At 37.4% G+C, this 111,435-nt stretch overlaps 11 protein-coding genes, 1 long non-coding RNA gene and 3 pseudogenes across 20 annotated transcripts; 5 read left to right on the forward strand and 10 right to left on the reverse strand.

The window, feature by feature from the left end:
• Positions 1-12,402: 12,402 nt before the first annotated feature.
• On the reverse strand, positions 12,403-14,479 carry LOC121796972 (protein FAR1-RELATED SEQUENCE 5-like). Its single transcript, XM_042195724.1, has 3 exons — positions 14,407-14,479; positions 13,121-13,445; positions 12,403-12,991 (listed from the first exon to the last, which is right to left on the reverse strand). Exons 1-3 carry the CDS (start codon positions 14,477-14,479, stop codon positions 12,403-12,405), a joined length of 987 nt encoding a protein of 328 aa, XP_042051658.1.
• A 3,428-nt stretch (positions 14,480-17,907) lies between these two features.
• On the reverse strand, positions 17,908-19,746 carry LOC121795946. The gene is made up of 4 exons (XR_006049662.1): positions 19,728-19,746; positions 19,402-19,435; positions 19,118-19,222; positions 17,908-18,901 (listed from the first exon to the last, which is right to left on the reverse strand). It is a non-coding gene; the product is annotated as an uncharacterized LOC121795946 (long non-coding RNA).
• A 5,992-nt stretch (positions 19,747-25,738) lies between these two features.
• On the reverse strand, positions 25,739-28,046 carry LOC121796973 (peroxidase 3-like). Its single transcript, XM_042195725.1, has 4 exons — positions 27,834-28,046; positions 27,568-27,759; positions 27,333-27,498; positions 25,739-26,142 (listed from the first exon to the last, which is right to left on the reverse strand). The coding sequence occupies exons 1-4, from the start codon at positions 28,044-28,046 to the stop codon at positions 25,739-25,741; spliced, it is 975 nt and encodes a 324-aa protein (XP_042051659.1).
• A 3,908-nt stretch (positions 28,047-31,954) lies between these two features.
• On the forward strand, positions 31,955-35,744 carry LOC121795917. 4 transcript variants are annotated; one of them, XR_006049655.1, is made up of 9 exons: positions 31,955-32,196; positions 32,982-33,314; positions 33,550-33,670; positions 33,762-34,056; positions 34,172-34,244; positions 34,501-34,591; positions 34,679-34,758; positions 35,051-35,206; positions 35,299-35,440. XR_006049655.1 is itself a non-coding variant. In XM_042194587.1 (8 exons), the coding sequence occupies exons 1-8, from the start codon at positions 32,110-32,112 to the stop codon at positions 35,144-35,146; spliced, it is 1,176 nt and encodes a 391-aa protein (XP_042050521.1). In that variant the 5' UTR covers positions 31,955-32,109; the 3' UTR covers positions 35,147-35,291. The 4 variants fall into 4 exon arrangements, 2 of the variants coding, with proteins under 2 accessions (XP_042050521.1, XP_042050520.1); XR_006049656.1 differs by having other exon boundaries at positions 35,051-35,201; positions 35,299-35,431; XM_042194587.1 differs by lacking the exon at positions 35,299-35,440 and having other exon boundaries at positions 35,051-35,291.
• A 135-nt stretch (positions 35,745-35,879) lies between these two features.
• Positions 35,880-37,805, reverse strand: LOC121796974 (annotated as a pseudogene).
• A 1,399-nt stretch (positions 37,806-39,204) lies between these two features.
• Positions 39,205-42,064, reverse strand: LOC121795937 (superoxide dismutase [Cu-Zn]-like). Of its 2 annotated transcripts, none has more exons than XM_042194617.1 (8): positions 41,930-42,064; positions 41,160-41,254; positions 40,974-41,075; positions 40,763-40,858; positions 40,409-40,440; positions 40,245-40,320; positions 39,763-39,816; positions 39,205-39,428 (listed from the first exon to the last, which is right to left on the reverse strand). In XM_042194617.1, the coding sequence occupies exons 2-8, from the start codon at positions 41,233-41,235 to the stop codon at positions 39,406-39,408; spliced, it is 459 nt and encodes a 152-aa protein (XP_042050551.1). In that variant the 5' UTR covers positions 41,236-41,254; positions 41,930-42,064; the 3' UTR covers positions 39,205-39,405. The 2 variants fall into 2 exon arrangements, with proteins under 2 accessions (XP_042050551.1, XP_042050552.1); XM_042194618.1 differs by having other exon boundaries at positions 41,890-42,020.
• A 13,362-nt stretch (positions 42,065-55,426) lies between these two features.
• Positions 55,427-57,713, reverse strand: LOC121795938 (acyl carrier protein 1, chloroplastic-like). The gene is made up of 4 exons (XM_042194619.1): positions 57,483-57,713; positions 56,688-56,780; positions 56,451-56,573; positions 55,427-55,819 (listed from the first exon to the last, which is right to left on the reverse strand). The coding sequence occupies exons 1-4, from the start codon at positions 57,546-57,548 to the stop codon at positions 55,697-55,699; spliced, it is 405 nt and encodes a 134-aa protein (XP_042050553.1). The 5' UTR covers positions 57,549-57,713; the 3' UTR covers positions 55,427-55,696.
• A 4,431-nt stretch (positions 57,714-62,144) lies between these two features.
• LOC121795922 lies at positions 62,145-69,051 on the forward strand. 4 transcript variants are annotated; one of them, XM_042194593.1, is made up of 13 exons: positions 62,146-62,279; positions 62,442-62,510; positions 63,656-63,768; positions 64,423-64,509; positions 64,716-64,762; positions 65,488-65,545; positions 65,790-65,903; positions 65,991-66,110; positions 66,546-66,654; positions 67,130-67,200; positions 67,579-67,784; positions 67,982-68,165; positions 68,758-69,051. In XM_042194593.1, the coding sequence occupies exons 3-13, from the start codon at positions 63,714-63,716 to the stop codon at positions 68,808-68,810; spliced, it is 1,104 nt and encodes a 367-aa protein (XP_042050527.1). In that variant the 5' UTR covers positions 62,146-62,279; positions 62,442-62,510; positions 63,656-63,713; the 3' UTR covers positions 68,811-69,051. The 4 variants fall into 4 exon arrangements, with proteins under 4 accessions (XP_042050529.1, XP_042050527.1, XP_042050526.1 ...); XM_042194592.1 differs by having other exon boundaries at positions 62,147-62,510; XM_042194594.1 differs by lacking the exons at positions 62,146-62,279; positions 62,442-62,510 and adding an exon at positions 64,588-64,598 and having other exon boundaries at positions 63,736-63,768.
• A 3,969-nt stretch (positions 69,052-73,020) lies between these two features.
• Positions 73,021-75,877, forward strand: LOC121795919 (tubby-like F-box protein 3). Of its 2 annotated transcripts, none has more exons than XM_042194588.1 (5): positions 73,021-73,560; positions 74,399-74,486; positions 74,639-74,768; positions 74,847-75,026; positions 75,272-75,877. In XM_042194588.1, the coding sequence occupies exons 1-5, from the start codon at positions 73,264-73,266 to the stop codon at positions 75,741-75,743; spliced, it is 1,167 nt and encodes a 388-aa protein (XP_042050522.1). In that variant the 5' UTR covers positions 73,021-73,263; the 3' UTR covers positions 75,744-75,877. The 2 variants fall into 2 exon arrangements, with proteins under 2 accessions (XP_042050522.1, XP_042050523.1); XM_042194589.1 differs by lacking the exon at positions 73,021-73,560 and adding an exon at positions 73,892-74,208.
• A 399-nt stretch (positions 75,878-76,276) lies between these two features.
• Positions 76,277-78,789, reverse strand: LOC121795913 (inactive beta-amylase 9-like). The gene is made up of 3 exons (XM_042194582.1): positions 78,294-78,789; positions 77,430-77,912; positions 76,277-77,336 (listed from the first exon to the last, which is right to left on the reverse strand). Exons 1-3 carry the CDS (start codon positions 78,552-78,554, stop codon positions 76,461-76,463), a joined length of 1,620 nt encoding a protein of 539 aa, XP_042050516.1. The 5' UTR covers positions 78,555-78,789; the 3' UTR covers positions 76,277-76,460.
• Positions 78,790-80,935: 2,146 nt separating this feature from the next.
• LOC121795909 (probable serine/threonine-protein kinase At1g54610) lies at positions 80,936-84,634 on the reverse strand. Its single transcript, XM_042194579.1, has 7 exons — positions 83,707-84,634; positions 83,324-83,608; positions 82,914-83,231; positions 82,353-82,580; positions 82,104-82,204; positions 81,797-81,914; positions 80,936-81,534 (listed from the first exon to the last, which is right to left on the reverse strand). The coding sequence occupies exons 1-7, from the start codon at positions 84,094-84,096 to the stop codon at positions 81,259-81,261; spliced, it is 1,716 nt and encodes a 571-aa protein (XP_042050513.1). The 5' UTR covers positions 84,097-84,634; the 3' UTR covers positions 80,936-81,258.
• A 4,571-nt stretch (positions 84,635-89,205) lies between these two features.
• On the forward strand, positions 89,206-92,986 carry LOC121795911 (probable serine/threonine-protein kinase At1g54610). Its single transcript, XM_042194580.1, has 7 exons — positions 89,206-89,987; positions 90,089-90,373; positions 90,454-90,771; positions 90,871-91,098; positions 91,358-91,458; positions 91,594-91,711; positions 92,384-92,986. The coding sequence occupies exons 1-7, from the start codon at positions 89,610-89,612 to the stop codon at positions 92,651-92,653; spliced, it is 1,698 nt and encodes a 565-aa protein (XP_042050514.1). The 5' UTR covers positions 89,206-89,609; the 3' UTR covers positions 92,654-92,986.
• Positions 92,987-93,740: 754 nt separating this feature from the next.
• On the reverse strand, positions 93,741-94,885 carry LOC121795925 (annotated as a pseudogene).
• Positions 94,886-97,848: 2,963 nt separating this feature from the next.
• LOC121795920 lies at positions 97,849-99,288 on the forward strand (annotated as a pseudogene).
• Positions 99,289-99,397: 109 nt separating this feature from the next.
• Positions 99,398-101,463, reverse strand: LOC121795934 (CASP-like protein 1). Its single transcript, XM_042194614.1, has 3 exons — positions 101,166-101,463; positions 99,937-100,063; positions 99,398-99,832 (listed from the first exon to the last, which is right to left on the reverse strand). Exons 1-3 carry the CDS (start codon positions 101,402-101,404, stop codon positions 99,593-99,595), a joined length of 606 nt encoding a protein of 201 aa, XP_042050548.1. The 5' UTR covers positions 101,405-101,463; the 3' UTR covers positions 99,398-99,592.
• Positions 101,464-111,435: the final 9,972 nt, after the last annotated feature.

Below are 111,435 nucleotides of genomic sequence, written 5' to 3' on the forward strand. Positions count from 1 at the left end.
TACTGATTACACAGCGATTAAGTATCTGATTGCCAAGAAGGAGTCCAAACCCCGTTTGATCCGATGGGTCCTCTTGTTACAAGAATTTGATTGGGCGGTGGAAGATAAGAGAGGAGTCGAGAATAAGGTGGCGGACCATTTGAGTAGAATAGTGCAAGATGGAAATAGCGAAGAGGTGCACAACAAGTTTCCAGAGGAGCATTTATGCGAGGTAATTTTTGAGGTCAGAAAGATTGACTGGAAAGGAGTGATGAAGCTTACTGGCCAGTATGATACAAGAAAAGGAAAGGAGAAGGTAGGGCAAGAACCATGGTATGCAGACTTAGCCAACTACCTGGTGACTGGAGAACTTCCAGAAATGCCGAGTATTACTAAGGCCCAAAGAATGAAGATCAAGAGTTAGGCAAAATACTACTTTTGGGACGACCCCTATCTGTGGAGAGTGGGGTCCGATCAAGTGATAAGAAGGTGCGTTCCTGACTGGGAGCAAAGAGACGTTTTGATCCATTGCCACTCGTTAGCATGTGGAGGGCATTTCGGATCCAAGAAGACGGCAAGGAAGATTTTGGATAGCGGCTTCTATTGGCCAACCCTCAACAAGGATGCGTACGAGTTCTGCAGAAGTTGTGAGCGCTGTCAACTGACCGGTGGGATATCTGCGAAAGACGAGATGCCCCAGGTTCCGGTAATTGTATGTGAATTGTTCGTCATTTGGGGAATGGACTTCATGGGTCCGTTTCCTTCATCCTATGGCAATTTGTATATCTTAGTCGCGGTGGATTACGTCTCCAAATGGATAGAAGCCAAGGCCACGAGCACTTGTGAAGCAAAGGAGGTGGCCAAGTTCTTAAAGAGTCATATCTTCAGTCGGTTCGGAGTTCCGAGGGCGATCATATCTGATCAAGGTACACACTTCTATAATCGCACGATTGAGGCCTTAATGAAAAAATACGGTGTGCACCACAGACTTTCGAGTCCCTACCATACGCAAGCTAACGGTCAGGCGGAGATTTCTAACCGCGAGATCAAGAAGATTCTGGAGAATACTGTAAATCCTTCTAGGAAGGATTGGAGTGTGAGGTTAGAAGATGCTCTCTGGGCATACCGAACAGCCTACAAGACCCCATAGGGATGTCCCCGTATCGGATCGTTTTTGGGAAGATGTGCCATTTACTGGTTGGAATTGAACACCGGGTATACTGGGCAGTACAGGAAGTGAATATGGATGCTACAGCCTGTGAAGAGGAAAGGAAGCTGCAGCTGCAGGAGCTTGAGGAACTTAGATTGGAGTCGTTCGATTCCGCCATGTGGTACAAGGAGCGAACTAAATTGTGGCATGATAGAAATCTGAGAACCAAGGAGCTCTATGTAGGCCAGAAAGTACTACTCTTCCAGTCAAGGTTGAAGCTCATGCCTGGGAAACTCAAATCGAAATGGACAAGGCCTTATGTCATCAACTCACTCCTCTCCAATGGAGCAGTAGAAATTTCAGGGAGTTTTCCTAACTCTGAACCTTTTATTGTGAATGGGCATAGGCTCAAGGTATTTAGAGACAACAGTGATGTGGCTGTAGTAGATGAAATTCCATTACAACCACGTACCTTGGCCACATACTGACCAGTAGGATAGGAATTTAGAATTCCACTGGGCCAATTCTTTTGAAAGTCTACACTTACTGGCCAAGTAGAATTCTAAATTGCCTAGGAAAAGATGTAAATATTGTGAATATGTGGTAGTTAATTGATTTAAACCTTTGCATGTTAATGTTTAGAAAACCCAAAAATATTTTCGGGCCTTAATTATTATTTTGAAGTATGCATTGACCACTAGATTGCTTATTTGGTGCTATTTCAATTTTTATTTAAGTGTCCATTTGAATTATTTTCCTTATTAGGCAAGTATAGGGGGAACTATGGAGAGGACGAAAATTTGAATTAAGGTTTGTGCAGCTTTTGCAGGGTGGTAGCGGCTGGAAGAGGCGCGTGAGCAGAGAGAGGAGACACGCCAGCCAATCAGGAGCTGGCATTCTCAACCGTCTCTCCTTTGAAACGACGCGACCGGATACCTCCCATAGCCGTTACAACTACCCACAACTGCTCTCTCTCTCCCTCATTTAACCATACCGTCTTCACCCTTCTCCTTCACAAACCCTCATTTTCACTTTCACTTTTAAAAAATTTTCTTCCATCTCGCCCAGAAATTAAACTCCAAAACTCCACAAACACCAACCCCCACATTATACCCGGAATCTCATAGATCTAAGACATGGGAAAGAAATCACGTGCAACAAAAATCAAACCCACTTCAACCCGCAGGGAAGAACGGCCACCGAGCCCACAACCACCGCCGCGGAAAAAACGGCCACCGAGCCCACAACCACAACCGCAAACTTCAGAGCCGACTCCTCAAGCGCCAACAATGGTCTCCTTAGAAGCAATGGCGGCGTTTCTTCTACAGCAGGACCCTAATAGGGATTGGTCGGCGGCGCTGGCCGGTTTTGGTCAAATCGGGAGACAAGAGAGAGTAATCGGAGAAAACGCTGACGGCGGAAGTCGTTCCCCGAAAGGTGGCAATGGAGGAGATAGATCTGAACGAATCAGCCAAGAAGCAAGGCCTAATGACCGATGAGGAATTTCAGGCTATTTTAGATGATGTCAATCGGATGGGAGATGACACTGCCGTGGTGGCTGAGGGACTAGACCTCGCATCACGAGAAGTAGGAGAGAGTGAAGAAGCCGAAGAAGAAAACCGCTCGGAAAACCAAGCTAGGGAAGAAGAGATTATGCCGGAATCACCCCAGCCAGAAGCAGAGAGGGGTGATACATCTATTGAAGCACAGGAAACGAAAGCAAAAGAAACAGAAGCAAGACCAGAAGTACCCAACCCAGTGGCACCTCCGGTGACAAAACCTAAGGCCATCAAGAGAAAGTTGGTGTTGAAGGGCGAACCTAAGGCTAGACACCGCAAAGGGTATCTCAACGATGCTTAGGGAAGTGGGCAGCTAGTAAGGTGAAGCCGAACACAGAGGCAGATCCCGTGGAGATCTTGAGTGAAGAAGAGAGGACCACTCCCACAAAACCTGGGGAGGAGTCTTTACCTGTTACTAACCTAGAGGATACTACAATGGAAACCGAAGCGGTCTCTCCAGCACTGAGTGGCCAAGGTGAAGAGGCTGACTGGATGGCTGAGGGTCTGGACCTCGCATCCAGGTCAGTAGGCCACAAGGAGACCAGTCCTACCACCCAGGATCCACTTTCGACACAAGCTGAGAAGGAACCCGAAGAAGAGAAAGACAATGATGACGGAGAGGAAGTTAGATACCGTGAAGAGAGAAAACGAAAGGGGAAGACCCCTATGAAGAAGAAGCCCAGCAACAAGAAGCCACGTACAGTGAACACTGGCATAGTCATTACTGAGTCAGTTCAGCGAGTCCAGGAACACCGGAGGGAGCAAAGTGATAGCGAATACGCGGCCAGCGAGGAATCAGCCTCCGACAGCGATATCTCTTTGGAGGATGAGGAGTACGCCGAACAACAGCTTCTGGATGATCATCGGGAGTTAGTCCACCCACCGGTAGAGAGACTGAGGTACCAGCGCTGGACAGTGGACCTTACTGATGATCTGGTGGAGGAGATGAAGCTTTTCGACTCGAAGGAGCTACAGAAAGTTTTCGATAGCAAGGATGAAGGGAGTAAGCAGGTGAAGAGCGTAAAGGTACTTCATATTCCTTCTTTAGATGAGTTGGGTGCCCGCGAGCAGTTTCTCTCTTATTTGCACGCGTTAGGTTTTGAGTGGTTGTTGGAGAATGGGGATCTGAGTGTCACGGTTAGATTAGCGAAGGAGTTTTTCACGACCTTTAGGTTTAAGGTCACCACTGATCTAGATGAGGAATGTATCAGTTTTAGGTTGTTTGGCGGAGAGATACGGATGAGCTTGATTGAGTGGACCGTGCGTCTGGGAATGTGCAGTTTAAAAGAGGCCATAGGGCCTCAGTGGAGAAGTAGGGAGCGGGGAATTCCCCGCAAACATGTGGAATTTGAGCCCCAGGAAGCCTGGGAAGAACTTACTTACCCTGATGCAGGGCAATTCCAGTCCACTATTTCCCGCTCCGTTCATTTCAACAACCCAATCCTACGCCTAGTCCAGCTTTACCTGGATTTCAATTTGTTGGGGCAATCGAACTCCGCTGTTAGGACATCGATGACGGAGTTATATCTTCTCCGGTGCGCCAAGCATGGAAGGAAGCTGCATCTGGGTTTTTGGACCGCCTACCAATGCCATCTAATTGCCACCCACCCAGCGAGGAACCTCACTCTCTGCCATATCTTGGGAGTGTTCGTCAGAAACAACATCATCATCACGGAGGCCGAAGACTTATCCGACCAGATCATGGTGGATCCTCCTGGTCTTTTTGATACACCTTTGTTCGTCCGAACGAACAACGTTTACATGAGGCATGGCGTACCACATTTCTACGCAATGGGAGAAGAAGCTATACCGACTGGGAGATCTGCAGCACATCCGGGAACACAAGATTAGGAGCAGAAACATGAAAGGCTAGAGAAGGCTGTGGACGAGATAGCGGAGGAAAACAGACAGATGAGATCAGAAATGACACGGTTAGCATCAGTAATGGAAGGGATCCTGAAGGAGTCTGCAGGACAGACGAGGCTGAGTCAGAAGCAAGAGGCTTTGGAGACGATTGTTACCAGGCTATGAGAGGAAAACCACCGGATGATAGCAGAAATGACCAGGATAACGTCCGTGATAGACGAGATACTGATGATGTTAGCACAAGGAAGACAAGAGGAAGATGTTGGATCGAGTGGCCATGGAGGCCGAACTAATGAACCACGAGTATCAGAGGAGGTATTAACCGAGACGAAAGAAGCAGAGCAGAAACAAGAGGCGGAACAAGAGGAAGGAGATGCTGAAGAGTCGGCAGAATCTGGGAACAAGCAATCCGAGAATGAGGAGGAACAACCGGAAGAACCACCTGCACCACAACCTGCCCCGCGAAGGAGCAGGAGGAACAAGTGACCACCACCCCACCTGACCAGTTAGTTTTCTTTTTATTTTCAGTTTTTAGTTTTTCGTACTTTAATTGTTTTTATAGGTAGAATAATTTGTGTTTGTGCGCAAACCCCATTTCTAACACTTAGCCTATTTAATAGTCTAAGCGTGAGAAGTAAAGGGTTTGTCTCTTTGGCGCATGTTTTCTGTGTTTACTTGTTTATTGTTTTTCGTAAGCATGTTGACTCACACTTAGCCCTTTGCATGGCCTAAGTGTGAGGAGTTTTGTATATATGTGTGTTTTGTTTGTTGGTTTCTGTTTAGGTTTTCAAACTCTCCCACTTAGCCTATTCCATAGTCTAAGTGTGAGAAGTTTTAGTTTTAATATGTTGTTTTTGTCTGTTTGTCTGTGTCCACCATACTGGCCATTACCTTTTCCACTTCACAGCCTAATCTGAGGGCAGACACTTGTGACGTGGGAGGGGGGACGCAATGACCAGTATGATGAATATGTATATGTGTGGTCTGTGTTTGTGCTTGTGTTAGTGTCCTGTTAGGTATAGTTTTTTTTTTATTTTGTGTGTTGATTGGGCTTAAAACTCAACTGTCTTGAGCTGACGGTGAGGGGAATTGAGGGAAATAAGACATGCTGGAAAACAGAAACCACCCCCCTTAGTACCTCCTAGCCAGGATAGATGATGTGAGTACGAGAGAAAAGCCCATACTTAGAGCCAAACACGAAAGCCCTCTTCAAATGTGAGTTATAAGCTTAAGTGGAACCACTTTCCACATGTTTAGAAAAGAAAAGAGTGGCTACCACAAATTGCCTAGGGTGAAGTGACCACGGGTAGCAACACTGAAGGCAGTAGGAAACCTCCCCTAAAATAAAAAATAAAAAAAAATCCCACCTTTAAAACCCTTCTCTCCCAACCATATATGCCCCCCATATACACCCTAGCCACTGGAACTGTGTGCGCAAGGCATGAGACGAATGGAGCTTACTGGCCAGAAAGGTGTACAAGAAGGCAGAGACCAGCTGGGCAAGAAAGTTTGGAAGAAAATCGACCAGGGAGTCATCCCAGGCCCAAAAAGAAGGTATAAGGGTGGCGAAGCCACAGGGGAAAAAGAAAAAAAAAGAAAAAAAAGAGAAGAAGAAAGAATATGAAGAAAATGGTCAGAAAAAAACTCGGCCACAAAAAATGAAGAAGGTATAAGGGTGGCGAAGCCACAAGAAGCCACTGACCAGTTGGAGACCCCAGCCAGAAGCACCAGCTAAGAAAAGCAACTAACCAGAAGCCCGAGTGCACACAGTTCTCCCACTTCAATAAAAGTAGAAGTTTTGAACCTTAGAGCCTTAGGAACATCCACCCAAGACATTACAAACCAATAGTCCCATTACAAGCCTTTAAGCCCTTCAGTAGCTGCACATGAGATCTAAGTCCGAAGCAATTGTGGTTGAGCATATTGAGAGAATGCAGTCCTAACATTCCTGGTAAGGTATGAGTGACTGAGTGAACCTAGTGTTTGGCCGAGAGTTTGGGCGATCTTGACAAACGGATATACTGACTGGGAAGAAAAGGGGGGCGGCAGAAGTTCAAGGCTGTCTAAAGCCGGATTGCACCTGATCCCGAGGGGAGGGATGGTTGAAAATATAGCCCAATCTTTGTGTTTTAGTCTTTTTTGTGTTTGTTTGTGTGTTTTTCGTTTCTGTGTTGTCTATGTGTTTTTCTTTGCGTCGTAGTATAGAGTCCAGTTAGGTAGAGTCGGTCAGGGGAGTAACCAGGCTAGAATTCGACTTACTTATTTTTTTCGTTCTTCAAGCTTGAGGACAAGCATGAGGTAAGTGTGAGCAGTTTGATAAGTCGTATTCTAGGCCTCGGTTACTGGTCAGTATGATGTGCACAATTGATTATATTCGCAAAACAGTTGCTCAAAGCGTGCAGGTTGAGTGTTCTAGTCAGTAGGGAAGCTTTGGAATAATTCAGGTGAAAAGGGCGTCAGGACGATTACGTACTGACCAGTATACATGCAAAAATGGCTCGAGATGGAGAAGAATAATAGCTGGGACTGATCAACCACAATTAAGGGCAAAGAAGTCATCTCACCACAAGGTTTTACCCTAAAAATCAAGGGCAAGCCTCCCTATAAAAGGAAGCTACTTGGAGAGAGAATGATGATCAATTAGTTAGTTAACTCCTATGCTTAGTTAGTACTCTCTCTTCGGTAGATCACTCCTTCAGCATTATCTTTCGTGTTTCTCATTCCTCGCCACTGCCATGGTCACTTGAAGGTCGTCAAGAAGTTCCCGGAGTTCCAGACGTTCTCATCCAGTCAGCAAGATCGTAGTTAGAAGTTCCATCGCCCGGCGTGGCAAAACACTTTTATTTCGCTTTCGTAGTTAAATTGCTTGATTTTCCTTACGCTGGATCTTTGTTTGCTTTTGAATTTCACTGCCTAGAAGTACTTTTTTTGAAGATCCGAACATGTTTATGCTGTGAAGTTGTTTTCTGTTCAGTTTACTTCGCCGATCTCCTTTATTTCTGCCTAGTTAGCTTAGATCTAGAGTTTCTGGTCGTTTTGAGTATCGAATCGTGTGTTTCCAGTTCGTAGTTTATTTCTTCGAGTTAGCATAATCTGTTTACTTTTATTTCATAGAGGTTTGTTTCATGCAAGGTGCAGTTATGTGTTTCCAGTTTTCTTCCATGTTGATCAGTAGGTGGAATTTCAGTTTCGATGTTTGATTTTCGATTTGGAATCTTTGATTGTAGATCTGTGTTCATGAGTTATTAATCTGTGTTTTAATGGTGCTGAATCTGGTTTGTTTTCTGATTTTAGTTTGTGTTTGTTGAAGAAGATGATGTCCATATCCAATGTTGGGGACCACTTTGCTTTTTAGATGCTTTTTGCTTTTTGTCCTTCACTTTTAGTTATACCCTGCAGACCTGTCAGCCTAGTCACCACAACTACCACTACCTTCTGATATTCTATTTAGCCCAAAATAGAAACCCAGTACCTTTCGAATATTTTCTGTTTCACCATGTCCACGTACACAGCTGCACATCATAATCCTCTCACACCTCCTAGCCAGTAGGATACCACCTTCAATTTCTTGCCTAGGTAGAGACTCAACCCAAGCGTGGTAGCTAACCAGACCTTTCCAGAATATCACCACAATTCCAAAAACGCATTCATCTCTGTGGGATTCGACCCCTACCTTCACTATACTACCCAGTAGAAGAGGGTTGAGGATTTATTGATACCAGGTTTAGGCGTAGCAGGGGATTGTTTCATCCTGATCAGTAGGATACATCCTTGCTTGAACGACACCTACGCAAACCTGCTCTTTCAAATGGCGCCGTTGGCGGGGATGAATGGCGTTATTTATTGTTATTGTGTGTGATACTTTGGCGTATATATTGTGGATAATTTTTCTCTTTCTTTTTATTTCAGTTTATGAGAAGCAGTTCGGCTCCTGACCAGTGGAGGCCGAAGATACTTCAGCGAGGATCTATACTCGTAACCACTCGATCCGGCTTGTCGACGGCTTTGTCTGACTTAGGTTCGAGTAGTGACGAGGAGCAATACACCATAGAAGGACCAATACCGGAAGAGATACCAAGGATAGAGGGAAACCCGAGAAGGATGGCCGCTCAAAGAGAAGAAGATACTGAGATCGGGACGCTGAACGCACATACCGAGGGAGAACCACCTCAAGCCATAGTTGTGACCCCAGGGCAAACTGCCTGTGATGTGAAGCCTCATGTGATCGAAATTCTGCCTACATACTGCGGGAAGAGTTACGAAGGGCCTTACGAGTTCCTTCATGAGTTTTGTAAGATTTGTAGGACGCAGAGGAGGCCAGCAGGGGCGACCGAGGATGATTACAGATTGAAGGCTTTGCCGTTCGTTTTGAAAGGGGAGGCAAACACCTGGTTCATGCGCCTGCCCTCCGACTCCATTGAGAGTTGGGCCGATTTCAAGTCAGTATTCCTAGGCGAGTTTTTCCTGTCATCCAAGACGAGCGCGCTGAAGAGGAAAATAACTAGTGTGAAGCAAGGGTACGATGAACCCTTGAAAAGGGGAGGCAAACACCTGGTTCATGCTTGTAAAGATGGAGAAGACCGTGACTTGCGATTCACCTACGGCTGTATTCCAGAGGCATTGGTATGAATGACACATTAGCACTCACAGTACTACTAGATAGTTGTTGATACTAACACTTTGCATGTTTTACAGAGGACGTTCTTCTGTAAGTATCTAGCCAGGATTGGTTGTCACAATCAATGCAGATCAGTGATAAACGTACCTATTCAGAAGTTGAAGATGAGTTGGAGAACAACAGACAATGTAGACGACAGCGGCGTTTATTTGCTTAGACACCTTGAAGTCTACATGGGTGAAAGGGGGGGACAATGGAATTGTGGACTATCGACAAAAAACAAAGGTGTGCTACAGTATTTAAGAGCTAAATACAACCGTGTGTTGATGTTGGCAGGAAATAATCACAGCGCGTTACTGAATAAAGAGGCGGCTTATAAACATTATGCAAAGGAGAACAAGAAAAAAAGATCAACGTAGAAAACATGATAGCAAACTATGGATCTCTCCAAATGTTTATTGCGTAGCTTAAATTAGTGGATCATTTTGTTCGTTTCTTTAGGGATAGTGTGACCCTTGATTTTTAATTCCGTTATACTCGGCTAGTGGATGGCAAACAAAACTATATACTGTTTCATCTACAAGTTGAGAAAAAATTTCATTGCAATGACCTTTGAGTGCCTCCCTATTTTGTCTGTTGAACGATAAATGATGCTATTAACATTACTCCATACACTGGGTCATAATACATTGCGTATGTGAGTCATATAATTGTTAGTTTACTCAGTGTCAAAATATACAACAATAGAAAGCATTACCTAAAACTACTGAATAACAGAAGGCCACATACAGGAAGAATATAAATGTTTACATGAAACAAACCGATTATAAGTACGTTTGAAGAATATTTTTGGAGTCTGGTAACAAATTCAAAAAACAAAACCGCATTTCTGCTCATATTTTTACCACAGTAATAACGCTTGTACAATCCAAGCATGCAAAAAAATTTACTTAAAACTATAAGTATGCCTTTGGGTCATACTAACCAATGATATGCGCCAAAAAATAATATTGGTCCATAGGGTCATAATAATATTAAATTAGAGTCATGACATAAAAATATTATTTTATGTTCCAAAATATTAATCTAGTCTGTTGTGTCATACTAGATGAATATATAGGTCATGAACATTTAATAGTAACCTTAGTCATAATAATCCAAAATTTCAGTCATGACATAAAACTATTGACAAATAAAAAGCCTCAAACATTGATGAATGACTTCAGTAATTTCAAAATACTTAACATTGCAATATAAGAGGTCTCTAGATAGGAATTAAACGAACATTACTTACAAAAACTAAAAAACTTGCATCAAACATCAGAATTTCTTGAGGACCTCATCTTTTCTTTCTCCTTGAATTTGTCGCAATTCCTTGAATTGTGGTGACCCCACTCCTGACATTTCTTGCATTGACGCATAGGCTTGCTCTTAAGCTTCAAAGCCTTCTCCACTCTTGAAGGGAGTCTACTACCACATCCGTTCGTGCAAAAAATAAGTTGAGAAAAAATTTCATCTATGTACTCTTCAAACAAAACTATATACTGTTTCATCTATAAGTTGAGAAAAAATTTCACTGCAATGACCTTTGAGTGCGTCCCTATTTTGTTTGAAGGGATACTCTTCAAACAAAACTATATACTGTTTCATCTATAAGTTGAGAAAAAATTTCATTGCAGTGACCTTTGAGTGCGTCCCTATTTTGTCTGTTGGACGATAACTGGTGCTATTAACATTACTCCATACACTGGGTCATAATAAATTGCGTATGTGAGTCATATAATTGTTAGTTTACTCAGTGTCAAAATATACAGCAATAGAAAGCATTAGCTAAAACAACTGAAAAACAGAAGGCCACATACAGAAGAATATAAATGTTTACATGAAACAAACTAATTAGAAGTACGTTTGAAGAATATTTTTGGAGTCTGGTAACAAATTCAAAAAACAAAATCGTGTTTCAGCTCATATTTTAACCACATTAATAACGCTTGTACAATCCAAGTATGCAAAAAAAATTACTTAAAACTATAGGTATGCCTTTGGGTCATACTAACCAATGTTATGCGTCATAAAATAATATGGGTCCATAGGGTCATAATAATATTAAATTAGAGTCATGACATAAAAATATTATTTTATGTTCCAAAATATTAATCTAGTTTGTTGTGTCATACTAAATGAATATATAGGTCATGAACATTTAATAGTAACCTCATAATTATCCAAAATTTTAGTCATGACATAAAAATATTGACAAACAGAAAGCCTCAAACATTGATGAATGACTTCAGTAATTTCGAAATACTTAACATTGCAATATAAGAGGTCTCCAGAAAGGAATTAAACGAACATTACTTACAAAAACTAAAAAACTTGCATCAAACATCAGAATTTCTTGAGGACCTCATCTTTTCTTTCTCCTTGAATTTGTCGCAATTCCTTGAATTGTGGTGACCCCACTCCTGACATTTCTTGCATTGACGCATAGGCCTGCTCTTAAGCTTCAAAGCCTTCTCCACTCTTGAAGGGAGTCTACTACCATATCCCTTCATGCTGACGACTTCAGGTGGTTGTACATCTACTTTCTGGGGTGCCTCAGCCCCATAAAATTCCTCCATTATTTTCTTCTTCTAGGCTGTAGACGTTACAACCCCGTCGGCATAAATCTGCCATCTGGCTTCACGAACTATAGATGTTAGCTCATGAATTTGATCAATATCAACAGACACAGCCTGGTAAAGACCCAACATCTTTCCCAACAAAATTGCTTGGGCCTTCTTCTTCTCATCAACATAAACATGCCGGCCTACATCTGGGTTTTGTACGGCATGAACAGCCTTAAGCGGAGGAGATTTCAACCATCTACCTCCAATCAGATACTCAGGAATCAATCACAACTTTTTGTTTTTCAACACATGGAAGATGTGGCAGCATACAAGACCAGTCCTAGAAAACATCTTACAACCACATAGACCGACAGAATCCTCCACAGAGAATGTGACAGTCCATGTGTTTGAAAGATGATCTAAAACCTTGTAAACCTCTGGACTTGAATCATTAGATATTGATACCAGACTACAGTGGTTATAAGCCTCAAGAATCTGTTCTTGAATTTCCTTGAATGCACCATCAGTGAATATTGTGGAGGCATGCTTCTCAATAGACCATTCTGTTTTCATCTTTGCAGTGGTATTATAATCCATATAGTCCAGCTTTGCGGAGTAGTTTCATTGGGCATCAACCGCACTATTGAAATTCATTAAAAAAACAACAAGGTTAGCCCTGGACTGAGTATACCTCTTAAAAAAACTATTCTGCGATTCCGAAACAGATGTCGTCTTTATCAAAGAACTATTAGGGAAGTCCCTAAAGTAAGCAGGAACCCAATAGTTTCTTGATTCGAACATAGAAACGAACCATTCAGCGCCATCAAGTTCATATGTCTCCATCACATTCTTCCACTTGTTTTCAAACTCAGTGGGTCCAATCAACTCAGACCAAACGCATGAATTCAAATCCTTTTTAAAATCATGATTACCCAGAAATGACTTAGGCACATTTTCAGCTACTTTTGCCATGATGTGCCACATACGCCATCTGTGACGTGTATTCACAAGAACTTTTTCAACGGCTACTTTCATGCCCAAGTCATGATCAGTAATTATCAACTTGGGATGTATGCCCATGCACTTCACAAACTGCTTAAACAACCAACAGAAAGAATCCGCGCTCTCACTACAAAGCAAACCAGCTCCAAAGGACACTGCGCGCCCATGGTTGTCCTTACCAGTGAACGGAGCGAAAATCATTAAGTACCTTCAAAGAAACATAAAATAGTATTACAACATTTACACGTGAATAATGATATAACAACTAATATGTCAAAATAAACTCAAATCGTAGCACAACAGATAAATGCATCAATTTTAAGAGACCAACATTTACCTATTAGTTGAGTACGTAGTATCAAATGAAACGATGTCACCAAATTGCAAGTAATTCATCTTAGCAACAGGATCACACCAGAATAAATGCATCAGACGACTTCGGGAATCAACTTCATACTCGTACGTGAAGGCATCACAATTTTCCTTCTTCTTCTTCAACTCATCTATTATCATTTGGGCGTCATATCCTTCAGCGTATCTTCTGATGTCCCGTGTGTAGTTACGGATGTCCAACACAGTACACCCAACAGACTCATAACCGCCCATCAATTCAGTCAACAGCTTGAAAGTGAGAGATGGCCCAATATTAGCACCAGCACAATCTGAAATAAATTTTTAGTGAACTGGTTCAAGTTGACAATTTAATCTCATGAACTTCTGGTGTTGTACCTCAACCATGGGGTGGTTGTGTTCTTCATTGAAATGTTTAATTACATAACCACGGTCGGAATCGAATTTGAATGCAACTCAAGCATTACATCCACATTTTTTTGATTTACGTCGTCGTTTGGGTTGTTGATTGTTAAATTTCTGCTCTCCCTCTCTGTTACACACCATGTTTTCCATATGGTGAAATCATCAACCTTCTTTGAACCGTTCTTCCTTGTATCAAATCCAACAAGTCTACCATAATTCTCATAAAATTCAATTGCGTTGTCCAATGTGGGGAAGCTACGACCAACAAAAGGTTTATGCTCTATAGGGCATTCTAGTATAATTAAATCTGTAAAAATTCATAATCAGAAAAACACGAAATAAAAACAATTAATAACAAACAAGCAACCATATACTGAGTGTATAATGATAATGGGTCATAATAGGCTTATATCGTGGCATACATCTAATACAATTATCATATATGAAAATGTGTCATACTATACTCAAATCAAAGCATATTGGGAAAAACAGAAGAATAATATATTTGAGAAAAGCCACACAAACGAAGACGACAACATAAACATATCAAAAAATATGAATAAAAAATATGACCATAACCTGTATTCCCAAAAACGTCACCGGAATATGATTGATAATAGCAAAAAAATACCATATACTGGGTGTAGGATGATAATAATTCATAATAGGCTTACATAGTGGCATACAACTAACAAAATTATCATATATGAAAATGTGTCATTTTATACACAAACAGAAGCATAGCGGACAAAACGCTCAAATAATATATTTGCAAAGATACACGCAAACGACGACGGGGAAATAAACAGATTTAAAATGTGAATCGGAGCATAGCAAACAAATGAAAATAAAAACAATGACCATAACCTGTATTCCCAATAACGTCATCGGAGTATGATTGATTAGCTACATGCGAAGTAGGAAGAGTTTCGGATTCCATTTTTAAAGTTTGGAAACTGCAAACTATGATTAAATATAATCGAAAATTGAAAAGATTAAACTGCAACGCAAATGGAGTTGTGATCTTCAAAAGATGATGATATATATTTGACACGTGAAAATAATAATCTGTAAGAATTAGACTGCAAATCTGGGGTAACAATGGCTACAAAAGATGAATCACGAAGAAGATGCAGTTGATAAAGTTAAAACCACAATTGACGCGTATGCTTTGATAGAGATAAATTAAATTGCTAGATTATAGGAGATCAATTAACCAACAACAAATAGATAATTACTTAATTAACCTTTCCGTATTTTAAATAATTCAAATAATAATAAAAATCGAATTAAATAAATCGTAAGATCTTATTAAATCAAGATGATCTCAGACAATCCAATGGCTGAAAAACGGCCTGCATTTCTTTGTTTAAGGCCATACTTGTTTTGATCAAAAGCAAGTAATAATATATGTATATAGTTATTTGTACATGTATGTACGTGGAATGCTATACATATATATATATTAAAGGTGCGTGTATTAAACATTGGAATTGTGAGGCAGTTATAGTTAGTTTCTTATTAAACTAATTCACTATGCCCAACCGACATATCCATCAGTGAAAAATCGGTTGAAATGCATTTAACCCAATGTTTTAAAAATCGGACCGGCAAGCGAACCGGTCTTGTACTAGTATATTATAGAAAACATTTATTTATTTAGTAGTAAATAATAAAATTTAATTAAATGTTTTATCAATAAATATTATAGTATTATACATTTAATAGTATTATTATAGAAAACAAGTCTTGTACTAGTATATTATAGAAAACTAGTATTAAACTCTATGTATAATTATAAACTCCTATATTGTAAAATATTAGTGATTGTAAAAGTATAATTAAAATATAAGAAATATATTATAATTAACAATTTCTTAAAAGAATATAAAATAAAATGAATTATTAATTTTGGTGGAAAAAGAATTTCAGATTTAATGTATAGGGATAATTAATGTTCATAATATTTCAAAATGACCATGTGGTAGAGTGGTAAAGGAGTAGGTATTTAGAGATGAGGTCATGTGTTCAAGTCCAAGCAATAACAAATCTTAAAAAAATATTTTGAAAAAGTGATAAACCGATTTCCGGTTCACGGTCGGACCGGCCGGTTCCACCGATTTGCGGTGATTCAATGTGCTAGTTATTTTTAGGGGTGAACCGGACCGGACTGTCTGCCGATTCGCGGTTGGACTAGTCGAACCGGCTGGCCCGGTCCGGTTTTTAAAACACTGAATTTAAACGCATGAAGGTAGTACACTGATTCAAGTCCAGGCAACAACAAATCTTAAAAATATTTTGAAAAAGTAAAAAACCGGTTTCCGGTTCACGGTCGGACCGGTCGGACCGGCCAGTTCCACCGGTTCGCGGCGATTCAATGTGCTAGTGGTTTTTAGGGGTGAACCGGACCGGACTGCCTGCCGATTCGCGGTTGAACCGGTCGAACCGGCCGGTCCGATCCGGTTCTTAAAACACTGATTTAACCGCATGATGGTCGTACATGCAAATAGACGCAATTCCTTGCGAAAGGGTGTTTAATACCTATATATATGTGTGCCTCCATGAAGGATATATAAGAAAAAGCCGTACATATATTACATATTCGGCAATGTATAAAATATATACTTTAAGGCTTTTCGGTATATATGGTGATGTATACACATTAAAGTAAGTTTAGATTCTTTATCTTTTAAAAGAATCATTATAGGTTTGAGGTTAAAGAGAGAATAACATCAATTGGAGGATCCAGTCGAAAAGAGGATAAACATCAAAAGGTGGATTCAACCTCTACATCAAAATTGAAGAAAGCATGGATAGAGGTTGGTGGTTTCATCTCCAATATATAGTATAAATATAGTGGTTGAATTAATTCAAATCTAGAATTAGATTTCATTATCGAAATCATTAAAGTACGTAGATATGACTTACAAAAGTTATTGGGTGTTGAAAACCAAGGTCTCGTCTCGCTGAGACGATTATTGTCTAATTTCATTTCCAACTTTTATTCACTTATTCAAACTTTCCTTTATTCAATAAAAATTGATGCGGTGAATATGGTCGAAAAACGTTCATCCATATTATGCTTGGATGGCACGCTCCTACGTGTCAAATTGGGATACTCATATGCTATAACTATTAACGAGGGTTGTAGAAACATACTGCATCAATTATTCAAATGCATCTACAACATCGTCGATTGTTTTAATAAGTACAAAGATTGATTCCAATAATGCAATAGGATCATACAGCTTTCATTATAAATTAGTATAAGCTAGAAAATTTGATAAGGGCCACTAACCTTTAGTAAAGTAAAAGAAAATCAAACACTAATACTCTATTCCTAAGGCAAAACAAAGCTTCCTCTATACTCAAGAATCTCGAGCTTATCCCTCCTCCTCATCTCGAAATATTCCTCATATTTTCCTTCATAATAATCGCAAAGATGCAAATACCTATTTTTACACTGCAAGACAACACAACCACTCTCACACAAAGTCTTGCACCAAATGGTCCAACTTCCTTCAAAAATTGCCTTTGCAGCCTATTTCCTTCAATTGTCATCCTAAATCTCAATATCTTTTTTATACATCCCAAAATTCGCTATCTCCAAGACACGGAAACCCTCGTTCCTGAAGTCGAGCAACAAGATCACCTCATTTCCCGCCTCGTTAATCGCTAGCCAATGTGACAAGGAGCCATTCTTGCACGACAATTTTATGGGGCTAACAACACTCAAGCCATGAATAATAATGCTGTCGTCAACAAGCCCCCTCCATGAATTCGTCGCTCTGGAGTATATCGACGCATGCAAGTTTCCGGAGCAAGACCACAACTGTACCACCAAGGAATCTCGTGCGACCTTGTCCCGAGGATTATATGGTTCAAATGACAAGTAGAAAAGATATTGATACGACTGAAATTAGGGTTTGGTTGGAATCGGAAGGGGCAAGTTGGCAAGATAGTGATAAAACCTAAACTAGGGTTGCAAACTGCAATTGGTGCAACAGAATCCTTGTAGTAGACATCCCATATTTGAGAAGGGAAAGATTGAGTTTAGTGATACAGACCAAACATGAGAACTCATCTCAAAAGACTAACATATTAGGAGAGAGAGCCTATTTAGTCTATATACCTCACACCAGTTGTTCTCACAACCAATGTGAGAATTGAGTCCGTAACATTCGATCCTCCTTTAAGGGCCAACGTCCTCGTTGGTCACGGCCACGTTGGTCACGGCTGGTTCATTGCCAGGCCACCACTCCGAGTTCTCGTTGGTCACGGCGGATTCTTTGCCCGGTCACCACTCCGAGTCGGCCCCAAACGTACTCGTTGGTCACGGCGAGTTCGTTGCCCGACCACCACTCCGAGCCGTTTGAGCTCTCAATGAAAGCATCAATTGATACAGACCAAATAAATGGTTGGGTTGCCTCCCAACAAGCGCTTATTTTTCGTCTTTAACTTGACGTTCTTTGAAGCTCATGAGTTATCCCCCATCGTGGGAATTCCGTTGGGATGCCTTTGTACCTACAAATTCGCAATGTGAGCATAGAATGAAGAAAATTGTAGGAGGATACACAACATAATATTTGGCAATCCTCCAAACTTGAACCAAATCAAGGTGTAAAAATAATCATATGCAAGACCAATAAATCAACCTTGATTCAAAAATCATCCCCCCATCAAGATCTCTATCCCCCAATAATTTGCAAGAATTTTCAACCCCCAATAATTTGCAAGAATTTTCAACAATATCATGACCACGTAAAACAATATAAGCTCAAAAATATACACAAGTCATCCTGCAATATAAAATAGTCTCACAATGCTATGAATATGAACTATGCGTATCAACAATCAAGTTAATGGGGTATTCAAATTTCATCCACAACAAGAAGCTAATTCAAGCACACCCAACAATAATTAATTCCAATAAATTCAACTCACAAATTCACCAACAAATTATCAAAAGTATATCATCCCCCATCAAACTCCAATCTAAACTACCAAAATATATACCAACAACAAAGTCATCCAATGAAAGAATTCAAGATCAAAGCTCAGAAATTACAAGAAGAACGTACCTTGTATTGGTTGACAATTGAGTACAAGAACAATTTGGTAGAATCCAAAAAATTTAATTCAGTGATGTGAATTTGGAGTATGGCTGTGTGAATAATGTGGAGAAGTAGAATTTAAAGAGAGTGGGGAAGTGGATGCTAGGTTTAGAAAGAATGAAAGAAGGAAGAAGCAAACATACCTTATATAGAATGTCGCGTCTGACTCACCACAGCGGTTGCTGACCGTAGTCTAGCGGACCGCTGAGGATGGTTTGTCCTCATTGTTCCTCTTTCGCTGCTCCAAACTTTTTTTTTAAAAAAAACGAAAAAAACTCAGAGCTCATAAATGTGTTGGTTGACAATTGAGTACAAGAACAATTTGGTAGAATCCAAAAAATTTAATTGAGTGATGTGAATTTGGAGTATGGGTGTTTGAATAATGTGGAGAGGTAGAATTTAAAGAGAGTGGGGAAGTGGGTGCTAGGTTTAGAAAGAATGAAAGAAGGAAGAAGGAAACATACCTTATATAGAATGTCGCGTCTGACTCACCACAGCGGTTGCTGACTGTAGTCCAGCGGACCGCTGAGGATGGTTTGTCCTCACTGTTCCTCTTTCGCTGCTCCAAACTTTTTTTTTTGAAAAACGAAAAAAAAACTGAGCAGTTAAATTTTTAATTTAAAAAAACAAAAATAAACTAAACAGAAAAAATTATAATATATATATATATATATATATATATATATATATATTAAGATAAACGAAAAGAAAAACTAAAACCTAAAAAATTAAAGTAATATTGGAACACCTCCGTTGTGGCGCTCCTTGCTCTCCTCATGTACCTCAAAAAAAATCAAAAGAAAGAAAACTAAAATTAAATAATATTACACTCTAAATTAGTATTATCAACCTTTCTACAATATCAGCTTAAAGCAAGAATATTCCCCGGCAATGGCGCCAAAAACTTGATGCACTTTTTATTAGCACTAAAAATACATGCAAGTATACAGGGTAGATCTAGTATAGCTAAAGGTCAGAATCGAGATATCGAACACGATTCCTTATGTTCAATACACACTATAGTGCTGCAGTCTGGTGTGGCTCTCAAGTAAACTTTTCAAGAACACCACAAACCATGAGAAGCAGATGCAGTCGTATGCCGCCGATCGAGATTGGATCGACATTGATAGGGATCGAACAAGGTAACTGATACCACTTGGTACGGACTAGGGCGACTGGGATCTGAACAGCCACCGAAGAAGGTACCGGAGCCTGACCGGCAATTACAGCATACAGAGAGAGAGATAAGAGAGAATGATAGATTTCATTTTATTAAGCATAAAAATGTCAAGTGCGATTACAGACCCTATTTATTGGGGATAAGCTGTCAGCTCAGCTAACTCGGCTAACTAATCAGCTAACTAATTGACAGCTCAATTAACTCATTCTCCACTCCTTTTCACGTATCAAAGATATCTACTCATGGTCAGAGCAATCAATTGGCTGATAATGACTTACATTTGGCTGCATCGCATAACATTAAATGCTTATTTGGTAGAATTGATACAGACTCTATCGTTCATGCAGGTCAATGTTTTCCCTTCCTGGTGCAGACCTTGAACATCGGTGTGAGACCATCTATTGCAGCACTAGTTAAAAAATGTGGAGGTCGACACCTCCGAGGAAGTTCTTTTAGCATTTCTCAATCGCCTAAAGACATACTTCTAAACACAATGTAGAAATTTTAGTCATAGCAAAGTATTAAGGCAAATGTGGCTATTAAATTGTAGACTAAAGTCTCAAAATGGTCCTTAACATATTGCGATTTTTTTATTTTAGTCCAAAACATTATCTTTTGAATTATTTGGTCCCTCACATTTAAAAACGGGTCACATTTGGTCCTTTTTGGACGGTTCCGTCAAATTTTTGACGGTTTTAATTACCGGGTCACAAATCCGTCACTAACACAAACCAAGCTCAACACCGCCCCTTTTGCCCTTTCAAGCAGCAAGCAACGAAGAAATCCATCTCTTCATCGTAGCCGCCGTCGTCTCTCCTCTCCCAAACCAGAATCACTCCGCCGCCGCCGCGCCCCATCTGGCGTGTAGTCCGTAGATCTGAACGGTGTAAATTTTCAGGTTATGTCAATTATAATTTTCCAGTCCATATCTGGAGATATATGCTTGATGAAATTAGTGTTCTCCATCCTTGGTGGGTATTTTTGTTCGTCTGTGCTTTAATTACACTTCTGTGTGGCTATCTTTGTTTTTTATCCAGAGAACTTGAAAAGGAAATACAAAAAGAAAATAGAGAACTAAAGTTTTTGATGTTGGACATAAGAATACTTTGAAATGCGACTTAGGATGCAGTTAAATTATGTTTACAATAATGATTTTGTAGAAACATTTTGTGCAATGTAATATTTTTTCATCATTTTCTTTGTATGTCCGAGTTCAGTGATATGCATGAACACATACTTAATATGGATGCTCAAAAGGCCATGGCTCCAAGATTGCTTTATTGCTTTTGCTTGCATGATTCATTTGCAGGGAAGTGAACAAACAGCGAGTGTTTAGGTTGATGCTTTTTTCTGGGGTAGTGTACTTTGATGTGTGGATAGCAGGACAAGTATTTTAAGTGGGCCAAATTAGTGAAAATATGAGAATCAACCCATTTCTGCAGAAACCTCATTAGTTCATATCCATTGTTCAGGAACAACATCTCCAGACATCATTGGGGAGATGTCGAAATTACAGTGTACTATGTTACTTCCAGATCCTCCCCCCAAATTCCAAGAATGATGGTTTCATATTTGATTTAGCAGAGTATTAATGGTTTGGTTTACTGTTACAGTGGTGATGAAATCAGAAGGGTTCAAGCACTTGGAACAGAACTGCCCCTCACTCTTGTCGGGGTTGCTGGAAACAGTGGCGTTGGCAGACGAGAAGCCAAATCTCATATCAGGTAAGAAAAGGATGGGGCGGGGTTGGCCTCCGGCGGCGGAGTGATTCTGGTTTGGGAGAGAAGAGACGACGGCGACGACGATGAAGAGATGGATAGAGATGGATTTCTTCGTTGCTTGCTGCTTGAAAGGGCATAAAGGGGTGGTGTTGAGCTTGGTTTGTGTTAGTGACGGATTTGTGACCCGGTAATTAAAATCGTCAAAAATTTGACGGAACCGTCCAAAAAGGACCAAACGTGACCCGTTTTCAAATGTGAGGGACCAAATAATTCAAAAGATAATGTTTTGGACCAAAATAAAAAAATCGCAATATATTAAGGACCATTTTGGGACTTTAGTCTAAATTGTACACAAATGCATGTAGCATAGGCAAAAAGGCATCACAGTTGCCATCAAGAACATGGCCACATTCCAGAATCATTTTTTGAATACTCAAGCATCAAAAATTGGATAAGTTCTCTAATAAGTAGTTCCAAGACATACCCTAATTGTCCAATTACATGATCATGCTGGTGAAATTTCTATATATAGAAGAACTCATCAAAAGAACTCAAAGAATGACCACAGCATTGGAGAGAATGGTAAAACCAGCAAAAGTTCAATCTTAGTCAAACATACACGAAAACTGAGAACCCAGTACCTGCCATATTAGAATGGTAAAAACACACTTGGAAGGAATTTACCATGCTCGATGGTGTATGAAACACCAAATCCACGACGCAATGGTGTACGGTCAACCAACACAACACTACAACAATTTTGAGGACACACCCCAAAATACTCTTTTAGAGGACGTATCTCACAAGAACCTGAGGACACACCTCACACACTAAACTCTCAAACACACTCCACGCACACTTCACTCTATTTCTGGTGTACACTTAGCAACAAGACTAAATGCCTATATATAGGCATCCAAGTCAGTTAAACACCGACTCCTAAAAGCTAGAAAATTCTAGTTACTCTTAATTTAATATTCCTAATACTTATTTTTTAATGACTATGTCAGCTAGATTCAACTAGATAATTCTAGGTAATTGTCATCTACAAAATTCTAGGTTCTTCTCTAAAGTAAGTGGAATCCTTATGCTCAATACACACTATAGTGCTGCAGTTAGGTGGGTTCTCAATTAAGTAAAAACACCAGAAACCATGAGAAGCAGATGCAGGCGTATGCCACGAGATGAGATTTCTGCTCTTGGTGTGAGCAATCAATTGGCTGATAATGACTTACATTTGGCTGCAGCGCATAACATTAAATGCTTATTTGGTAGAATTGATATAGACCCTATCATGCGGGCCAATGTTTCCCCTTCCTGGTTCAGACCTTGAACATCGGTGTGAGGCCATCTATTGCAGCGCTAGTTAAAAACACGTATAGACCCTATCATGCGGGCCAATGTGAGAATGGTAAAACCAGCAAAAGTTCAATCTTTATTTCAAGATTACAGAAACCAGGACCTGCCATATTAGACTCCCTCAAACTCTCTGAACAGCTCAAAGAGAAGGCTCGTGAGTCGCACATTGAAGGGCTCCCAGTGTTCCATATCTTCTCCACGGACAAACTGCTATGGAACATGAACACGGCATTGCCAAGGCTCAGACCAAACAATCAGTTGTTGACATCCCAAAACACCTCAACCGGTAAGCCATCAACAAAAATGGTGTGATTCCCTCAAAACTTCCACGGCAGACTTATAGTCAAAGAGATTGATATTTTTAAATAAAAAAGTAAAAGCTATATATATATATATATATATATATCTATATGGGGTGTGATAAAATACAAACTCTCTAAAATACAAACTATACAAACTTTAATCATACTCACTTAATACAATTAATCAACGGTTAATATAAGAGATTTTTCTAATGTCAACATTTTGACATCGAAAAATCAGAATTTGGACACCCCCGTCGACAGAATTTGTACACTCCGTACATCCCCCGGTGACATAATTTGTACATTCCATTGACATCGACCCCCGGTGACAGAATTTGTACAGTCCGTTGACATAATTTGTACACTCCGGTGACATAGTTTGTATAGTTTGTATTTTAGAGAGTTTGTATTTGATCACACCTCTATATACTATATATATATATATATATATATATATATATATATATATATATATATATATATATATATATATATATACCAGTAATTTATAACAACGATACAGTACTTAATTTTTTTGTAGCAATCTTATAACATGTCCAAATAAATGTCTAACAACCAGGAGCTTATCACTTGGACATATAATTTTTAGCGTGGAAGTGGTGGCTTAGAGCATTAGCAATGGGGCGCCCTAAGGCGCGCCACGTCAGCAGTTTTATCCTCCTACCTCCCCACCTGCAGTGGGGCGCCCTAAGGTGCGCCCTATGGCGCGCCACATCATCATTTTATTGTTTTGTTTAATTAATTTAACTGTTTTCAAATAACAAGTAACAAGTAAATAAAAAACGGTCTAAATAACAAACGGCGAAGTTTTAATAAAAAAAAGTTACATCATTGAACTAATAAAAAAAAAACTAAGTCGGACCAATTCCCAACTTCCGACGCAGCTCATCGAGTAACGCCCGGAGTTATTCGGCTTCGTCAAGGTCGGTACACTTCTTGAGGGCCCTGTGCGTCTGCAACATCATCCTTGCCATCGACGCTGTTGCTAACGACTCAAACGTTGTGGCCGTCTGGGTCGGGAGCTCTACCGGGACCGGAGCTTGGGTTGCAGCGGTCGACGATGAGGTCGCGGTCGCCTTCCCCTTGGCCTTCGCAGCCTTGACGCCGGGAGGACGCCGGACGGACACCGGTGTGCCGGAACTCCCTTCATCCACGTACGTCTGGTTGAGGTCAACCGGGTGATTGCCGCTGCCGCTGCTCGTGTAATCACCAGGTTCAGTGGTCTTCGTCCTCTTCGGCGCACCAGTGTGCAGAATTCCACCTTGTAACTTCTGTTTGTCCCTCAAGAACGCCCAGATGGCCTCGTGCTTGAAGTCACCGTACATCGACCGGTACGACAACAGCGCTTTAGCGCTCACGTCGCTCAAGCTCTCGCCGCTCCCCTGTGACCGCGTGAACTTCTCGAACTCCGCCGCGTACAAGTTCACTTGCTTCTTGACTTGATCCCAGTGCTTGCGGAGTTGCTCGCGCTTGCGCTTGTACGCGGTCGGCGGCTTGACCGAATTGTAGAGGTCCGCGATGCGTTCCCAGTACGCGATCTGTCGCTGGTTGTTCGCGAATATCGGATCTTCCGATATATCTACCCAACACCGGGCCAAAGTGAGAGTTTCATCGTCGTTGTAGTTCGTACGGCCGGGGGCGTACTCATGGCAATCACCGGGGAGGCGGCAACTTCTGCGCCCGCTGCCGGTTCCGCTTCTTTCTGGCTGGGGCGGAAGCGGTCGCGGCGGGGTCGGGATCGGCCGCTGCGGTTGGGCGGTGCGGAGACGGCTCCATGTCAGACAACCCATACGATTCCGTACTGAAATCGGGATCGTAATAGGTGTTGGTGTCGAACGAACGATAATCGTCGGGTTCTGTACCCGGCCAATGCGCCCCTACGCTAAACGTAGGACTATTGGGGCTTGAATCCATTTCGTAGTAATTATGTAAATGTAAGTTTCGAAAATGAAATCGAGTGAAATGAAATGTTACAAATGAACGGTATTTATAAAAAAACGAAACCACGTGCCATCATCCGCGGTTGATCGTCCGCGACCTCCACAATGGGGCGGACGATGGCGCGGACGATGGCCATCGTCCGCGGCCATCATCCGCGACAGCCGCAATGGGGCGGACGATGGCCATCGTCCACGCTATCCTCCGCGACCGAAGTATAGGGCGCGACTATCGTCAGCGCCCTATGGCGCGCACCCGCAATGGGTGCGGACGATGGATGGCGCGGACGATGCGCGCCATCGGGCGTGCCATCGTCCGCCCATTGCGGATGCCCTTAGCTAATTGATATTTGATAGTATTAATTTTTGTACTTATTGAACATCACTTAATGAATACTGTATTAATCTTTGCTAAGTGTATGAAGCATGCATCAATACACGAATTACTCAATATCTCATATTGAGTACTACAAATATTACAAATAAATACAAATAAAGAAAATGTTATATGCAAGTAGTACATATTTAAACAAAAGCAACAAAATAACTTAAAAAATAGAAATCAATTCACAACACTGCATTTCTTCCTAATTTCTCCTGCTTTCCCAGTAAGAACCCCCAGAGTAGCCATCCTCTTCATAGATTGGCTAAACTCCGTTAAGAATTTTCCGAAAATCAACATCTCATTCGCAATCCCATTTGCAATATTGTTGGTCAGAAGCGCTGCATCCGACTGAAAAAGCCCCTGCCCTTGTAACAGCGTCCAAAAATAACGGTTGTCAAACACCAACGAGCTGCCCGGATCCATTTCCACCGTCGTCGTGTTATCTGATAAACTCCGGCATTGCGATCGCAGAGTAGCAGCGTAAGCAGCGTCCAACGACGGATCTGCGTCGCCCTTTCCGGTGAAATTGTACAGCCTATTGCTGAACAAGTTGCAGTGTCCCATGCCAATCGTGTGTGCACCTAATTATAGTTTGAAAATACAACATTAAATCATTTTAATTTTTCGCAAATGTCCCATGAATTCAAAATACAACCGATATGGCAAAATTGAACTTTATGTGTCAAACACCGGATATCATGGGACCATAATAAAAAATTGAAATTTTGTGATTTAATATTTCGTTTTCAAATCTTCTGAGAATTACATCATCCTTTATAATTGAAATAAATAAGTGGAATATATATTAGGTGCAATGAAATTGGTAATAATATCAGTTATAGTAAGACCATCTCCAACCATTACACTAAACTCAAACCCATTTTAGTGTAAATATTACTCTAAATATTGATTTACTCCAATCATTTACACTAAACTCAAACCAAAAAGAATATTCTCCACTAACTTACTTTTTATACTTTTCCATCATATCTATATATTTTATCTAAATTACACAATAACCCCATAGCAATTTTTCAATAACTTTAATTAAATTATATTATATTAAATAAAATAATAAAACTTATTAATTAATATGACTATATATAAAAATTATTATTTATTACATAAATATAATATGATTAAAAACGTGTAATTTTAATTATTAATCTTTCTGGGTTTTTTTTCGTATTTAGCTTATTAATATAACTTTTGAATTTATTGTATCTTCTTAATCTTATTTTATTTAGGTCACGTATCTTTCTATGCATATTTTTATTTTGATTAGGTTGTGTCGTTATATTTTTATATTCTTAATCATATTTTAGATTTTTAGTCTTTGCTTTTGACTTAATTTTATAAAAAAAAACATGTATAAAGAAATGGGCCAGCCCACTAATCAATAATTAAATAACATTAATAGAATTATTTAGGTTTTTATTTGTTATCTTCTTCTCCAACCTGCCGTCTGCGTGTTTTACAGAAGTACTGTAAGTTTTTTCCATTCCTTTTCTTCTTGCATTTTTATTTCTCTTCCTTCCCTTGTTCATTTGATAAATATAAAATGATTTGGACTTGAATGCAATAAATCAAAATCTAAAAAGGTTTTTGGTATAGTTTTAATGTAAACCTAAAGATAGGTATTTTTTTATTAAAAACCTATAATATGATTGGTTTTGCAGTACTGTTGGAGGCATTTTCCTAATGCATTTTAAGTTTTTCAGTATTGTTGGAGATTCTCTAATGATAGTAAGATGATAGTATTAAATTTTACCTGAGAGTACAACGAGATCTTTTACCGTGAGGTTTTTACTGGCAAAAGATTGCTTGAGGGTAGTGAAGTTGGAGAAGGGTGAAGGGATTTCTGCCACAGCCTCCGAATCACGGGACACGATTCCGTCACGTCTGCCAGTTAGCACTTCCCACATCGACATATCCAACTGTGGTCGCATTATCAATTCATTAAAAAATTGTTGACTCCGTTACTGATTTAGTAAATGCTAACTTACTTGAAATGAAACAGAATCTCGGGCCGCTAGGGCGACAATATCAGCGCACGATACCTTACCGGGGCAAGTCTGCTCGAGCTGAGTCTTGATCTCGTCGATGACTTCAAATCCCGCCAACGACCTATTTGGAACCGCATCTTTCTCTGCTGTGTTATTCGTAGTCGAGTCTATCAAAATCGAGTCATCACAACCCTATAAAAAAAATAAAGAAAAACTTTATATAATCAATCATAAATTTAATTAATTCGATCTCTACAAAATCTCACCCTAACAAAGCAGTCATGGAAATGCATCCGAAGTAACTTAGCAGGCAATGCAGCATTGCTTGCTGCATTTTTCCAAGTTATGTTTTGCACGATTTGCTCGGCATGTGGACAGCTCGTACGATAAAAGTTCTTCCTTAACTCTCCACGATTACATAATTCAAATGTTAGAAAGCAAAACAAGAATAAGGTGTATGAAAATTTAAAATTTTCCATTATTTGTAGTAATTTTGTATGTGAATGTCTAACGAGTTAGGCAATATATATAGTACAAAATTTGTAGGCAAGATTGTTGTATAACCAATCCTCAATTTACAAGAAATGTTATTACAACAAATGAACCTTAAAAACCTACCCATTTCCTTATGAAGAAAGGGGTAGCGATAAAAAGGATTATATATTAATCGCGGTTACACAAAGGTGTCTAGGAAAGATCATAAAATATGGAATTGCATACACCTAAGGGAGCCAACCAATTTCTAGGTATCTTTCCTTATATAGTACTTATATTATTTAATTATGAGTAAAGCTTATCCAATAACCGTTTTACCTCCATACTTATAAACCACCCCAAAAAATTAATGAATGTTTTTATCTTAGGGGAAATGCCCCTATAAGGGCCTGTTTGGGGAAATTAAAGTTAGGACTCAATTTCTACCACGTAAAGCTTATCCAATAACCATTTACCTCCATACCTATTAACCACCCAAAAAATTAATGAATGTTTTTATCTTAGGGGAAGTGCCCCCTATAAGGGCTTGTTTGGGGAAATTAAAGTTAGGACTCAATTTCTACCGAGTAAAGCTTATCCAATAACCGTTTTACCTCCATACCTATTAACCACCCCAAAAAATTAATGAATGTTTTTATCATGGGGAAAGTGCCCCTATAAGGGCTTGTTTGGGGAAATTAAAGCTAGGACTCAATTTCTACCGAATAAAGCTTATCCAATAACCGTTTTACCCCATACCTATTAACCACCCCAAAAAATTAAATAATGTTTTTATCTTAGGGGAAATGCCCCTATAAGGGCTTGTTTGGGGAAATTAAAGTTAGGACTCAATTTCTACCGAGTAAAGCTTATACAATAACCGTTTTACCTCCATACCTATTAATCACCCAAAAAATTAATGAATGTTTTTATTTTAGGGGAAATGCCCCTATAAGGGCTTGTTTGGGGAAATTAAAGTTAGGACTCAATTTCTACCGAGTAAAGCTTATCCAATAACCGTTTTACCTCTATACCTATTAACCACCCCAAAAAATTAATGAATGTTTTTATCCTGGGGAAAGTGCCCCTATAAGGGCTTGTTCGGGGAGATTAAAGTTAGGACTCAATTTCTACCGACTGTTTCTTCTAGGCATCTATCCATTTAGTTGGGATATTTTTCACATTATAGGAGTAGTCCTTTACACGAGTCTCTTCAATATTGTATAAATTAAGTTATCAAGTATGTACAATATGTTTAATAATTGGGCAAATTGCATGTAAAGTCATGAACTTTCAAAATAGTTTGGTTTTTCCATGAACTTTAAATGTTGTATAACTTTACCAGAATGTGTAAATTTCCCGACCCGACCAGACTGTGGTGCGCCGGGGGCGCTACTTGGCAACTCCACTAATTCCGATTGTTTCTCTTCTGTCTTTGCAATCTTTGACCCCGAACTTATCACAAACATACAAGCTAGACAAATGAAAACATACAAATCGAATTCTAGAAATCGAATTCAGCATACAAATCGACATAAACATACAAATCGAATTCCACAACTCGAATTCAGCATAAAGGCAGCATTAATTCCACAATTCGAACTGAACCCTAAATTTGTCATTTGCCAAGTCACGCCTCCGGCGCACCACGTAGGATAAGTTTGTGTCGAAAATCTATCGGTCGGGTCGGATGGGAAATTTACACAATCCGGTAAAGTTTATGACTTTTCATGCAACATTTAAGGTTCATGGGAAAAATTAAACTATTTTAAAATTCATGACTTTACCGAAAATTAAAATATTTTGGAAGAATTAAATAAAATGTTAACTATTGTAGTTTAATCCATTCCTACCACTACCTCGGCATTTTTGAGTGGTTAATGTCTACAACAAAGATTGAATGACTAACTTAGTTGCTATCACTAAATTAATAAGCAATACTGCTTGTGCTTCTGATTACCAAATAACTTAGACGATGAAAGAATTTAATTAGTCAAACAACGAAGAAAATTACGTTTAAACCGTTTTCTAATTTTCCGTTATTTACGCCTTTCATAATATAACTGTGATTTTGATTAAAAAAATATGTTCGATAAGTTAGATCTTGAATGGAATTCATACCTGCGCCCCTTGATTCCTGGATCAAGTTGATTTAGTAGAAATTAGATTGAACGTTGGTGCTTCCAAATGTGCACAATTTGTTTTTCAGTACCAATATAATTTAAAATTTGCACCAAACCTAAATACAGAATAAAAAAAATCCCAACTTGATAGTATTTCAAAACCAGTGAAAGAATACAGTTTGAAAGAGTCAATTGCACCACAAATTTCTATGCTTTACGTTTTTAAAAAACTTTTAATATTTGAGTAGGGAAATGATATGATATCGGAGTACTATATCTTTATGTAAGCATCATTCATTCTTGTTTGATGTGTGTTACTTCAAATAATGAATAAAGTAATAAATTTAAGTTTTAGGAATAATAGTTACTTAAATTATGAAATTTAAATAAATTCTAATCAATCACATAAAATTTAGAAATAAAATAAGTATTAAAATACGAAGTTTCAATTTCTCTCAATTATCTCATTTGTATACAAAACGACGTCTTTTGGTGATGTTTGAAATGATGTGGATTGAATCAAATAAGTATTTTTTTCATCTCTAATTAAAAAACACCGTTTTGAGCATCATTAAAGATATAATTTTGTATACGAATGAGACAATTGAGAAAAATTAAAACTTCGTGATTTAATTGTATTATGTTTTCAAACTTTGTGAAGTTTACAAAATTTACCAAACTTATGATTAAATGGTTATTAGAGCATGACCCTCATTCAGTCAAGGCTAAATCGGGCTCAGGCCCATCTGGGGGTCAATCGGGCTGTGCGGCCATTCCGCGGCTCTGGCGCTCTGCTGTGGAAATCCGGGACGGAGGGAGTACTAATTTAGCAACTTATGTAATTTATAATCTACGTATATAATGTGCCTAAACCTTCCGCCCACAAAGGGCGTTTTTGAAAAAAAAAATCTCCGTATATAATGTAGGAAGTTTAATTATGTGATCTGGGAACTATATATTTTATTTTGAATTTAGGACCGGATTATGTGGCAAGCAAAAAAAAGAATTTGATTGATTTGGGATTGAAAAAAAGGCCACTGTTATGGAATATATGGATACTCCCAATCTATTATAGTATCGTGTCGAGTTGAAAGGAAGAAACATGCCATGGCGCTCTTACAGCCTACAGGTAGCATGAATGATCACAAAAATCATTATAATTTCATTACCTATTTGAATTGAATTTATAGGAGTTGAAATCCAAAACGACAATGCAAATTTCCAAAAAAAAGGAAAAGAAAATGCATGTTCTATGAGATGTGTCCAAAATATACTACTAATAATAAGCACAATACAATAAAAATGAGACAAGAAAATATGTTTGAGATATTGACGCAACCAATTATTCATTTCTAGCATGTGAAAGTGGGGACTCAATTGGCGGTGGCCTCTTGATTATGTTTGTAGTTTCTCAAATTTTTTGGAATTGTATGAGATGCGAAACCAGTTATGTGCATACGAAAAATGCACTACTTATATTTAATTAAATGTTAGTAAAATAGTAGTATATTTTATCCCATAGCATAAAAATAGATATTCTTCTATTTTACTCCAAAATAATCATCTTCTATTTTTGACAGTTTTCTTTATAGTATGGTCAGTCTCACTCATCACTTGTAATAATTTATTCACTTTTTTTTTACTACTCTCTTTTCTATTTTAGTCTAAAAACTTGTATGATTCCAAAAGTATAATTTTTTATAGGAGGAGTCATATTTAAAATTAGTTTTTTGATAAGGGTAGTTTGAGTAATATACATTTAATATAAGGGTGATAATACCCGAAGCAGTTTTAGTCACCCTACTGACCTCATCACTCCTTGTAATCATTCATTCGTTCTTCTCTTAAAACACTTAGATCCCACGAAATTTCCAGGAAAAAAAAGTTGGTTTTTGGGAGAAGAATTTGATCAGTTGGGTGAAAGTCTGCATTTTTGTGGGTCAGTATGGAAAATTCAGGAGCAGGTAGTGAGGTGAACAACCAATTAGCTGATCATCTTTTAACTCAGAGCCTTCCAAGATTAGAATCACAGGTTGTTGATCTGATTAATGTGCTGTTGAGTTTTTGGTGTTTTTTTTTAAATTTTGTTTCTGGTGATGGAGTTTGTAGCTTTGTCTTACTAAAGAAAACAAGTGTAGCTGAAACAATAAATTATTTGTAGAGAGAAGGTTGAGTCTGCAAGAATCAGCAGCCTTTCTCTATGAGTTAGTGACTGGTTTTCTCCCTAAAGCTAGATTAGAGAAACAAGAAAAAACAGAACTTGCTGTATGGTGCTGAATTGGCTTCTTATCATGTTTTAGTAGTCAAAATAGTAACTTTCATTTATATGCATATTCATCTCAAGTGGCAACAACAACAGAAACAGTACTTACTTTTTTTAGATGTGTAAGTAATTTAGTAAATCTTATGCTCATATATTTCTCTTATTTGAGTGATTTGGTAATTCTAGTACTCTTGGTTTCAAATCCAATACTTGCCCTCTCATTTTATGTTTTTTCTTTGACTTTGTAAATTGTAATTGTGCTAATTGTCTACTCCATTTAACTAGAACTTTGTCATTGCTTTTTTCCAATCTTCAGGTTATATATTCATTTTGTTGAACAGACAAAATGTTGGTATAGTATAACTGAACTAATGTGGAAGATGGGCTAGATATCCACTTTGGGAATAATTTGCATATTCCCAATTTTTCTCAACTCTCCAATTACAGTATTTTGATGTATATTTGATGACTTACTCCATTCTAAGTTTGTATGGCTTGTGTAGTTAATATGATACGAACATTTTTTTTGACAATGCAATTACCTCTGAACGTAGGCTGAATCAGTTAGTAGAAACTCTACAAATATGGCTGCTAATCCAGATCCAAGTACACAGCGTGCAGATCACCTAACTCTTCAGATACCTCCGAGACACAGTATTTTCTCAAAAAGTCGCAGTATCAAGGGTTTCCTTCACTCGCTCAGCTTTAAGAAGAAGAAAGCTCCTTTGGAGGGTGAAAGAAGCCCTCTTCTCAGTTCAGATAAGGCACCTCTCCCCGAGAGCCCCGCCTTTTCAAATATCTTGCCTTGGCAAAAGTGTGCTTCCGTTCCAGTAACACCTGCCTCGTACTTGTCCCCTAAGACACTCAGTGAAAGACACAGATCAAATGTACTTTTGCCTCTCAACTCTTATACTTATTAAATTTTGTTGATACCTCTTGTCATATGATAGAAATTTTGGTGGAGCCATGTGTGTCTAAGGCCTAGATTTGCCTTTTATCTAAGCTGCATTAAAATTAATGAATAAGCCTACCTTATTGTTAGGAGACTGTCGCCACAGACTACTTAAATACAACGAATTTGCATTTGCATTTCTAAATGTCATACTCTGTAACTTATCTCAGGAAACTGCAGCTAGAGTTGCTGTGTCGAGGTCACTCTCTGTGCCAGGGAGGAAGAGTTACTTCATTGTGAGATCTTTATCATCAAACTCTGGTGAAAATCAAGCTTCACATAGTAATAGCGGTATGTTATTCATTCATTTTTTTTCCTGTTCTCCAATATATATTGACGAGGTGTATGCAATACTAATCTCATATTGCTTGTTGCAAGATAGATCAAATAAGCCCGGCTCCTGTCCACGAGGATCAAGAGTTTCCCGAAGAAGAAGTGGTGTGCAGGATCTGTTTGGACACCTGTGAAGAAAGAGATACGTTCAAGCTGGAGTGTCTTTGTAAAGGATCACTCAGACTTTTACATCAAGAATGTGTAATAAAATGGTTTAGCCAAAGTGTAAGCAGAAACTGTGATGTCTGTGCTAACGAAGTAAAGAATCTACCTGTCACTTTGCTTCGAGTAGCTCCACCTGCTCAAAGAGAGACCGGAGAAATGCCCATAGATCAGTCAATAAGGTGATTTCTTTTATGTTAGTTAAACTAAGCAATGAACTTCACTGGATATTGATGTTTCATACTACAGATTTCTTGAATTTGTTACTGATCAACTTCTGAATCTGTATATACTCAGTGCCTGGCAAGATTTTGTGGTGCTCGTGTTGATTACTACAATATGCTACTTCTTCTTCTTCGAGCAGCTACTGGTGAGATATTAGACAATAAGATGCTAGTTTAAATGTTTGCATTTTCCGATTGCTTCAGGGGGGGGAGGGTGTTTACATGGGGCGATAGCTTAGATAGATAAAAACAATATAAAGTAATCCACCACATAGCATGATCATGTAAACCTTTAACACGCAATCCTATGATTTTCGATCCAATATATCACTCACAGTAAAGAGGTAAATGTCTCCCATCGTCATATGATTTTATTATTGAGGAATGTTTTTCTATCTGCAGACCGAGGATATGAAAAACCAAGCGCTTGTGATTTCTGCTCCATTCGCTTTCACATTGGGTCTTACTTCGTCGATTTTTGCTGTGGTTCTTGGTTTGTGCTCGATAAAGCTCAAAATGATTTTATTTTTTTTTTGGTGTGGGAGAATATTGATCCAAACATAGTTTATTTCTTATGCAGCACTTAAAGAGCATGCATGGACTTATGTGGGGCTTGAGTTTGCTCTTGTGGCCTTGATTCTCCACGTTTTCTACAATTTGGTGAGAATCACTCAAATTTTGCCATTTTTCTACTTCTAAGTTTCTAACTTCTTGGGTTTTTATTATTTTCAAGCACTTGTTTCGTTTATGAATCACGAAACTTAGGACTTGTAACTGAATGGCGCTTTATGAAACTGAGTCATTTGCATAGGCTTATATAAAATGGCTGATTGGTTTAGAAATTCACGAACTTGCCCGAATTTGGTTATGCACAGATCTGTTAAATTTTGTTCTCGAATACACAGGCTTTTACATTGTTTGAAAATTTCTCATGATTTTGTTTTCCGGCGAGATTAAAACTGGCTCGGCAGCTAGAAAGCACGGGCATGTCGTCCCGCATTCAATTCATCTGGAAAGAGAAATCAAGAAAAAATTGCAAACAATGTAAAGTATGTGTATCTGAGAAGAAGATCCAAAAGTCATGTGCAAAAACCAAAATCAAGGCAAAGTTCGTGTATTATAAACCAATTAACCCTGTATAAAAAGTATTTTACCCCCCAGGAAAAATTAGTACATGATGGCATGTTCTTGATCTGGCAGCTTCACTTGTCAGCAATTTACGCCATCTTGATCGCGTCGTTCTTAGGGCTGGGTACGGCTATGCTCCTCCACACTATATACATACAGATTTGCTGGTGGTGGTCTCGAGAAGCACGGCCCTCCGAGCTAGTGTGACACCAGCCGAGAGAGATGAAATCAGAGAAACACGCCGTGTATTTCCTTGTAGCCTGCATGATGTTGCAGGAACGTTGCCCTGCAGTAAAACGAAGAGGCTAACTGAGGGTTACTGCAGAAGCTCAAGTGCATATTGAAACTTTGAGATTTTCCACTCTATCAAGGGGCCTACAGGGTAGTGAAAATTTGTACTGATATTAGTTTGACATGTAGTAGCAAGTGGTATTGTCATTTTTGGTGGTGCTGTATAAAGAAAAAGGAGATGATATTATCTGTTATTATTTGAGTTACATATAACTCTTTTCCCTTTATAAGCATATTGTGATGTAGGAAAATAGAATGTAATGTGTGTAAAAATGAAAGTCTATTAGCTGACATAAAGTCTGCTGATTTTCTGAAAGGATAAAGAAAGCTGAATTTCAAGAGTCTTTTTGTGGCAAGAAAGGCTATGTGATCCCATCCCAGATAGAAGGAAAAGATATGGGGAATCTCATTTCAAATCCAAGAACAGATAGCATCATATGCACATCTTCCTTGCACAAGCAAGAGTTGCTCCCAGCAACGAATGCCGCAACCTGATTCCTCACTTCGACCCAGCTGCAGCCGGGCATTTTCTTAATGCCGCGGTCAGCCATTGCCTTCCTCAAAGTCTCTGCTCGTCTCCACTGCCCGCTAGCTGAATACATGTTCGACAGCACCACTTAGCTCATCTCATCACCAGGCTTCACCAGCTGCAGCTGTTCTGCTATTTCCGCACCCATCTTAACACAACCCTGAGACAGAGTATGACCCAAAAAGAGCCTCCAATGAGCCAACACTCACATTCTTCGACTCTGCATATTTATCTGCTATTTCTTTTGCCCTCTCCAACTGTCCGGCTCTTCCTAACATATCCACCACACAAGCCACATGCTCGATTTCAGGAGAAACGCCATAGCGCGAAGTCATTGACTCGAAAAAGAAGAGGCCATCATTGATCAAACCCAAGTGGTTACAAGTCATCAATAAGCCTATGAAGGTCACATTGTCTGGTTTCATCCCAGAAGCCACCATTTCTTCAAGAATGCCTAGAGCTTCGCTAGAGTGCCCGTGCAATCCAAATGCAGATAACATCGTGTTCCAGGAGATCAAATCCTTTTCAGAAATATCTGCAAAAGCTCTGCACGAGCTGCATATGTCCCCACATTTGCCGTACATGTTCACAAGGCCATTGCCAACGTAGGCGTGAGCATGAAAACCATATTGAATTACACAGCCATGGACCATTCTACCATGGCCTAGCGTTGCCAAGTTCGAGCAAGCATGTAAAGTAGCTCCTCCTGCAATATCATCTGGCCTGATTCGATTTGTTGATTTGTGATTTTCGAATTGTTGATTTGTTTAAATTAACAATTCCAAATTTGCAATCATTTGTTTCAATTCACAATTCCAAATTTGAAATCATTTACAGCTTAAAATAGATTAATTGTGATTATAGACTAAAATCCTCGAATTTGTTGATGTTTTTAAATTCACATTTCCAAATTTGCAATCATTTACAACTTAAAATAGATTAATTGTGAATATAGACTAAAATATTACGAATTCACAGTCTAACCAATGTTTGGATGAGTAACAAAAATAAGTGTAATTTACATCAAGGCTATAGCTAGGTTGTGAATTAGCCCCTATTTTAAATTTTAATCCACGCTCGAGTTCTAATCGTGAATTATAGGAGTATTAAGAAATAGAAATCACTAATTAAATTAAAATTGTTAAAGGACAAAACAGTAAATATTGGTACCTTTTATTTAAAATATTAATGAATAGACTTTATATGCGCAATCTCATACTAGTATTTGATAAGTTTCACTATATTGTTTTTCATTTTTTATGAACTATGTTTATAAATAAATATGGCAATTAACAAATACTCATAAACTGTGATGCCAGATATCTAAAGTAGTAGTAGTTAGAGTTGTCAACTGGGCCGGGCTAGCCCAGCTCGGCCCAGGCCCGACGAGGCCCGAGGGTGTTGAGGCCCAGCTCGGCCCAGGACCAGGGTCTGAAACGAGCTGTGCCGGGCCGGGCTTATTTTTATATATCTCAACCCAGCCCAGCCCAGACCCACTTGGTCAGTGGGCCGAGCTGGGCCGGGCCGAGCTGGGTTGGGCCGGTCTGAGTTAGAATCTCTCTTCCACTCTCTTTATCACACGCACACGAACTCACGAAACGGGATACTGAAAAGGGATGAGTTTGATTATGGCTGAAGCCGACGGAGGAGGGGACGCGAAAGCACTGTTAAGCTCTTCCATCCCTTCCGGAAAGGACACCGTCTGGTTTGATGTCTCGTCTCTCTTACATCGCGCCTGCCACAGTCCGTTCCTCTCCATATCTCTTTCTCAATTGCGATCACTATATTTATAAATTGGACTAACAGGGTTGCCCCAGCCTTACTCCGTTTAATACATTCGCTGATTTCTTAATGTATGTAGTTAATTCTTTTCAATTGCTGTATGGATTCCCGTTTTCCGGTGTAAACGATGTATTTTCTTAGGGAATATTTCTATGTATGTATGTTTTTCCGATGCAGCAAAACTAAGCTGGAGTTTCCATAGGGAATACAATTACATGTATTTATAGGAGTGGGTTGAAGCTGGGCTGGGCTGGGCTGGGCTGGGCTGGGCCTGGGCTGCTAGCGGGCCTGGTCCTGGGCCGGTCCTGGGTTTACAAATAGGCCCAAATAGAGCCCGTTACACTCAACAAGCCCAGCCCGAGCCCGTTCCATTTCTCTAACGAGCCGGGCCTGGGCCGAGCTGGGCTGGGCCAGCCCGGCCCAGTTGACAACTCTAGTAGTAGTTGTAACTTTTTGTTAGCTTCCCTAAATTCTCCCCTCTAACTATTTCTTTTTCATTTTACATACTCAATTTGGTTGAGAGGAGAAAATATAGTAAGTGGTGCTTTGTAATATTAGATTTAAATATCTTATGGTTAAAATAAAACAAATTCCATAATTTCCCAAACTACACATATGATTTAAAAGGTTAATTTCCATACTAACTAAATTATTGAATTCGTAAAAATAAATAATTTTCGCAACTACGTATAATCGGCTCCAGAGACGAACATCCAATTCTTGTTTCAGTGTAGCTGGTAAACTGTCGTGGTATTAGTAATAGTAGCATGTGTGTTACTCCATCTGCACATCAATAAAGTTCACTAGTACTAGTATTTCTTTTTGAAATATCTCAAATTATAATCCAGTTCTCAATTTTATTTATCTTATAGTATCGTCATTTTACCACAACAGCCTTATTTAAAGTGAGAGACAATAACTAAAGCATTTAATGACAGTAAAAAGAAAAACTGTGTTTAAATTACAGTTTTACAAAAAACTATTAAATGTAATTTTAAATGTGTATGTAAACTAAAAGTGCATAACTGTGCATTAGATATGTGAAACAGAATTGAGTAGTAGTACTTTTTTTTTGTATGTGTTCAAAATATTAGTTGAATCATCCAACATAAATCTAGAGCCATGGTCTTCATGTGTGGGTGTGAATTGGCCTAAATTATGAGTGGATAATGCCCTAGACCAAATATCTTAAGTTTAGTCCACCAACAACTATGGTGCCTCGGACCAGCTATGAGTCATTCTGATATAGCTCATCTCTGGTTAAAAGACCACAAAAATATTACTCTTGATACTAACAGACATCTCCATCCCGATCAAAATATAATAGTAGTACACTACTACTGAAGAAAACAATTGATATGTGCTAATCCACAATATGCAGTGAAGATTATTTTTTTATACGCCACTCTAATTTCTTTGCTTAAATTGAAGTACAAAACACAAAAGATGGAAATGTAGTCCAATTCAACAAGAAACTTTTATTAGGAAATTGGAAATGATATAGGGTACTTCTAACAAGTAAATGCAGGAAACACAGTGCAAGGCCATGATTAAGTAAAGTGCACAACCAAGTTTGCTCAGCCCTGAAGGCCAATAATACCTGCAACAAAACAAACAAAGTTAGTGGGTGAATGTCTTATGCTTCTTCATTAGAATCCATTGTTGTCATTGTCTTTTGCACTATAAACTGTTTTGAAGTTATCTGTTTATTGGTGTGGAACGAACTACATACACAATTCAAATGGTGACAATTCAAGGATCCACTCATTCTGCAAAAATTGGTTGAGCGAAAAATAACTGGCTCATTATTGAATACTTGACTGTGACGTATGGATGCATTTAGTCTTTTGACCTTGAAATAGGTGGTTTGATCTATCTATCTATCACAACTGACTATTCTTGTTTGATTAGTGCAGAAAGATGATTACACTTACCACAAGCAATTCTACCACCAGCATTGCCAGTGCTCTTGCTCAATTCATGTCCACCTGAGATAACATAGTAACAAGGAGATAGGATATAGTTAGACAGAAATGGGATTATGGGGGCATAAAAATAACCACCGGAAAATACTAGGTACCCTATTGTGGTATACTGGTGGCTCAGCAGGAATACAGTTACCGCATACAATGTTACATCAGTGGGTAGAGTCAACAAATTGGAGAGCAAAAAATACTCAAATTAACTTCATGAGATTGTTTGCAGATTTGTTGAAAGAATAACTAGTTAGTGCTTACAATGATGTCCCACACGGAACTATATTAACAAATGGTTTTTGTATTCGAGTCAGTCCCCTCCAGGAGGATGAGATGATTAGACTGGCTTTAAGGGTAAACTTCATTTTTTCTTTTTTTAAAGAACATGCTAAATTTACAAGAGCAAATTACTAGGAACAGAAAGTAGCAGAAAAGCATACCCTTTCCAAGATCATCAGGATCACCATGAACAACAACTGCTCTTCCAATGATGGAATGTGGTCCACTCAGTGGGATCTGACAGAAAAAATAATAGGAATCTTAGTACACTTGAGCAACAATATAACCTTAGGTATTTATGAGATATTGTGGGGAAGAAAATCACCTGCTTGTCAACAATGGTAAAAGATGCGGTGCCTGAAACAAGATATCAGAAGGGTGTTGGAGTCAGAGTGGATTCGAATTTACAAAATGTCAGATTCACGATAAATCATTGGCATCAAAGAGCCCAAGCAAATCAAGAATGAGAGATGGCAAAAGCAAAATAGAAAGTGGCTTTCAAGTTGTTTTATCAATAAAATATGTTATAATCCATAATAACAAGTGCCACTAAATTTGGAGATCAGGAACTTAAAACTCTTACCAATGTGAGACAGTCTAGTGATAAACAATAAAGTTAACATGGATACCTAAGAAAGACAGCATTAAAGACTTTTTAAGTAGAATCATGGGTGAATACCATCTTCTCCAGCTGTGATATTCCCAAGATCACCAGCATGGCGAACCTCATCCTCGGGAGCACCATGCTCTTTGCCATTAGGATTGAAGTGAGGACCTAAGATTTAGATACACATGACCAATTTCAATCAAACAATTTTTGGCAAATGATAAAAAAATCATAAATTTATTTAATGTACAACAGAGCCATCACATATAGCGCAAAAAATTACCAGTCGACATGCAGCCATTGGTGGTGTCACCAAGGGCATGCACGTGAAAGCCATGGAGTCCGGGCTTAAGGCCAGAAAGGTTTCCGGTGACAGTTGTTGGGCCTGAACAGAAAAGAAAAAAGAAACTAAGCATCTATAACACAAACATGTAGTTACATAAACTGATTACATGACAATGATAGATACCATCTCCCTCCTGGGTGAAGCTGACGGTGCCACTAACACCCTCGCTGCTGTTAAGAACTACGACAGCCTTCACCATGATTATCTACTTGTGTTATCTACAAAATTCAGATTCAGAAGGAAACACCTCAATCATCTGGTGCAAAACAAAATACCATCACAAAACTAAGCATCCACTTAAATGGTCAATACAGAGCATATCACAGAACATAGCGAAAAGCAGAGAAGATTCAGATCAGATTGGTTATATGACATAGAAATGCGAACCAATGCCTCAGAAAAGATCAACCCATGCTACACTTGAAGCACCTTTCACGTGTTAAAACCAAGAAAAGATCTGGCTACTCTTAAGAACTTCATTTCATACATGAAAATTTGTTTATTTTTTGCCAACATCAATTAAACAGAAAGAATCAATTCCAGAATATAAACCAGACTCGAACACATAAATACTGAGCCATAAGATGAAAGATCCAGGCTATTCAACCATCCATATACTAACGACAGAGTGAATCACACAAATGGGAGGACGTGCTGAAAACTAAACCAACCTACATACAACAAACGTAAACAAAAGGAGTAAAAACGAAGTAGCACAGTCAGATCCAGGCCAGATCAAAAATAGATGGAATTATACGCAGAAAGTAAACAACAGATCAAGTAAAATTCACATTTTAATTAGAAAAAATCCGAACAATGAATCGATAAACAGTAATTAAATTTGATGAAACACCTGACAGATTTCTTCTAGTTTGGTATTGAATAAATTTTACCTCAGAACACCCCTGATTGAAGTAATAGAGCTGAGAATCTGAGAGCGAGCGAGCGAGAATGAAATACTGAGAAATGGAAGATTCTAATCATTTTAATTTGAAGTCAATAAATGACCAATGTATGGTCGATTCCATTTGTAACCCCCATCATACAACACGCGCCACGCTCTTTGTTTACTATCTATATTTAGTACCAGTACTTAGGCCATTAGCAATGAGGCGCCCTATGGCGCGCCACGTCATCGGTTTTATCCTCTTACCCCCACCTGCAATGGGGTGCCCTAAGACGCGCCCTATATGTTATTATTTTAAATGTTATATTATAGTTTTGTTAATTAATGTAAATGTTTTAAAAAATGTAATGCTAACTAAATTAAAAAACACAACGATTAACTAAAAAACGGCGAAGATTGCATTCATTAAACAAAAGTTACACGTTTTGAGTTGGCTAAAATCTACGCAATTCCCAACTTCCGGCGCAGCTCATCGATCAACCCCCGGAGATATTCGGCTTCGGCGAGGTCCATACACTTCTTGAGCATTTTGTGCGTCTGCAACAACGTCCTCGTCATCGAGGCTGTTGCCAACTTCTCGTACGTGGCGGTCGACAGGTGCGGGGTCGGGAGCGGGACCTCGATCGGCGATGGGTCGGCGGCGGTCAAGGATGATGTCGCCACCGTCTTCCCCTAGGCCTTCGCAGCCTTGACGCCTATGGGACGCAGGGAGGACATCGGTGTGCCGGAACTCTCAATGTCCTCGTACGGCCGGTTGAGGTCCACCGGACGAGTTCCGCTTTCACCGCCCGTATAACCACCAGTTTCGGTGTTCTTCGTCCTCTTTGACGCCCCGGTGTGCAGAATCCCGCCTTGGAACTTCTGCATGTCCCTCAAGAGCGCCCAGATGGCCTCGTGCCTGAACTCGCCGTACAGGGACTGGTACGACAACAGCGCTTTGGAGCGCACGTCGCTCAAGCTCTCGCCGCTCCCCTTGGCCCTCGCGCACTTCTCGTACTCCAACGAGAACAGGTTGATTTGCTTCTTCAACTGGTCCCAGTGCTTGCGTAGCTGGTCCCGTTGTCGCTTGTACACGCTCGGCGGCTTCACCGCATTGTAGCGCTCGGCGATGCGCTCCCAGTACGCCAGCTGCCTCTGATTGTTCGCGAATATCGGGTCCTCCGATATGTCTACCCAACACCTCGCCAATATGAGGGATTCATCCGGCTGGTAGTTCGTACGGCCGGGGGCGTACTCTTCACAATTTCCCGGAGGTCGCAACTTCTGCGTGCGGTGCCGGGCCCGCTTCTTTTTGGCGGGGGAGGAAGGAGCGGCGGCGCGGCGGGAGGGGGCGACGGGTCGGTTTGGAGACGGTTCCATGCCATCCAAACTGTACGATTCCGTGCTGAATTCGGGATCGTACTGCGTGTTGTCGTCGAACGGTCGATATTCATCCGGTTCTGTACCCGGCCAACGAGCCTCCCCAAACATCGGACTCTTGGGACTTGAATCTATTTCGTAGTAATAATAAAAATTCGAGTTTCGAGAGTGAAATCGTGAAATGAAACGTTAGAAATGAAGGTGGGTAGGGGTATTTATACAAAAAATCAAAAACGTGTGCCATCGTCCGCCGATCCCCCAATGGGGCGCCCGATGGGGCGGACGATGGCCTATCGTCCGCGTCATCGTCCGCCGATCCCACAATGGAGCGGACGATAGGCCATCGTCCGCGACATAGGGCGCGCCCTATGGATCGGTCGCGGATGAAGGGGACGGACGATGGCGGGCACCCACAATGGGGGCATCGTCCGCGCCCGAGGACGATGGACGCCATAGGGCGTGCCATCGGGCGCCCCATTGCGGGTGCCCTTAGTTTACGAGTCTTATTATCTGCAAATCCTCTGCTTATTACAAAATCGCAGAACTAGACCAAATTAAAATTTTTAGATCTATTTTTTTATCGATGGAATGCGCAAATATATAAATTATTTTCGCTTTCATCACGAGTTTATTTTACTTCAGCCCAAGGCCAATAAGTCATAACATATTAGGAGGATTTAACTTCATTCCAGAATACCTCATTCAAGTAGGTATTAACTTCATTCTAATGAGATTATTACTTCATTCCAGTACGTACAAGCAGTTTCACCGTCGCGTACCGTTCTTTTTCTCTGCAATGTCTAACCGCCGCCACAACGCAGACAACGAAATGGAATGATAGCCTAATTGAATGATGTAATAAGCACATGGAATGATGTAATAAATTATTTGAATGAAGTATATGTAGAAGTATTTGAAATCTTACTGGAATGAAGTAAAAACTTTGTCCAATGAAATAATAACGTTTTTTAATGAAGTAAGAAACCTACTCAAATGAATTGTATTTTTTAAAGTGAATAAAGTGAAAACTCGGTTCAATGAATTCAAATGAAGCATGTGTTGAATCATATCAAAACCTTCTGGAAGTAAGGAAAAATATATTGTAGTTTCAATGTATTTACGTACCGAAATGAAGTAATAAACCTATTGCAATGAAGTAAAATGGGTTTGTAATGAAAACCGATATAATTTACACATCAACACATCTCATCAAAAACTAGATCTAATGGCCCTAATTTGGTCTCTAGTTTGACATTAACATTAGTTCGACATTAATCACAACTCACTTGTTCATTGTTCAATTTTATTGATCATATTTAAATTAGGGTCGATAATCCAAAATGAATTTCTTTGATTTTTAAAATTAGTATAAGCAATATTGTAATCTATCCGTCTCATTTAAGTGACAAGTCTCTTAAAATAGAAATATTATTATCCTTACTTTATTCTCTCTCCACTCGAGTCACAAAATAAAAATTTTATAAAATTTTGTATAGAATAAGAAATTATCCACTTAAAGCAGGATCCAGGGAGAATTGTTCACCACATGAAATACCTTTATCCATAAATCCTGTAAAAAGTGGATCGTATTTCAGGCATAAACGAACATTATTGTCTCATTCCAACTAAAATCACAACCACTTCAAACATTCTCCATCCCAAAAAATTAGATACTTTAGAGTTTTACCATCCCAAAAAATTAGATACTTTAAAGTTTTAGTGCGAAATTGATAATGTATAAAAGAGAAAGGAAATAACTTTAATGGACATATTAAAATTGCAAAAAAAGAACTATTTTTAGGTGCTGACTACTGAGAATTTGACATTCTCATATCATTTATTTTTAGCATTTATATCTATGCATATATTTAAAAGATGAGTTTTGGAGATATTTACAAGATTGCCATTTTATATTAAAAATTATGAATTAATTAAAACTAATTTTTGTTTGTGAATTTGTTTAGGGTTAGCGGCAGTTTCATTGAAATTAATTAGACTTCCAATAAATGTAATGAATATTGCTAAATATAATTATTATTTAATTAGAACTGATTTTTGGTTGTTACTAAAACTCCCATTAAATGTAGTGAATATTGCAAAATAATTCAAGCAAACTTGAAGACAAACAGGGCGTACAATTTTCTTCTTTAATGTTTGTCAGCACGTTTACACGTACATTTCATGCATAATTGTATATTAATTAACAAAAAAAATAACTTTCATAGTTACTGTGTATTAAATGCATACATCTCATCCAAACGTTTACAATATTTAAAGGTACAGTTTACATGTCATGCATAAACTTATACTACCTCATTTTAGAGATGTTATCCAATGCAAACCATATATCTAATACAAACTCAAAATTTTAATCCTAGCCATTAATTATAACAGATCGGTGGTTAAGATTGCGTAGAATTTATATCTCAACAAGAGCATTTATTTTATCAATAGAGTGTATTTTTGTAAGTTAAGTTTTTGAATGGTTTATGCATTCCTAATTTCTCTCCCACCTTCAAAAACTGAAATATTCACATCTTCGAAATGATCTTAACACCACTGTAATTAATGTCAAAACTTTAATTGCCTTGCTTCTTTGTTGATGTTGAATTTTGTATTGAAATAGTGTTGATTCTATGTTGATTCTAAAATCTGTGTTAATTTTATGAAGATTTTTTGCTGAATTTGTGTTGAATCGATCGTGTTGTTTTTTTTGTTGAATTCTGAAATCTGTGTTGATATTTTGCAATGAAATTTCGTTAATTCTTTTGTTCTGCTGTTGGTGATTTTTTGCGTTGAAATTGCATTGATTCTTTTGTTCTCCTGCTGCTTCACAAATAATCGCCGCCGCAGCCGTTGAATGAGGGTTGAGAGAATGAGGGGGAGAATAGTCGAAAAGGAGAGAGAACGACGAAAAGGCAAAAAGTTGGAACGAGGAGGAGTAGAGAGAACGACAAAATCGAGATTACACAATTATTCTATAATTAAATGATTCACCGTATTATGAAAGTGTCTAATATACCCGCTGTTGACAGATTCATAGAAGTTATTGAAATTTTAATCTTGAAACATAATAAGCATTGATCTACAATAATTAGTGGCTATGATTAAAGTTTTAAGTTTGTATTAAATATATAGTTTTCATTACTACCCTCATTTTATTAGGCAAACATGACACTACATATTCCCTAATTATAAGGCAAATAACTGTTATTCACACTTATGTTTATCCGAAGTAGGGAATAGGAAATGTTTCATGTAACATCCCTTACCCAATTAATTTAATAATCGAATAAGTGATGTCAAATCCTTAATTCTTTATTTGTTTATAGATGAATTATTTTTCACTTCTTGGCAAACGGAGAAACTGCTATATAATGTCTAGAATTAAACCATAAACATGTTTCCAAAAGTCTATATATATATATATATATATATATATAGGGTTTTGATCTATGCAAAACTAGATTTAAATACAGAAACGCAGAACAATATCATAATTAGGTCACTTTTAGGTCATAATTAGGTAATTTTTAGGTCATGCTAACAAAGCATGACCTAAAACGATCTTAGCATGACATTAAACCCAAATATTATAATATGACCTAAAATTGCTTAATTATGACCTTCCGTGTTTTTTGTTAATTATTGACCATTAGATCATCTAATCCTAGGGCCAAGATTTGGTCTGCATTTCTGGATTTAAACACATACTTATTTTGATCATCTCCCTATATATATATATATATATATATATATATATATATATATATATATATATAGGAGCGTTATTCTCCTATTCATCCCTTAGATCCTTTATTCTTCTTAATATGGGCCGTTAGATCTCATTCATCAACGGTCCAGATGATCTGCATTATTACACTATAATGGTGCATTATTAGTCGGTGTGCATTATTCAACTGAAAATCTGCATTATTACACTATAATGGTACATTATTAGTCGGTGTGCATTATTCAACTGAAAATCTGCATTATTAAATGACACGTGGCACCAATCTAACCGTCGGATGACAAAATCGTGGGGCTGAGATTAAAAAGAACAAAGAACAAAGAACAAAAGATACAAAAAGGAAATGAATACATCCATATATATATATATACACACAACCTGGACACTACTCCCAAAATATACATGCTTAGCAAAAGTTTATGAAGTAATATAAAGTCCAAGGTACATTACACTTCCAATACAAGCCACATTTATCAAATCCAAAAGAATTACCCAACGCAAAAGCTTAGCTAGTGACCCGACTTGAGCAGCTGTACAGCAAAAGAGCTAGTCTGATCACCAGAGCCTAATTTTCAGAGTTAAGTAACGTTATGCAACCTATTCATTTACACTATTATTAATCATGAAAACACTCCAAAGTCAACATCATAATATCCATATACATATAATTACTATCAGAAACAAACAATAAAAATCTTATATTTCTATCGCCATTGTTTGATCTCCTGGATTTTACCAGATTCATAAGTTGATAACAACCAACCATACCAATTATCGGATTAAACACAAAGAATACATTACAATATTATCTACACACCAACACATATACATATCATCAACATTCCACATATCCAAAACACGTATAACAAAACCTGATCTCGTGTACCAAATATATCAGAGTTATAACAGAGGTTTCACACAATCACATATCGTAACACATATATCCCCATTAAGTGCTTAGTGACAGATTAGGGTACGCGGACCAGTTCAGAAACAGAATCAGATACAGACGCGGTCATGGTCCTCGAGAGGACGCCGCACAGACCACCCATTAGGGTGCAGACAGATAATCTCGGGAACAGACCACCCATAGGGTGCATATCAGACAGATCAGATAGGGGCCCATTAGATAACATACGATCCTCGCTTCGGTTATCCAAAAGAGGAGAGATCACAGATAATGCAGCGCTGCTGTCCTATGGCATGCCAATTGTACCCACAGACCACACTTAAGCACGGGGCATAAACAAGTTAAATCGGACTTGTCTTCATATCATTATATATATTCAACAATTTTCAAAACATAGCACGTTAATTACTGGTTTTCCCACAATATCACATTACATAAACGTAGTAAGTTTCAAAGCATTCATTATTATCATTCACTTCCTCCCTCACATATTTGCAAGCTATAGATAATATATGATAATCACGTGTTGTATCATAATTTAGCATGCAAAAACTCAAAATGCAATTACGTACACTTAATTCAAGAATTAGGACCTAATGTAGAATATACTACCTCATAATCCAAAATGTCGTACTAGATCACTTTACTCCTTCGCCTTCTCCTTTCCCGTGTTATCCCTCGGGCCAGGATTACACAAAGGGAAGATAAGTCTAGCCTAGAGCTGCCGGAAAACGGCGATGACGTCGCCGGAAACTGCCGGGCAGCAGCAATGCAGAGAGGGCGGCAGCAGGGTGGAGGAGACCGGCGTGTCAGGGAGAGAGAGGAAGAGGAGTTGCTGGGGCGATCACCAGAGGGAAGCGACGGTGCGTCGCTGAGTGTGTGTGTGTGTGTGTGTTTGAAAATGGCGGTGTGTGATTTTTCGCGCAGGGAGTGTGTGTATATGGTGTAAAGTGTGTAAAAGTGGGAGTTGAATGTAAAAAAATGGTGTGGAAGGGAAGAGTCACGTGAGTTCTAGAAGAGAATGGGTAACAAATCTTAATCACATTTCCAAAATCTTTTTCTTATTCTTTATTTCTTTTCTTTCTTTTCTTTTATCCTTTCTCTATTTCTAATAATAAACACCACACAAACAAATAATTCACATAATAAGAAACTATCTACACACTTCTAGAATTTAATTTATTTACGACTTCCGACGCATTTGAACTAATTAATTTTTTTTGAAAATTCGGGGTGTTACATTTCATCCCAAGGCAATTAATGATTTCAACATATGATCAAATTAATTTTAAAAAGTAGAAACGCTTAAAATGAAAAAAAATGCAAACAACCATTAATCACAATTAACTTTAGTCTAATTGGATAATATGAAAGGTTTTTAGAATATGTAGCGTCATAATTTATTGGCCTATATATAAAGCTTGATTACTATCCACACATTTTTACTTACCTTACAATTATAATCGAATGTTCGAATCGGCTATCTCCACGGCTTGGCCACAACCGAAATTAAACTCCTTCCGGCGATGTCTTTGACTCCTCATTTCAACAAAACACTACTTCGGCTCCAATAAGTAATATCATTGGGTGAATAGATGCTTGGACGAATGCAAGCAAGATTTTTTTTGTTTACCGTTCACATGGCCTTATTGTAAACACTTTCTTGATATGAGCATATAAACAGATTTACAGCCAAGATTCAGGTAAAAAAATATCTACTATCAGTAAGGGTTACCAAGTAGGCCGACCTAGTGTAAGATATCGAATACAGATCTAAAACCCCCAAAATAGAATAAGTGATCAACAAAATAAAATTGAACTGGGACGGGGGGAGAATTTTATTGATATTTGGCTCATTTGTTGGACATGATGGGTATATTTTAAAATTAAGGGTTTAGGATTTAGGTGTCAAGGTTTGAGTTTTTAGTGTATAGGGTCATTATATTGCAATGAAATTAAGCTCGACTAGGAAGTGTCTCACCAGTGCAATCTTAAATTATAGCTTTTGATAAACAATATCTTAAATCTCATTAGGAGAAGTGGTAATTATACATTATTTAGGTTTTTTTGTTTTGTTTAATGTAAATTTGCTTTATTTTTTAGTCTTACGGTTATTATATGCAACGATTAGGTGGGCCGAAAAATAACATATGCTGCCAATATTATGTTCCAATATTTTTGCCGCATTCTTGATTGTCGTAAAAAAAGGTTTTAGAATTGATAAGGATTTTAGTTTTCAAGGATGAGGTGGTTGAAAGTTCTTTTATCTATAATTTAATGTTTGAATATTATGTTCCAATATTGATTTGTAAATATTTTTACCTTGATATAACTTAAAATTTTATTACTCATTTTGTTCATTGTTATTATATGCTATGATCTTTTGTTTATAATTTTCGTATAATAATATTGTTTATAATTTTGTTTCCATCATATAGAAACTAACAATCAATGTTTTGAAAATATCTTAGTTCGTGCATGGCACGGGTGTAATACTAGTTTAAAATAAAATTAAACATATATATCCCACCAAAAATATTTTATTTAGAAAGATTAACATATTACTTTTTCCAAGATACTCTATCACTATCATAATATGCATATATAATCAAATGGACGTGCTTACTCTGAGTTGATGCATGATGCATAAATTTTATTGTGATAAAAAAATATTAATTAATAAACTGTTACTGAATTTAATTAAAATTGATACTCCACACATTCGAATAAGCATGAAAATTTCGTGAACAAAATACATGTTCATATCTTAAAAACATTAATTAAAATTATTGTCTTAATATTTCTACAAAAAAAAAAGGTAATTTATGCAAGAGTGGAAATCAGCTGCGCGTGGGCTTGCGGGTTCTGACTAGCAAAGCCCGCATTTGGTGACCGGCGAACACTCTCTTTGAATTTAATTTTGATGGACGGCTTCTTGAATCAAACTACTCTTCAAATTTAAAAATTCTTCCAAAATAGCCTACAAACTCCTCAGATTCCTCTGCAATATCGACTATATACCTAAGCCTTAATTTATTCCCTATAATTTCTTTATTTAAAAATAGAATACAAATGTGTTAGTACTAAAAATTATTCTCCATCCCAAACTAGTTAAATCCTAATACTCCATCCGTCTCACAAAAGATGTCACACTTGTGGAACGACACGAGATTTTAGAAGGTTTTATTTTGTGTGTTGAATGGAGAGAGAAAATATAATATTTTTATTAATGTGAGAGATAAATTTTTTCAAAAATGGAAATGTGACATCTTTTATTGGACAAACTAAGAAGGAAAGCGTGATATCTATAATGAGACGAAGAGAGTATATTTTTTAATTGTCCTAAGGTAATTGAATTTGTTTTTTTTGGAAAATATTTTATACTATCTCATATTGTACTCTCTCTTCGTATCTTTTACTATTTTATTCTTTCTTTTATTTTTTTCTACACTTTAATCTTTAACACATTAATTTTATAGTCTTGTTCAAAATAAATGCTCTAACTACTTTGGGAGAGAGTATCTTATCCCTACGTAGCCACTAATTAATTCCAAGTTGTACTCGCTCCCTCCTATACTACTTGAGACATTTCTTTTCAGCATGAGATTTAAGAAAGTTGTGTTTAATGAGTTAAATAAAGTAAAATAAAGTAGAAGAAAGAATAAAGTAAGAGAGATGAGAGAAGGTAAAGTAAAAGAATGAATAAAGTAGGTGTTATTATATGTTTTGTTTTTATCAAAAAAGAGAAATGACTCAAGTAACTTGGGACGACCTAATGAAATACGATTTAAGTAATTTGGGACGGAGGGAGTATAAAATACTATATAATTTAAGGTAGGTAGTGCGGTGGCATTTTAATATAGCTCATTGCTCTGATTCTAGGTCTCAATAGATCTATATTCATGTTTATTAGTATTTTTTTTAGCCTGCAATGGCAGCGCAGTTAGGAACGGAGGGACAGATCTTGCTGCAATGAGCCTGAGTTCAAATCTCACTGCTGTCGTGTAGTTGCTTCCATCTCTCAGGCACAAATGTGAGGCCTTGGGATGAGCTTCTGGTAGCCAGTGGGTTAAGGCCTCCCCTTAACGGGATACTGTGTACTCTGATTGAACCCCCTCACATGATGTCGAGCCGGAGTTTGAGGGCCGCCAAGACGACGGAATCGTCTTTTTTGCTGAAATATTTATTAGTAGTATTTTCATTAGGTATTCATCCCTATTATTTCCAGCTGGAAATAAACACATCGAGCACAAAATGTGCTCGCCAATGTCCTTGCTAGCCCAATCGTAACTTCGCAACAATTGCAAGGATTTTGCAAGCTCATAAACCGTGTTTGCTACTCAACAAGCATTCAAACTTAGTGGACCTTTGTGTTCTCTACTACTTATATTTAACTCGTAATGCATTGATTAAAATAACACCGATTTAGTCTAAATGCAGATTACCTTTAATTACATAACACGGTAAAAAAAAATTTAATATGTAAATCATAGTTATAATGATTATATACACAACAGAAAAGTCTTGTACCAATGTACCCAATTTCAAAAAGGTAAAGGTACATGTCAAAATGTCCCGGCCACTACCGACCAAACCACCCGTTGATTGAAATACCCCCGACAGTAATCTAAATAAATTATTTATACTTTGAAAGACGATGACAATCTAATAATTGAAATTCAAAAATTGAAAAAATTAGATAAAACTCCACTTGAAATAAAGCAGACGACAACAATTTTATAACTAATTTATTTACGTTGACGCGAAGAAAACGACAACAATTTTATAACTAATTTATTTACTTTGACGCAAAGAAAACTGTGAAATAATGGACTGCACTTTTGGGCTTTGCTAATTAAATTAGCTGGGCTAGTTTATTTTGATGGCCCGTTTGTAATTGTGTATTGATCCAATCCGGATTTGGCCCAGTACTTAATTGACTGTCCCGATGGCTGCCACGTGTGCCATCTCACGCGGATCATGACGCTGGACCGTTGAATTTAGGGTGTGTTTGTTTGGAGTCTATACACTCCTATCAGCCTCCTTGACACCCCAGTCTGTTCATGTACTCTCTCTCTCTCTCTCTTCTCGACTTTGCTCTAGCTTCTCTCTAAACTCTCTTCTCTCTCTCTCTTTGAAATGTCGTCCGATCTTCTTCTCCGGTGGCTCCTTTCTCTGTTTTAGTGAGGATCGAGTGTCGTCTCTCAACTCCTGTGTTGATCTGGAGATTTGTGTGAGATTCGAAAGGTTGAGTTCGTTTCTGGTTTGCTTCTGGAGAGTTCTTCGGTTGATTTCATAGATCTGGAGGTTGCGAGTGTTCTTGAGGCTTGAGAGTGTGGTTGTGAGTCTTTGAACGCGTGGGGCGGTTTATCGTGTTGTAGTAATCGGGAAACCCTAGCTCGCGGTCAGATTGTTTCACGGTGCTCTCTTGTGACTTGTTGGATAAGATCGAGGAGGTCCTTGGCCCAGTGAAGTCGTGAGTGCGACCTGAGCCATTCGCTGATCTTTGTGTTCCAATATTTCTTGTGTTGTCAATTTTGTTGCTTAGATCTGAGAGGATCCTTTCCCTAGTGTTACTAACTTCTGTACTGAGTTGTGCAGGTGATTTCCAGTGGAGAAATCCGGTGCTATTGCAGTTGGTTAAGACTCGACAATAGATTAGGGTTTTCTGTAAATCTTGTACTTGTCTCAAGTTGTATTAGTGTAATACTTTGGTTTTGTAACTGGCTTGTACTTGCTGAGATTAGCCATCTCAGTGGTGATACAAACAAAAGAGGTCCCGGTAATTAGTGAATCCTAAGTGATCTGATCCCTACAGTGGTATCAGAGCCACGGGGGGATCACTTGGGCTCGTCGGGTCACAAATTAATAAGGAGGTGGGCTCGTCAGAGTAAAGCTCGGCCTCCGGTATAGGCCCTGAGGTAAGACGGGTATTCCTTAACGAAGGATATCCGCTCTGGTATATTGGCTGAGAACCCTAAAACTTTTACCGCTTTCTAGTCTAGGATTGGGCAGTTGTTGCGGGTAGTTGCCACTGGCCGTGGGTTAGGGTTTATGTGCTCTTGTCTTCTCTCATGCCTCTTGATGATGTGACTGCTTACTTTGCTTCCGTTGACTCTTCTGTGATTGTCTTTTCTCTTTTGGATTCAAAGTGTGTATTCCAGAGTTTGATCTCTGTGTCTTGAGTGAATTACCTATCCACCTTGTGCCTTAACCGCCTTGAGTGACCCCCTGCGCCCCCATACATTGGGTGATTGCGAACTGGGAAATCCTCTTGCCGGGGTACACATAACAGATAGGCAGGAACTCATTTTTTGACCTGAATCTTGTGTCTGGAATCACTTTGAATAGTGTGAATTGCTCTCCTGTGTGTGTGCGCCTTAGTTGTGTATCTGCATCTGTGAAATCTGCATGAAAAGTCCCTACATAACTGTTCTAAGTGGACTCTCTAATTGTTGTTTGTTTAAGTCCACTCTCTGTGATAGTAGGGTTGCTTGCTGTGCCTTCTGTGTTGCTGGTGTCTTTGTGTGTGTAAAAATCTTTCTCAAAATGACTCAGCCAGTTGGCATTATGCCCTTTAATAAAAAAAATGATTTTGTAATCTGGACCAATCACGTCGAGCAAGAATATTAGCACAAAATTCAATAATCTATGTACCTTTAGAGCTGAAAATTAACAGCATTGAGATGTGTCTTGATAAAATGAAAAAGAAAATATGAAAAGAAGAAGGTGGATAGAAGAAGAGAGAAGATTGGGCATATTTATAGACTATACTTGGAGAAAGGGTATGTTCGTCGTTTAAAAAAATGTAAAACTGCTAACTACTCCTGATGTAAAAAGTCTTCTTTTTTTGGTGCCATTGTGACCTGACTTTTATTTGTTTGGTAAGAAACGTCAAAAGATAGTAAGCCACCTTTTCAAATTTTATTCATTTGTAATTGTATTACTACATATGCACAAACATTTAGGCCTTTACATTAAAAGGTTATTTTCTTCGTTGAATTGTTTTACATACATAAAAGTTGTGTCTTACTAACATTTTTAAAGGCTTATATCTGTGATGTCATTTTTGAAATTTTGTCTCCATATTGCGTTTGTTACTCCTAATATTTAGACATCTAAGAGTGCTTTCATTTCGGTTCACATCAATGTCCCAGCATATTTTTGTGTCTCACCATCAAATTCATTACTTTTTATCGGATCTATTTTAAAATTAAAATATAACGGATCATACATAGCATATAAATATATATAAACAAATGTTGATATTAATAAAATTAATCACATGAAACTGAAGTTGAAGAAAATGTAAATACTAGTAGCTTTGAATAAAAACCTATTGATTGGATGAGAAACAACTTTTTGAGTGAAAAAATATTCTCTTTTGCAAACCATAAACTTTAATAAGTGAAATTAGGACCTGCACATATATAAATGAAACAATTTTTTCTGCAAACTAGAACAACACATCAATAAAGCTAATTATTTGAAACTCAATTCATAGTTTCATCAGAAATTTTAGACCCATACATGATTTACAGTCGGACACCAATCCTTGATACATAAGGTAGGAAGAGAAAAGAGAAATTCAATCAAAAATAAATACTAGAATCCAAACAACAAAGACATACTACATACTTCAAACATAAACAAAAATACCAGCACCAAGAACTCAAGGTGAGGGCTTGTCGTCGGATTGCAGCAACAAACATTCATTGAAATTATATGGTTCTTCATTTCTTTTCCAAGAGCTCCTCAATGAGATCAGCTGCTTCTTGAACAGTGCTGATGCTCTGGGCGCTCTCTTCCTCCACACAGATTCCAAACTCCTCCTCGAGTCCCATCACAATCTCAACCTGAACGGACATGTGAACAATTATTCGAAAAGATATTGATCTGTGTTTTATAAAGGAAAAGTGTACAAATAGATAAACAATATTTTCATTTTCCCATTCTTCCATGTAATTTTACTGAGGAATATATAGTAGATTAGTACTATATAACATAGACATTGCAAATGAATAAATGTAGAAAGTAAGAAGATCTATTCATTTTACTATTATTGCTCAAGCAATCAGAAAGGAAGAATGTGATTTGAAAAACAGGGAATTCCCATAAACAAAATTAGATGGTAGAAAAATTGATGCAACAATTCATGTATCAAATAAAGAAGTAGTAAAAGATATCTCTGTACACAATGAATTTAATGACAAATGCAGTTCACATAACATACTGAAGAATGATAATCAACTGAAGAAGTAAAAGATATCTCTATACACAATAACTAAAAACTTATCAAATGCCAAATCATCTATGGGATCAAGGAATGTAGGTAGGCAAAATGCTTAGCAATAGCTAAAAGTGAAACAGAAAAGGTTTTCTTGTTATCCAATATAGTACAAAAAAGTGGCATAACCCGAAGAAAATAGGAAGCAACAAACACTTCATAACACCCATAGTTTTAACTTGTAACTGATGAGACTTTACCGTGTCAAGAGAGTCAGCACCGAGTACAGAAAATTTTGACTCTCCACAGACATCACGATCTTCAGGAAGAGCCAGCTGTTTCCTCACTATGTCTACTACTTTCTTTACGGTCTCTGGTTTGGCCTGCGCCATAGAACCATCCAAAATTATATGTAATATCATCAAGCTTGGCTACAAACAGACGCTAAGAAAAAGCAGATATGTCTAGAAGCAATAGACGACAATAAAAATACTTACTGCACAGGTAATACGGAAGCGAAGAACAGGCAATCTGCGAGATTGGGAACCATTCCCGGTGAATGACAGTGATGCCTTCTTCAGATTTGAAACCTGCAGAAAATGCAACAAAATCAGGGGAAATCGAGATTCAATTCCCGTACAGGAACAAGCAAACTAATTGAAAGAAATAATTGAACTCGACATTCTTTTGTTAAATATATATTCATAATTATTGTAAAAGTTTGTAAAAGCTGCTCAAAGTTATATCAGAAAATAATTCTAGAAAGTTTAAACAAGCAACAAGAACAAAACACACACATGCACTCAAACAATAGGCATCTAAGTCAAAATCCTAAATATAATTAGAAAAATTAGAAGATTATTAGAAATTGATACAGATAATCAATTTTGCACATCTTCAAGCTAAAAAGTAGATCTGAAGGCCAAAGTCAAGAAGCTTAAACCTCTTTCTTAAAAATACTTCTGTCTAACCTATAAACCAAAAGATAGTAAAGGCAAAAGAAAAGGCGATGGATCAATCAAGTTAACACTAAAACGGTCAATATCAAACTCATTATAAAGATCCATTTTTTCACAACAATACTCAACGATGTCATACTATTCGTTGCAAATTTGCAATAACTCTGGTAATAGGCACAGATCAGATTTTGTCGCTGCAAGATCTCATATATTCCTAGCACATATCACCAATAAAAAAATAACCATAGGTTACAAAATTCAACCAATTAACAAAAGCATAGAAAAAAACATCACAAAAACTCGTACAAACAATAGAATCGATGAGAATATAACCTGATTTTGCTTGATTAAGCAAGAAACCGATGAGAACTTAACACTGGAAGCAGTAACAGATGCCATTTTTTATGGGATCAAAGAGAATGGATCTGAAAATTTGAGGAAAAAGAAAAGGGGTGGCGAAGAGTGTGAAGAGCGAGATTATAAATGTGTATATATAGTATAGTGATTAATACTACTATACAGTAGTGAAGTTATATCAGCTGGCTTTGTATTTGTGCTTCTTCGATTGTATCGATATGGGCTTTGTTTGGTTGTTGGGTTTTAGGTTGGAATTAGTATTTTTGTTTCACCCGTCATGCAGAAATTTATAAGCATAGGTTTGAATTTAAAATTTTTACTACTATAGATTTTTGAAGATGTTGTTTAGTATGTTAAGTTAAGAGGAAAAATGTATTTTTACTACTCTCTATCGTGACACATTTTTGGTTGGCACAGGTTTTATGGTAATGATTAAATGAAGACATAATAAAGTATGAATGGAAAAAAAATAAGTGAGAAGATAAACAAGAGAGAGATAAAGTGTTGTTTTTTTCTTATAAAATGAAATGTCTCAGTTATAGTGAGACGATCCTTATAGTGGAACGAAAGGAGTATAAAGTAACAGAACTTTTTCTAAATAATGTTACATTTTTGCGGAACAAATTAGGTTGGAAAGTGTGACATTCACAGGAAGTAGTAGTGGATGCCATGTGGACGAAAGATGGCATGTTATTTCACTGTAAATTAACATGTCATCGTTTTGAATTTTTGATACCTATAAAATCGATATGGACGATGTTAATTCTTTTGTTTAAACGACTATCTTTACTAGGAGAATATATACAACTAATACACTAGGAATAAAATTGTAACATTGACACCTAATTTCGAGAAGTTTAAAGGGAGATGTATACGTTGGTGACATAATGTGTATTTCAATAAAAAAACTTTGTATACCCATGAGTCGTTTTATAGTAGAGTATTCAAAATTTCTCACAACTCAAGTGTTTGTGTGAGAATTTATGAAAATACATTTCACCATTTAAATAAGAGCTAAATAACAATAGCAAGATACTCCTTATGTTTGTGAAGGTGCTCGTGCATTGCTGATTATATCTAGGATTACAAATCATGTGGATTATGTTATTATCATGTCAATTTAATAACAATTCACCTAATTAGCTTAATTTGAACCTGAGTTTTAAATATTTTTTAAAAATTAGAATACAAGCTGAGCCTTCTACCCTCACACAACATGAACTCATTAGTTACACAATATAATACTCCCTCCATCCGTGATTAAATGTCACATATTTGATCGGCACGGATTTTAAGAAATTGTTTGGTTTTACGTAGTAAAGTGGGTAGAAAAGTTAGAGGAATGTGAGACTTACTTTTATATATTGGTTTTATAATAAAATGTGAGTGAAATGAGTTAGTGGAATGTAGGTTCTACTTACCAAATATAATAAAAGTGAAATTGAACAGTTATTGGCAGACGGACGAAAAAGGAAAAATGGAATATTTAATGGTGAACGGAGGGAGTATGGGTTAAACCATTGTTTTTCTTCATTCTTACAAACATTATTGCTCATAGTGAAAATTACTTACTAAAACAAAAAATATAAATAAAATATGTACAATATAACATTATCTAATAAAAATATATTTAAAACGTGTCATTCAATAAGCATGCCATTCTATGATACAAACATGTCATTCGATGTATAACTGTGTTATTATGTAGCAATATTGCAGTGCATAACTAAAATATCTTTATGTTGGATGAGTCTAGTTTGATAATATCTTGAAGAGGTGTTCGAAAAAGTTTTACTATTATTCAAAACTCTACCGGTTTAAATTTATTTCATAATAATAAATAAAGGTTTTTAACTAGGCAACATTTGAAAAAAAATATTAATTAATTTAAATCAAATCTTAGACTTAAATTAATAAATGAATATCTACGTCTTAAACACGGAAAATATTAGATGAAAGAGGAAAGCCCAGATTACTCGTAAATTGAAATTGGACGAACTGTCAATATTATTTTATTGTAGTAGCTGATGATAATATATTGTTGAACTTGTATAAAATTGAGGCCCCATTTAGTTAGTAAAATACCAACAGACTTGACCCATGTCCAACCTCCATGGATCCTTAATCTAACACACTATAACTCTATATAAAGGAGACTAAACATGAGATAGATTAGTGGTGGACGAAAATTCAGTTCTTCATATAACCGAAGTTCTTTTTTTTTCTAGTTAAATCGTTTTGATTCTGACAAGTTTTGCCCGTCCAAATATCATAATCAGAGTTCAGAAAACAAATTAGATGATTCGTGGTTGAGTACTTAAGTTTTAATTACTTTAACAAGAATTAGTTGAATGCAATTAATTATTTAACATGTGCATCAACTAATCACGTAATCGGTCAAATAGATTTGTTAGTCTAATTTATTTATGTCTACAAGTCTTCTACTCGGCACTAAAACCCCAACACGTTCATCAACCAGCAACAAGGATCATATCAAGAACAAAGTATAAAAGGGAGAAGAGAAGGAGAGCGAGTTAGACAGATAGTGAGTTGATCATCGAAACTTCATGCTAGAGCTAGCTAGTCTTGAGAATAATTAATCTATTTGAGTTCATTTATTGTAGCTCGTTATTGTCTATTGATTTAAAATATGAGTTTTAGAGCATCCACAACTGTGCTCTTGCCAGCGGCACGGTTGTGGCCCGGCCCCACTTTTTCTGCCTACTATCTGGCAAGAGCACAACACCCACAGCTGTGCTCTTCCGCAAGGACGAGCACAATTAATTTAAAATTAAATTAAACAAAAACATTTCCATAATACTAAAATTCATTAAAAATCACAATAAATATTACAAATTACAAATAAAATAAAAAAGACATAATTAAAATCCTAAAAATTAAAAATTACATAATTAAAATACTAAAAATTAAAAATTACATAATTACACTCCTCAAAATTAAAAATTACATAATTATTGGCTAATATTACCCGAGGAAGACTACTCATCCGGCGACACTAACCCCAATTGTTTTTGGAGACCCAATATCATGGTCTCGTGCGTTTGAAGTTGCATGGGGTCATAGTTGACCAATCGGTGATATTGAATTGGTGTAAGAGCATTCACAACGAGTTGTTCGGGGGTGGAGGTGGCACATAAGGAGCGGGTTCGGGAGCAGGGGCAGATGGAGTCGCAGCGCGACGGCGGTCGGCCGCCGCCTTTTTCCTTTCTTGCGGTCGGCGTCGGGAACCGCTTGGTTCGGCGTCGGATAGAGATACCGACCTTGACCGTTTGGAGGAGCCGTCAGAGGAGGATATTACGTCTCCCATATACTTCGGGTGGAACCACGTTTCCTGCCAAACGTTGAGGTACTTGAACGACTTGCCGTTCATGGATTGGTAGGTGCTCAGCGCGGCAGTGATGATGTCGACCTCGCTCCGGCCGCTCCCGACATTCCGCGTCTCCTGGAGGAAATAGCCATTGAACTTGCCAATTTCTTCGTTGGCTCGGCCGATGCAGTTGCGCACCATACTCTCGTTGCACTCGATCGTTCCCGGCGGCCGGTTTGCATTGTACCGGTGAGAGACGCGCCACCAAAAGTGATCGTCGGATTGGTTCGTGCCAACCGCCGCATCTTCGGAGATTTCGAAGTACGCCTTGAACAATTTATCCATCTCCGCCGGAGTGTACGGTGTCCGGACACCGCTACGAGTAGGAGCCGACGGAGTTTGGGAGAGGGCGGTCGGCTTAGGCTCCGGTGTCCACCCGTATCGCCATTGGGAGGCACCTTTGTCGTCGATAAGGTATGGCCGGTAGCCACCCGGAACGACCGAATCTTGGGTTTGAGGAGGGACCGAATATTCCATTTTCGGACTAGGAAACGGTTGTCCACCAAACCATTCGGGGTTCCAACTGTGAGAGGGGTGGTGGTCATCGCCTTGGCCGGACATTGTTATGTTGTAGGGTATGAGAGAATGAAGATGAAAATGGATATGAGAGAATGAAGATGAGAATGGATATTGGAGAATGAAGATGAGAATTGTGTAGTTTGATGTGAATTTTTGGGTGTGAAAGCGGGGGTATTTATAGATGAAAGTGTGTATTTTTGGGGGAAAAAAATTAAAAAAAAATTAAAAAGGGTAAAAAACGGTAATAAACTGATATTTTTTTTGGGAAGTGAATTTTTTTTTAATTTTTATCGGTTTTTTTAATTAAAAACCGATTTTAAATAAAAAAACATTTAAAGGCAACGGCTATGCCGATGCCCAATCCCCCAACGCCACGTGTCATGCTCGCTGGCGCGAGCGCAGCGGCGGCGAGACACCACCGTGCCAGCGGCGCAAACGAACGCCGGTGCTTCCGTCACCGTTATGGATGCTCTTAGTTTTTTGTCCGTGGATGTAAATCAAATGATTAATCTCGATCGAACCACATTAATTATGCGTCATTCTTAGTTTTGTTTTTATTAAAACGTTTATTTCTTAAATTTCGTGCAAAAAAAATACGTTAATTAAAAAAACGAATGAAGTACATAGTACGGATTTTTATCGAGATAGACTTTAACAAAATACTTACTTAACGAAAAAAGAATAAGAATTTCAAAACAATTTTTGTGAGCCGTCTCAAAACCAATTATTGCTACAGGGTATGTTTCCAATCTTTGCGATGTACACGACTTTATTTAAACATAAGGCACTGCAGAGAATCGAAGCAAACGGAACTGCAGAGTTTCGTACAGTCGTTCCATCTCCCACTCTAAAATCTACATACAAGAGTGAGAAATTCAATTATTTATATGCATAATTTCTCAGTACTAATATTTTATTTTTTTCGGAGAGAGAAATTTCTCGATTAAAATTATCAGAATTTTCGGGTTTCAGCATTACAATTTTTCTTGATCATGATGAGAACAGCTCCAATTTCAAATTTGTTTCAGAGTTTTCGAATGATTCGGTGAAAAATACTTTTCGGAGAAAAAAAATTGGAATCAGGAATTTGAAGCGAGGTAATGCCGCTTCTAATTTTGAAGTTTTGATTTTCGTATGTACCTTTTCTCCTTGACGATATGAAATCCCGAAATGCAAGTATTTCTTCACGTTTTTGATTCAGTTTTCTGTATTTTCTTGATATAATGACAACCTCGGTTGTGTTTTGCCTAGAGCGAAGTGTAAGGCATTGTGCATGTGAAGATAGGTTTGTTTGGAGGTACATTGTGTTGCTGACGTTTCATCGTGCTTGAGCTGGGGAATTAAGATCATGAGTAATTTCGTTTAATGATATTTTTTTTGTATAATACTACATTTTTAATAAGAAAATTGGGGTGTTGTTGATTAGAGTTTATAAAATGTCTGCGAAACTTAATTCCGTAAGTTTTTTATAATGGGCAAACAGTTTTTTAGGCGCTCACCTTCCTCTTTAGTTCATGTGCCATGATCTATTTTATTGCTGTTGTTTTTCCTGTTGTAAAAGGTACATTCGAGTTCAGTAATGTATGAGAAATAGTATGCTCGTATAACAGTGTAAACTGTGAATTTAGATTTTTAGTTGCCTGTTTGAACTTTCACTTGCCCTTTTAGTTAGTGTGGCATAGTAGTTATTTTATTGCTTTTATTTCCTGGATAAGGATATAGTATTTGTTTCTCATGGTAGTCTGGTGCTACATGATGGTAGTTTTTGGATAACCTTGACGGCCCGACCTTGATTGAGTTATTTTTTTCTCAATATATACTCTCCCATCCTGGTATTGGATTTGGAAGTATCATGCTTAGTCAGTTTGCTGGTTGAGTTGATATCAAATTGTTATGGACACCAATTCCAGCATGCAGTCAAGTTGATGTTATTTTTTCGCATAAAAGTGCATATGATTTGTGAAATTGGTACATTTTACAAAATTGACCTTCTCATGCAATCAAGTTGATGTCATGGCTCTCCGGATTTTAGATTTTTTAGGTTCTAGTCATAGTAAAGAATCGGATGCTTATATTATTATTTGTAGTTGGAAGGCAATAGTAAGGGTTGAAAATGTGACTTGCACTTATTGGTTGTCTTGCTTTTATGTTGAGTGAATATTTGACATCAGTTAAGCATATGATTTCTATTTTCTTCTTTTGGTCCTTCAAGGCTTCAACTTCGATGTTCTCTAACTTGCAGCTTGTTGGGGTACATGTTTCCCCCTATTTGATGGTAATGCTCTATTTGGAGTGGGAGAATGACAGCCTTGGCGAGGCTTGTGGATGCTGGAAGTGTCTCAAGAGCTGCAACAGGTAATGGTTGTTGACACTCCTATCACCAATTGGTTTTAGGATGGAACCCTATGACTTTCTATATGTGTATATAAATATAACTAGATAATATGGTCTCTGATTTATCCGATTGTAGGCTTGCAAATGTAATGTTTTTAGTCTAAATCCCATGTTCAATGAAATGATTGGAAGTAGATCTGACAGGGATACATGGTAAAATGTGATTTTAACCTAGGTACTGAATAAGTACTGTGAGTGAGAGTACTCAACTGGAGGAGTTATGGGTCTCTTCATTTTTCATTATTCCTCAGCTTGGCAGCATATAATAGCGTTTTTATTTGGTCCTTTATCATTTAAAAGGTCATCGCAATCTTTGTTAGTCTATGCATCATCCGACTAAACCCTCTTGGGGAAGTGCAACATAATTATTTATTTCATGTCATGTTGCCATGTTTTGATCTTCTCTCTTCCATCTGTTGCATGCACAAACTCTCTTATTTCCTATGTTTTGTTATGCATGTACAATTTGCTTGACCTAATTATCAGTAACTGAACCGCAAGCTTCTGTTATACACTTATTATTTTACTATGTTATTTTATGTTTTGTCTAGCTAGGAAAGACTGTGAAGTATGATATTAAAGAGCAACTTCTGCTCCATTCTTTCTCTTTTACAGAGGAAGTTAGCTCCCAAAAGTTGGCTGCACAATCCATAGGTAGAGAATTACGAGATGCAGATGAAGCAAATTTGATTGATGAAGAAGGTATATATCCATTTGTGTCTAAAGTATAGATGTCAATTATTTTTGTAAGGTCCCTTAATACAGTCCGAGTTATGGCAGGTCGCATGAAGGTGCTACTCTTTTCCATGCGCTGGCATAATTGTGTTGCACTATCTTATCCTAGGATCCTTTATGTACAATTTTGGCTTCTGATTCTTCAATGTTGTTCTGGTTGATTTCTCTTGTAGATATGCGTATTTTTGGTTTGAGACCAATGACAGATCCTTTGGATTTGGTAAGTCTTGGTAACTCGATAGTATTTATCTTCGAATTCTACTTGTATAGCATTACAGTGTTATACTTACAGATGGTATAAGCTCTATTATTACGTTGATGATATTGGCCCACATTTGCTAGAGCCGTCAATGAAAATTTAACTGTAGAAATTTAATTATTCATACTCCGAATAATTAGAGAAGAAGAAAAGGTAGTGCAAAGGTGTGAAGTACATTATGTGGCCTATGGACTTTTATGGTTTATGGAAACACCCAATACATCAACCAATTATTAAAAAAATGGTTTTGGAAGACAGTTAATATACTGTACAGTAACCGCTCATCGCAGTAATATTGGTTAAAAAACAAAGTCCAAGCCCTTACAACGGTGAAAGGGCCCGCCTTGTTTACCGGCAAACTGGAATCACATGAATTATTATGACAAGATTTGTTCAAAATCATATGGCATGTAACTTAATTTGCATGGTTACTCCCAGTAAAGTAGAAAATTCAAATAATTGTGCTCGAGGTCTATAAAGTGAGTTTACATAAAATTAAGTGAATGGATTCATTCTGCTCCTATCTTGAAGATGTTTGTCATATTAAATTAATGATTTATGCTGTACAATTAAATATTTGCCTTATGAAAATAAATATGGAAAATCATTTACTGATTATGAATACTGCTGCTATCCATTAGATCTTCATCTCTAACAATCCCATTGTGTTTCTATTTGTATTGGAGGTATGCTGCAATGCTTGCAAGAAGCCAATCAAGGCCAGTCATTATGCTACGCATGCAGGTTATTTGTAGTTTTTGTTGTACATTGGTATTGTTAATTATGACTTTCAACAGTTGAATGTGAAATGTTGTTTCTCATCTTTCAAGTATCGATGTTGTTTTTTTCACTAAAATGCAACAGTATCACCTAATTTGATGTATGCTTAGCCAGCACTTTATTATTGATGATGGCTTTTTCAGTAAAATGCTTTTCTGTTGTCATATTTTCCATAACCTATCGAACTTATTGTTTTCTGTCTTTGCAGAGCTCTGTAAGTCTCTAGGTTCTAGAGCGGAAATCAATGTGGAACTCAATGGCCCTACAGTGACTAAGAAACCTCCAAGGAAGGAGAGGAAAAAGTCACAGATTACTCAAAGCAGTATCCTTTTGGCTTAAATGGCCCATTTTGCTAGTTTTTTTGTTTTGTTGTACTCAGCAAAGCTTAGTTTTCTTAACCTCTTAACAGAAAAGGCCAAATCACTCAGAGAGTCCAAAAAAATTGATTCTGTAGACTCTGGCGATCTAGCTGCACCAGGACGTCGTATAGATGGGAATATTCAAATGAGTCTCTTGCCTGAAGCTCGACGTACTGTTCTGATTTTCTTTTCACGTTTTGGCCATTTTCTGTTGTTATATAATCGATCATGTACATAAGGGGTTGTTTGGTTGGCAAGATTATATCTCATGATTAAATATGTACTATTATGTTTGGTTTATGAGATTGAATCTCACAACTTAATCCTAGATGGATAATTATGTGATAATTAGTCATAGTCACCCCCTCTAACTAAAATAACCTCACAACTTAATCCTAGATGAATTATCTTATGATAATTAATCATGGCAACCGAACAACACCTAAGTTTAGCTAGTCAGTCTTCAAGTGGAATGTCAAACACCTTCTTTTTGCACTGCAATTTATGTGTAGTAGATACTGGATAGTATGCTGAAGTATGCTTATATCCTTGAGCACTTGGATTGTTTGTTCCCATCCATGATATCGTATGGCTCTTTATTGCAGGAGAAACACATTTGAACTCAACCAACAAAATTAATGGTTCAACAGTGAACCCTTACAGCGTGGACTGTTTCAAAGATGTAACCAAATACTCATCGAAACCGCTAAAAAGGTACGTGACTCACAATGGTTGTGCCTATTGTAAAGTCTTTTTCTATCCTGTCATTTCATTTGTTTGCTTGCATTGCAACTCCTATTCTGCTCCTGATATTCAAAAGTTGGGTTGCCTGGAGCTTTTGCTGTCTTATCATTTCTTAACAGAAATCACTAACAATAACTTCATGATTTAAATTCTTGGCTGATAAATTCCAAAATCATATATTTGTGTCATTAAGATGGATGATTCTCACACTTACTTGGTTGGATATTAGCTTCATTGGTCATTATATGGTATCGTAATAAATTCGATAACTTATGCTGCATATGAAATGATAAATATACATGTGACAAAATAGATAGCTTATAATGTTACTTCTAACTCAAGGAATCACCGAGTAATTTTGATGTGTTTGTGTCCTTAGCAATACATAGTTTTCTGCTCACATCTTTAATCAAATGGTTAGGATTATTTTGTTTCTGTAATGTAGGACATCAACTGAGAATCCATCAAATCAAGGTACCCAGAATTTGTGCAAGCCAGCTGCCGAGGTTCTTCCATGTAAGTTCACTCAGTCATTGACGTTACTAATTTGGCATGTAATCAAGTCTTCCTATTCTTTGGAACATGTCTTGTTTTGTCATGAGATTCATGAAAAATAAATTCTACAATTGGGTGTTGTTAATCTATGTAGAGAAGTATTACGTTTTGAGATAACATATTGCGAATTCAAAATTCTGAATCCTTCACCAATAACTGTTCTAAGCAAAGTGGTCTTGATCCCTTTCTGTCCTAAATAGTCTCTTACCTGGTTGAACTACTGGTCTCTAACTGCCTCATTTACTCATGACATGGATAAATAAAGATTCTCCTGCATATCCTCCTAGTCATCCTTAATTTCTCAGAAGTTGATGTTGGTAATACGTGTGACAATCTTAGATGTACCAGCTCCCCTTGCGACCAAAATATACTATTCCCAAAGAAATCATAATCTCCGAAGAGCCATTTCTCACATGTTCTTTGAGGAACCAGACAAACAATTGAGCAATGAGGTTCCATCTTCAGAAGATTATCAAGTAAATGCTACTCTCGGACAAACTTCATATCCTGGAACTTTTTGCAATGAACAAGTTGCACCTCAGCAGGTTACTGTGTCTGCCTCTCATTTATTTTTGACATTCATGAGGTACCAGGTGCTATAGTTAATGTTCTCGCTCATGATATACATGTTAACTGATGGAAGCAAATATTTATCCTTGTAGAAGTTCTAAAGATGGGTACGTGTTACTGGAACATGAATTAGTGGGAACAAGAACCTAAACTTAATTCTTTGTTGGCACAGAGAGACAACAAAATTTTGCTCTTTGCTCGAACTCCTGACCACGTTCTTTCAGCAAGGTCAAACTTTTACATGGGCGAGTCAGGAGCATTTGAACCATCCATGACCTCAGCTGCTCAACTCCCTGTGAATAATACTCTAGGACCTCATTGCATAGTGAATTCGTATTCATTTTCTGACAAACCTGGTAAGCTCTTTTCTGTAGTTTCTGGTTTGTGCTTTCTGAACTGCCAAATGGTACCTTCTTTTCAGCTTTTAAATTTTGACAATTTCAATGTTACTAGGAGTTTGTTTTGATTAATAGTAAGAATTAGTATTTGTTTCAAAAGCAGGGAAGAGCACTTCTAGATGTCAAATTTTATCTGGTGAAGTTTATTAGAAGAAATGTTTTTGTGAGTAATTATAAGTGTCTATTTCATAAATGGAGTCGTCAAATGTCTATGGGTGGCAGTTTTGTTCTCAATATATTCTCTTACATTTTCATACAAACAAGGAACTGAATCTGGAGTACAAAATTGCAATTTTAGGTCTTCACCTCAAAAAATTGAGTTTTGACTCCATGAAGTGTATAAGCTTCAACAATCAATGTTCCATACTGACAGTCACAGAAATCTTCTAATTTGTGTATCTGGTCTTTATCTGTATGGGTTATTCTTCATCGTTCAGATACGTGGTGAACTGCCACCTATCTTATGAATATGATTTAGTAGCTTCCCTCGTTCTTTTTGCATGCTAAATTTCGTGCAATATTGAAGCACTCCAAATATTTGATTTTGCAGGAAACTCTCTAGTTACTCTCCAGCAAGGCAGTGAAAGTGTTCCCGTTGTATAGGACTTCTTGTGGAGAACTTTGCTCAGCACAGCTGTTAGTTATTCTTTTTGCTCTAACCGATGACTTGAAAAAGAAAAAAGAAAAGATGCACAGTTTCAAGACCAGTGTACAGGTTGGTCATAACAATTTCAATACTCTCATGTTGATACAAAGACAATAGTATGGGATCATTAGTCACTTAAAAAGTAGTCGAACCAATCATCTGTTTGCTTTCGTAGCCAACATTTTCTCATTGGTATCACACATCATTGCTGATGATCCAAACACACACACACACGTGCGGAGAGAGTGGTTCTCACTGAGTGCTTCGTCGGTTGGAGACACACGGTGATTTTAGTTCCACTAGGGCATCTGTTTAATCATTCCCACCTAAAATGCATTCTGGTGCTCATACTCAGTGATGAAGCTAACATTTTCGTGGCCGTTTCTTAAAATCCTACTTGCATGATAGAAGCTTATAATCGTTGGGTATATATTAAAAACTTTTAAACTTAATTTTTCTTAAAATTTAAACTTTCACATTTAAGAAAAAGGAAATGTCACGCGTCGTCCTACGCAATCCATGCTCATGGTCTTAAGGTGTTGTAGGGATTGGATGGGGGCAAGGCAACACGGCCTTGTATTATGTGAGTGGTGACAGCTACCTGTCCTAACATGCTAAAGAGAGATAAGGGTAGAATCATTAGTTGCATCAAACGTGGGTCATAAGGCCATCCACAACGCTGTCTCTATACCGTCTCTTAAACCGTCTCTTAACTACTATTTGAGCACTATTTGAGGGCCCCACTGTTCTTTTTTCCTTCATCTCTTAACTAAGAGACGGAACCTGCAACGCTCCGTCTCTTAACCGTCTCTATACCGTCTCTTAATTACTATTCATTCAATTCAATTTATAATTTTTTTTAAAACCCAATTCAATTTAAACAAATACACTTTATTAAAATTAAAACAACATTACAACTTAACATTAAAAAAACGAAGACATAATTAATTTATTACGCATCTAAAGAAACTAAATGCATCTAAAGAAAAAGTATCATTTTAGTATATTAATTTATTACGACTACAATTTAATTTTATTGGCATATTAATTAATTAATTAATATTCATCAAAAAATAAGTTTTCTTCCATCTCTTACATTTTACTGTATATGTTATTGAATTTTTGATGCATATAAATTAATTTGTTCCGTTGCATAACAAATGTAAGTGTTCTTTCACTATTAATATTTTATTTTCTTTCTTAGACTTTTTAATTATTTTTACATGTTATAAAATATATTAAAATTTGTAATTAATTAATTAATTAATATGCTAATAAAGTTCAAATTAATTAATTTCAATTTTTAATAGTATAATATAAAAAATTTAAAATAAGAAATAAAATTTATATGCATAAAAAATTTCAAATAAAAGAAATAAAAGGCCAATAAATTGATGAAATCTTCCGTATATTAGGTGTATTTAGTTTCCATAATACACATGGTTATTGATAACCCTTATCAAAAAATTATTAGTTGGTCACACCAAATCATATTGCCAACTTGGTATGTCAAGCCTACGGAATATTTTCTCATGTGGTTGAGGTCAAACAGACCGAGGTCTTAAAGAGAGGGAGATCTTTATTTGGTTTTCTTTTTTTCTTTTAAATGGGAATATGACATGGCGGTCGACACATACCACCGATAAACATGGTTTAAGAAGCAAAATCTACTTTTATCGTTTTCTTCATCTATTTCTAATGAGCTGCAAAGAAAATAAATCAAGACTGGTTTTTATACGTATATAATTTAAAATAAGAGTTTTATCATGATCATATCGTTTTCTTCATCTATTTCTAATGAGTTGCAAGGAAAATAAATCAAGACTGGTTTTTATACGTATATAATTTAAAATATGAGTTTTATCATGATCATAATGAGTTATGGAGTAATAATTAATAAGCCAAGAAGAATTAAAACCAGAAAATTCATTTTACGAATAATTGAGATTAGTTTTATTAGAGAAGCAGACAAAGATGCAAAGTCTGATTAATTTACGTATTGTTTTGGGATTAAGTATTAGGATGAATTCATTCAATTGACTAATATATAAATAATTCAATCACCTCTAATCAATCAAATCCAGACTTCAAATCAATAATTTAGTTTTGGAACTCTTTCTAATTGATCGGTGAAGTTCTATATGGAAAAACAAAAGAAAACAAAATAAGGAAAGAGGTTGAACTTTTCTAATGGTAACATATTGCACATTATTATGTTGAAAATGTAGTTGATTCCAGATAGTTATTTATTTAAAATTAATGTAAAACACACCCCATTTACGGGGTATTTCTTTTCTTGTTCTAGGCTACAATTAACATTCCATAAGTGTACTGTACTTTTTTTTTATTCTGGCTTTGGGAGAGACGCATGACCCTAATGCGTCTCCTTTTAATGAAACGCATCACAGTGATACGTCTTTCACAAAGACGCATGAGGGACACGCGTCTCTCAATTTTTCGATTTTTTTGAACGACGTATGACGCTTATGCGTCTTAGGGAGAGACGCATCTCCCTCATGCGTCTTTTATTTTTTTTTTTAATTTCACGGACGACGCATGAGCGTCATACGTCTTAGGGAGAGACGCATGAGGCTCATGCGCCTCTAATTCGCATAAAATCCACAGAATGAGGCAGTAGCTCCCGCAGACGCAATAGAAAGAATACTCATTATTTCTTCATTTTTTTATATATAGCTTTAACCCTTTATTTCTTGTGGATTAGAGCAGTAATTAGATGAATTAATTTAGTTGCAACACCACAATCAACAACTGGTGGGATTTCTACATTTCCAACAGACGAATACTCAATAAATAATTCAATATGACGAGTAGAATTTAGAGCCTCATTGAACATAAACATCACATTGTCGTCACTGTCAACCCCAGTACATATATAACTCGCGGTACCCAAGAAACAATGCCTCCATGATATTTCGATGGAGTGTTGATTTGAATCTATTCTTATCTTAGCGTATATCATTGCAACTAATTCAGAGAATGAAACACACGTATTCAATACGATGGAGGCTCTCGCAAGAGGTGGATCATATCGAATACCCACTTGAGGAAGTTGAACTATTCTACCACCCCAATATAAACTCACAAATACTAGCATGATTTCTGCAAAAAAATATATACTACAAACCAACAACAATTGGAGACAATATATTTCTATAAACCCTAATTTAGTTAGTTCAAAATAAATTTATTAGAAACCCTTATAATATACAAATAAACAACAAATAAGGGAGCAATGTTCAAAGATTGAAGGAAACTTAACGGAATATGACTGGGAATCGCCAAGAAATCACTGAAATCGCCCTTTCTCTCTTTCTCTCGCGTGGAAAATGAAGCTACTGCCTCATTCTGTGGATTTTATGCAAATTAGAGACGCATAAGACGCATGACGCTCATGCGTCGTCCGTGAAATTAAAAAAAATAAAAGAAGCAAGAGGGAGATGCGTCTCTCTCTAAGACGCATAAGTGTCATGCTTCGTTCAAAAAAATCGAAAAAATTGAGAGACGCATGTCCCTCATGACGCATCACCGTGATGCATTTCATTAAAAGGAGACGCATGAGGGTCATGCGTCTCTCCCAAAACCGGAAGAAAAAAACTCCAATACACTTATGGAATCTAAATTTTAGTCTAAGGAAATAAATACCCCCCATTTGCCTTATTTTCATGGCAAAAAAAGCATTATTATTTGAGTGAATAATTTACTGCGATAATTTGTAAAGCAATAGCAATGATACATAAATAACTTCACAAAACATCAGTAGATTATTACCTTCTTCTATTTTACCTTATAAATACTCCCTTTGTCCGCCATTAAATGTCCCATATTTGAATCAGGCAAAATTAAATCATAAACAAATATTCCCTCTATCTGCCCATTAAATGTCTCATATTTGACCAGCGCAGGTTTTAAGAAATTGTTTGACTTAGTAAAGTGGGTAGAAGAGTTGGTGGAATGTGATGCCTATTTTTATGTATTGATTTTATAATAAAACGTGAGTAGAATGAATTAGTGGAATGTAGAGTCCACTTATCAAAGTGGAGTAGGATATTTAGTGATCGATGGACAAAAAAAAGAAAAATAGACATTTAATCATGAATCCAATTGATCATGTTACAAGTTACAACTATATTTCTGCTAAGCGTAACAGACAACTTATCTCGAATTCTCTCTTTACTCGAAATTCTTGTTTTATCTCACGTTTTTTTTTCTCTTGAATATTCTGCTTAGATTTCTCAGCTCTCAAAAATCTCTCATTTGAGTCGTTTTCCTCCTGAATTTGGTGTGTTTTTGGTGAATATAATCATCACCAACATGTACGTGTAGCATCTACGTCAATTTTGGTGTGGAATTGCAATTTTGTAGAAAATTTAGAGGTGTTTGTGCGGTGCCATGATGAAGCTGGGACTGAAATCACGGTCGCGGAGAGTGGTGCAGGACAGCTCAATGGCGGTGGAGAATAAAAGCGAATCGGAAGAAAAGTGCAGTTATTTTAGGTGGGCTAGTTTGCCGCCGGAGTTATTGAGGGAAGTACTGATGAAATTGGAGGAATCGGAGTCCAAGTGGCCGGCGAGGAAACACGTAGTGGCTTGTGCGGGTGTGTGTAAGAGCTGGAGGGAAGTCATGAAGGAGGTCGTCAAGACTCCAGAAGCTTCTGGAATGATCACGTTTCCTATATCTGTGAAGCAGGTTTGTGGATTCTTTTTTCCTTCTCTGAAATTTTGTTTTATTTTCACATTTTGGTTTGTGTGTTGTTGAGTTAATGATCCATGTTTGTTTGCGTTGGTTTTCAGTTGCTAATCTCCTGTTGCATTACCACAACTTTGCTGGTTATATTATAGAAACGCATCATGAATTTGGGTGTAAACGTTTTGGTGGGATGAAATGGCCAATTTGGAATATAAAATTAAGAGAGTTTTTCAGAATTTAATTGGTGATTTGATCTCTGAGCTTTTAGAGCCTGTTTCTGTAGCAAGTGTTTCTCTTTCTATTTTTAAACATAGACTGTCGACATTCGCTGGTCAATTCAATGGAGATGTGGTTAAGTGAGGTCTCAAGTCTGTGATCAGTGATTAGCATTGTTTCTCAGATTGTTCGTAAGGCGGCTAGTGATAACTATAGATAATGTGGTTAAGTGATTCATGTTCAGCTGAATGTAGAAAGGATTATATTTTTCGTCTAGTATTGAGAGAAGGATAACGTGCAGTAGGCGATAAATCAGTTTTGCCTTGTAATGTAGGTGTTTGATTTTTGAGAATGTGATTGAGAGGAAGAAGAATGGTTTGTATCCATGGTTTGATTAAAGGTTTTCTTCAGCAAGGCCCATCCAAGCAAAATGTGTGTATACTATACATAATTTTGCTCACTTTTAAAAGAAAATATGCCAAAAGTTCATTGGCATTCATGTCCATGCAATCAAGAATTCTCTTTTGTATAATGGATATTCAACGGCTAAGCTTGTGATTAGAACCTCTTTTTGTCGTTATAATGTTTCGATTTCCACTAAGATATCTTCATGTTTCTGCAGCCTGGCCCACGAGAATCTCTTATGCAATGCTTTATAAGAAGAAATCGATCAAATCAAACATATTATCTTTTTATGGGCTTAAGTCAAGGTGAATTGCATTCTCTTAGCTGCTTTTCTGCCAAATCATTTTCATGAAAGCTTTGTTCTTGATTTTGTTAGCCACTTAGCTTCCACTACTGCACCTGTTGTAGACATTTCTTTATATTTCTCTTTAACGTCCTATGTTGTTGTCTATGGCAGCACTTGCTGATGATGGCAAGTTTCTTCTTTCTGCTCGCAAGTGTAGGCGGCCGACACGTACAGATTACATGATCTCTCTACATGCAGATGATACTTCAAAGGGAAGTGAGACTTATGTAGGAAAATTAAGGTGAATGCCCGTTTCAGCTGCTAATTTTTTTTACTAATGTGGTAACAAAAAAGAGGCTGATTTATTATTATCTCTCAGATCCAATTTTCTCGGAACGAAGTTTGTCGTCTTTGATGCTCTTCCTCCCCATTCTGGAGCCAAGATGGCAAAAAGCTGGTCCACCCGCATGGTCGGCTCAAAACAGATTTCGCCTAAGCCTCCTGCCGGCAACTACACAGTAGCTCACATCTCGTATGAGTTGAATGGGTTGGGATCCAGGTAAAATTAAGTTCTCTTTGCAATTACTGAAATTTTTCGCTGTTAACATTGTGGGAAGTCTTGTGTAAGATGGTATGACAAATAGAGACTCGTATGGGTCAAGATCATATCCAAAAGCCATTAGAATTACACATGGCTCATTGAATATGAGCTTGGATGACTTTATCCGGATCTTGACACGTTAAACCATCTTATCAAAGCTTTAGTGTTCTACCATAATAACTTGAATCCGTCATTACTTTCAGATGTCCAAGAAGAATGCATTGTGTCATCGATGCAATCCCAGTGTCTGCCATTAAACCCGGAGGCATTGCTTCAACGCAGACATATTTGCCTCTAACTAGCATTGACTCGTCTCCTGCTCTCCCGTTCTTCCGCCTACACTCAAACAGTATCGAAAAATCCTTGCCTGGCTCGGTGAGCAACCATGCTGACACCCCCCTCATCTTAAGAAACAAGGCACCACGATGGCACGAGCAGCTTCAGTGCTGGTGCTTGAACTTCCACGGCCGCGTCACTGTCGCATCAGTGAAGAATTTCCAGCTGGTTGCTTCCCCAGAGAATGGCGTGGCCGGACCAGAACACGAGAAGGTCATTCTTCAGTTCGGGAAGGTGGGGAAAGATGTCTTTACGATGGACTATCGCTACCCTCTATCGGCCTTCCAGGCGTTCGCCATCTGCCTCAGCAGCTTCGACACGAAAATCGCATGTGAGTAGTACTAGTTTGGAGTGGTTGAGAATTAGAATGATGTTTAAATAAAGGCATATGATTCTTAACCACCTTTGTTGGATCAAATAGAATGTAATGTAAATATTATTGTTTTTGTATGTTAAATCAATCCTTTTCGGTATGAAATTTGCAAGAGAGGTGTGAAACTGATACGAGCCTTCATCTAGTTAGATATATTAGGGATTTGAATATCTTTCCATATATTATTTTCTTGTTTGGTAAGTTAGGTTTTTAGTAGTATAAATAGAGCTCTTATGTAATTGATCGATCATCTATGAAAATTATTAAACATTGGCTCAATTGCTTTGCAAACAAGAAACAACCCCTTCAGGCTGCCGACGAGAATCTTCTCGCGCTCAGCCGCCCTTCTGTCGTCTACGTTGCCGACCCAAGCGTTGGGCGCTCGACCTCGACGACAACCGTTTCTTGATTTGGAGTGTGGAATTCACGTTGAGGATTCGGATCCTTAACAGAAACATGAGTTGGAAAGGGAAATATGTATAAGAAACTATTGCGTAAGTTGAAGAACAACTGTTGTGAAATTCATTTAGAAATTGTTTCTACAGTCTACAAACCACCATGTACAACCCTATACTCATGCATTGATTAACAGTAGCAGCTTCACTCCAACATGCAAATATACATATTTGTACCAGACCAAAATGATCATATTTACATACACTTCCGCTGCCATATTCACGCGGTCAAACTGTCTGCATCTGCATATTAATACCCAAGAGAGATTCCGCACTTTCCTCATCTTCCCCTGACAAATCATCGACCAATGGAGCCGGCTCGTTGAGGCTGCGGACGAACTGCGTGAAGCGCCGGAAGTGCTCCGGGGAGAAGAAATCTGCTCCCATCCTTTGATATGTAAACAATTTCGCCACTGCATTTTCGCCCATCAAGTTCTTGCTGATCTGCTCGAAGCTCCTCGGGGCTCCACAGACCACCGCATTCTGCCCCGACACCACAGTCTTGTGCTTCCTGCAACTAGTCTGCATTGCTTCCAGTAGGGTTTCTGGGCTCGACCATGATTCATCCGGCTGCTGGTCGTCCGTTAGGTCGAAGCCTGGTAGTATCATCTGGCATGAGTTTCTCGAAAACATCTCAGCAACGGCCACATATCCGTCTCTGCTGGCCGTGTTGTAGAATCCTGCTGTTAACTCTGAAGGGTGCGATCGCACTTTGCTCCACCGGTGCATCAGAGGGGTTTTCCCAGACAATGCTACTGGGACGTCTCTGAAGGTCGAGGCAGCCAGAGAAAGAACTCGATCCCCGTGTGATAACAGTTGGCTTGAATACCAAGAGAGGAAGAAATTGCCATACTGATTCTCCCAAGCCCCCCCGTTCTCCGCAAAGAACCCTCCTGCCATAGGAGACTCGTTGTATCCGGGAGCATCATGGGGACCACCAAGCCCCCATAGAGGGTTCCCATGTGCTTCTGCGTGCTGCTTCAGCTGGCTGAGCATATTCACGTCATAGCATTGAAACTCCCCGGCCCCGATTAGACTCGTGCTCGTTGCTCGTTGGGATGGATACCTCAGCTCGCCATCCGGTCCGAGACCAATTGTCAAGCCCTGAATACAAAGAAACTGACATATCAGCAACCAAGACAGCATGAGTAAATTTTCTGGATGTAGCCCTAATTGTATCAAATTAAATGAGCCTACTGTGATCGTGGAGCCCATGAAAGGCAAAAACGAGGATTTGAAGCTCTCAAGAAATTCCTTGTACACTTCAAGTGGAGTCTTTCCATCTAAAACAGGAACATCATCCACACCTAATGAAAGACAGTCTTTATACTGCTGCCCGGATTTGTCCGTGAAGTAAATGCTTGGGTTCAATTTACCAATCCGCGAAACCCATTCTGGGAGAGGCAACTTGGGATCTTCATAGGCATGGAAGCAAAGAGATACATGAAGCTCAAGATCCAAACTTTTCACCATTTCGACTATGGCTAGGTAGCTCGACCAGGTGTAATTCCCCCTTCCTTCCTTCTCGGCTACTCCCCACCACACCGGGAGCTCCACACCGTCAACCCCTAACAGCTTCAGAGCCTTAAGCCCTGCAGCAATGGCTCGAGCATGGTTTATGGAGTTGCAGCTGGAGACAGTGTCAAGTGGCAAACCAACATACAGCTTTGTGCCATCAATCTGCAAGCACATTGAAATGAAAACTTAGCCCATTTTGTCTCTTCTTCCATTTGCAAATGAACACATATAACAGCAAAAGTAATGCAACTTAGAAGAAATGCACCTAAGCAACATGGATTGGGAATAGAGTTGATAATAAACTTTGAAGATATGAGTATAACTAGATTAAAAAAAAAACTCTACTAATCCTAGACTAAAATACTAAAAATTACTAGTATAGTAAATTTTTAAAGTGAAATAATGTTATATACTACTATACCTTAATTTTATCTTTCAAGTTCCTCAAACATAACAAACTATTCATGGATTACATAAACAGCAATAACATATAAAAATCAACAAAATGGAAGAAGATAACAAGCTGAGAAACTTAGGACTTACGGATATGTTTGTTGCAATATCTGAAGCTTTGTCATAAACAAGAGGTTGATTTTGAGCAGAAGAAGATGCCCCAAGACTGAGAACTGCAGATCTTGAAGGCCATAAAAATCTTGGGCTCTGAACAAGATTGCACCCCTTTGAATTATTGTTGTACTTGAAATTCAAGATGTTAGCACTCAAATTTCTTCTAAGATTACACAATCCAACATTATCGATCCTTCCAAGATTAAGCTGAGAGCTCCCAATCACAGACACCTCCATACTTCCAAATATCCCAAATCAGGAAGAGAGAAGAGGAATTAAATGTATTTGCAAGATTTTGGACCAACAACAATATTGGAATTTTATGCGAAAGTGCCAAATGACAAAACTTTAGGGGGATTTTATCCAGGAATATGAATGAAATCCCACAAAGGTTGAATTTTTCTCTGATGGATTTCGATCAAAATCAGGAATTGTGAGAAATGGGAGGGGAAATTGTGAGGATTGAATGTTGGGAAGTCGATACAATTATATAGAAATTTTTTGTAGTATGAGTAAGAAAGATGGGTCCCATCTAAAAGGGGAAAAGCGAAAAGGAGAAATTAATTTAATGTAGATATATTTTGATTTAATTTAGTTTGGATGTTAAGTAGGACGAAGGAAATAAAAAAGTAGACTAAAAACTGAAAAAATGGAAAAAAGTAATGCCATACATCATGCAGATTATCAGATAGATAATGTCATAATGCAATACAAAGAGTTAATGTGGCCCGCGTGTTATATTTTTTTAAAATTGAAAATGGGAAATGAATAAATCAATCCAACCATTGACCTAATATCGCATGTATAAAACAAAATATGTTTCAAATTTGTGAGAATAAATGTCACCACTCATCAGATAACGCGCGAGGCCACATCAAAAATTAAAATAATTCAACTTTGGATTACTAGATTATTATTAGTGAGATAAAGGGTTGAATATGCGGTCGAGTATACTATTTTGGATAATAAAAACGAAACAAGGGTGACATGTAAAGTTAGAAAAGGAATAGCAAATAAATGGATTTAGTTGTGACAACCAATTTAACGACCGATTTTATTTTTTTTCTATTTTCGAAGGTGATGACTCATATTAATGCATATTAATTGCTCCACGTCGATCAATACATCTTTAATCGTTTTATTTAAAATATTTCACACCACGGAAACACAAAAGCATTGTAAACCTCAAATTCTTGCAGTTGTCATTTTTCTCTGTGTGGAGGTGTTGAATTATTTTTATTTGGTTATTTTTCAGTATTTAGATTTTGATTCGGCTAGAGATATGTTTTATTGATGGTTGGCATTCTATTTTATTCACTTTTGAAGCTTTTCAAATAAACTTAAACTTGTAAAATTGAGACACCGCAGTATTTTCCTTACTTAAATGTCTCAAGTTTAATTGAACCTACTTTGTAGTTTTTTTTTTGTACCTTGTGTAATGTTATGGTCCCGCCTAATATTTTAATTAATATTATGATATATCATGTAATTATTTCAAAATATAGAGCATATTTGGTAATAACACATGGAATGTTTCAAATTGTAAAATTGTGTTTAAGGTGGACCCGTTATCATCAAGTTGCCAATATGTAGTACTACTAGTATTTATTTTCACACCACAAATATATTCGTGTTCAAATTCGATATCATTTTATTTGGGCAAGGTCACATCATCTAAACAATTGGTCTCCAAAATCTCAACGTGCAATTTCATAGTACTACATAGGAGTATTTATATAGTAGTATAACATTTAATATCATCAGTTACCGATTACTCCAATAATAATTTACTTATGTTGGGGGTTGGGGCATAAAGGTTGTTGAATAATTTACTTATGTGAAAAGATAGTTGATGGAGTACTTGATAGCATTATTCGTGTTGATTAGAGTGACATAATTAAAATAGAACTATTGAAATAATTTTGAAAATTCAATAAAGATTATTTATAATAATCGTGAATAAATGTATTAATTAAAATAGTTGTCTATTAACATTATCCTTTCACGTCAGTAATGTAATATTGTTAATTGGTTACATATAAACAAGATGTGCAATTTCTTAATTGGATGCATGAAATAGGTTAGGGGAGCAATGACAAGCATGAAACAAACATAACATATGAAACATGTTTATTCCTATAATAATTGTCCTTGCCTATATATTAAGACCGACCATCAACTAAGGTGGACCCACTATTAATTTCGAGTTTAAAAGTTTAAACTCATTTCAAACATGGGCCTCTTTTATCCATTGTGTTCAGTCATCTAATATATCTGTATAAATAGTTTTCCCAAGTGTCACATTAATTTATGATTCATCATAAAACATTTCGATATTGGAAAAAACGACAAAAAACGAATAAAATTATATGTATTTCCTGTTTTCGTCCTTTGGAAAAATCACAAAATTTTAATATATGTACCGCAAAACATTCTTTTTACTAAAGCTATCCATTCAATATACATTTGTATAAATTAATGATAAAAATAATAAATTAAAGCAAAATAAAACAGTATTTACAATTTATATTTTCCAAAGAATATTAGTATATGATACTAGCAAGCTCAATTTCAAACAAACAAACAAACAAACTTTTAAACCATGTAACACAAAATCAGGAAGCCCTTATGGCTCAAACTAAACAAGTACTAGTATTAATTTCCTTATCAAGAAATGCAATGTTGCAAAAGTTTCAGAAAAAGAAACTACAGCTGATCAATTAAAAAAGGAAAAAAAGAAAATTTTAACAAAGAAATGCAAAATAAAATTTCTTGTGTTCACAAAACAAGAAATGGCAGCAACAAGAAAACAGATGAACATTACTACCTCTTAAATTGGACATATTTCCCGCCAAAGATGATATAACACATCTTCTTCTTGTATGTGAGGAGAGAGTGAGTGTGTGTGCTACATTACAAGTCATCTCTCCTTATTCCAACTCTAATTCTCGTCTTTCCTGCTATCCTTCTTAGTCGGTTTCGACCTCCTTCTTGGGGCTCCCATGGCAGCAGGATCGGCCAATGGGCCAGACCAAGTCTGCATTGGGTCTTTAGGGTAAGCGAAATTAGTTGAGTTGAAGGGTATGCCGGGAGGATCATAGGTCGGGTCGAGGTGCTGAGATGTCCCCACAGGGTAGCCAAGTCCCCCATCTTGGTGCGGAGGGGGGAACTTCTCGCTCTTGCTCTTTGCATTGGCGTAGGAAATCAGACGCCGCCTCTGCTTCAACAAAGGCCACGGTTACTCCCAAATCAGAGTTTAGATAAAAAAAAAACAAACGAGATAGTTATGCGTTGGAAACAGAACGAGGCACACTCGAATAGAAACAAAGATGCCTTCAATAGAAATTTGACAAAAGTCGAAGAACCATGTAAATATACAGAAGGCTATAAATCACATCACGAAACGAAACAGATGGTACGAAATAGGAGTAGGATATAAAAATGTATCCGGATAATAAATACTCTATTTAACAACTTACATCAATATTAGCCTGAAGCTCAGCATTGGCTTCGGGAGCAGGAGCACCCCGCGTTGCCCTTTCACGTGCCCGAGGCTTCTTTGCCCCATCAGCTTGAGTTTTACCAGCAGCTCGCAGCCTACAATCGTGCAACCCATACTGTTAGGTTTGAGAAAGCCCTTTCTAACAGGTCACACTGACCTTCTCCATGGATAAAAGTTAAACAAATCTAGCAAAATCAAATCCTCAAGTTTGACCCTTCGATGAAGATAAAAAGATAACTACAATGGTAGGACCAAATTTTGTATAGAATGCTAGTTTTCCAGACCTTCGAGCTTCTTCATCACGGCGCCTAGCATCCATCTCTTTACTCGGTGGGTACTTTGGAAGGCTGGAAGGCTCACACGCATAAGGCTTGGCTGTGAAAAACTGCAAGGAAGCAAATGGATAATCCGTGTTATTGTCTTTGATCTCCAAATACGATCCTCCCGAAAAAAGATGTAACAAAGAAGTGTTTCTAAATTTCACTGAGAAGAAAATAATGTGTGGAGAGAAGATAGGGAGGCAGAGAGCTCACTTCACTCTTTAGAGCAGCTGTAGCAGTTTGACGTTCGCTCGGATCAATTGCCAGTAGAGTTTCTATTAAAGATAATGCTGACTGAGGGAAATCCTTAAACGTCTCCCTTATGCATCTTTTGTACGATTGCTGCGGTTTGAATGTGGTTGCATGAGGAAGCTTCGACTTCTTCCAATATTCGTCAGATGGAGAACCGCATAGCTTGAAGATCCTGTGAAGTTGTTCCACCTACACACAATATATAATGTATCGTTATCGTTATCGCTATTCAAACAGATAGGGGTTCCAAAATTTCATCTACAGATTCAAGAAATACATCTAAACTCATTACATTCAAGATTCAAGAATATCATCTCTATACTTTTAAATGACAGGGGCCTTAACTCACAGCAAAACACACAGAAATATAGTTTCTGCATATGTAAAAGTCCGCGTAGAATATCAAAACAATATATTTCCTGGAGACAACAATGAGTCGCACAGATGATCAAGTGAACAAGCAGCAGTTAATAGGTACGGTTTTGAATGATCCATTTAAACATTAATTAAAGAAAACATTACCTCTGTCCGGCCAGTTATAATTGGCTTCCCGGCAAATAGCTCAGCTAAAATGCAGCCGGCACTCCACAAATCAATGCCTGCCCCATAATGGGTGGCCCCAAGAAGCAGCTCGGGTGGCCTATACCACAGAGTGACCACACGGTTAGTCATGTGCTGCTTGCTATTGGGATCAAAGGTGGAAGCCAATCCAAAATCAGCAATCTTAAGAACTCCTCCATCATCAATGAGGAGATTCGAACCCTTAATATCTCTATGCAGGACATGGCGGTTGTGACAGTGTTCAAGGCCGGACAATAGCTGGTTCATGTAGCACTTGATCTAACATATCAATCAAACCATGGAAACATAAGGGAAAACAGTTTCAAATCTCCGAATAGTCAAAATATAGAAACAAACAGAGATCATCACACCTGAGGTTCTGTAAACTTAATTCCGGGGCTTGAAACAAGCCCGGACAGATCATGCTCCATATAATCAAAAACAAGGTACAAACTACACGACATCCTTGATGTCGCTAATCCTTGCAGCTTCACCACATTGGGATGATCCAGGTGGCGCAGGATCAAAATCTCCCTAGCCATGAACCTCACACTCTCAGGCTCCAAATTATCGAATCTAACCTTTTTTAGAGCTACAACTTTCCCCGTTATGGCATCTTTAGCTTTATACACATTACTATAAGTACCTTGCCCAATCTAAAGACACAATTACCAAAACAAAAACAGGAAAAACAATTAAGACCTAAAATGAAGTAGCAAAAAAAATACTAAAAGCAGATTGATTAACCACTTGCCTTATCAATCTTTACAAATGATTCAGCGCGACGAGGCGTCCACCCATTGATCGCCTCACCTGCCACAGCAGATAGCCAAGAAGGCCATCCAGCAGCCACTTGCTCACCATGGATATTCTTAGGAGGATTGCTCAGCCTCGGATTCGGCCTAGATCGTGTCCTCTCGCCTCTAGGCTGCTGACCATTCTCTCCCTTCCTCTCATCATTCTTATCCCGGATATTCGGAACCTGACTTCCATCAACAACAACACTAACAGCCTCTCCTTCTGACTTATTTACTGATCCAACAACTACTTTATCTCTCCTCCCAGTATCTCTGTGTTCCCTTTTACCAGCTACATCGCTGGCTCGCTCAGACGATGAAATCCGTTTCCCTAATACACACCCCATTTTGCAATAACCCTAACTCTCATATCTCACCACATAACATAATCATTTAAAACCCACAAATATTTCACATTCAGCACAAAGTATTCAACTCAGATCAATCAAATAGAACTTTCACCATCTAGCATCGGTGAAAGAAATTCACGACACAACAATACACTTCAAATTTGAGAAAAATGGGCAGTCCTAAATTGAACAAAACTGAATACTTAGAAGTGTATTTGGAAAGGGAATAGGAAACTTAGGTCGCTGCCGAAAAAGCAGAAGCAACAATTATGATTTGATCACAGATTATGGAACCAACAAGAATAATCTAAGAAGCAAAAGCAAAGACAGTGATAGATAGTATTATACTACTCCTATAGAGTAGAAAAATACTTGTAATAGTTTGATTGCTTTGCTTTGTGTTGGATTGAAGAAAAGATCAGAGCCAGCTTATGCAAGATGGAAAACTCGTCAGTGTTTACTGTTTGATCAAATATTGGCGAAGTGGAATAACGACCAAATAGCGGATCTTGAAGCAGACACACTTTTTGGCCGGAAGTCAATACTGTTTTTCACTGTTGTGATATATTGTAATTTTAATACTATTAATTTTGATTTAGACCAAATCTAAAATTAACTACATTTACAATTCCAAAACAGTACTCATCCTATTTTCGCGTTTATTTTCCAGAATCTTGTCCGAAAAAGTATTTGATTCCTCAATTTTTAGAATCTGGTGTTTATTTTGATTTTTAATTAAACTGAAAAATTATCAAAATCCTTTAAACAAGGAAAGGAGTATAATTATCCAGGATTCTGATTTGCAGCTTTTTTTATGGAGTATATATTTTCCCCAATTTTAGAATCTTATACTGAAATACTATGATTTATATATTACTTTTCTAATACATTATTTAAAATTATGAATCACAGTAATCATAATTATAGCAATAATTATATTTAATAATAATATAACTATTTAAATTGTGAATTTAGAATATTAAATATTATTAATATTATAAATTCACAACTAGTCCGTCTTATGAAATTTTGAAATTATGAATTATATTCAATTATAATACTACCAACGAATAACAATAATTATAATAATATTAATGTTATTATCATAGTATATGATATTATAAACTAATATTCCGTAACTTATTAAGAAAATCTTAATCTGGTTAGTTATATTACGCTTATAATAGTAAATATGATAATTAATTATCACCACTATATTTTGAATTATTAAATTATTAAGCAACTCTTATTATAATTTTGTGATTATTGATTATATGATTATTATTATTAATAATTATGTTTTAATAAAAAAAGTTACTAATTATTAAATTTCTAGTTTTATTATTTAAACTAAATATAAAATATAAAATTTTAATAATTTATCAAACACATGAAAGTAAAGTTGTAAATTGTTGGAAATGCTATTAGTAAATTGTTTGACTCTATGAAAAAATAAAATGGAAAACATTTGTGAAATACGAGTCTCAGTCTCACTCTCAGGACAAATTTTAAGAAATTATTTGACTATATAGAGTAAATTGGATATAAAAAGTGTATGGAGTGTATATCTCATTTTGCATGATTAATTTTAAAATGAAATATGATTGTAATAAATTACTAGTAGAACTTGTGATTTAATTAAAAATGAAATAACATGTTAATGTGTCTTTGAATCATGGATGTTCCAAAATGATAACGACTTATATTATTTTGTGACAGGGTGAGTGACATGACATTTAGATAAAAATTTTAGATTCATGTGCATTCTTAGAGCATCCACAATGGTTATAGCCCAGCCATAGCCCAGCCACAAACTCCTCCTGCCACATCATCAATACTAAAAATCCTCCTGCCACATCAGAAATAGCTCAGCCATAGCCTAGCCATATCATAAATAGCCCAGCCACATCAATAGCCACATCACTAATAACACAATATACGGAATTTAATTTACGAGACATATACGAGAAACATTAATAATACTATTTTAATTTTAAAAAAAAGTACAATAAATTAAAAAAAGTACAAAATTTTTAAAAGTACATTAATAAAAAAAATTACATTCATAATCGAAAAAGTACATTGCTTAAAAAAAATCACACGTCGGCTCCCTCGCCTCCGTCGTCGCCGTCGCCACCGCCACCGCCGCCTCCGTCGCCACTGTCACCGCCGGCTCCGCTGCCACCGCCGCTGCCGCCTCCAAGCAGATCGTCATTCATGCTCTCGAGCAATGTGAAGAGAAATCTCTTCTCCTGGGGGTCCGTCGCCGCTCGCCATTCGGCTAACGTCTTCACCATCATCTGGCGCGTTTGTTGACGCGCGAAGTACTTGAGATCCTCTGTAGACTGGCGGTCAAAGGGGGATGCCGATTGGACCTCCTGGGAACCCCCGGCGACCCTCCTCGCCTCCCGTTGCGCCCGCTTTTGCCCAGCGGGGCGAGGTCGGCGGCCGAACGAACGAGAGTTGGACAGCACCTGGTCCGTCTCGGGGAGGTCGTGGGAACCACCGCTGCTGCCGCTGTAATCCCCGGTATAGTTCAATCGTTGCTTCTTCGGCCAGCCAGCGTCGACACCTACTCGAAATTTCTCGGAGTCGTTCAGCACAAGATAGCAGTTCCAGTAGGTGAAGTCCTTATACAACCCGGGCTGGGGGAAGGCTTTCTCCGCTATCCTCCTGCAGTCGTCCTCCGTTTGGCCACTACTCTGCATGCGGAGGGCGTTGGCGTACAAACCCGAAAATCGGGAGACGGCAGCCCTGATTCGGTTCCACGCCTTCCGGCAATCCTCCCCGTTGTGTGGCCTCCCCTCCGGGCAAAATAGCTGGTAGGCTGCTGCTACCTTGCCCCACACGTTGACGATCCTCTGGTTATTAGAAACAAGAGGATCGTCGCAAACACTCACCCACGCCTTTGACAACGCAACATTCTCCTCGTCCGTCCACCTTCTCCGTACCGTGGGGTCATCCCCACCCGGCTGCGACGACTCCCCTACCTTCTTTCCCTTGCCCTTCTTCTTTGGGGCGCCACTACCCTGCACTGCTCCCCCCGTTTGAATGGGAGTTTCCGGAACTCCGAGACTATCAAACCCCAAATCCGACAACGCAAAATCATCAAAACCGCTCGGCGTGAACTGCGCATCCGTTGGGGTCGATGTGTGCGACGAAGCAGTCAAAAAATCAAAACTGGGGCGATAGACGTCCCCCCGCGTCACCTGCGTCGCCGGTACGCCCCCCGGCGTCCCCTGCGTCTCCGAACCTCCCCCGGGTATCATCTGCATATTGGGTGCCCACCCTGGCATCATCTGCATATTGGGTGCCCAACCCCGCATCGCCGGGAACCCCCCCGGCAGACTCCCTCCGGTCGGCATCCCGGGTAGCATCTGCTGCCACGGGTACATGTTGTAGTACCCGGGCATCTGATTCCATCCGCCTCCAATGGGGATTGGGGGAGTTTGAGAACCGCTCGTCCCTGAACTAGGCTCGTTGTTCAGATCCATTTCTCGGTGTTGATCTTGTACATAAATTAAGATAGAGAGAGTACTCGTTAATACAAGTGGTGCGAATGAAAATGAAGTGCAAATCGCGTATATATAGTGTTTCGAAAATTAAAAAAAAAATCCGCTGGGCTATGCGCTGGGCGATCCAGGCGCTGCAATGGAGCCGAGCGGATCGCCCAGCGCATAGCCCAGCGGTTTTCGACCGCCTAGCGCTAGGCGAAATTGATTTCCGAAAAACCGCTCGGCGGTTTTCGGATTCTCCAATGGTTCGCCTAGCGACCGCCTAGCGCCGGCGCTCGGCTAGGCGGTGCGCTAGGCGCCATTGTGGATGCTCTTATTTGTATCTCCAAGTCTGAAATTTGAATGATAAGTACCAAAATTTTGTTTTTCTTACAACATCTTCAACAATTTACATTAAACTCAAACCAATTTTAATGTAAATGTCACATTAAATATGATTTTACTTTAAATATTTACACTAAACTCAAACTTAAAAGAATATTATCTATATTATCCTCTTTTTACTCATTAAATTTGAAAAACTTCTGGATTTGAGTTTAGTGTAAACTTAAAGATAGATATTTTTTTTTCCAAAAACCAAAAATAGAATTAGTTTTAGAGTACTATTGAAGCTAATTACCTATCTCATTTTAGATTTTAGTGTACCCTTGGAGATGGTCTTAAAACTTTTTTTTTTCATCAAGATTTTGATTAATGTCTCACTGCGCACTTCACAGATTATGATGGTGGTATTCATACATCAGTTTTATCGTTGCAAATTAATAATATACTCCTACTAGAATTCACCTCATATCTTCAAAATCAAACATGTATTTCTAGCATTTAGTACACGATAAATTAATTGATGTAGAGAACAATGCATCATCAATTACTTTTTTTGAAAACCGTCAAAATTTGAGTCATAAAATTTGGATGAACCCTTTTACTTTAGTCCATTGCATGATAATCAATTCAACCCCAATTATATTTATTCTTCTATTTCTTGTCCTACTAGCGGAACACAATTTATTGATATACAAAACAAAAGTATGTATGCTTAACAGGATGCAATAATGTTTATTATCACATTATATTTTGTTAATAAGGTACACTAAACAACCAACAAATGTTAATTATGTTAGAAAAGAAATATGATAGTTTAACTTTTTAATGATTCAACTAGGGTATAATTATGTTTTGTGCAACTTATACAGTTATAACATCTCATAGATGGTCGAATGTGTCAAAGTGAAAAGTACGAATAGCATGGGACGGAGAGAGTATTATTGAATGATGGGTAAGAAGAAATTGTCATATAGTCTAATAAATGGCTCAAGATTAGAGCATTGAAATTAGGATATAGACTATACCAACATTAATCGAGTATCCGTAATTATCAAATTATACATATTTATTAAAATTAAAAATTTATAAGATGATGAAGTGTAGCTAAATTAATATTAGTAATATTTTTTCCTCTATCTTGTCATCTAACTAATTATTTCTGTTTATTCATTTCCAGGAAAAAAAATGAACAAATAAAAAGTCCAACCGGAAAAAGAAAAATACGTAAAGTATAGGAAAGCCACCAATATTCACTGTATAATTTGCCTTTGCTTTATGTTTTTGTGTAGCTTATTTTTGACCGCAATTCATCGCGGGCTTTAACAAAATCATAATTGCTTCTTTTGCTTTCTTGCGCACTCATAAATCTAGGGTTCTTGCTGCATTACACTGCAAGATTCAATCTTTATTACTCAAGTCGCCTTTAACAGCAATTCCAATTGCACCCCATTCTGATTATTTACTTAATTCAGATTTATTTGCCAGTTTCGTCGCATATAGTAGCATATTTGAATTGAGTAATGCGTGTGTTTTTACAGTAGTAAGTGTGCTTCTTTCCATGCTTGATTTTTTGTGTATTTAATTTAGTTATTTGGTGATATTTTTGTGGGTTTTGAATGAGGGGCAAGATTTTGCTATGTGCTGAGAAATGAGGGCTGGAGTGACTGAGAAATGGGGTGTGCTTTCGGCAAAGAAATTTCTGAGTCTGGTTCACCCGGAGGGAATGGTGTAGTGGAGAAGAGGAGAGACAAGTTGCCAGTCACAGCTGAGAGTGGGGAGAAAGTAGTAGAGAGTTCGGTGAGTAAACCAAATGGTGGTGAAGTTCAGAATGGTGGGGTTAAGAAAGAGGATTTGAAAGATCGGATTGTGAGGCAATCGAGAAACGAAAAGAGGAGGTCGAGACCGAATCCTAGGTTAAGTAATCCCCCTAATAATGTTCATGGCGAGCAAGTGGCTGCTGGATGGCCTTCTTGGCTCGTGGCAGTTGCTGGTGAGGCTCTCAGTGGGTGGATCCCCCGTCGAGCTGATACATTCGAGAAGCTTGATAAGGCAAGCTGATTTTCAGTTCTAGTTATGTTTCAGTGTGTTTATCTAGTTCACATGTTTCCTGCAGTGTTGTTTTGTCATTTTGTGTTTTTCTGTTTGTTTAGATTGGACAAGGTACGTATAGTAACGTGTATAAAGCTAGAGATGCTCTAACAGGAAACATTGTTGCGTTGAAGAAGGTTAGATTCGATAATTTAGAGCCAGAGAGCATAAGGTTTATGGCTAGGGAGATTTTAATCCTGCGCCGCTTGGATCATCCAAATGTCATCAAATTGCAAGGTTTGGTGACCTCAAGGATGTCCTGTAGTTTGTATCTAGTGTTCGATTATATGCCACATGATTTGGCTGGCCTTTCATCGAGTCCCAGCATTAAGTTTACAGAGCCTCAGGTAGGATTTTGCTGTGATGTGATTTAGTGTTCTGTTTCCGAGCTAGATTTTGAATATTTTTGTGTAAATTGATACTGTAGGTGAAATGCTTTGTGCATCAGCTATTGTCTGGCCTTGAACACTGTCACAACCGCTATGTTTTACACCGTGATATTAAAGGCTCCAATCTTCTAATTGATGATGAAGGAGTTCTGAAGATTGCTGATTTCGGACTGGCTTCCTCTTTTGATCCCAGCAAGAAGCAGCATATGACAAGCCGTGTGGTTACTCTGTGGTATAGAGCACCAGAACTGCTTCTTGGCGCCACTGACTATGGCGTGGGAATTGACTTGTGGAGTGCTGGGTGCATTTTAGCCGAGCTATTTGCTGGGAAGCCCATTATGACGGGGCGGACAGAGGTAATGCTGCCGCCATTAGATTTTAGGCTCTTCACAATGTGTATACATTCTATCTAAGTGATGATTGTTGATTTTCCTTTACCTAATTCTTGTGCTCAGGTGGAACAACTTCACAGGATTTTCAAGTTATGTGGTTCTCCGTCTGACGAGTATTGGAAAAGGTCAAAGCTACCGCATGCAACCATATTCAAGCCCCAGCAGGCATATAAAAGACGCATAGTAGAGACATTTAAGGATTTCCCACAGTCATCACTGCCTTTGATTGAGACGCTACTTTCGATTGATCCAGCTGAGCGTCAAACTGCCACAGCTTCTTTAAGGAGTGACGTGAGCTCTCTCTCTTTCTCCAACACACGCTCACACTCATCAAGTATGCCTAGTTAAAAACGATAAAAATATAATAAAATCTGCTAAAACTATCTATATGATAGGCAAACCTCCCGATTGATTTCACTTTATGATTTCTTGTGTCCATATCTTTGATCTCTAATTTGCCTCATGCGCGAATCTGTCTGTGGTTCTGTCTGGCATCCCCTTTTCTATGCTGCACAAGCTAATATGCTTTGAATGCTTTATGTTTTTGCAGTTCTTCACTACAAAACCTTATGCGTGTGATCCTTCAAGCCTTCCAAAATACCCACCAAGTAAGGAGATGGATGCTAAGCGTCGGGATGAAGAAGCTAGAAGGTCTGGTGTTTTAGGTGTCCAATGTCTTTTAGTAATTGTTTACCTATCATGTATATAAATAAGCTCGGGTTTGCATTAATTTGGAGTGACAAGTAATTTATTTAATGCTAAGCTGATGCAGCTACAAAATTGCAGGTTGAGAGCTGCCGGTAAGACAAATGCAGATGGTGTGAAGAAACCACGGACACGTGAACGATCAATGCGGAAAATACGTGTCCCTGAAGCCAATGCAGAGCTGCAAGCCAACCTTGATGTACGTCTCCTAAGATTCATCTTTCAAACACCTCTTTATCTGCTTACAATCTGTGACCTTAACCTTGAAACTTTACCTTGATAATCAGCATCAGAACTTTTTTTTCCTGTTCAAGAATGGGCGGTTCGCCTATATATGAGCAGAATGCTGTTTCTTCACCCTTTTGTTTGTATGGTTCTTAGTGGACTAGAATTGTTCTTCGTTATTCTTGTTAGCATATCTGCTTGGCTGAAATGGGAATGGATCTGAAAGTGATTTTAGAAGGTTTAGATTGTGGGTTGATTGCCCGAAATAACACAGCACTTGGCTGAAAAGTAATTTTTACACGACTTCTAAAGTGTTGCTATTGCGACACCACTTCTTGACCTTGGTAATTACAACATCCCAATTCTTTCAGCAATAAAATTATAAAACTACATCGTGTTAATGCTGACAATTTTGGGGATTTTGTAAGTTACGCAAAAGTTGGAAATTCGGTTAATTATTGTCTTATTTCCAAAATAGTAACCCTTAAGTAATGGATACTTTGATATTAGTCATTCTCACTAATGAATAATATTGCTACTTTGCTAGGAGAGATCACATAGAGTGTTTGTGAATATTTTCAAATTTCATTCCGCATGATGCATTCATTTCTAAACTGGACCAACTTTGTCTTACTCTGTTAAACAGAGGCGGCGTCTGATCAACCACGCAAATGCAAAGAGCAAAAGCGAGAAATTTCCTCCTCCACATCAGGATGGAGGGCTTGGCTATACTATGGACTCATCACATCTTATCGACCCAGCCTTTGATCCTCCTGATGTCCCATTCAGTTCCATGAACTTCTCATATGCCAAAGAACCCATGCAGACGTGGTCAGGCCCGTTGGCTGACCCTGCTGGTATTGGGGCTTCAAGAAGGAAGTCAAAGCAGTCGAAGAAGAGTTCTGTACTGAACTAGGGAGAATAGACCATCATACACTCACTCACTCCTAACCCATCAACTCAGAGGCAAATTGCAAGAGACGATGCAAACTCGTTTCCTGGTACGCTGCCCCTATTTGCAACTCCATACCTCAGGCTGGATAATCTGCAATTCTTGGAGAGAAAATTTGTCCCACATATTTTGTTTCTATATATTTTTTGGGATCATGAGAAATATTTATAGTTTTGTATATGCTGAAAACTTTTCCCCTTCCATTGGGAGAAAAGTCTTGATCTGTGAGATATTTAGTTTCAATATCAATATCAATATCAATATCAATATCAATATCAATATCAATATCAATATCAATATATGCTGTATGCACAGTTAACTTTGATCTTACTTGTTTTCTTGGTTTATTTTTAAGTAATGCTGCATCAAACTGTCTCCGGCGCTCCATAAATAACATATATATCGAAATTGATTGGACAGATGCTTAGGTAGTTTGAAACATTATTTAAACACATTAGTTTGTGATTTCAATATCATGGTTCAGATGTGTGATCATGTTTAATTTTTTGAAAAAGAATTTCTATGAACATATAATGCTTGTCTTTTACAATCTCTTATAGTGGATTAGAGTTTCTGATACGTTACACTACTATTGGTGTCGATTTTGAGAATCTCGGCAAACGTCCCCACAAGAGTTGGGAAATTAGGGTTTTGAATAATAAAATTTAGGGTTTGTAGAAGAACAAGGATAAGATATGTAACTAAATTCATTCTTAAAAAGTAATGGAGACCCTATGCGGTTCGACTCTCTAAATACGGGTTTGGGAAAGAACCGATAAAGAAAACCAAACCCGGAGCTTATGATATGCTCGCCTCTGAACAGGACAAGAAGTAATAAGTACTGCATATAAAAGACTAGTATATCCTAATCTAAAAAGGACTCAGATCCTTGAGATATAATCTTTGAGATATGTGACCTTCCTACTTTGCACTTGGGACATGAGTCGTGGCTTGGGAGTTAGTTAGGCGAGCTCGGGCGTGGCATGCGTCGTCGAGATGTAACTTTATTTATATGCATAGAGTATATAATTTTAGATGACAAGGTGAACAATCACGGAAACACCTCAATTATAGACCTAACTCCTAAAGTAGGAGTGATTTTATAATTTTTGAAGCCAGCAGCAGCAAAGAGCTTAGCCCATTCTTTCTCATTTCTTTCTTTTCCAGTAAAATTAGCCATCATAACCACATCCATGAACAGTTGAGTTTCAGTTGCCTCATGAGCTTGCTTCTCCTCATCCACAACCATGTCCACAATAATCACCTTTTTACCACTAATTTTGCTGTGAACTATTGCTTCTTTGCATTTTCTCAGTAGTTTGATGCAATCTTCGTCGCCCCAATTGTGTATTATCCACTGTCAATGACAAAGTTGCATTCCCATAAGTAAAGGATTTGAATCAAATAAGAGAAGTTATACCAAAAGACTATACCTTGAGGAAAACTGCATCAGCAGGAGGAATGAAGTCAAACATGTCTCCACTGACAAACCTCACATTCTCAGAGCCTTCCATGCTACCAATGACATGTGGCTGGTCGAGAACGATGCATTTTAACCCGGAAAATGCCCCGGCCAACGCCTTGGACACCTCCCCTGTGCCGCCCGCGACATCCACCATCGTCTTGAACCCCTCAAAAAACATGCTTGCATTCTTGAATAAGTATGCTGCTTACGAAGCGTGAATCAGCAGCCATGGCCTCATTAAACCCTTGATTCCACTTCTCATCTTTGGCTGCAAACTCCCATTGATCCATCCGATTTTTGGTGAAGAACGCATTGGGACATTCGTCATGAAACCATTCACTCATATGATGGAACGTGTCAATCCAGGCCGGGTTGGTGACGAGAAGTGCAAAAGGGGCAAGGCTCAGTGGATCATCTCCTATCAAGAGACGTGAAGCCATGGTGAGAGAATAAGCTTCTTCTGTCTCCTCTTGGTCGGAGATGTTCACCTTGTCGAAGAACTTGGAGTGGACTAGAATTCGCATGAGGCGATAGAGGGCACTGGATTTTGCTGTGTTGATGCAGAGGGCTTCGGCCAGCTGAGATAGCGTCATAGGCTTGCCGTGTTTGTGGATAACATCGGGTATTCGTAGCTGAAGCGCAGATCTTAGTGACAAGCTGTTTATGTAGTTGTAAATGTGGTTCCAAACATGAGTTTGAGCATCAAGAAGATCTTGGGAGGGTGATGCCATTCTTTCTTGATTTAATCTTTGATTTGATTCATTTTTTGCATCATTGGTGTTGTCCTATTTATTGGTAAGTCGTTAGATAAGATAGAGCAATGTTATCAATCTCGTATGGCGGCTTATGGCGGTTTGCCTAAAAACCGCCATAAGGATATGGCGTATTAGTATGGCGGATATGACGGTAAAAAATTAAATAAATAAAATAATACTTATATATTTATATATAATTCAAAAATTAAAAAATATAACATCTAAAACACTTAAAACAATTAATAAAGCATAATATAACACTCTAACAACCATGTTTCTTGCATAATGCTAGCACAGCCATATCCGACATTTGATAACATTGAGATAGAACGAATTTAAAAAGATGCCCACATGTTTCTTGCATAATGCTAGCACCGCCATATCCGACATTTGATAACATTGAGATAGAACGAATTTAAAAAGATGCCCACAGGGGCAACACTGATGGTTTCGGAGGAGCAGAGTTGCAAGACCAGTTAACCTATCTCCCCCAGCTCCTGGGTCCAGGCTAGTTAACCTATCTCCCCCAGCTCCTGGGTCCAGGCCAATGAACTCATCACCCCATGGGAAATTAATCCCCAAGATGCGCCTCCCAGTGGTCAAACTCGTAACCTCTAGGGTGACGCGGTATCCTTGCCCCTCTACCACTTGGGCTAAGGGGCTTGGATGAGCAGAGTTGCAAGAATGTATTTTAACGTGCTGCTATTACTTCTCCGTCCCACAAGAATATGCATTTTTTTCTTTTTAATCTATCTCACAAGAATACACATTTTCTAATGCGTATTTTTATTGGGACAGAGGGAGTAGTAAATATTCATAGCTTGTTTTAGGGTATGGACATTTATAGTTTTCAAGATTACTAGTATTAAACTAACAATTAAACACTGAGATTGGTTATCCCATGGCTAGGGTTATGTAATTTTCTCTAAGCTTCAAATAATAGGGTTAATCGGTGTGAGGCATTTACAGCAGTTTTAACCAAATTAATTCACAGAAAAAGAACACTAATTTCTTTGTTCCAGCTATGGAGCGAGCTATGTATATATATTATTATGTTTCTTAGTGATCTAAAAAAAGTTACCATATTTTTGGGTGGAAATGAATGCAACTCAATGAAAAAGATGGATGCTGAGCTTTTAATAAACTCAATTAAAGTTTGATGAAGCAGTTTGCATCATTCTAAAAAATGGCGGTGCTATTTTGTGGATGAATGTTTATTTCTTCATATCCAAAAGGATGTCACGATCCATTTATATCATTAGGCGGTGGAATTTGTAGATAACATTTGATGTCTTCCTAATTAAGTAAATGAATGATGGCACAGTGATCAATAGCAGGAGGAGACTAGTGAAATTGTATTCTCTAACCAGCAATTGTTGACTCTTTATTAATTTTATTTAGCTATAAATAGCCTTTATTGGTGTTATTTTTAAAAATATAAAAAATTATAATAGAAAGTGAGTACTAAAAAGAGCTGAATCTAAATGGGTTGCTATCTCGGTCATGATATCTATCGGAGCTAGTCGACCTTTGTGAAGTTATTTTTGTGCTCACTCGACCTCAAAACAAGATGTTGCCATGAAATATGTCGAAAGAATATTCTTAGTTCTACAAGCACGTTTCGCCATTGGCCCATTGCCATATGTCTTGTGCGAAACTGTTTGGGGAAGTGCTTACTGACGTCATGTATGCGTGCGTTATAATGCACAACAAAGTTATTATTGATGAAGTGCCAAACACGATTAAGATTAATTGGTTCGGCAAAAATACCACGACTCGTTGAACTCCGCCACTACAACCAACACACCAAGGTGCGATGCCACATTTTTGCGAATACCTAGTCAAACAAATCTGGGATAACTTTAGCCACAATTTAGATTATTTACTTTATGACATCTAATATAATGTAGTTATAGTATTTGAAACTTTTCTTAATAAAATGCAATTTTAGAATTTTAATAAATTTTGTATTTTAATTAAATTAAGAAAAATAATAAAATTCAAAAGGTTAGTTCTAAGGTCTATGAATTGTTAAGTAAAGAGATGACGAATTGTGAATAATATTATAAAGTATTTAAAAAGTGTTGTGAGACTAGAGTAATATAGTAATAAAGTAGGAGTCCTAGTTTAAGGAACGTTATTGTTGATGATAGGAGTAAAAATTCCGTGGCAATATGATATAGTACATCTAACTTATAATGTTTTGGCAAATGGATCCTTAAAAGGGTTATATAGTAGAAACTAATTAGTGTGAACATAAATACATTCTTTATACTTGAATATACTGCTCCCCTTCTAGAAAATTTGTCTCAGTTCCTTTTTCGCACTCGTTTGGCAAAAATAATACTACTAAATAGTTATAGTTAAGAGATAGTAAAGTAAGAGAAAAAATAATGTAAGTAAGACTATTCTGTACATTATTTTCTCTTTTACTTTATTTTTCAGGACGGAGGGAATAACTACAATCATACAATCTTAATATGGGAGCTTATGGCATCTATACCTTTATTTTTCTTATTAGTAGTATATACTAAATGAACGAAAAATAAATGTGGCCATAACTTGAAAGATTACATATAAGTTCACAAACCATCTCATCATTATCAATTAAATTAATTTTTATTCAAGCTATTCTACTATAAAGACTATATGAATATACGACCTAATTTGATGATTTTAATTTTTTGAATTTTTGACATGCTACAGAAAACGTATCAAAAACTGAAATTAATTAATAAATGCTTAAAATTTAAGTTATGGTCGCATTTTGTTATTTGTGTAGATTTTTAGTTTATATATAATGTGTAGAGGAGGATGTCATTATGTACAGTACATATATATGAAGAAGGTCTTGAAGAAATTTCCATAATTTAAAGAATGGATCTAATTAGTTTCACGGCTATACTTTCCATTTGATCATCCGATCATCCCATCAAATATCAGCCGTTCATTTGGATTCTTCCATGATAGAACCACTGGTTATGCTCTTTCTCCATCATTGCTTTCAGAATTTATTCAAATTTTGGAGCCTTCTAGGAGTAGAAGAAAAAAAGAATGCTTCACATTAACAAATCCAGTTTTCCCTAAAAATCCAATCTTTAACTTACCAAGAAAATGTTCATTTGCACACCCTTCAACTGCAATGGTTTCAATCTCAACTACTTAAAATCCAACAGCTTCAAAAACTTGCTCACACGTCAATTCATCAACCACTTCCAGGTACCAACAGTCCCATGCTCTGTTCCTCTCCCTTCAGTTCATTTATCTGAATCTTGCAAAGCTAATCGAAAAAGATCCCAATTTGTCACTGCTTCAGCTGCTCCAGCAATTGAACCTCCCAAGCCTTGATTCAGAAGCAAAAACCCAAAAGATACTAATATTTTGGTTGTTGGCTCCACCGGTTACATTGGAAATTTTGTGGTGAAAGAGTTAGTGAGAAGAGGGTTTAATGTCATTGCTGTTGCTAGAGAGAGAAGTGGCATAAAGGGCAAGAACAGCAAGGATGAGACACTGGGGTTGTTGAGTGGTGCAAATGCCTGTTTCTCTGATGTAACAAAGTTGGAATCTTTGGAGGAAAGCATTGAGAATCTTGGAATTTCAATTGATGTTGTTGTGTCTTGTTTAGCTAGTAGGACTGTAGGAGTGGTGGAGTCAAAGATTCTTGGTTGAATGCTTATGAGGCAACTAAGAATAGTCTTGTTGTTGGTAGGAAATTTGGGGCTGCACATTTTGTGCTGCTGTCTGCAATCTACGTGCAGAAGCCCCTCCTCGAATTCCAGCGTGCTAAGCTGAAATTCGAGGCGGAGCTGATAAAGGAGACGGGAGGCTATGCGTGTGCAAGCCTATTAGTGAGCCGGATTTGGCTTCCTTCATCGCAGACTGTGTGTTGAGTGAGGAGCTGGTGAATAAGGTTCTACCTATTGGTGGACCGAGGAAGGCAGTGACCCTGTTGGAGCAAGGGGAGATGCTTTTTAGGCTTGCAGGTAAAGGGCCAAAGTTCTTGAAAGTGCCTATACAGATAATGGACTTTGCAATTGGAATTCTTGATTTTCTTGTTAAGATCTTCCCCTCGTTGGAGGATACAGCGGAGTTTGGCAAGATTGGGAGATACTATGCTGCTGAGAGTATGCTGATTTGGGATCCTGAGACGGGCAAGTATGATGCTGATAGCACGCCTAGTTATGGCAACGACACGTTGGAGGGATTCTTTAAGAGGGTGCTAGAACAGGGAATGGCTGGCCAAGAATTAGGAGAGCAAACAATCTTCTGATTGGAATTCTTTCAAGATTTTGCTTGCTATGTACCTACCTACTATGTGACTATTCTTGCTTAATATGAGAAATTGTGTTTCAGCAGTAAATCATCAAAAGTCGAAGAGATTTTCGTGCAATGTACCTTTCATGATAGCCGAAATTTTATAAGCATGTGTTGTGGCATGTTCTTGAATTCTGGTTATTGCTGTAAATTATCACAAATTAGGTGCACTGATTTTCACAAAAAATTCTATTGAAATTGTCTCTCACAGCAATCTTAACAGCACGAACGAAGCAAATACACGAACGACAATGAATTGAATACTAGTTGTGCAAACTACAGAAAGAAACACATCTACATATCAACATATGCACACACAACAAGAGAAGAGTCCATGTTTAACAAGCATGATTCTGATTCATTTCTGGCTTAATGTGAGTGGTTGTGTCTTGGGATTTTCTTGGCCAGAGAGCGGACCGACAGCAAGATGAGCAGTGCCATCACGACGGATCCAAACAAGGAGACAGCAATTGAACCCCCAATGTGCTTGCAGAATTCACCATACAGATTGCAGATCTTGTTCCACCGGACATACTTGTTGCCCTTCAAACCTATGTAAGCAACTCCGCCTGCTGCTCCCGTTGCTGCAGCCATGATTCCGAGCAATAGCTGCATAATGTACATTGTTAGAATCCATAATTATGATCATCTGCTTGATTTTTTTTCTTTATAATTATGATCAGTGTTTTTAGCATGAAGTATTGAGAGCTTACGACGTCGAAAATGATGAAGTGAGAGATGAGTCTTGTATGGATGCCTGGTTTGCGTAGAGCCAAGAGAGAGATGAGGGTTGTTATGAGGCCATACAACCCTGCAACTGAAAGTGCTGCTACAAAGAATCTGCATAATCAATCATAAATCTCAATTTTTAGATTTCTATTATTGGCATATAAATTAAAACTTAAAAGACTTATGATATGTGTATTGCTGAAATCAAATAACTGTCACTTGATGTGGTGACATATCCACATACAAATATCTTTCTTCTTTTCAAGTTGCAGCTGTGGCCTTTGTTTGATATGTATAATTATAACAATAGTAATAATATAAACGGATTATATAATTGTAATTATTGCGATACAATAGATTCCAAACCAGTTTATTTCTTGAGATACAAAGTATGCCACTTTTGTAACTTTTTTAAACAAAAGTAATCAATAAAATCACGAATAATTATGGTGTTACTAGTGCCAATAGTTATACTCTATTTCAATTTCTAAGGTTAGTTTAGAAGCTTAGTATACATATTAATATAATTAATTTGCTTAAATTGGTGAAGAAAAGAAACCATTTGTATATGAAATTCTTCTAGACTTTTATGATTTTATAGGGGTATATATTTCACGCATAGGTTGGTCGCAGGTAAGCAATGAAAAGATTGGGTGATAATACCACCTATTGTTAGTCAAACAAACAGGTACGAATTAGTCAAAAAATCACTTTAAAGAAGAAATAAATATTTATTATAAAATTTGCCGTTTTTCATTAAGCAAAGAAGATAAGTTTTGGTACCACTAAATATAACAGCCGCCAAATTAGAACTCCATGAACGCAGCAACACAATCAGATTTCTCAACTAACATATTGATTTATTAACTAACAATTAAAGTTTTCATTGAACTACTACCCAGGGTGGGTCAGTACTGCATACCGAAACTACCATAATATATATTGTATCAAAATTTCAGTATGAATAAAAACTACTTTATCAAAAATTTTAGTATACCGAATTTTCAGTATGGTTAATTTTAATATTGACACGACACCAGATTCTTGATATATTGTACCAAAATTTAACGGCATACCTTTCGATAATTTTTTTTTAGTATTCACGGTATTTATTGATGCCAGTATACACACGTTATAAGTGTAGATGGAGTATAAAAATTCATATTGTTACCGTACCGAAATTGAAATAGTATCACAAATGTTAATTACTTACACGAAAGCTGGTGAATGGTTGAACTTGGCAGATTGTCTAACGAGTCCAAAGGGTGGAATGGGACTTTGGCCAACGACTTGTGTTTCTTTGCTTGTGACCATTACCAAAACAGCCACTAAACCTGATGCAAACACCAAGAATCTCAGCACCACATCCGCCACCGGAAAGCTCTCTTTCTCCACCGCCGGTGGAGGCCCCGCCGCCATCTTTTCAGGCTCCGTAGCTATGGATGATGCCATGGATATGTATAACTGTGTGTTGTGTGTGTGTGTGTGAGATTTTCCAAAGTTGGAGTTTGATAATGAGTAAGATTTCATGATTAAATAGAGTTTTGAAACTCTACGTTCAGTCTGTCGAAAAGACCATTATACCCTCGTGACTTTAGGGAAACATCTATAAAGTCGTGTGAGCTAGCTTGAAAAATACAAACACAAGCTTTTTGATTGGACAACAAAAATAGATATATGTGGGTCAATTACATAATTAAGTTGTAGAAGAAACACTTTATAAACATTTATACGGATAAAAATATAGATAATCACTTTATTTGATAAATACAATTTAAAATTTAGTGTACATTTTTATACAAATATCATGATTCGGTAAATTTTAGAATACATAGAAACTGAGGAAATTATTTGAATGATGATCGTCTATCACAATCACAATTTTCTTAACACCTTTTAAACTGCTCACTTACCTATATAATTTCATGATTTGGATAATTACATTTGGTTGGATATTCCTGCACGCCAAGCAACTAGTTGTATGTAAATCAATATGAATAAGATATACTATAAGCTTACTTTTTGTTTATTTAATTGAAATAGTGGTCACAATGAGGATGCAACATACTTGACCATGACATTTAATTAATGCAAAGTGAGGACATGATATAGAGTATATTTGTGTTCATTTTATTTAGATAACGGTTACAGCTAATAAGGTTGATCATGACAATATGAACATGCAGAAATATGTACGAACATTGACTATTATTTTGCTTCTATGGGAATGGAACAGTTTGATTTTTTTTTGTCACAACTAAAGATTTTGTAATTCGTATTTTAGAATCGTGTGAACGTCAACTATTGAATCATATGAATACGATCATGCTTGTTTGAATCAACTATTAAGTTGACGAATACAAGTAGTAATTTGAATAGTACTACTAGAATAATACTCCATTCCAGCTATTTCTTGAATTCATGTTGACCACAATTTTTTATTGTTTTTTTTTTAATTTCGCCATAGCTTCTTTTCCTTTTTTCATAACAGCAATTTGAATTCTCTACATATCTTGTGATACAATCAACTCAACGTAAGTCGTCTATTGGAATACAATATTTTTGTTTATACTACTATATATATATATATATATATATATATATATATATATATATATATATATATATATATGGCAAACACCTCTTAACCATATAACTAGAGAACAAATAATAGCCACAAGATCAAAAAAATCAAGGGCTAGTATTAATTTTTGAATTTAATGAGATATTAGTTCCCTCAATCACAAATTTACTCCACAATAATAAGGCGGGGGTATAATGGTCATTGCACATCCAAAATTAGATTACATCATTGGCATTTGAAAAAGAAACTGCTTTCTTCTCTTCTCCTCCTCTTCCTTCTTCTGCAAAATAGTTCTCAGCTCTCCTACCGCCGATTCGTCCGATTGAAGAGGAATTCGATTGGAAATTATCAATATTTTCGCGATTCAAGTGACTCTTTCCCCGACGAAGGAATCTGCATCGGTGTCTCCAATCATCACTCTTCCAGCGGCCAACAACACCGCCACCGTCAACAAGGCGGCGGCGGCGCTCCGGAAGGAGCTCATCGCGGTGATCAAGGAGAAGAAGGAGGCGATGGCCAAGGGCGGGCCGCTCTACGACATCTTGTCGCACATGATCGTGGCATCTGACCCCGAGCTGGAACACACAGATCTATGATATGATTTAGCCTGCATTTCCCAATTTATCTTCTGTTTTTCTTAGTTTTGATTTCCTTTAATTAGGGAATTAACATTAGGTGATAAGCTATCGTTGCAATTTTTATGATGGGATGTAGTGTAGTATTTGAATTTTGTGAGATTTTAGCTATGCATTTCAGATGTAGCCCCTTTCTGTTTCTTCTTGCTCTGATCTAATTATAATATCAATGTTGAATTGTCCCAAAAATAATCATGCTAAGAGTGAAGAGTGAAGTAAAATCATGCTAAGAGTGATGTGTTTTGTAAACAAGAGTGAAGTAAAATAGTGATGTGTTTTGTAAACAAGAGTGAAGTAAAATCATGCTAAGAGTGATGTGTTTTGTAAACAAGAGTGAAGTAAAATCATGCTAAGAGTGATGTGTTTTGCAAACAAGAGTGAAGTAAAATAACGATGTGTTTTGCAAACAAGAGTGAAGTAAAATCATGCTAAGAGTGATGTGTTTTGTAAATAACAGTGAAGTAAAAAATCATAATAAGAGTGACGTGTTTTGTGAACAAGAGTGAAGTAAAATCATAATAAGAGTGATGTGTTTTGTGAATAAGAGTGAAGTAAAATCATAATAAGAGTGATGTGTTTTGTAAACAAGAGTGAAGTAAAATCAGAATAAGAGTGATGTATTTTGTAAACAAGAGTGAAGTAAAATCGGAGTAAGAGTGATGTGTTTTGTAAACAAGAGTGAAGTAAAATCTGAATAAGAGTGATGTGTTTTGTAAACAAGAGTGAAGTAAAATCGGAGTAAGAGTGATGTGTTTTGTAAACAAGAGTGAAGTAAAATCAGAATAAAAGTGGTGTGTTTTGTAAACAAGAGTGAAGTAAAATCAGAGTAAGAGTGAAGTGTTTTGTGAACAAGAGTGAAGTAAAATCAGAATAAGAGTGATGTGTTTTGTGAACAAGAGTGAAGTAAAATCAGAATAAGAGTGATGTGTTTTGTGAACAAGAGTAAAGTAAAATCAGAATAAGAGTGATGTGTTTTGTGAACAAGAGTGAAGTAAAATCACAGTAAGAGTGATGTGTTTTGTGAACAAGAGTGAAGTAAAATCACAGTAAAAGTGATGTGTTTTGTGAACAAGAGTGAAGTAAAATCACAGTAAGAGTGATGTGTTTTGTGAACAAGAGTGAAGTAAAATCAGAATAAGAGTGATGTGTTTTGTGAACAAGAGTGAAGTAAAATCACAGTAAGAGTGAAGTGTTTTGTGAACAAGAGTGAAGTAAAATCAGAATAAGAGTGATGTGTTTTGTGAACAAGAGTGAAGTAAAATCAGAATAAGAGTGATGTGTTTTGTTAACAAGAGTGAAGTAAAATCAGAGTAAGAGTGATGTGTTTTGTGAACAAGAGCGAAGTAAAATCAGAATAAGAGTGATGTGTTTTGTGAACAAGAGTGAAGTAAAATCACACTAAGAGTGATGTGTTTTGTGAACAAGAGTGAAGTAAAATCACAGTAAGAGTGATGTGTTTTGTGAACAAGAGTGAAGTAAAATCAGAATAAGAGTGATGTGTTTTGTGAACAAGAGTGAAGTAAAATCAGAATAAGAGTGATGTGTTTTGTGAACAAGAGTGAAGTAAAATCACAGTAAGAGTGAAGTGTTTTGTGAACAAGAGTGAAGTAAAATCAGAATAAGAGTGATGTGTTTTGTAAACAAGAGTGAAGTAAAATCAGAATAAGAGTGATGTGTTTTGTGAACAAGAGTGGAGTAAAATCAGAATAAGAGTGATGTGTTTTGTAAACAAGAGTGAAGTAAAATATTTTGTAAACAAGAGTGAAGCAATTATTTTTTTTTTGCAATACATAGGAATGAAACTTGTCTCTGTCAAAAATGAATATTTAGTAGCATAAGATTTACAAAAATATTCCTTTAATTTTCTTCTTCACCCAAATCTTTGCTTACGGATCAGTATCAACATAGTTAGCACTTAGCACCAACTTTCTCTCTTAAAACTCGTAAAACACATCCACTGCGTGCGATTCTCCGACGATCCGCGAGAAAACCGCGATTCACGCAATGGACGACCGCAACAGGCCATACTCAGGCGTACGCAATCACCGAATCTCTCTCTCAAACCGAGCATATGCGGAGTATACCAGAAAGCATTAGATGGCCTAATTGTTCCACAGCATCAGAAGCTGGAGAGGCGGTGCTGCTATTAAAAAATCTGACATGACATAGCTTCCCACCAGCTTCATCAGGAAACATGATCTTCCTCTCCACCTTAGGAAACTATCTTTTGCTCTCCCGTTTTCTCAATTCACATTCAATCATCCCTTTTTACTCTCCAAGTTATCAAATATTCTTGCTGTAGCTTTTCCACTTTCTGCAAATCTTCTGAAAAAAAACAGAGAATCATGTCGCGATCGAAAAACGGAGTTCACCACGATTCCAATCTTCAGTCGGCTCCAAATCCTTCTTCTCTAAGATCATTTCCGACTCCAGCGCCGCCGTCCCCTTCATCGACGGGGACCCCGAGCTCTTCTCCCTCTTCCTCTCTCTCCTCCGCACCGGAAATTACATAGTTATTTAAATTTCATAATAGAATTTCCTAAAATACCCTTGGCCTATTTTATATAATTAAAATAAATAATATTTGTTCCATTAAGATGTGTGGCTGAGATTTGTTCTCTAGTTATACACTTAAGATTAGTTATATCTTGATCACTACCCTATATATATATATATATATATATATATATATATATATATATATATAGGGTCTTGTTAGGTTGAGATTTTTTAGCTTAATTGAGAATTGAGATGCATTTTCAGCCACTCATTTTGAAATGTCAACTGCAAGTAGATTATGTCAACTAAGGGGTATTATCGTCATTTCATTTCAATAGCCAGAATATCAAATGTCAACAACTCGTATTAAAATGTCAACAACTAAAAAAAATTTAATTTTTTTAATTTTTTTTTAATTTTTTTTAATTTTTTTTAAAATTTTTTTTAAATTTTCGCTCGATGTCAACTACTGAGACATTATGTCAACTACGATGTGTAGTCTGCACATCAAATGTCAATAGCTCTGCACATCAAATGTCAATAGCTTATAATTGACATTATATATGTGTAGTTGACATGAATTGTATATGTAGTTGACATTATATGTGTGTAGTTGACATGAATTGTATATGTAGTTGACATTACATGTGTGTAGTTGACATGAATTGTATATGTAGTTGACAAAAAAAAATAAATAAATAAATAAAATAAAAAATCGAAAAAAAAAATAAATTTTTTTAAAAAAATAAAAAAAATATTTATTAAATAAAATATATGATGAAATTACAAATATGCCCTTTCACAATTAATTAATGTAAAAATATTTTCCATGTGGCAAATTCTGGACCACTCATTTAATAAAAATGAGTGGCTTATAATGCATCTCAATTCTCAATTAGGCTAAAAAATCTCAATTGATCACAACCCTATATATATATATATAGGTATTTGATCAAAACAAGTATTGGCTTAAACCAAGAAATGCAGACGGTTTTCTGTCCATTGGATTAGCCAATCTAATCTTAAGATTACATTAATTAACGACTAGATTTATTGGATAGATATTAATATTTTAATTACTTATAATCTTAAAAGGTTAATTATGTAAATTGCATTATGTCGTTAGTTATAGTATTTCCTATAATTTTGCTCCGTCATCTAATGTTCCTTTTATATGATCATGACCTATATTTTCATCTATTATGACATATTAGAATAAATTAAATTTTTGTGGTATAAAACATAATCCCTGTGTTATGACTTGAATGTAATTATATTTTGACCCTATTTTACCATGTTTTTTATTATGACACATAACATTAATTAGTATGACCCAAAGATATGTCTATATTTTTGGGTAATTTTTTTGTCGTGCTTGAATTGTAAAAGCGTTTTTAGTATGGTTATGCCATATAATTCCTGTGTTATGACTTGAATGTAATTATATTTTGACCCTATTTTACTATATTTTTTATTTTGACACATAACATTAATTAGTATGACCTAAAGATATGTCTATATTTTTGGGTAATTTTTTTTTGTCGTGCTTGAATTGTAAAGACGTTTTTAGTATGGTTATGCCATATAATCCATGTGTTATGACTTGAATGTAATTATATTTTGACCCTATTTTACCGTATTTTTTATTATGACACATAACATAAATTAGTATGACCCAAAGATATGTCTATGTTTTTGGGTAATTTTTTTTTGTCGTGCTTGAATTGTAAAGGCGTTTTTAGTATGGTTATGCCATGAGTAAAAACGGAACGTCAGTTTATATTTTTGAGTAATGATCCCATGATTTCCGCGAAGAAAAAACGGAACGTCAGTTTATATTTTTTTTAGTTCCCATATTACCTTTTTATGCCTCAATTCGTTATTATTATGACCTAACAAAATGGCTGACAAGACTAAATCGTGGCCGTTCATAATCAGATCCTCCGTTCCAGATTTGGTCTGTATTTTTGTACTTAAGGGCGTATTTTGATAGATTAAGACCCTATATATATATATATATATATATATTAGTGATCAAGGTATAACTAATTTTAAGTATATAACTAAAGAACAAATCACAGCTACTCATTATCATAATCTAATGACTAAATTAAGTATTTATTTTCTATTAATAAAAATTGCATGAGGGTATTTTGGAAAATACATTGTTCCATATTTTGACATACACACCACATTCATACATACTCTCCCTCTCTACGAACAAGTGGAGAAATAATCAACTTGCACCTCAGCGATCTCTTCTTCCTCGTCGATTTCTCGCTCTTCGCCTCAATCGGCGTCGCCGCGCTGTTGAAACTGTTCTGGTCGGTGAAATTCTTCACCGATTTAGGCGGATTCTTCTCCTTCAGATTGACGACGATCGGTTTAACGACGTCGGAATCGCCGGCGTAGACGAATCAGAAGAAGGAGATCTCTTTGGATCCTCTCTGCGTGTAGATCTTCTGCTTCTTATCGTCGAGATCTGCTAGGAGCGCGTAGAATTTGTCGAGGTTCAGATACAACTTCAGGAAAGTTCGTAGAATCAAATATAAATGTATAAAAATATATTGAAATAAGAATTTTATAGAAAACTATGTCCAAATAGAACGTTTAAATCAGACAGATTAAAAGATAAATTGCTAAAAATAACTATCATCAAATATGGTGATTAATCTCACAAATTTAAAATTGATAAAGATAAATTGCTAAAAATAACAGTGATGTCACCGCACCAAGTAGTACTATATGACATGATTTTACTTCACTGTTGTTAACAAAACACATCACTATTAGCATGATTTTACTTTACTGGTGTTAATAAAACACATCACTATTAGCATGATTTTACTTCACTGTTGTTTACAAAACACATCACTCTTAGCATTATTGATGTGTAATTTTAGGTCTTTTAAAATCAGAATAGATATGCACTCAAGTTCACAAAATTATCCCTAATATTACCACTTCACGGCAAGAGTACAACTTCGTGTGTAGTAATTTAAGGTGTCGATCCACAGGGAAGGTAAGTTCGTTTAACACCAAATAAATAAAAATAACATAAAAGATGAATGTTTTTGTTTGAAATTTGTTTTCTGAAAATAATGAAAAATAAAGTTGAATTCAAATTAACACAAGTGAGAAAATTGCTACTCCAAACACTTGTAAACAAGATACGAATTAATCATATGCATTCAATTCTATCTTATACGTTCGGGACAATTTAACATAAATCAACTGGTTTATTTGGACGGAGAGGAATAGCTGCAAGCACCGCTGCGTTTCTTTTTGTTCCTCCCATGTTATTTGGCAGGTTATTCATCATTTGCGGATCTTGGTGGCGGCGGGCTTGCTTTTACCCCTTCACTGGCGCGGTTGCACTCCGGCTGTCGACTTCATGCCTTCGGTTCCTCCTCGCCGGCGAGTTCTGAGGTCCCTGAGTGTGCTTTGGCATCCACCCGACGATCCTTGGGTGAAGCTGAACACCGATGGGGCCTTTATCACCTCGACGGGACAAGCTGGCGGTGGGGGGAGTGGTTCGTGGTTCAGACGGTTCTCTCTTGGGGGCCTTTTGCACGCCACTCGTAGCTGGGTCGGCCTTTGAGGCGGAGCTTTTAGCTCTTCTTCACGGGTTGACAATTGCTATGGAGTTCTCATCGCAGGTTTGGGTCGAGATGGATGCAGCAGCAGCAGTGGTCGCGGTGTTCACTTCAGGACACGGGGGAGCAGCGGATGTGAGACATCACATGGCTCGCATTCGCACTTTGCTCTCACAGCTGCATGTCAGGTTCTCTCACATCTATCGAGAGGGCAATCGGCCAGCCGATTTCCTGGCAGGTAGGGGGTACCAGACCCCTGCCATCACCTTTTATGATGCGGATTCAGCGCCTCGGTATTTGAAGTCGCTCGTGAGAATGGACCAGTTGGGCTATCCAAACTTCAGATTCAGATATCGAGATGGATGACTTCTACACTTGGCTCGTGGGTTTGATTTATGGTTTTTATTTTTTCCTTTGGAGTTGGCCAACCCTTGGTCACCATCCTTGTATTTACTTGCTTTTTATTTTTGTTCTCTCGTTAGTTAAATGGTTAGTACCCGGTCTGTGGGGATACCATTGTAGCTTTGTTAGCTCTTGTGATTTGTATCTCCTTTGCGGACTGAGTCACTTTTGGGCTTGGTTGATGTATGTTCCTTTCGATTTTTTTATATAGACAGGTTGGGGGTCTGCCTTAACCCCCACCATGATGGTGTTTAAAAAAAACAAATTCAATAATCCTAAGAACCCTACGGAAGCGCGAGATTCAAAGTACAATTGCAATTAAGATCAAAATCCATTATCAAGTTGTCATCTAAACAATTCCAATTGATAATTCATTACCACCACAATCAATCTCAATTTAAGCTAAAGAGGCATTAAATCAAGACTATAGAATTATCACTAAAGATTCACCTAAAGTAATAAATTCATTCAATTAAATAAGTAGTAATAACGAACATGAGATAAAAACGAGCATAGAATAAATCACGAAATTAACTTGTCTAACAACATGTTTGGAGTAACACAAGATTCTTAGCGTAACATAATTAAACCAAGACCAATGATAAATGGAGATAAAACCCTAGAAACCATGGAGTAAATTTGGAATAGATGATGGCTGTAATTTCTCCTTTCTCTTCTCTCTTAATTTCTCACGTTGTATTCCTTTAGAGCTCCTGCAGTTTTTCTTCTCTCAAAAAATGGCGTCTGCTCCCAAAACAAAAGTGGCTCCTCCCAAAAGTCTACTCCCCAAAAGTCCCAAAAATTGGCGTCTCCCCAAAAGTGGCACCGTCATCATTTACCATATTCGTAAACGCTAAATTTTCTGTGAAACTCGAATAACATGGAAATGACTAAATTGACCTTCTTGAAATATACTCCCTCCGCCCGCCATTAAATGTCTCATTTTTCCTTTTTCATTCGTCCGCCAATAAATATCACATTTCACTTTTACTATATTTGATAAGTAGACCATAAATTCCACTCACATTTTATTATAAAATCAATATATAAACGCAGGTTCCACATTCCACTAACTTTTCTACCCATTTTATTAGATAAAATCAAATAATTTATAAAAACCCGTGCGGTCATGTCACGACCGCATTTTGCTAAGGATAGCGAAAGCGGGTAAACCGCGACTAATAAGAAGGACTAAAGAAACGGAGAAACAAAAGGGGAAGAACTTGAGAATTTGCACAAAGACCAAGTCGATTGATATCATAGAATAGAAGCCAAGTATACCATTACATGGTCTTAGAAATAGAATAAACATCACATCAAAATCAGAGTTCAATGGTGAGATTCTAAAATTCTCACTTTCACAAAAGAACAGCGGAATAAGTCCATACTAAACGACTTCATGTATGAAGATCCACTTGATTATTTAATAACATCGGCTCCGATCATTACTCCATCCTCTTGACGTTCAACCTGCACATTTATAAATACATGCAGGGCTGAGTACATGAGTACTCAGTGGACACTTGCCAAAAGAAAAACGTACATTTTATATAGTTGTCATCCATCAACAGTATCACACGGGGGTTTTTCTTAAAAGGCCTGAGCATACTAAATTCTTTTGTGATCTTAAAAGTCTGACTGTAGTCCAAATTCTTCAAAACCTCATACCATATCTGAGAATCGCGTACCGTGAAGGTGGCCACCTTCAATGGACACCATGGCCGGCTAACCTTGGATGGCTCACAGCTCCTGTGCACATTATTCCGA

The sequence above is a fragment of the Salvia splendens genome, chromosome 3, assembly GCF_004379255.2.
Source record: "Salvia splendens isolate huo1 chromosome 3, SspV2, whole genome shotgun sequence".
NCBI classification, from domain to species: Eukaryota; Viridiplantae; Streptophyta; class Magnoliopsida; order Lamiales; family Lamiaceae; genus Salvia; species Salvia splendens.

Bases quoted from the DNA above. Each gene is read 5' to 3' on its own strand.
- LOC121796972 (XM_042195724.1), bottom strand. From the start codon at position 14,479: ATGGAATCCGAAACTCTTCCTACTTCGCATGTAGCTAATCAATCATAC. The intron at 13,446-14,406 runs GTTATGGTCATT...AATTTATTTCAG, and splicing joins TGACGTTATTGGGAATACAG to ATTGTGCTGGTGCTAATATT. The intron at 12,992-13,120 runs GTAAATGTTGGT...GTTTCTTTGAAG, and splicing joins ACTACGTACTCAACTAATAG to GTACTTAATGATTTTCGCTC.
- LOC121796973 (XM_042195725.1), bottom strand. From the start codon at position 28,046: ATGGAAAATTTTAAATTTTCATACACCTTATTCTTGTTTTGCTTTCTA. The intron at 27,499-27,567 runs GTAAGTTAGCAT...ATGCGACCACAG, and splicing joins GAGATTCTGTTTCATTTCAA to TTGGATATGTCGATGTGGGA. The intron at 26,143-27,332 runs GTAAAATTTAAT...AACTATAATTAG, and splicing joins AGATCTCGTTGTACTCTCAG to GTGCACACACGATTGGCATG.
- LOC121795917 (XM_042194586.1), top strand. From the start codon at position 32,110: ATGGAAAATTCAGGAGCAGGTAGTGAGGTGAACAACCAATTAGCTGAT. The intron at 34,057-34,171 runs GTGATTTCTTTT...GTATATACTCAG, and splicing joins CCCATAGATCAGTCAATAAG to TGCCTGGCAAGATTTTGTGG. The intron at 34,592-34,678 runs GTTTGTGCTCGA...TTTCTTATGCAG, and splicing joins GATTTTTGCTGTGGTTCTTG to CACTTAAAGAGCATGCATGG.
- LOC121795937 (XM_042194617.1), bottom strand. From the start codon at position 41,235: ATGGTGAAGGCTGTCGTAGTTCTTAACAGCAGCGAGGGTGTTAGTGGC. The intron at 41,076-41,159 runs GTATCTATCATT...TTTTCTGTTCAG, and splicing joins CTTCACCCAGGAGGGAGATG to GCCCAACAACTGTCACCGGA. The intron at 39,817-40,244 runs GTATGCTTTTCT...ATGTTATCTCAG, and splicing joins TCCTGATGATCTTGGAAAGG to GTGGACATGAATTGAGCAAG.
- LOC121795938 (XM_042194619.1), bottom strand. From the start codon at position 57,548: ATGGCATCTGTTACTGCTTCCAGTGTTAAGTTCTCATCGGTTTCTTGC. The intron at 56,781-57,482 runs GTTATATTCTCA...CATTTTCTGCAG, and splicing joins GCTTAATCAAGCAAAATCAG to GTTTCAAATCTGAAGAAGGC. The intron at 56,574-56,687 runs GTAAGTATTTTT...TCTATGGCGCAG, and splicing joins GCTTCCGTATTACCTGTGCA to GCCAAACCAGAGACCGTAAA.
- LOC121795922 (XM_042194593.1), top strand. From the start codon at position 63,714: ATGACAGCCTTGGCGAGGCTTGTGGATGCTGGAAGTGTCTCAAGAGCT. The intron at 65,904-65,990 runs GTATCCTTTTGG...ACCTCTTAACAG, and splicing joins GTCACAGATTACTCAAAGCA to AAAAGGCCAAATCACTCAGA. The intron at 68,166-68,757 runs GTAAGCTCTTTT...TTGATTTTGCAG, and splicing joins TTCATTTTCTGACAAACCTG to GAAACTCTCTAGTTACTCTC.
- LOC121795919 (XM_042194588.1), top strand. From the start codon at position 73,264: ATGATGAAGCTGGGACTGAAATCACGGTCGCGGAGAGTGGTGCAGGAC. The intron at 74,487-74,638 runs GTGAATTGCATT...TGTCTATGGCAG, and splicing joins TTTTATGGGCTTAAGTCAAG to CACTTGCTGATGATGGCAAG. The intron at 75,027-75,271 runs GTAAAATTAAGT...CATTACTTTCAG, and splicing joins TTGAATGGGTTGGGATCCAG to ATGTCCAAGAAGAATGCATT.
- LOC121795913 (XM_042194582.1), bottom strand. From the start codon at position 78,554: ATGGAGGTGTCTGTGATTGGGAGCTCTCAGCTTAATCTTGGAAGGATC. The intron at 77,913-78,293 runs GTAAGTCCTAAG...ATGTGCTTGCAG, and splicing joins ATATTGCAACAAACATATCC to ATTGATGGCACAAAGCTGTA. The intron at 77,337-77,429 runs GTAGGCTCATTT...CTTTGTATTCAG, and splicing joins TCATGGGCTCCACGATCACA to GGCTTGACAATTGGTCTCGG.
- LOC121795909 (XM_042194579.1), bottom strand. From the start codon at position 84,096: ATGGGGTGTGTATTAGGGAAACGGATTTCATCGTCTGAGCGAGCCAGC. The intron at 83,232-83,323 runs GTGTGATGATCT...TTGATATGTTAG, and splicing joins TTAAGTTTACAGAACCTCAG to ATCAAGTGCTACATGAACCA. The intron at 81,535-81,796 runs GTAAGTTGTTAA...TTGTTGAAGCAG, and splicing joins AGCTTCAGGCTAATATTGAT to AGGCGGCGTCTGATTTCCTA.
- LOC121795911 (XM_042194580.1), top strand. From the start codon at position 89,610: ATGGGGTGTGCTTTCGGCAAAGAAATTTCTGAGTCTGGTTCACCCGGA. The intron at 89,988-90,088 runs GCAAGCTGATTT...CTGTTTGTTTAG, and splicing joins CATTCGAGAAGCTTGATAAG to ATTGGACAAGGTACGTATAG. The intron at 91,459-91,593 runs GTCTGGTGTTTT...ACAAAATTGCAG, and splicing joins CGGGATGAAGAAGCTAGAAG to GTTGAGAGCTGCCGGTAAGA.
- LOC121795934 (XM_042194614.1), bottom strand. From the start codon at position 101,404: ATGGCATCATCCATAGCTACGGAGCCTGAAAAGATGGCGGCGGGGCCT. The intron at 100,064-101,165 runs GTAAGTAATTAA...TTGATTATGCAG, and splicing joins AACCATTCACCAGCTTTCGT to ATTCTTTGTAGCAGCACTTT. The intron at 99,833-99,936 runs GTAAGCTCTCAA...TACATTATGCAG, and splicing joins ACTTCATCATTTTCGACGTC to CTATTGCTCGGAATCATGGC.